The 140198-nt window shown below is 41.3% G+C and overlaps 1 protein-coding gene across 1 annotated transcript; it reads left to right on the top strand.

Annotated features, from left to right (window-relative positions):
* The first annotated feature begins 20372 nt into the window (after nucleotides 1-20372).
* PPP1R14C (protein phosphatase 1 regulatory inhibitor subunit 14C) lies at nucleotides 20373-84871 on the top strand. Its single transcript, XM_042442433.1, has 4 exons — nucleotides 20373-20707; nucleotides 76443-76526; nucleotides 77237-77269; nucleotides 82236-84871. Exons 1-4 carry the CDS (start codon nucleotides 20387-20389, stop codon nucleotides 82308-82310), a joined length of 513 nt encoding a protein of 170 aa, XP_042298367.1. The 5' UTR covers nucleotides 20373-20386; the 3' UTR covers nucleotides 82311-84871.
* The last annotated feature ends 55327 nt before the right edge of the window (nucleotides 84872-140198 follow it).

Raw genomic sequence — 140198 nt, 5'->3', positions numbered from 1 at the left:
CTGGGATGGATGACCACTAGGGGCCCCTTTAATTTACAGTATCCTAGGAGTCCATGCAGGACAGAGGAATGGGGGTGGGATGGATGACCCCTAGGGGACCCTTTCATTTGCAGCCTCCTAGGTGTCCATGCAGGACAGAGGAATGGGGGTGGGATGGATGACCCCTAGGGGACCATTTCATTTGCAGCCTCCTAGGTGTCCATGCTGGAAAGAGGAATGGGGCTGGAATGGATGACCCCTGGGGGTTCCTTACATTGGAAGCCTCCTAGGTGTCATGCAAGACAGAGCCACCACCCCCCTCCCCGAAGGTTGTCCTGGATAAGGAAGGCCACCAGAAGGGAATGGTGTCAAAAAGCAGCCCAGCATCATGGGAACTTTGCAATCAGTAACTTTAGCGTTGCGTTGCACTGCTGTCTACCACACCAAACCATTTCGCAACACATTTCGCAAGATAATGGGAGACCATGGTCTGGCTTCCACTTTTGCCCGCAATGCCCAAAAAGGGGAGGAATGACGCTTAAACTACGGGAGCATTGCGTAACGGGCTCCCATAGAAATGAATGGCGTCTGGAAGAACAGCGCGCTTTCACATTACTGCGCAATGTAGGTGACACTAACATTGCGCGATAGGCAGGAAAAATCACCAAAAACTCGCGTCTGATAAACTCCTTACTGATTGCAAAGTTCCCATGATGCTGGGCTGCTTTTTTACCCCATTCCCTTTCGGTGGCCTTCCTTTTCCAGGACAACCCCCAGGGAGGGCGGAGGGTGGCTCTGTCTTGCATGAACACCTAGGAGGCTTCCAATGTAAGGAACCCCCAGGGGTCATCCATTCCAGCCCCATTCCTCTTTCCACTAGCATGGACACCAAGGAGGCTGCCCCATTCCTCTGTCCTGCATGCACACATAAGAGGCTGTAAATTATAGGGGCCCCTAGGGGTCATCCATCCCAGCCCCATTCCTCTGTCCTGCATGGACACCTAGGAGGCTGCAAATGATAGGGGTCCCTAGGGGTCATCCATCCCACCCCCATTCCTCTGTCCTGCATGGACACCTAGTAGGCTGTAAATGAAAGGGGTCCCTGGGGGTCATCCATTCCAGCCCCATTCCTCGGCCTGCATGGACACCTAGTAGGCTGCAAATGAAAGGGGCCCATGGGGGTCATCCATCCTAGCCCCATTCCTCTGTCCTGCATGGACACCTAGGAGGCTGCAAATGAGAGGGGCCCCTAGGGGGTCATCCATCCCAGCCCCATTCCTCTGTCCTGCATGGACTCCTAGGAGGCTTCCAATGTAAGGAACCCCCAGTGGTCATCCATTCCAGCCCCATTCCTCTTTCCAGCATGGACACCTAGGAGGCTGCCCCATTCCTCTGTCCTGCATGGACACCTAGGAGGCTGCAAATGAGAGGGTCCCCTAGTGGTCATCCATCCCAGCCCCATTCCTCTGTCCTGCATGGACACCTAGGAGGCTGCAAGTGACAGGGGCTCCTAGGGGTCATCCATCCCAGCCCCATTCTTCTGTCCTGCATGCACACCTAGGAGGCTGTGACAGGGGCCCCTAGGGGTCATCCATCCCAGCCTCATTCCTCTGTCCTGCATGGACACCTAGGAGGCTGCAAATGAAAGGGGACCCTAGTGGTCATCCATCCCAGCCCCATTCCTCTGTCCTGCATGGACACCTAGGAGGCTGCAAATGAAAGGTCCCCTAGTGGTCATCCATCCCATCCTCATTCCTCTGTCCTGCATGGAAACCTAGGAGGCTGTAAGTGCCACCCCAAAATGCCTCTTGCACATGTAATAATAATAATAATAATAAATTCGTCACCTCGTAAATCCCAGAAATGGATGCAATTGTCATGCATTCTTTTATGACTTTAAAAGCACTTCAGAGCTATCCCTGCATTCCTTGCAAAAGCATGTATCGTTTTGCCAGTTGCCTAATTGACAAGAGCAACAACCGTAACATTCGATTGCAACATTCGCATTTTAGCATGCATTCTCCAAGGAAAAAAGTGCCCTTTCATTGTTCCCTTTCCCTTTCATATATATATTCCTCAGAAAAAAACACAACAAAACATGCGCTCATTTTGCCAAAAATGGTTTATTTAAAAAGGGAGGAAAGTGCCTGATGGGAGCTCTGTTCATGCCCTGCCTTTGACCTGACCTGAACTGCCCCCTTTCCTCCTGCTTACACTTTGCCATTGCCTTCCACTGAGGCTGAGACAGAGTGACCTGTCAGTTCCATCTGACCCATGGAATCAGTTGGGAATAAAATGGAAATGCAGCGCAGGCATTCTGACTGTAGCACCCGCATATAACACAAATAATAATAATAATAATAATAATAATAATAATAATAATAATAATAATGGCGCTTAAGTTCCAGGAGCAAGAAGAAAGCAAGCACCCCAAAAATCATGTGCATAAATTGTCAAAAGAGGCTGCTCCTGCTGCATCCATTTCCCTACATCCCCAGCTTTTCTCCACAGCTCTATTTCCCTGGGCAATCCTCCTCCTCCTCTTCCTTCCTTCCGACCCTCACCTCCCTCTGAGCTGCCCTGGATCCTTCATCCTCCTCCTCCTGCTCCATTATAGGGTGCCCTCCGTGGCTCCCTTCTTCCCATGGCTCCTTCCTCCTCCTCCTCCTCCTCCATCACTTTCTCCACTCCCCCCCCACCAAAAGCCACCCTGATTTCCACTTTGCCTTCTGTCACTCTTTGCATCCAGATTCCCCTTTTCCTTTGTCTCTTTCCTTCTCCCCTCCCCTCTGCTAAATAGGAACCCTAAAGATGGGGGGGGACCCCCTCGCTCCCCCGAAGCACAAAGGTCATGATGCCACCAAAGCCTCCAAAGGGCATGCGCAAGGATTTTGATGCGAAATGCTTGACAGAAACAAAAGGCGCTGGTGTAGTAGACAGTTCTGCTATGCATGGTTTTGCATCACGCAAATCGCAACTTTAATGCAATTGTGGCGCTAACATAACGTTACGGGGGAATGACGGAAAAGCAAGCAATGTGGTAAGACATCGCGCGAAACAGTCATTTCGCAATGTTCTTTACATTTCCTTAGCGCAATTGCAGGGTCCAAAACTTGATTCTGATAAACTCCCTGGTAAAGAAATGCTGAAGAAATAGATCTGCAGCTGTACTAAAAACACTGGACAAGCACAAAGGATATAAAAGAAATAAGGACACAGTTTTGGTTTATGGAGATTAATTTTCAAGGTGCTGTGTGTTGCCAGTTTATCCAACCCAGCAAACTCCTTTGTCTCTTTTGACAGCTTTCATTTTTTTGTCCAGCCTCTGCCTCCACCTGCTGTGTGGCGAAATTAGAGTCCAGCATGCTGCACTGTCAGGACATCAGAGGACCCATGACACCCCACATCTAAATCAAAGTTGCTGATCAAAATCAATGAAATGAAAATGCCTGAGCCAAGCACAAATCGAGGCTGGGTCCTGTAATATAGTCTCCAAGGCAGCTGCCTTTAAAAATCAGTGGGGAAGTTTTCAAAATTTTGAGAGAACACTAGCCAGTCATCTTGCCAGTTGATGTGACATTTCATATAAAAGCTGTCCCACAGCAATGCCAGTCATACCACTGGGCAAAGTGAGACAACTGTTTCGGGGAAGAGATTTGGGGTGTCACGAAAGATCTTGAAGGGAAAAGGCTTGAGGAATTTTCTGCCTCCTAAATCAAGATAATATGGTTGCCTTGGGGAACTATGCACCTTTGTTGGTTGTGAGAACACTCTTTGCTACTCCTTCCCCAACTGTAGTTGAACCAGAATGAGCAGGTCCTACTCCACAGGAATGCAGGGCATTCTGGACTAGGATTGTCACTAAACAGCCCTAGGTGGATCTGAAGGGCAGTGTCTTGTCGGGGACAGTCTCTTACAGCAACAGATAAGGGATGGACACAGAAACACACATACACTTTACCAGAGCATCCTTAATCCATATACACCTCTATCTTGTTCAAGAGAATTGGGCAATGGAAGAACTTGTCAGCATAGACTCCCAAGCTTAGATTTTACAAGACTGTGTGCTTATTAGAAGTAAACTCCACTCTATTCAGTGGAGGTTATTTTAGTTAAATGTGTATAAAATCAGTCTATTACTGTCTAGGATTCTGTGCTTAAACTCTACAAAGTGTAAATTAAGCATATTTCTGTCAATCTATTCAGTTGCATAGCACTGAATGTTAAGTATTTTCTTTCATCAGGCTGAATGTTTGTCAGGGGAAAGGAAGGATGGCTCATAAACAGATGGCATATTGGGGTGCATTACAAGGAATGGCACAGTACCTTTTATATGCTAAAAGCAAGCTTCTTCAGGCATCTTTTTTTCTTTCCCTTCCCTTCTCTTCTCTTCCATTCCAATTTCCTTTCCCTTCTGGAACTATGAAAATGTAAAGTTAAAAGAAAATCTGTTGACTGTGATGATGCCATCTGTATGCATGCCTATAAGCAGATATATTTTGTTTCATTTATAAGGATGTGGATATCTTTTATTTTTATAGGGAGAAGTTGAGGAATCAATAATGCAGAAAGGTTTTTAAAAACAGTGCAGCTGTGATGGACAATTAAAGTCTCATAGGCTCTGGTAATATTGATTTTGTCCTGCCCTTGAGCTTTGCTGCTGTCTTTAAAGAGAAGTGTGTTAACCCTTTGATTTAAGAGCACTATGGAAAGAAACCTGTCAAACATTTATTCCAGTACAGTATTACTTTCAAGATGTAAGAGTTGCTAAATGCTAAGGGAGTGAATGGATATCCTGAAAAGGACTGATAAGGTTCTAAACATGCTGCTGTAATATTTCTTCTCACATGTGGTACCTTTCTTGCATGGCTTTCTTGCAGTATTGGGCTTTTCAGCTTGTTCATAAGTCCTCTAGAAACCTATCACAGTACAGAGCTATAGCATGATTCCACTAACTGCCATGACGACATCCTATGGGATCTTGAAGTTTGTAGCTTGGTGAAGCATTAGAGTTCTCCGGCTCAGAATTCTAAACATCCTTCCCTAAACTTTACATTCCAGGATTCCTTAGGATGGGGCCATAGCAGCTGAAGTATAATCATAGCGCTAGAAATGTGTAATGTGAAAGAGCCCCTAGAGAGTTTAGGGGGATGAATGAGGTGGTCAAATTGCTGATTATTATAATTATTCATGGCAATAAAAACAAAAAAAATTATATATGGCCCCAAAAGGATATTGTCAAAATGGATTAAAGAAGAAGAAGAACCATGCTAGATTAGATCAAAGACAAATCTAATCCAGCATTATAAGAAATGCAGATGTCAACTGCATTTCTTTCCCCCCTCAGACTGGGCAAAAATGCCTCTTCTGAGAGGCCTGTTAGCACACAGATGTGTGCCATGTAAAAACAAAAAAGTAGTGGTTTTACACATATGCAGATTGAAGCAAATATTAAATTAAATTAAAATTTAAATTCTTAAAATAAATTCTTAATTAATGAATGTGTATTAAATTGGGTTGAAGTTCTAGTTTTAATATGCTGTTTTAAACAATATTTTGCTTTTTCTTATTTTTAAAAAAATTGTTCCTTAATGAATAATTGTTCGTTATCTGTTTGTTAAGAGTGTCTCAGGGTCTAGATCTGCTCAGAACAAGAAACATGGGGTCTACTCAGAGGAGGTGCAAAGTTCCCCACCTGCAAACCCCCTCCTGCCCTGCTAGAGACCCTTTGGGTCCATCAGTTCCAGCCATCCCTTCCACGAAGGGCGGGGTATAAATGCCATAAATAAATAAAATAAATAAACAGCAGAGATCTTAGTGACATTTCCTGGGTTCTTTGGAGTCTCTCAAGCCATCCTCAGGGCCAAAAGAATGAAGAGACTGCAAGGTAATCAGGAGCTTCAGGAATACCAGTGAAGCATCTGGTTAGGTGTATATGAATCTATTGGGAGTTTGAGGAACAGATGGAAACATATCCCAAGACCAGAGCTTGATGGACAAGCAAGAATAGATAGAGGTTCCAGGTTCTCACTCTAAGCCAGGAATAAGTAAGCTCTGTGGCCTACGGATCAGCTTGTTGTTGCTATTGTGTCTTCAAGTCATTTTCGACTTATGGTGACCCTAAGGCCCCATTTCCAGTGGGCAAAAAAAGCGGCTTACATTGCTGTGATTCTGACTCAGATTTTTTTCCAGAGTTGTATTTGAATCTGGTCCCTCGTTCCCATTATGAAAGGGTGCAAATGAATTTGGGTTTTTTGACCCATGTTCTTGTTCCCATTGAAATTTTCTCGGTTGTAATTTGAAACGGACTTTTTTTGCTCCCTGTTCCCATTGCCCTTCCGGAACCTCTTTTTTTAAAAAGCAGCTGTCAATCAAGCGCCTAGGTGCTTGACGTCACAGCCAGTCAATCGCTTAGGCGCTTTTCCCCTCTGGGAAATGGAAAATGGAGCCTCTACTTCCCCAAGTCCCTTTCCCTCCCAGGTTCTCCTGTGTCTTCCCAGAGTTCCTCTGGGAAAGGGAAAAGGGAACCTCTATCCCCCCAAGTCCCTTTGTGTCCCCCATTGCTCCCTGGGCTGTCTGGGGGGGGGGTGATCGAGCAGTCATGTAAAAAAAAAGGGAAAAATAGTTTAAAATGGTGTTCAATGTCTCCTCACACGTCGATCTATGAATGTGGAGCAGGGAGAAGGTTGCAGGGGGGCATAATGTGTTAACCGCATTTGGAGGTAAATGTAGCAATTTGCTATGTTTGGACACCCGACAGAGTGCCTAAGCGATCGAAAGCTTATTTTTTAAAAAAATTAATTTGTCTACACATGCGATCGCCTTACCCTGCTTCCCATACCCTGCTTCCCATTCCACCGGGGAAAAGGCTACGTGAACTGGGGGTGTGTGTGTGGATGGCATGGCACCGGTAATGCAGGAAAGAGAACAAGCAGGTAACACCCCTAGGCCAACCCCTTGAGCACTGCTCCTCCCATCCCCAAGTTCCTGAATCAGACACCCTTGTCATTGCCATTCATTTGTCCCGAATCAGACTCGGGAGGTGCAAGAAAAACCTCCCAAAAAGTACAGTCAAATTAATCAGACTTATCCGCCACAGATTTGGGTTTTTTTCAGGAAAAATCGATTACATGGGGATCAGACTTGAATTCTAATGGGAACAAAATCGGTGTAATGAGGATCAAATGCACACTCAAATGGGAATGATGCCCCCATAATTTGAGTCTTGATCCACGTTATAAGCCAGTGGGAATGGGGCCTAAGGCAACCTTGTCATGGGGTTTTCTTGGCAAGATTTTGCAGAGGGGGTTTCTCATTGCCTGAGGATGAGAGCATGGGACTTGCCCAATGTCACCCAGTGGGTTTTGTGGCCAAGCTAGGAATTGAACCCTGGTTACTAGAGCTATAGTCCAACACTGAAACCACTATGCTTCATAAACCAAGAAGGGTTTTAAAAAAGCTTTGGTGGGGAAATAGATTTTCTGCTAGAATAAGTTATGGGGGCACATTTTACTATAGAGGTCTCCAGGACCAGCAATAGTTATTTTTAAAGCATTTTATTCTGGGAAGGACCCAAGATCCTCAAGAAAAGCCTTGCAGGATTCATCCTGCCCATGGCCCCCATGCTCCTAACTCTGCTCTAAGATTTGCCACTCATTACTGGTTGAGGGTGGTGGGAATTTTACTCCATCAACAACAAGATGGATGTATGATTTGCATCTCTGATTTGCACCGATGAGTGGCAATCCCTTTGATGGCCCATAACTGAATTTACTTACAACAGCAAAGAGGAACTCCAACTGAGTGGGAGCTATGTTCACCCCTGCAAATGTTCCAGTGGGGGTGAGGAGCAGCTGGTTTCTTTTAATTTTCAGCTGACGTTTTGGTTTAGAAGCTACATGGTGGTCTTGGTGGGTATTCTGGGGGTAAAAATCACTGCATTGTGCAGCAGTTGGAGCCTTTTATTGTTGTTGCTGCTGTTGTGCAGTGAAAAATTGCCTGTAAATATAAAAAACATTTTTTGTGTGTCTGGGGCTGTGCGGGTGGGGGCTACAAATGCTACAAAATAGGTCTCTGGGTGCTGCATATGGCTTTCCTGTCACACTTTCCTGACTTACAACAATGGATCTATTCCTTTATCCATAAGAAGCTTTTTTAATGTAAATTATGTTTTCCATTCTCATTGTTTCCCCAGTCTTGGTACTTGATCTGCAGTTGCACACCATCAGGCACCATACTCTAAGAGACTTCAAGGGCCAGAAAATATAGAAATAGTTTCCAAGCAAGAGATGCCAACCAAAGATTCTTGGTTAGCTTGGATAGCTGAGAGATTATATTTAACTGTTGGCCCATTATCTCTGTGATGCATGTTCTTCTTGCACCTTCCCTTTTACATTCAGGAATCAATCAGCCCCATAACCTCCAAAATGGAACTGCCCTAATTGTCAGCTGTCTAGTATCTGTTCTACTTTCCATCTATCCCTTAGGTATCTGTGATCCCTCTTCACTCATACTTGGGCTTACAAGCACTATCATCATGCTAGATGTCAGTGGCAAGGCTGAATATCTAGTGGACCAGTTCCTTGACTATCACATGGTCATCATGGCCAGCTCCTATACCTCACGGATTGGCCAGGTTGTAGCCCAGAAGAATTACTGCAGCAGTCTGATGCCTATCACTTTCTTCCAGTTCCACCACAGCAATGAGCACAAGCCAGGCCAGGCCCAACCACTTGTCCATGAGACCCTTGGAGAAGAGAATGGGGTCAGGGTCCATCCCTGGCCTGCAACAAGTGGACCATGAGGGTTTGATCCCTCAGCAGATCTATGCTCAGATGCAAAGCCTTCTTGAATTGGGGAAATGAGCAGAGGACAGGAGAGAAAATCTCTTTGCCTATGATTTTGCTTAGGAGACAGCTGCCAAGATGGAAGCATGCCAGGGATGGAATTAACAGGTATGCTAAGTATTTAAGTGAGAAAATTATAGTTTAGAGGTAGGCAGCTTCCCAGAGCCATATTGGATCTGCTCAACCTATCAAAATTGGGTAGACACTGGTGATATTCCTGTCACCACTGCAATTGTTCCAGAAATATGGCATCAATGCCTGCAGCTGTCTGTGGTTCTGATGGGTAGGTACCAGAGTCCCTGCTTGCACCATAGAGACACCGCAGACAGAGTACAGAGCATTTGTTTGCACCAGATTTTTGTGGGGCTCTCCTGTTGTTAGCACTACTGTGATCATAAATGGGGCCAGCAAGACCAGTCCAGGGGTGCATGTATATATAGTTCCTGTGTTCCTCATAGAATCATAGAATCATAGAATCGTAGAGTTGGAAGAGACCACTAGGGCCATCCAGTCCAACCCCCTGCCATGCAGGAAATCCAAATCAAAGCATCCCCGACAGATGGCCATCCAGCCTCTGTTTAAAGACCTCCAAGGAAGGAGACTCTATCACTCTCCGAGGGAGTGCATTCCACTGTCGAACAGCCCTTACTGTCAGGAAGTTCCTCCTAATGTTCAGGTGGAATCTCTTTTCCTGTAGCTTGCATCCATTGTTCCGGGTCCTGTTTTCTGGAGCAGCAGAAAACAAGCTTGCTCCCTCTTCAACATGACATCCCTTCAAATATTTAAACAGGGCTATCATATCGCCTCTTAACCTTCTTTTCTCCAGGCTAAACATCCCCAGCTCCCTAAGTCGTTCCTCGTAGGGCATGGTTTCCAGACCCTTCACCATTTTTGTCGCCCTCCTTTGGACACGCTCCAGTTTCTCAATGTCCTTTCTGAATTGTGGTGCCCAGAACTGGACACAATATTCTAGGTGGGGCCTGACCAGAGCAGAATACAGTGGCACTATTACTTCTCTTGATCTAGACACTATACTTCTATTGATGCAGCCTAAAATAGCATTGGCCTTTTTAGCTGCCGCATCACACTGTTCACTCATGTTCAACTTGTGGTCTACTTGGACTCCTAGATCCCTTTCACACGTAGTTTCATTCAGCCAGGTCACCCATCCTATATCTGTGCATTTTATTTTTCCTCCCTAAGTGCAATACCTTACATTTCTCTGTGTTGAATTTCATTTTGTTAGCTTTGGCCCAGCTTTCTAGTCTATTCAGGTCATTTTGAATCTTGATCCTGTCCTCTGGGGTATTAGCTATTCCCCCTAATTTGGTGTCATCTGCAAATTTGATAAGTATGCTCCCAATTCTGTCATCCAGGTCATTGATAAAGATATTGAATAGCACTGGGCCCAGGACAGAGCCCTGTGGGACCCCACTGGTCACTTTTCTCCAGGAAGAAAAGGAGCCATTGTTGAGCACCCTTTGGGTTCGGCCGGTCAACCAATTACTAATCCATTTAACAGTTCCTTTGTCTAGCCCACATTTTACAAGCTTGTTTGCAAGAATGTCATGGGGAACTTTGTCAAAGGCCTTACTGAAATCAAGATATACTATATCCACAGCATTCCCTTCATCTACCAAGCTGGTAATTTTATCAAAGAAAGAGATCAGGTTTGTCTGGCATGACTTGTTTCTCTGAAACCCATGTTGACTTTTTGTGATTATGGCATTGCCTTCTAGATGTTCACAGACTCTCTGTTTAATGATCTGCTCCAGAATCTTTCCTAGTACTGATGTCAGACTAACTGGACGATAATTGTTGGGATCCTTTTTTTCCCTCTTTTTGAAGATGGGGACAACGTTTGCCCTCCGCCAGTCTGCTGGGATCTCTCCTGTTTTGCAGGAGTTTTCAAAGATTATTGCCAATGGCTCCGATATTACATTTGCCAGTTCTTTTAATACCCTTGGATGGAGTTCATCTGGTCCTGGAGACTTAAATTCATTTAGATTAATAAGATATTCCTCTACTATCTCTTTACTTATTCTGAGCTGAAATTCCCCCATTCTGTCCTCTGCTCCATTATCCTCAGGTTGAGCACCCTTTGCCTTTTCTGAGAAGACTGAGGCAAAGAAGGTGTTGAGTAATTCTGCCTTTTCTCTGTCTTCTGTTAGCATTTTGCCATCTTCTCCACGCAGTGGCCCTACTGTTTCCTTCTTCTTCCTTTTGCTGAGGACATATCCAAAAAAGCCCTTTTTATTGTTCTTAACCTCTCTAGCAAGCCTGAGTTCATTCTGCGCTTTAGCTTTTCTGACTTTACCCCTACACATGCCTGCTATTTCTTTGAATTCCTTTTTTGTGATTTCCCCCTTTTTCCATCCCTGTTCTAACAACTTAATTGAGCCCAAAGACAGCATTCTTTACAGAAGGTGCAGTCACTTAAACATTATTTCCTGTTGTCTTACAGATTCTTACCTTGCAATCACTTCAGAGAAAGAAGAGAAATAATGTGTGTTTCCAGTAAATAAATAAAATTAGTAAGAGACAATGCTCAACAGAAACAGAATAGAGGTGGAACTATTGATTTCATATCAGTACTGTCTAATTATTTCACTATACTTGCTAAAGTATATCAGAGTGGTTAGAAGGACCTCTTACATGACACAACTTCTAATCATCACAGCAGCAATTACACCGCTAAACAATTCAGCAGTATATGGCTAACTGTGAAGCACTGCATTCTTCTCTATAAGCCACTGCCTACCTTTTATCAATGGTGGATCTGCAAAATTGTCTACATTTTTCAGATGAGCAAACATGACATAACATGAAGGATTTGTTTTCCTCCAAATGTCTGCATTATGCTTATCAAAATTAATGGGAGGCTTTTAAGCAAGCCCACTTCTTAATGCTATTTCTAGGTTATATTTCTAATTTTCGTAGCAGTAGCCTCATTATTACATGTCATTCTTGTTAATACAGTGCATTGCCTGATCTGAGCTGTGAGTCTTAATGTTTCATCCATTAAGTGGCTAATTTTAACAATGACAGAATGGTCTCAGTGTGTTTCATGGTCTGTATCCACAGGCTTTTCATTATTAACTTGAGACTGTCTAGATCAGAAACAAGACTGGCTTGACTCTGTTCTGCTGGCATCAGGCACAGATATACTACAAAATTATCTTGTCCCAGCTTTATTGAAATAAATGTGGCATTCCTACTAATCTCAGTGCAGAATACCTTCAGAGTAGATTCTGCCATGTGACAGATGCAGCCTTTTGTTAATTCCTAAACTTTACCCATTACTACAGAAAAAGGCTGTTCAGTGACATTATACTTTAAATGTGTGTGTGTCTGTGAGGAAGGGGCACATTCCTAACAAAATGTTACTTCATATGTTGTGGTTTTTAAGAACATGTTCCATCCTCTCCCACATCAGGTCTCAACCGAGGAATAGGGAACATGGATTTTGAGACGTATTCATTTGAGACTTACTGGGCAGAAGCTGTTTTTTTATATATGGAAATCAACATAGGAGATGACAGCTAGTGTGGTGTAGTGGTTTGAGTGTTAGACTATGATTCTGGGGACCAGGGTTCGATTCCCAGCTCAGCCATGAAACCCATTGGGTGACCTTGGGCAAATCACACTCTTTCAGCCTCAGGGGAAGGGAGTGGCAAACCTCATCTGAACAAATCGTACCAAGAAAACACCATGATAGGGTTGCCATAAGTTGGAAACAACTTACAGACATACCACAACAACAACACTGGACAGAGATTATTTTTCATAACATGTTAGTTGACTGGAGTATGCCATTATACAGTGTAGCCACTAAGTAGTACTCAGTGTGGTTATATCTGTGTGGAATCAGGTGCTCCCTGGGTAAGTTCTGGTTTATTTGCTCCTGACTAGCTTGTTCACTGAGGAATCCTCTCAGATTTCCATGAATAGATCTGTAGGGGTTCTGCCAGAGGGCTTGGGCAAAGCTGGTTTATGGTACAGTATACTATATATCATACATAGCCATTTACAAGACAGATTACAGTTGTGCTATAATCAGAAAGCAGGCAATAACCAATATGCAAAGCACATAACTACTGAGAAACTGAGATGGATCCAAGCAGAGAGACAGATGTTACAGCTGGAGCCTAGATGATACAGCCTTGCTCTTGCCTCCACATGTAAGTTCTGGGTGTTTATGGAACAACAACAAAGCCAATAACTCGGTGAACTGAGCCAGGCCTTAAGCCACTGATCCAAATCACACATATGGTCAAAGAAGAAAGCAAGTGGAAATTATTTATCCATCTTATAGCTGGATAACACTATCCCCATTTACAAAAGACAGCACAAAGGCATAATAACACACATCACTGCCATACACACATGCAGGACAGAAATATGCAAAGAAACTTGTGACAAGACTCAAAACATGAAACATGGAAACAACATTCTTCCTCTTTCAATCACCGCAGAATCTTAGAATCAGAAGGGACCTCAGGGACCATCCAGTCCAACCCCATGACCTGCAAGAATATACAACTAAACCATTCCTGAAAGATACTCATTCAGCCTTTGTTTAAAGACCTCAAAAGATGGAGAGACCACTACCTTTGAGGCAATCTATTCCACTGTTGAACAGCTCTTACAGTAAAACAAACGTCTTAAAGTTTAGGTAGATTCTCTTTTCTTGTAATTTGAATCCATTGGTTCATGTTCTAGTTTCTGGAGCAGCAGAAGACAAGCTGGCTCCATGTTCTACATGACATTCTTTTACATATTAAAAGATAGCTATCATGTCACCTCTCAGTCTTTTCTTCTCCAAATAAAACATATCCAGTTTCCTAAGTTGTTGCCAATAAAGCCTGGTTTCCATATCTTTAATCATCTTGGTCACTCTTCTCTGGACATGTACTGTAGTGACCAGAACAGGACACAATATTCCAGGTGAGGTCTGACCAAAGCAGAATAGAGTGGCACTAATATTCCCCTTAGTCTGAACCCTATAGATCTATTAATGTAGCCTAGCACTGCATTGACCTTTTTTAAAAAAAACTGCAGGAGGAAAATCAATTCATTTGAGAAGTGGTGCTGGATAAAAGTGCTGAAGAAACAATGGATAGGCAAAAAGACAAACAAATGGGTGAGTCCTGGAACTGAAATCTCCCTGGAAGCCAAGAGGATAGAGTAGAGGCTGTTGTACTTTGATCACGTCATGAGAAAGAATTACTCATTGGAAAAAACAATAATACTAGGAAAGGTGGAGGGCTATAGAAAGAGAGGAAGACTGCATGCTAGATGGATGGAGCCTGTTAAAGAGATTATGGGTATAAATTTACAGGACTGGGGCAAAATAGTGGAAGATAAAGAGTCTTGGAGATGTCTCATCCACAGAGTCGCCATGAGTCAAGATTGACTTGAGGGCAGGTAACAACAGCAAATTACACTGTTGTGTCATGTTTAGCTTGTGATCTTTTTTGCATGCTTTTAAGCCAGGTGTCACTCATTCTATATTTGTACCTTTGATTTTTCTTGCCTAGCTGTAGTACTTTACATTTATCTTTGTCAAAATTCATTTTGTTAATTTTTGCCTAGTTCTCCAATCTGTCAAGGGACTTTTTCACACGGGGAAAATTGGAAGGTTATCCCAGGGTCAATCGAGGGGCATCCATGTGGTTTGACATTATTTTGCAAGAGAATATCAAATGACACTGGAGGCAATGCAATCCCAATCTGAACACAATCCCCAGTCATCCCAGGGATAGGTAAATTTAGAGAAACATTGAATTTATAAATCCTGTTCTACTCCAAATGTGCAGTCAGTTTGCTTTTGCCTGGTACAGAATGCATCTGTAGAATGGCCTTGGATTGCCTTCATTAGAAACACACTACAAATCCCATGATCCTTGTTGCGATTTCCCCTCTCTGCCTGCCAAGAAGAAAACAGCTGTTTGAGAGCAAAGACAGAAGGGGGGGAGGCAACCCCCCTCTGAAGAAATCTTGCCCACAAAACCCCATGATAGGGTCTGGCATAAGTATGAAATGATTTGAAGGCACACAGCAACAACATAAAAGCTCACTTTAATGCTCTGAGAGGAAATGTTAGAAACAGACTACAATTCCCAAGATCCTTTGCTGTGATTTCTGTCCCTGAATTCCCTGGCTCCCTGTATTTTCCAGAGGAATTAGACAAGGGGAGGAAACATAATGAGGAGGCTCAGTATGTCTCTTGCCTGCTCCCTTATTTCTCGTTAACTGGTGTGTGGGTGTGTGTGTGTGTCCTTGGGACCAGAAATGTAAAATACTCCAGATGAGATCCTGCCTTCCCTGCGCAGGCACAATCACGTTCATTTACAATAGAAAGTCGATCGGTATGTCCTCATGTGATGAATTCATTTGTATTGGCACTGCTTTCTCTTTTGGATGGATGCTGTTCTCGTTTGTGTGTGTGATGAGGTAGTACGTAATGTGTATTTCCAAACTGGCCCCACTTTCTTCTTCTTTCGGAATGGTGATGCATGTCCTCCGTCCAAAAGTCCAAGGTCATTTTGAATCCTGGTCCTGTTCTCTGGGGTATTAGCACCCCCTTCTTTAATATCTTCTCCAAATTCAGTAATGCTTTCTGTTCCATCATCTAGGTCATAACAATGACTTAGATCATTCTCCATTGGTCCATCAACCAATTACAGATCCACCTAGCTGTAACATTGTCTAGCGTACAGTTCACTAGTTTGCCTGCAAGAACAGTCATGCTTCATACTAACATCTGGGGAAGAGGAAGTAATAGCTTGGTGCCAAGTCTCTTCACTGATCTGAAACATCAAGATTCAAGTTCTGAGTCTCTCTGCCCAGAAGTTCCTCTAAAGCGAGTGACCTCTTGTTATTGAAAGAAACTGAGAAAGGATCTGGAGGTATGCTTGCCCATTCAAATCCAGCTATGATCTTTACAGGTTTGGCAAACTTTGGTAGAACTTCAAGAATCTAAACATGCTAGAGGAGATAGTAGCCTTCCCTCCAAAAGATGAGTTGTATGTTCATGTATGCTTTTCAAACTGTCTTCCTAAGAATGCTGGGATTTTGTGGAAGATTCTCAATGAGAAGATGAATAATGATGACAGTGGTAGCTTTCATGTCATTGGGGCTGGGAACTCAATCTGAACTGTAAAGAAGTTAGCAATGGTGCTTGGTCTGTTTTGAAGGATAAAATTCAGCATCTTGTATGTTCCATTTGTGTGGTATAATAACAAACATAATATGCCTCCCTGGTTGGTATCCCATGTAAAGTGAGAACGGCCCTGGAATACACCCCAAATTCTGCTGTGACACACAGAGATTCCTCAGGAAATAGATGAAAAGTTTCTTTAAAGGAAGAACACAGGAATATATGACATGGCTGCATCTACAGTGCAGAAATAATGCAGTTTGACAATATTTTAACTGCCATGGCTCAGTGCTATTGAATGATGGGGTCTATAGTTTGTGAGACATTTAGCCTTTTATGTCAGAGAGCACGGGTGCCACAACAAACTACCAATCCCAGAATTCCACAGCATTGAGCTATGACAGTTAAAATGATGTCAAACTGCATTAATTCTGCAGTGCAGCTGCAGCCCATGAGTAATAATAATAATAATAATAATAATAATAATAATAATAATAATACTTTTTTAGGTTATAGCTCACAAAATGCCCCAGCCAGCTTTGCCAATGGATATGAGCAACACTGATAGTTCACCCAACTCAGAATCATCTCCATTGCTTGGCAGTGGCTCTCCACTGTTTCATACAGGGTGCCAGTAAGCCCAGATGAACACAGAGTAAACATATACAGGATGGCATTGCACAAGAGAGAAACACAGCCAACATACTGTGTAGTTTGGCCCTGGGACTACCTCTTTGATACAACACTCCAGCTACATACTAGCAGGGAAGTTTTGATGATAGCAAACAAACTTTCTAGCAATGTGCTTTCCTTTACCATCTTTCTGCCATAGAATCCTAGAAGCCTCTTGAATAGTGATTCTTAACCTGTAGGTGGCGACCCCTTTGGGGGTCAAATGACCTTTTCACAGGGTTCGCCATATTTCCAATGGTTTTAGGAATCGGGACAAATAATTTTATGGTTGGGGGTCATCCACAACATGAGGAACTGTATTAAAGGGTTGTGGCATTAGAAAAATTGAGAATCGCTGCTCTTGAGGTCTTGTTGCTTGACATTCACTGGGCTAATGTGTTGTGCCAGTTGTCAGTTTATGCCTCATACACAACCCATTTTATGTTCTATTGTCAATATTTTTAGATTAGCCTTGAAACAGTATTCTGAATCCAGGATCTGGTTTATCTGATTCTAGAGAGTTGTCACTGCAAAAGTAGGCAAATGTGACACTAAGCATTCCTATCCAAGCAATGTCTACCCCTGTATTGGTGGAAGCAGTCTATTATTATTATTATTATTATTATTATGGTTATAGATAGAAATCAGTTGAGATGGGGGTATATACAGTGCGCCCGCGTCATACGTGGCTTTCAGCATATGATGAAAGCTGCCAGGGAGTGTGCGGGGTGCAAGAGTAATGGGACGTGTGCCCATGGCGTGTGTGCACCACTGCATCGCTGCACCGCTGTGCACTGTGCCATGCATGGCCCCCATTATTTTCAATGGGGCTTGAGCATACACATTTTTTTTACATGGGGGGGGGGTCCAGAACGGATCTCCCGCATTTATCATACAAAGGAGATTGGTAATTTATCCTGTGAATATCCTGGAAAAATTGTGTAATTACGCATAATGATTTCACACAATGTCATACAAAACCCTCCATTAAAGTGGTCACAAAGAAGCATTAATGCACATCTTTTTATTTTCGGGATTTCAGAGACAATGCATTTCCAATATCACTTTATTTGCACAATTGTGTGTGATGATCATTCACACAATTACTTAACATTTCCATTTCATTTGCTGGATGCTTTAAATGCACTTTAATCTCACCTTAATCCTGAAGTCAGCCCCAGTGTGATAAACTGCACAGAGCATATACTTTGGAGATGCAAGATCCCAGTTCCTTCTCCAGCTTAAAGCAGTCAGTTTGAAAAGTACCTCTGTCTGAGACCTTACAGAAAACCGTAATCAGTTAGAGTAGCCAAAAGGTCTGACTCTGTTTAAAAACCGAGCCCTGTGCGCCATTGGCTTTTCCGACAGAGTTGGTGGTGTCTCCTTCCATTGCTTTTTCTCACTCGCTTAATAATACATTATTCACAGGTGTAGCATCTTTGTTTACTGCCACTGGGTGCCAAACTCGGACCAACGGCCGGAAGAGGAAATTGTAATTATCCGCTCATGTTTCAGGGCTGTGCCAGTGTTAATCTATCATGTATATTTGAGGAAGACCTACAAAGCCATGAGACTTCTCAGTACCATACTTATCTGTTATATAAGGAGGGAGAAAATGAAGCAGAAATTAAAAGAAGCTGAAGGGTTTAGTTTTAGTCTCTCCCACTCTCACAATATTTATTCTCAAAACATGCCACTAGAATATGTGAAGTAGGAAAACCACCTTTGAACATAAGTCCCCTTCTTGCTGTCTTTCCATGGGCAGGTAAAGACTGGTTTGCTTCAGCAATTCTTTGAGAGATGATCACTTGGAGAGAAGGGCTTTCTCAGAATGTGCTGGACTGTCTGTATTTTCTGCTTTAATTTTTAATGGCCATGCTTTTAATTCTGCTGAAAGCTTAATTAGATATTAAACTTGTGTATGTGAAATTTTATGTAGCTGCATTTAATTCAACTTTAATCTAATTACCTCATTCCAACTTGAGTCCTGGACTGGGAAAAAGGTGGAATGTAATGTAGCTGGGATCCAAAACACACTGCAGAAATAATCCGGTTTGAGACTGCTGTAGCTGGCCTGGCTCAGTGCTAGGAAATTCTGGGAACTGTAGTTTATAATGGCACCACAGCTGTCTCTGACAGAGGGAAGGCTAAATGTCTCACAAAGTTCCCATAATTCCTTAGCACTGAGCTAGGGCAGCTAAAGCGGCCTCAAACTGGATTATTTCTGCAGTGTGTTCTGGTCCAGTTATATAACGACGTATGCAGAAGGGTTCTCTCTTAAGAGAATGAGTTGTCTCAGATATGGAACCATAGGAACATCTCCTCCAACTGCCTTGATTTGGTAGGGATAGTCCTGATTCATACTCTCTCATCTGCTTTTAGAATGTCCCAGTTTCATTCTCCTTCGCCAACATCCCCCTTTCATCCTCAGCTTACTTCAATTGCTGTAGAATGATTTTAAAGTGAAAAAGAAGTTTGCGCTCAGCTCAGCAGGGGCAGAGAGAGGGGGGTCCAAATCTTGCCCTTCCCAGTAGGCTCAGACAAAAACAAACTGCTACAGCCTCTGCTAGCGTATGTCTTCTTTTGCCATCTTGACCACACTGGTGTTGCTTGGCCACACATGCCCTGTTTTCCCCTTTGAAATATTTATTTATTTGTTTAGAATATTTGTATTCTTTTCAACTGCAAAGGTTCCCAGAGCTGCTTCCAGTCAGTTGGTTTGACACTGACAGTGCCTTGCCGGCAGGAAATTACTGGAGAATACACCAGGACAAGAGAAGTAGATCAGTGAAATCCTCCATATCACAGCATATTTAGCCAGTCTGGAAGAGCCCCAAACTACAGCCTTAAAAACCGTAAACCCCTATCCTGTGAAAGCTACCTCAGATTTTAGAGGAGTTCCAAAAGAGGCTCAGGGTGCATCTAGAAATAATGCAGTTGGAGACCAGGCACCTCCTCCACATGGAGGACCTTTCAGGGAAAATGGGGCAACTTGGCCCAATCAAAGTCTCCCATCTGCCCTAGTCCATGCTTCTCGGTTATGCTCCAAATGAAAGACATTTTGGAAGTTCAAACGTAGGACAGGCCTTAGAGAAAGGAGGACCTCTGGTCATGCTGGTCCTCACCGCAAAGGAGGACAAGGCACTGTAAAATGGAGGACCTTCAAGAGAAAAAATGTAGGGCTATGCCTCAATAATAGCTTAAAACACATAGAAAGAGAAGGACGAAGGAAAAGAGGAAGATGATGATGATGATGAAGAACAGGAGGAGGAAGAAGAAGAAAAATAAGAGGAGGAGGAGGACGAAGAAGAAGAAGAAAAAGGAGAAGAGGAGAAAGAAGGCGGAAGAAGAAGAGGAGGAAGAAAAAAGAAAGAGGAGGAAGAAGAGGAGGAGGGAAAGGAGGAGGAAGAAGAAAGAAGAAGAGAAAGAGGAGAAGGAAGAAAGAGAGGAAGAAGAAGAAGGGGAGGAGGAGGGGGAAGAAGGCGGTCTTGTCGGGGATGCCATGATGGGGAGTTCCTGCATGGCAGCATGGGGCTGGACCGGGTGGCGCTTGTGATTCTAAGAAGAAGAGGGGGAGGGGCGTGGAGGAGGGGGCGTGGCGGTGGGTGTGGCCCCTCCCCTTTGCTGGAGGGCAGGTGGCGAGCCGGAGCGCCTGCTGCCTGCCTGCCTCCCTGCTGCTGCTGCTGCTGCTGCTGCTCTCCTTCGTCGGGGGACCATCATCATCATCATGTCTCTGGTGGCCGGGGGCGGCGGCGTCGGCGTCGGGAGCGGGGCCGGCGGGGCTGCCACTAGCCCTGCTGGGGCCGGAGGGAGCGGGGCCCGGGTCTTCTTCCAGGCGTCCAGGGAGGAGGACTCCTCCGGGGCCCCGACGGCGGCGGCGGCCATGGCCATGCAGCCCCTCCAGCCCCAGCAGCCCCAGCCCCAGCCCCAGCCCCGGCGGCACCAGCAGGGCAAAGTGACGGTGAAATACGACCGCAAGGAGCTGCGGAAGAGGCTGGTGCTGGAGGAGTGGATCGTGGAGCAGCTGGGCAGCCTCTACGGGTGCCAGGTAGGCAGGGGCCGGGCCCGTCCTCGGCCACAGGGTCCTCCATTCGGAGCAGGGCTCGGGAAGCTGCTATCGATAGAAGTGGGGTGGGTTTTTTTTTTAAAGAAAGCTTATTGTCGGGTCCTATCCCTGCATTTATCTTCAGGGTCCTCCATTTGGCAATGCCTTGTCCTCCTTTTCCAGGACCTGCCCTCCATTCCAGCCTCTTTCTGCCCACAAGGTCCTCCTTTTGGGACAGGGCTCAGGAAGCAGGGACTCCTATTGATAGAAGGGGGTTTTAGCTGTTCTTTCGTCATGCCACTGCATTTTTCTTGGAGGTCCTCCATTTGGCGGTGCCTAGTCCTCCTTTGTGGGGTGAGGACACCTAGTGACCCCACTTTGGGCCATTGGGGATTTGGGGTGCCAAGGGGGCTTGGAGCACCTGGGCGACGATCTGCAAGAAAGAAAGAAACAGGGGAGCCTGAGCTTTGCTAGACCTGAGGCGACGTCCTCAGAGGCACCGCAGGCTCTCCTTTTCCAGGACATGTCCTACATTTCAACCTCCTGTCCAGGAAGATGCCTCCAAGGAAGTCAGCTCAGGTCTAGGAAAGCTGAGCCTCCCCGGCTTCTTCCTTGCAGATCCTCTCCAAGGCGCTTCCAGGCTCCTTTTCCAGACTGTCCCTTCAGCATCTGGAGGGGCTTTGCTCTTTCCCCTTCTCTTTCCATCTTCCACTTTCAAACCCGCTACTTTCCCTTGGTCTGATGGAAAGAGAGAGGGAAAGAGAAGCCCATAGCATAGCAAAGCCCCCCTCTTGCCTGCAAGGACTGCCTTTGAATGAGAACACCCTTTGATGAAATGACAATTAATAGCAGCAATAATAATGATATTTATTTCTCACCCACTTCTAACCGTGGATCAAGGAAGGGAACCACAACAGACCTGGAACTAGAACATCAGCCAAGAACACAAGTTAAAGCCTCCATCTGTTTAAAAGAACAAATAAGACATATAGGTACGAAATAATGATAACAATATGTATTTCTTACACACCTCTCTCCATGGATCGAGGGGGACAGCAACAGACCAGTAACTGTGCATCGGCTGAGAACACAGGATCAGTTAAATCACCCGTCCTTTTAAAACGAACAAACGGGACACATTGGTATGAAAAGCATCTACCTTTAAAATTCCATCCTTTAAAATGTACAATTTTAAAAATCCTCTGGAGAGGCCTGCTGCCAGAAGAGATGAGTCTTCAATGCTCTTTGGAGTATGGAGACCTCCTTTGCTGGGGTCTCAATGACATTCTCTGTGCTCCCTTTCTTTGCCCTCCCTCTGGCATTTATAGGGTTTCTCCTCCATATTTATGATGGCTTCCCACTTTGTAGAGGCCTTTTTTTCCAAGGGAAGCAGGGCCCCTTCCCAGCCCTGCCTTCTCTTCTGCTCTTTGGGTGGCAAGGAATGGCTTTCCCCTGCTGCTGCCTGTAAGGGTCTCTCTTAGGTATCCTGCAATGCTTGCCACCTGGTCTGGTTCTGCCTCCATGCCAGCCTAACCAGAGTGCTGAACCCTGCATACCGAGACACTCCAGCCTCTGGTTTCCTCAGGGTTCAAAATCCACCAGTATTGCAGAATACCTCATTGTGGATCCATCATAGGTGTTGATGGAATCAGCTTTTCTCAGATTGGAGGTTTAGGTTTTGCAGAATTGTAAAATTTGGGTTTATGAAGTGGATTCTCTCACTTTCTCTCTCTCTTACTGCTGTGTAAATGGGGAAGAACACAGCCTGTGAATGTCATTTGTTATGTTTGCATGCTAACCCGATCCTGTATTGCAAGATGTTTCTATAAAGAGAGAGGCTTGGCTAAGGATGATTAGCTATATTTTTAAATCTTGACTGTTGCCTATCTTAATCTTGTCTTGAGCCAACTTAGTGCCTAGAAAGAAGAGATCAAAGCCCAGGGAGGAGGCGGGTGTGTGTGTCTGTTCAGCGTAGTTGACAGTCTTTTTCTAAAGAGGCTGCTGTTTTATCTGTGGGGAGCAAGGTAGATTGAGGCTTGTGCATGGGCACGTTGTGTGTGTCTAGGTTATTTTGTACATGCTGAGAATCTTCCTGTTTAGAAAGCAGTGCTTGAAGGCTCAGTGTTTATGACAACAAATGAGAAAATGAACTTTGGACAGATTCTGCAGCTACTTATTCAGGTAGCTGAACTATTGAATTTCCATTGTGGCAGTTTGGCTTTGTGCTGACTGCTGAGTTTAAGGCCAAGTTGTTATTTGTGAATGGGTTAGCTGATGAAATCCTAAAGCCAGAGTAACTTATTGTTGTTGTTCTTGTTGTTGTGTGACTTCAGGTCATTTCCAACTTATGGTGACCCTAAGGCAACTCTATCATGAGGTTTTGTGTAGAGGAGGTTTGCCATTGCCTTCCCTTCAGGTTGAGAGAGTGTGACTTGCTCAAGGTCACCCAGTGTGATTCATGGCCACGGTCTCCAGAGTCATAGTCCAGCACTCAAACCACTACACGACACTGTCCCCATAACTTACTCTTTATTTATTAAAAGTTTTGATCAATAGCTTTTCTGCCATCCTGTGCCTCCAAAGCAGCCTACAATAAATATACACATGAACACATTATTATTTTTAAAAAAAGGATTAAAACAATTCTGAAGTAGAAGGTGATGAGCTGTCGGTGGAGACAAAACAAGTCAAACATTCATCAGGTTAGTGAGCTGACTTCTGCAGGTTTCAAATGCACCCTTGTTGTCTTTGACCTTGTTCTTTTGATTTCGTTACAACAAATCAGCCTTCTTGAGTCGCAGAAGCAAACATGTTTTATTATGGCATACTTTTTTTGTTCTATAGGGCACATCAGATCATACATCTGACGAAGTGGTCTCTAGTCTACAAAGAGAAAGAAGACTTTGCTAGGAAGGATTAGGTATATTTTTAAAAATCTTAAAAGTGACCCAAGACTGTTAAGTCTGTTCTTGTGAACAAAAATATCAATTCACAGACACAGCTGATCCTTGAAATTGATACGATGTGGAAGGTATTGCTTTAATGACACAGGGTGGCTCTTATACCTGTCCTGGCAGCTGCTAAATCAGGATTAGCTGACTGTAGTCCTCTAGATGTATTTTGGACTACCACTCCCCTGGCCTTTCACTGTTTCTAGGCAAGCTAGGGCTGGTGGGAATTGTAGATCAAAAATACCTTTATAGTATGAATGGTTCACCTCTGAGCTAAACAGTTCATGGCCAAGGCTAACTTCAGGATTTGTCAGGGGAAGCAAGATTTTATTTTGTTTCGCTTTCTGGTGCAGTTGCTTATTTGGATATTTTGCTGCTCTTTTGGAGAAGGTTTTTTTAAGGATACATGGAGAAAGGCAGGGGATGAAATCACAAATTCTGGAAAGGTCCTGAAACAGTATTGGATCTTAGCCAAAGTCAAGTTGCAACAATTTTCTTCTTAAACAATGAAGTGGCAGTGGCTGACCTAGAACAAGACCACAGTACTTGTGGGAAAGGTTTTTTTTAAAATAACTTTTCCCCACCTCTGCACCATCCCTCTCCATCCCCACCCCTGCAAAAAAGTTAAAACTTGACTATAAAGCAGCTATTTTCCTTAAGAAGAGAGGGATATAGAGGCACGTGGAGCAAATAGCAGCTTGAGAGTAGGGACTGATCTTAATTCAGAAAAGGGTAGAGAGATGAAAACAAGTAAATCTTTCTTTCCCCACACACCATGAATCATAGAATCATAGAACTGTAGAGTTGGAAGAGGCCACAAGGGCCAACCAATCCAACTCCCTGTCATGCAGGAAATCCCAATCAAAGCATACCGACAGATGGCCATCCAGCCTCTGTTTAAAGACCTCCAAGGAAGGAGACTCCACCACTCTCCATTGAGGGAGTGTGTTCCACTGTCGAACAGCTCTTGTTGTCAGAAAGTTCTTCCTGATGTTGAGGTGAAATCTCTGTTCCTGGAGCTTGCATCCATTGTTCTGGGTCCTAGTCTCTGGAGCAGCAGAAAACAAGCTTGCTCCATCCTCAATGTGACACCCCTTAAAGAGGACTATCATATGACCCCTTAACAGTCTCTTCTCCAGGCTAAGCCATTGTGACCCAAATCTTTCCTTCCTCTCCAAACCTGTGGCTACTATGAAGTTCATAAAGGACAGTGCCAGTTTTCACTAAAGCATTTAATGTCTGCCTGGGTTGAAACATAACAGGGAGGGCTCATTTATTGGAACTCTGTCCAAAATCTCATGCATCAAGAAGACCTATATTAGGGAGAATGGTTGTTATGATGATATCAGCCTTGGGGGTCTTTCCCTCTTCATCTTGTCTGCTACCTTGATCCCCCGCCCTTTCTGGTCACTCATTCGTTTCCTCAGCACTTTCATCTGAAAGGTAACAAACTTGCTCTCTTTCCTTCCTTTTTTTCAGGTTTTTCAGAGGTGCTCAGGGTAGCTACAGAATACCCAGCAAATTCTGTAGTTTCTGGCAAGACAAATGAAAGGGGAAAGTGCATGTTTGTTTTCTACTCCACTCCAGGCCCACTGGTGGAATGAATGAAGATAGTGGGCAAGGCACACTTAGTTATTTTTAAAATAACTGTCCAAAATATCTGGAGGATCAAAAGTTGAGAATTACTGTTTTTTATTAGTTGAACAAATAGGTGCCTTACATCTAGTAAAGAACTAAGAACCTGATGGTTGCCTCTGTTAGAATTTCTTATAGTGGATATTACCAATATGGAAGAAATTTGTTACTAACATTTGAAGAATAAACTGCTAATACATAGTTTTAAAAGAATTATATCACAGAGAGTCAGTATGGTGCAGTGGTTTGAATGTTGGACTATGACTCTGGGGACCAGAGTTTGTATCCCCACTTGGCCATGGAAACTCTGGGCAAACCACACAATGCCTTAGAGGAAGGCAATGTCAAACCCTCTCTGAACAAATCCCCCCCCTCAAGCCCCCCCCCCCCCAATGGTAGGTTTTCCTTATGGTTGCCATAAGTTGGAAACAACTTGAAGGCACAGAACAGCAATACCATAGAAGGGCTTTATACCTAAGCCACTCACGAGTTAGAACATAAAAATAGCTCTGTTGGATTCAACCTGGGCTACATAGCCTAGCTTTTTTCTTTACTGTGACTCACCAGAAGTCCAAAAATCAGAACATGGGAAAACTAACTCCTTCCAGATTGTTTTCCCTAGCAGCTGATACTGAGACGTATGACATCTTAACTACCGGAGGAAAGATGTAGCTGTCATGAGTGGGAGACAATGGTGGTCTTTAGATTCCCCCAGGTGACTGCTATACAACTGCATATTGTGTTGTATATTTCATAACTCAACACTTTTATATTTCACCACTTATCTATATGGACTAATGCTGGGTTCAGATATTGTGAGAGAGTGAGAAACTGGATTCTTGCTTTGTGGAGCTGTGCAGTCCAACATATTGCTGAACACTTGAGAGGTGTCTACTGTTGCACTGATGGACATTTGTTTTATAAGACTTTGGAAAGAAATTACATTGAGTCCATCTAGAGCTTGCACTGTTTTCTTTACTGAAAGTACTTGAAGTAGTTTGATTTTCCAGTATGAAAATGTTGTAATGTGTACTCTCCTCTTCAATGGCAATTCTGGTTAAGTTTCCATCCATGCCTATATTCAGGATTCTGGAGTCCAGTCACTTAATCTCTCTTTCAATTTTCCATTTTTCTTATCCAACACATACTTAACGTTTTGTGGTGGTTTGGCATGGTCAAAATATTTATGAACATGATCAGTCCTTACTGGGCTGCTTTAGTGGGGGATGTGTGTCTGAACATCTTCTTACACTTATCAAACTTTGGGGTTTTCCTCAGCACACTGAAACCTCTTTCTCAGGGCCATCATGGCTCTATTTCTGTTGGCCCAGTGGTATATAGCATTCTGTTAATTACTAAGAAGTGCTAAATGCCTTACTCACAATTCATACTCACAATTCAAAAAGACCTGAGGGAATCTTTTAATTCTCCAGATTTTATTGGTCTACAATTCCCATAACCCTTCTTTTCTTTCCTTGGCCATGCTGGCTAGAGCAGCTGTCACTAACAGTTAACTGTCTGGATGATTTAGATGTTAGTTCCCAGCATCCCTGACTTTTGGCTGTGTGGGGTTGGGATTTGGGAAGTTGAAATTCAAAATTCCAGGAGGACCAGAGGTGGAGTATCATTGGGTTATTGGAGTTTAGAATAACCAAGTATTGCCCACCTTAGACTTAGGGACAGCCCTTAACTGAAAAATTAACAGTGTGGAATCTTGCAGGAGACTCTAATCTTTTATTAGTTACTATTTGTTCTCCTTTTGACCTCACTGTTCATTGTAACTCCTTGGTCTCATCCCATGATATTCTTTTCGCTAGCTTTTCCTTTTTCTATACTTCCATTCTTTTCCTTGGACAAACAGTCAACAAGTAAATATGGAAAAGACAGTATGGCATGGTGATGAAGCATGGGAGAAATAGCATGGGAACAGGGATGTAGCCAAGGGGGGGGGGTCTGGGGGTCCGGACCCCCCCCTTCCATTAGAAAAAAAAAGGGGTTTTTCTGCCGCCCCCCCCCCCCCAAGCCCCATTTAAATGGGGGCACTTAGTCTGGCCCCCCCCCCCCCCTTCCTAAAATCCTAGCTATGTCCCTGATGGGAAGGAGGCCAGCCAAATTGCTGAAACATATCTTTGTGTTTCTGTGCTCCTGGAACTATGCTGGGGAAAACACAGTTTGGGTTTGGGAACCAGTTGTATCTCTTTCTTCTGTTCTCAAGGAAGTTCCTGCCTTGTAGTTGATAGGAGGAGGAAAATTTCTTTCCCCCTTCCCTCCTACAGCATTGGGTTGAATCAGATGTAGCACAGTGAACGTGAGCTCCTGTAACAAAATGTGTCTACTCTAGGTATTTTTGTATCCTGTGACTGGGGAACTGGGGGGAAACACACAAAAACAAATGCTGGCATCAGAGATAGGCATTCTTTCTCTAATCTGGGTCTATCTTTATGTGCAAAACTTAATTCCAACTTTTAAAATACCTCTTGAATGTTAGGGGGACAGCCTCTCTGCATGCAAGTCAATTTAACTTGAGGCTTTTGAATGCAGTTGAGTGCTTGATTTGGTCTGAGACTGGACCTGAGGGGATAATTCAAGTAGATTGCTCTTTGCTGGAAAACTCTGGGATTTATGTTAGAATCATAGAATCGTAGAGTTGGAAGAGACCACAAGGGCCATCCAGTCCAACCCCCTGCCATGCAGGAAATCTCAATCAAAGCATCCCCGAAAGATGACCATGTTGGTGGGAGAGGGCTGAGAATCCAAACCTGCCTTAGCCATTCCTCTGACTTGCAATATTAACAGTAAACTAGATTATTGAGGAGCTATATTCTACTGTTTCAACACAGCCATTTAGCCTGCAGTGAACAATGCAACCACATGGAAGAAATGTTGTATACAACTGTCTTTGCCCAGCCTACAAGGTGTTGATAAAAGCAATGGATAGTAGTGAAGAACTGTTAGGCTGAGGTCCCAACTCTTTATGGCTGTAAGTGTCATCAGTTAACATCAGATCAGGAGTGTATTGGCAACCAGTGCAATTGCTTTAAAACAAGTGTCATGTCGTTTCCATTCAGTGTTCTGGTTAGCAAGTTAGTTGCTGTATTTTTCACGCGCCATGGCATCTAAGTCACCTTCTAAGGTAGCTCAGTGTAGAGTGCATTCCAATAGCCTAATTGGGAAGTTACTAGTTTATATGCATTACAGTGACAGTTACCCCTATTCAGGAGGTACTGTAGTTGATGTATTCCTAGTGGCTTCAGGCACTTTAAGCTGCAGAAATCACCTGGAACTCAAGTGATAGAAATGGATTGTTTCCAGGCTACCCACATAATCCTTTGGGCAGATCATTTACCCTGAGAATCACCAATCCACAAAGTCTCTGTCTTATAAGGATTCAGCTTTAGTTTATTGGCCCTTATCCAGCTATTACAGCATCCAGGCACTGGCCCAACTCTTGCACAGCTCCAGCTGACTTCAGTAACAAGGAGAAGTAATAATGAGTGTCAGTATACTGATGGCACCCAACTCACAAAGTTCTCACCCAGTGGCTTCATAAATATTAAGCAGCATGGGCGACAGAATGGAACAGCAATTCCCCATTACCACTCTTTGGAACTGGCCCTATAGATAAAAGCAGAGCCACCACAACAGTGGTTCCTACTGCTGTCCCACAGAGCCAGTCCAGTAGTATTGAAGTAGTATGGTCAGTGGTATTGAAAGCCACTGAAAGAAGCAGAAAGATCAACAGGATAGTACTCCACGTCTGAGTAGGTTGCTAGTCAAAACAGGTTGTTTTTGGTATAGCACTCTAGCTGGAAACTAGACTGAAATGGGCTAGATAATGTTTCCTGCAAGAATGTTAGCTAGGATGGTAGTTCTCACATATCTTTGAGCCCAGATGTATGTTTAAAAAAGTTTTTCACTAATACAAACTGAGAGCAGGAACTCTTTTTGTTGCAGTTAGAGGGTTTTTTTTCCTGCCATTGGGAGTAAGGTGGACATCAAGTTTTGGAAAATCCTTTGGATGGTATAGAAATGTTAAAGAAAAAATTGTAAAAAAATAGGTGTGTCAGCAGGCTTTAAGATTAATAGTCAAAAGCATTAAGATTAATAGTCAAACATTTTAATTTCTCAATGCATATCTATGGGCTGTTCTTACTACTTTCTGTATGGATAAATCTTTACACAATTATATTAGTTTCATACCACTTTAGTTAACATGGTTCAGTCCTAAGGAATACTGTATTTGGTGAAACAGAGACCTTTAAGGGGGAGTGGAAGAGAGCTTCATTGGAGAGCTCTATAAGTCACTCCATTTTACTGCAGTTCCTAAAGTACTCTGAGAAGGGAGGGACTGAGCAATAAATCAGTTTAATTTTATAGTGCAGACAAGCACTCAAGGAACCTGAATCACAATTTGGGATAGAGTATGAGAACAAAGTAGAGGTTGCTATCAAAGAGTGTTAAGCACCTCACCAAATTACAAATCCTTAGGATGCAGCCATAACAATTAAGTAGGCGTAGAGAGATCTTGTAGTACCTTTCAGACTAACTGACAGAAAGAAGTTGGTAGCATGAACTTTCATAGACTTAAGTCTACTTCCTCAGATGTGAAAACTCATACTGCCAACTTCTTTCAGTTAGTCTCAAAGGTGCTACAAGATCTCTCTACATACTGATTCTACAGACTAACATGGCTATAACTTTGAATTAAATAGGTGTTGTTGTTGTTGTTGTTGTTGTTGTTATTGTTGTATGTCTTCAAGTAGTTTCTGACTTATGGCAATCCTAAGGTGACCCTATCACAGGGCTTTCTTTGCAAGATTTGTTCAGAGGAAGTTTACCATTGCCTTCCCATGAGGCTGAGAGCTTGTGACTTGCCCAAGGTTACTGAGTGGATTTCATGGCTGAGCTGGGAATAAAACGCTGGTGCTAGTCCAGCACTCAAACCAATATGCCACACTGGCTCTTAAATAGGTATTAAAAGTATTTATTTTACTTACTGTGTGCCTTCAAGTCATTTCTGGCTTAGGGCAACCCTAAGGTGACCCTGTCACAGAGTTTTCTTGGCCAGATTTGTTTAGAGGGTGTTTGCCTTTGCCTACTTCTGAGGCTGAGAGAGTGTGATTTGTCCAAGGTCACCCAATGGGTTTCATGGCTGACTGGGGATTCAGATCCAGGTCTTCAGAGTAGTAGTCCAACACTCAAATCACTACACCACACTGGTTCTCTCTGTCTATCTTGCTGTTGTTGTGTGGCTTCAAATTGTTTCCGACTTATGGTGACTCTAAGGCAAACCTTTCATGGGGTTTTCTTGACAGGATTTGTTAAGAGGAAGTTTGTGAAGACTCTACCCCCTACCATGTACCTCCTGTGTGGAAAAAAAGGAATTACATGTTTGATATATTGCTTCCTCTTTCCACCCTACCTATCCCAGATTTCAATGTCTTTTTTCATGGTCACTTTCAACTTGATGCAAATAAACTTGAGGGACCTGGTCAGTATGTAATGTAGAGAAAGTGCCTTGCCTCTCAGAAATCTTCAGCGCTTAAATATTGTTGCTTTAGCCATGTTTACTTCTTTTCTGAAAGGGTTCATTTAGTCATGAATTTGCATTCTAAACCACATTAGAACAGAATTTGCAACCTGCACAGAATAGAACTGGGATTTTACTTTTTCTCTTTTATGTAGGAGGGAGAGTAAGGAGGCAGTGTTGTAGACAAGTCATTGGTCTATAGTTCATATGGAAAAATGTGGAAGGGAAGGTGGTACTGAAGCAATTGAATACTAAACTAATTTATTATACCTGGGACATCACCCTACTTTTTCATTTAATATGCTCCTACAACAATTAAAATGAGAAATCTTCATTGTTAAACCACAGGATGGAAAGTGTTTGGCAGGAAGCTGATTAAAGCTCACTGAAGAGAGTTTAAAAGGTAAAGGGTTTTTCAGGCCAAATGTCTTTGTGAGCCTTTGGAAGGTATGGTGGGCCTCCTTCAGAAGGGAGTCTGGCACAAGGATCTTGTCCACACTCCAGTCAAGCATACATGGGAGATGGAAGATGCCTTTTCAAGAGAAGATAAAGTGAAAGCCATCACATGTGTGCCAGATCCTTGCCCTTCCTGGCTTATTAAAAAAAAACTAGAGAGGGACTGGCTGAGTGGGTAGAGGAAGTGATAAATGCCTCAATAAAGCCAGGCAGAATTCTAGCTTGCCTGAAGGAGGCTCTTATAAAACCATCACTTAAAAAAACATTCCTGGTTTCCACCATTATAGCCTTTCAGCTCCAGGGGTTTTTGGATGAAATGGATTCTCTTGATCCATTTCAATCTGGTTTCAGGCCTGGTTATGAGACAGAGATGGCTTTGGTCACCTTGGTGGATGAAACTAAACCAGGAACTAAACCGGGGAAGTGTGTCTCTATTGGTTCTGCTAGACCTCTTGGTGGCTTTTGATACCATCAACCATGCTGAGATGGGACTTGGGGGCACTGTTTCACTGTGGGCTTTATCACACGAGGGGTTTTGCAGCTCAGATCTGGAGTCACCGGGTCCAGCCATGCATATTCACGTTATAACGTGATGCATTATCAGACATGATTGCTTTCTGGGAGGGGGGTCATTCCGAGGCGAATCCACAGTCAATTCGGAGTGACTCCTCATTTTTGTGAATTTGGTAACAAGCGAATTCACAAAAAATTGTTTCCAAGCTCACCTCGATTTCACTTCAAATTGGTCTAGTGTGTAAGATCACTCCTATCTCGCCACCAGTGACCCCCTGCGACCTGTCCCATCATCCCCTGCCTTCTCCTTCACCCCAATATCGCCCCCTCTGCCACCCTGCGACCTGACCCAACATCCCCTGCCTGCTCCTTCACCCCGATCTCATCCCCTCTGCCACCCTGTGACCTGTCCCAACATCCCCTGCCTGCTCCTTCACCCCAATCTTGTCCCCTCTGCCACCCTGCAACCTGTCCCATCACCCCCTGCCTCCTCCTTCCCCCTGATGAAGGATGACAGCTAAGGCGGGGGCAGGGAAGGATGACAGTGTCCAGAGCCCCACTGAGCATGTGCAAGGATGCCAATTCGAATCGTTGAATCCCTCTGGCATGGTAATACAATGTGCACTCACTCCGCTTTGCCCAAGTAGAGACCACAATTTTGTTCCTCAGGTATGATAATACATCATGTGAATTGCCTTGGATCTGAAGTGACTCTGTTTCCCCCTCGCTTCTAATTGGAGCTCCTGTTTCACATGTGATAAGGCCCTGAGACTCTGTTCCTTCCTGGTGGGATGAATCCAGAAATTGGTGCTGGAGAACTGCTGACTTTTGGCTGTTGACCTTTGGGGTCCCTTAGGATTCAGCCCCCCCCCCATGCTATTTAATATATACATGATACTGCAAGGAAAGGTTTTCCAGAGATTGGTGCTATCAGTATGCAGATGATACCCAATTCTATTAGTCCTTTGCACCACAAACCAAGGAAGCTGTTTTGCTCCTAAACTGGTGCTTGTCATCAGTAATGGACTGAGTGAAGGTGAACAAATTGAAATTTAGTCCAGACAAGAACTGGGTGCTCCTAATCTGTTGAAAGGCGGATTAGGGAATAAGTGTAACCCCATCCAGCCTGCACTGGATGGGGTTACACTCCCCTGAAAATGCAAGTTCACAGCTTGAGTGTGCTCCTGGATCCAACTCTGAGTCTGGAAGCCCAGGTTTCAGTGGTAGCTAAGAGTGCATTTCCACAGTTAAAGCTTGTGTGCCAGCTGTGCCCATTCCTTCAGATATCAGATCCAGCCAAGGCGACACATGCCTTAGTTACATCCTAGTTGGATCTCTGTTATGTGTGCTATGTGTGGCTGCCTTGAAAAGTATTTAGAAACTTCAGCTAGTTCAAAGAGCTTCAGCCATATTACTGTTGGGTGCTGCCTACAAGGAGCATACAACTACGTTGTTGCAACAACTCCACTGACTCCTGGTCTGTTTCTGGGCACAATTCAAAGTACTGGCTATAACCTTTAAAGCCCTGCAGTGCTCAGATCCAGGTTATGTGAAGGACGACGAACCAGCCTGTGCTCTGAGGTCTGCTGGGGAGGTCCTTTTCTCTGTCCCAACTTCCTCACAAGGACATCTGGCAGGAACATGGGAGATGGCCTTTTCAGTGGCTGCTCCCAGACTTTGGAACTCTCTTCCCAGTCGAAGTTCCTTATTCCAAGGAATGGGATTTGTGGCAGTTCAGAGAGAGAATCCATCTGTATGATGGAATTTTGTCTGATTCTCTTAGCTCAAATATCTGATAAAATTCACTTGCTAAATTCAATGAATGGTGTGCAGATCTTTCTTCTGATCAACCTATATTGTAGGTTTTGTAGTCTTAAGCCGGTCTATGTGTGCATATATCTCTCACAAGACTGGGGTGAATTGGGATTAAAGAGCTGAGCACTGCAGGAATACATAATGGTCACTCTATTATGTTTGAGTAATAAATGGATTTGATGAAAGTGTGACTGGCGTTCAGAATATATACTTTAGATTGGCTGGTAGAGTTCTCATATAAGGGAATTTCATAACAAATTACAAACCTTTGAATTTTGGTGGTAAGTCATGGTTTCTGAGGACTTTTTTTTTCAGCCTTTTTTCTGCCCCCCCCCCCCTCCCCGGTACAAGTTATAATCTTTGAAAGCCCTTCATGACCTGGGTCCAGCTTACTTACGGGATCTCCTTCTCCCATATAATCTGCCTCGCACATTGAGGTCCTCTAATAAGAACGTATTACACCCAGCCACCCCCAAGTTACGGAATAGCCTCCTGGAGGAGATCAGATATATCACCAGTCTTGAAAGCTTAAAAAAGGCAATCAAGACATATCTCTTCCTGCAGGCCTTCCCAGTTTAACATTCTAACAACCCCCTGTCAATTTAACTAATTATTTAGCAACCGCCTGCCCTGCTTTTACTAATAGTTTTAACAATTGTTAATAATTGTTTTTTATTGTAGGTGGGAAGGTTGGGACATAATGGACAATGGAGGGTCTGGGACACAGTGGACAATGAGATATTTATTGTATGCATATTGTATTTTATGGATGTTTTATTGTTAGCCCCCTCTATCTTTTTGGAGAAGCAGGATACAAATAATAATCATAATCATAATCATAATCATAATTATTACTTCACATTTGTGTTTTTGTATTGAATTAATGTGCTATAGGAAGCATGGTCTTATTTAGAATCTATCTGTAGGTAATCATGAAAACAAAGCTACTATTAAAACTTTTAATTTCTGGATCAAAATAACATAATGTTCTGAGTAGCAAGCACAGAAGATTTTGGAAACTACCTCTAAATATTTTTCCTTGTCTCTGTGTATTTTTTTTCTTCCTCAGAGGACCTATTTATGATTTTTAGCCGTAAGCACTTAGCGTAAGTAACTGTAGCAATATTATAAAGTTGAAGGCTTTCATGGCCTTCATAGTTTTTTGTGGGTTTTTAGGGCTATGTGGCCATGTTCTAGAAGAGTTTCTTCTTGACGTTGTAGCAATATTGTTTTTATCTCGATGTGTAGAAGATCAAGGACTTTCATGTGTTCATAAAAGAAATAGGGAAATGATTGTGTTGACCATTCTGTATATAAAATAAAACACGAATATATAAATGGAGGACTAGGACACAATCACAGTCCATTATCTAAATGGGAAAGGTTTTAAATTTATACCTGGGCACAGTGTGTTGCATATGATTGTCACATAATATACCACTTGCTTTCACCAGCAATGTATCCTCTGGGATACTGCAGAGATTAAATCCTCAAACCACAAGCTTGTGCTTGCTTCCTCTTTGTTCTATTCTCATGGGGAAAAATGTTGTAAAAATAATCTTCTGTTCCAGGGATGGAATTAAATGTGTTTATTGTAACATGTTGGTGCTTAAAGAAACTTGCTTAAAGAACTGTAAAAATGTGTGTGCTTGGTCCTTCTAACTGAAGGGTGTCTACAAAAATACACCTGACTTTGCTGATACTTGTAAAATCAGTAAATCTTGAATCCTTAGAATTTTCTTTGGATCCAAGAGTGCAATTTTTGAGCTCATTATTAAATGAGCCCTGGGCAAGGAGTGCTGGAGCTAGCCCAACATGCCCCAGCCTACCCCATCCCTATACAAGGGCTTTCATTTCCTTATTAAATGCCAGTATGCAGAATAACACTAATGGCCTTGGGCAATCTTCTATTCCAAAATCTTTAAGTGCCTCTTTTCCAAGTCCTGGATTGTGCGAACATGGAAATGAAATAATGGTTTATCCTATGTCAGTCAAGATGCCTTCAAAACACATTGTAGCCATTTTCTGTTGGTAGCTGGTTCATGCAGTCACAGAGGTTCATCTGATGGACAATCCCATTGGCAAGGACTTTGGGTCCCTGCAGTGCAGCTCTGCATATAAAATGTGGCTTGTTTGTGTGAGTAAAAACAACTTTCTCACTTTCTTTTACCAAGTACAGTGGAAAAGAGATGGTTGACCAAGAAGTTGACCTGTGGACGCATTGACTGTATGGCAGTTAGTTGAAAGAGGAACTGTAGGATGTTCACAGAGCTCACTGTGCTTTCAATGTAAGAGGAAAGGTGGCTGTAACATCTTAATCACCGGAAGTAATTTTTTAATTATAGTGGTAATATGATGTAGTAGGACAGTTGTAGAGCTGTGTTTTTCATAAAGCTTTACGACTTCATAATAAGTCAGCCCTCTGTCAACTGTACCAAACTGATGCTTACAGAATATATTTTAATTTACTTCTGGACACTTCATTCATTTTGCATTCGTTTGCCTTGTCTTTGCTTCCTTACCCACTGCTGCATAAAATAGCCTGAGACTGTACTACAAATTATTGAACAAGTTTGGAAACAAATTAGCCATGCCTTTCTGCAGAGAATCCCAGGAAATGATCCTCTTGGAAAGTGTGACACTTATATCTAACATTTTCAGAGACAGAAATATGGGTATGTTCTTTGTTGTACGTATAGGTGCATCTCTTCATTTTAAGTCACTTTGGGTCCTCACCAGTTAAGTTAAATAAAAGACTAAGGGCCTGAACAGACAGGCCAAAATAAAGCTGCTTCAGGTCACTTTGAAGGTATGCTGTTTAAGTGATGCATGCTTCCTAAGAGGCCAGAAGCAGTGCCAAAGCCATGCTCTAGTACCAAGGACTGGAGCGTAGCTTTCACGCAGCTTCTGGCCTCTTAAGATGTGCGTGTCATTTAAACAGCATACCTCCAAAGTGACCTGAAGCAGCTTTATTTTGGTCTGTCTGTTAGGGCCCTAAGTTTCAGCTTCAAGAGCTTCTTGATTAAGAGCGGAGTATATTGAATATATGGTGATTCCTTTCTTCCCTAAGTTTTTCTCTCTACTATTTTATAGAGGTCTGTAGGATGTCATGGTATAGTTATAGGACAGATAATGGTTCCTTTTTATACCTTTCTTTCATTTTTTTAGAAGGCAAATCTCATTGGAATCATGGTATATGACACATTTACACATGTATGTAAAGAAATAAGTAATGTACCACTTGAGTTCTGGAGTAGTGATGTATGTTAACACTTCTCTCAAAGGACTGTTTATTATTCAGTTCAAAAGCTTCAATTGCCTACTAGGTAGAGAGATCTTGTAGCACCTTTGAGACTAACTAAAGAAAGAAGTTGGCATTATGAGCTTTTGTAGACTTCTTCAGATGTATTTGGTAGAGTGGTAAGCCTGGGACAAATTATATATGCCGTATGTGTGTGAAAATGTCAATTTAAATTCAAAATCCTTTGTGTATGGAAATGAAGTGGCAAGCCCAGTTTTAATGGTGGTTGTTTGTGAACAAAGGCATTGTAAACTAGCCTTTGTGCATGGAGATAAAGTGGTAAATCGATTTTGGCAATGGAACTAGCCTGTGGTGAACAGAATAGATGAATGTAGGATGCCCCCATGAGGTTGGGGTGAGATAGTGATGAAATGTGTGTAGTGTGTCAGGAAGCTGTTATCTTTGTTCAATCCATTGCTGAGGGACTGTAGTTTGTGGATGAACTCCAGTTTTGTTGTTTCTCTTTCCAGTCTACCTTTGTAGTTCTTTTGTTCTGAGATCTGAGATGGAATACCCAGGGAGACTGAAATGTTCTGCCACTGGTATTCCCATTCCTAATGTCTGATTTGTGTCCATCTATCCTCTGGTACAGAGACTGGCTTGTTTGCCCAATGTAGAGTGTTGATGGACATTGATGACATAATATAACATAAATCACATTAGAGGATGAGCATGTGAAGGTCCCCCCAATATTGTGTGTGATGCCATTAGGTCTTGCGGTGACATTTCCTGGATAAAAGTGTGGGCAAAGTTGGCGTTTTGGTTTCTGGCAAGGCTTAGTGCCTGTGTCCCCATCTGTGTCAAGTGTCTTCTTGTAGGCAAGTACCTGTTTGCGGTTTGGAAGCTGTCTGTAGGGGAGTAAAGAAAGAGCCCTCGAAAGAGTGTCATTATAGTCCAGAATTCTCTGGGTCCCCGCAGTGCAGCTCTTTTTACTAGGCAAAAGGAAAAACAATGGGGCTCAACAGACAGGCGACTCTGTGCCACATGTCTTTGCCCCGCATTGTTGCCTCAGCCACCAAACGGCACGGCAATGATGTGTTGCCAAAAAGAAGCTGCCTAGAGCGACTTCTTTTTGCGGCACCAGAAACGGGAAAGGGCACCGCCATGATGCCACTTCCTGCCAGTGACATCTGAACGCTGTGCAACAGCAGCAGCATCATGTTGGACCCCATGTGTACAAGGCCAAGCCATGATGGTACTGCCACTGCATACTAGGATTCAGGAGCATCCGGTCGCTCCATTCTCCCGACCTTAATTTTGGTCCCAGGCCGCCCCAAAGTGGACAACTTTGGTCAATGACAGTTGTGGCCAAAAGGGTAACCACAGCACAACAATATCCTCAGTGGCAAAAACTGCAGCACAATAATGGAGGCTTCATCAAACCAGTATTTTGTTTGTAAGATTAAATGTTTCCAGTGGCCTTGTGACCCCATTTGAGAAACTATGGCTAATGCAACATAAATATATACTCCAGACCAAGATAAAATATTAGGGCAAATCCAAGACTTTACAGTACCTGAAGCAGAGCAGTAAATGATAATCCCCACTGAACTGAGATACATACATAAAGCCAGCCAAGTTATTTTGGCAGAAGAGACAGAAAATCCCACAAGTGTCTCTCCTGATTCCAGGCAGTACAGATATAGTAACAACAAATTAAATAACTACCAGTGTACCCTTTCATGATACTGTAGAGCTGCTGTCTGAGGCAGCTACAGTATTTCCTTCTGGCAAATGGCAGGGGTGGCCTGGCTAAATACTGATGTACTGACCAATTGCTTTGCCCTTCGCAAATCCCAGCACATGCAACTTCTCTTAGCAAATTGCAGTTGGACCATAAAATGCTTGAACTGCAGTCTGTTGGGCATTTATAACATAAGCAGTCCCATGGCTCCTGAAGGCTAATACTTTTAACAGGCTGACTTTATATTTAAGTAGTTTGCAATAAAGTTTGCAAACTAAGTGATGCTTAAAACTGTAAGGTTTCACCCATACTCTTCAGAGAATGAATCATACCTGGAGAGTGTTGAATAAAGGTTTTAAAAGCCTTTTTGGCATTTTCCAGCATGTGTTCCTTAAAAAAAAATCATGAAAACTCAGGCAAGTCAGATAGCTATATATAGAACATAAATAAATCATTACTCAGGGAACCCTTTAGCTTTCATTACAGTAATGGATATGCTAAAACAGAAGGAAGTGATTTCAGGATGGCTAGTTCCTACAGTAAGAATGTGATTTAATTACTACAGGAAGAGAGAAAATAGTGAATTCACATTTATGTTTAAAATAACCCACGCCTGATTAAAAGAATATGAGATTGGATGGGTTTACTTTTAAGTAGATCCCCACAACACAGTGAAAGGGTTTACATATTGTCGAAACAAGGTCAAATAAAGTTCATATGTCAACAAGTTTGTTCAAGTGATTCAGAATAGATTTGTTTGAAAAGGTGAGAAAATGAATCCATAGCTAGTATACTTCATAGTGTTATTGTACAGGAGTGAGTTTAGTATACAGTAAGAGTTCATACTGCAGCTACTGGGGAAAGTTGCAACAGAAATCACTGTCTTCTTTAAGAGCCATACTGTTCAGTCTGTAGCCTCACATTGAAGTTTATCGCATAGCGTTCTGAGAACGTTCTGGGAACCTGATGGGAATGGAACGCATCGTACTTTACTGCACATCTCTGTTCCCATCGGGTTCCCATCGGGTTCCCATCGGGTTCCATACAGACCTCGAAGTGTTCTATATGTGTTCCAGGGAGGGAACAGATAATAACTGATCTCAGTGAGCTGTAATGTTCCCAAAACGGTCCATGAGAAGTTAGAGCGGTAATCTTACCATTCCCATTTCCGTTCTCTCATTCCTCCTTGTTGTGATTGGCTGAACGAACTTCCTTCTCTTCAGTCCTCCCTACTCCTAGAGCGTCATGTTTATTGCTCTCCCGGATGACTCACCGAGTTTAAAAAAAGGCTAGTTTTCCTCCCCAAACAGAAATGTTACCAGATGAAGCCCTTTAATTTCTTAAGGATATATAGAGACTTACACACATTTTGTAAGCTTCTATGTAATTTTTATAGATATTTCATAAATATATATGTGTTTTTAATCAGCACACACACACGCACGCACGCACGCACGCACACACACGTGTGTTTTCTATGTTTACCATGTATATCTTCTTTGAATGAATCTATCTATCTATCTACTTATATCTCTATCTATCTATATTTATGGTTACATAATCATTACACGGTCCTCCAAAAGAAATATGCATGCGCAACTGAGAGACTATATGGGAACGTTCTCAAAAAATGGCAAGCACTGTGCGGTAAAATGCATTCCTGTAACGTTATCATCACGTTACACATTATTGAATGCGATAATATCCATTCCCATAACGTTTCCTCTCGTAACGTTTTGGGGACAGAATGAGAATGTTTCAGGCTCTGATGTGATAAACTTCATTGAATTGCCTTCACAAGCAGATTGGGACAGTGGTCTTGCTTTGTGTTGTATTGTATCTGTCACTGATGGATATGTTTTTGCTACACAACTCTTACTCCTTTGGCAAATGATTGAGTTTATTTGGTTCTTATTCCTCTGTGCAGTTTCAGTTACCCACTTCAGCCCTTTTCTGTGTTGCAACAGTTGCTTGGGGACCACTGAAATGATATGATGTCTTCGAATGTGCTTCTCTTATGAAAAGACTTAGAATTGGTTGTGCTTTAATTATTGAATTGTCATTTCTTTGGGGAGCCTTCCTTAGGGTCGAAAAACAGTGCATACATTTATGATAGGCAAATGATTTTATAATCTAAACAGAATTGGGCCTGGTTAGTACTTCGCTATGAGACCATAAGGGAATACCCAGAATCTCCAGATAGGACTAGGAACCATCTACCTGGAGAGTTGCTGCTAGTTGGAGCTTGCAGTACTGGGCTAAATGGACCACAGATCTGACTCAGTATAAAGCTGCTTCCTGGGAAGAACTTGGAATGTTCCTAATTGTGTTACCTATCACACTGTACAGAAAGTAGCACACTAGATTACTCATTGCTAACATGCTACCGTGACTGTTACAGTTATGCCACTGAAAAATACAAAAAAGAAAAGAAAAAGAAAAAAAAATCCTCTGCTTCCACTATCTTTAATCAAAGTTAATTCTGGATGGATGCCCCTGCCTGGACTTCTCCCCCAGCCCACCCACTCAGGCACAGCAAAGCAGACCAATTGTCTGCCAGGTGTGATTTGTGTGGGTGTGTAGTAGCAGTTGTTCAATCCCGTTTCTTTCTCTGTCTCCCACTCCCCTAAACAATTGTCTAAATCACAGGCCTGAACTGGCCTCAGCTGTGCAAAGAAACACCCCTGTCTCTCACAGCTTACACTAACCCAGCCAATTCAAGACAATGTCCCTTGCTGCTGTTGGGAGCAGCCTTCCCTGCTTCCCCCATACATTCTAAGTTAATTGCTTTTCTTGGCTGCAGAATGGAGGAAAGCAGAAAAGATAATCTAATTTTTGAAAAGTTTTTCTTCTGAACATCCAGCTGAGTCTCTAGATCAGCTTAATTTCCAGTGTGTCCTCTTCTTTTCCTCTCTCTCTCTCTTCCTCACTCTTTTTTATTAGTTGCCCTTATTAGCTGTGCAACAAACAGGTAATCACCCATTTTGTTGCTGTTGTTGTTTGCCTTCAAGTCCTTTCTGACATATGGCAACCCTAAAGTGACATTACCATGGGGTTTTCGTGGCAAGTTCTTCAGAGTGGGTTTGCCATTGTCTCCCTCTGAGGCTGAGAGAGTGTGTCTTACCCAAGGTCATCCATTCAGTTTTCATAGCTGAATGGGCATTAGGACCCTGGTCTCCAGGGTCATACTCCAACAATTAAAACACTACACCACGCTGGCTCTCCATGCCTTGCTGGCCAGTGTTGCCAATCAACTTCGAAGGAAATTCCCTGACTGGCTTTCTGGAATGTCCCCAAATTTCCTGGAATGGGGGTGGGACTTCTGGGTCTGGGGCACACACAAGGCACTATGGGAAGTCTAAAGGGGGTGGGACTTCCAGGATGGGAGGTATGTCGGGAGATTTTTTGGGGGCGGGAAGATATTTTTAGCTGGGTTTTTTGGGTGGGAAGCTTGAATTTCTCAGAATCTTCCTGGAAACTTGGCAACCCCAGAAAAATCCTGGAAATTGGCAATGCTGATGCTGGCTCTCCTATTTACCCCTTCAAGTTTCCCCTACCATAACTGAATCCATATGCACCCAGTAATGCATAACAGAGAGAAATCTAGTTGTTTTACACTGAAATGTAGTGAGATATAACCCTGAAAGACTGTTCTAGATGACAGAATTAATAGTCCCAGCTCAATGTTCTCTAGATGGGAATATTGTTCCATTAATTTCAAAATATTGCAAACAAATAGACTTAAGTGCTATAATTGTAGTATGAAAGGGCCTGACCCACAGTGAAGGCAAGCACGCAAGCCAAAGTAGGAGGGTGGGTGGGCATGGGGTGAAGGGGATATACCTGGCAAGAAAATCAGCTTTTGGAGAAGAGGCAGGTAGATGTATCTTGTGAAAATGTGAAAGAAAATGTTGAAGTTGAAACATCTCAACCAAATGTTGAAGCAGTTGAAACATCTAAACCAAGTCATACCAAACCATCACCAGCTATGGTTTCTATGTACAGTGTGCCTGCCTCCACAGATGGCAGGTCACATTGATTTCAATGACTGCGCATGCCTTACCCTAATTGCAAATGGGAAGTGGTACAATACACCAGGTTGCAGAAAGCTAATTTAGGATAAACAAAGATACATCCACCAGACTTGAGAACAATCTTTCTGATAGGAAAGGAGTTATTGCAGTGCAAGCATGTCCATATGACTTATCCAGTATTTTGATCTGTTATGTAGGGAGTATCCTACCAAGAGGCCATCAGTCAGAAAACCAGTGAAAGGCCTCAGGAGTTATTCCTCCCCCCACCCCCCTACTCCTGTTTGCTGAGTAAAGGAGAATATCACAATAAGTCCAGCTTCCTGATTTTGCAGAAACCCTGAATTTAGTGACCCTGGCCAGGAGGCACTTATCTCCATGGTGGAGAACCCAACTCATAGGTTGGGCAAATATGTGCTCTTCCAAGGACCTTGGATTATATAATTCCTCAAATCCCTCACAATACTAACTATGTCTATATGGAATGCTGCAGAAGAAACACCAATTAGTTGTATGACTTTTATGTTGTCACTTTGGATGCCCAAAAGTGAAGTGTAAGACTTATTCTGAGCAACACTGGGTCCGAATGAGATAGTAAGGGAGTGTAAGCACTGAATGAGGATAGTAAAAGAGTGTTGCTTCAGAACATGTCTGAAGGCTATCTTGAGTTCTATTGCCCAGAAAGATAGGAGAACCATTACCACATTTCTGACACAGGTTATTTCCAGAAGAAAATGCATCTGCATTTTGAAAGAGATAAACTTTGGAAATGTTTTCCTAGTGGTTTAGTTTAGGGATGGGAATAGTGTGTCCCTCTAGATGGTGCTGAACTACAATATGGTTCTCATCCTTGGGAACCATGATCAGGCACTCCTAGTATGTGCATGTAGACAGTGTTTCTCATATAGGCATGTCAAGATATCAACTGCATACTGTTCCCCATTAAGTGAGATAACTCTCAATAGCATTGGTCCACCATACTACTACTAGAAAGGCCTGCAGCCCAGTACCCTTTGTTAGACTCTCCAGGGAAGGCATGTTTGCTGCACATTCTGTCTGTCAGTGCACTGAGCACACAGACTTGCAGTGCATACATAGCAAGGTATTGGGGGACTATTACAGGACACTCAGTTTTCATGTTGTAGCTTAACAGGTATAGAATCGTTCCATGGATTGGAAATTACGATCTGCATTCTATTGTCAGAAGCGCTCTGTTCATGGAAGGTGATTCCACTTGATTTTTACAGAGTCACCTCCTGCATCTTACCCCAGTGCTGCAGAGTGCTCCATGTAATATTTTCAAATGATTGGAGGGGCTGCTGTGGGGATGAGGGGGCAGGTTATCCCCCTTTCAAGAGCCCAGTTGCTTTAGCTTGAACCTGAATCCACTCCATGGTGTAGTTTGGTCTTTTCTGAGGAGTTGGCAATATTATAGGAGTTTTTATTTATGTGTGTCTGCACCTTCTGGTGTGATCAGAAACTTGGAAAAATAATTTATACTGGGTGGTAATGCAGACATATATTAGACATCTCAAAGAAATACTGATATCTAAATTTAGACGTCTAAATAAAAATATGCTTTGGGAGCTTTATGCTGTAGGGGGAGACCTGTATTTCAGTAGTTGTTTAACTGGATATGCAGTACTATTGGCCTTTGTAGAAAGCAGTGGGCAAATTGTAGCCCTGGAGCAGCTTGTGGCCCCTGAAGCTGTTTCTTGATCTTTTGATCCTTCCAGATGCCTGCGACTACACTATTTTCTGGCCCAAAAAAGTGTGGATGTGTGTCTGAGGTGACTCTCTAGGTAACCTACAACAGTTTCTTAAATAGATGTCAGAACCCTTCTAATCTGTGTAAAAAATACCAGTTTTCAAAACCAGATGTGAACTTCCTGCCACTTCAGTGTAGTTTTTCCAGCTTGGGATGTTTCTGACCCTCTGTGTCACCCCTGGGACTGCCAAAAATGGGCTCTTAGACCACCATGGATGCCTGTCCCTGCTGTAGGATGAGCTGGGTTGCATGTTTTGCTTGCTACTTATATAATAAATCTGTGTAGTAAAGGCTTTCTTTTATCTTGCAGAGCCTTTGATCCTAAGCACACCTTATTTGGAAGCAGGTTACATCGAAACCAGTGCAGTTTCAGGCGAATAGTTTAGTCTTAGTATATTATTGTAAAATGAGCCTACATATTTTCCTCTATTTTTGTGCATGTTCCCAGGATTATTAATCACCAATGTAGTGTATATAGTTATATTGTATGTTTTATGGCACTCAAGGTTATGTAAGGTCATACTGTGCCCTGATTCTAAATTGGACTAGAGTATTTCTCGATCCCTTTCTGATTCATTCATGTTAGCCAGTGGCTGATACAGAAATATTCCTATTTGTCTCTACCTGCTCCAGTGAATGTTCCCACCTGAATATGTGCTGTGCACTTTGGAAATGAGCTGGTTGCCATAGTTACCAATAGTCCTGATTCAGAGGCTGCAGAAAAAGTAAATTGTTGGCCTTTTGCAGCTTTTGGGGTTGGCTCGCACATACTATTGGCATGCCAAATATTTATCCTTTGTACATTACTTCATACAGTACTATGTACTGATAGTATGTTTCTAGGTACTGCTGGAGGCAGGTAGCATGCTGTAGCACAGCACTGATGTTTTGCAATGGTTGGTTGTAGGCACACGGTGGTGATGCTTGGATATGTTCATCAGGCCACTATATGAAGTAACTGCACAGGACAACTGGGGATTTGAACCTCAAAATTCCTCACTACCATTAGGGCAGAGGTGGGCAGCTATACCCTTTAGGGCTTAGGCATTTTTGGACTACAATGCCTACATTCCCCTGCCATTGATTATGCAGGCTAGGGCTGTTGGGAATTGCACTCCAGTGTTACGTATAAGGCTGCCATTTCTACACATGTCTTAAACACATCTATGGATTTTCCTAATCATTGTAGGCTGTATTGGGTAAAGTAACATCAAAGATGCCAAAAGTATAAATCAAACCTTTTCTAATAATCAGTCTATAATAAATTTGAATAATGATGGTAAAAACTTTCTCAGTATTGAACTTTTAATTTACTATGATTCTGTTTATTTATTTATTGGATTTATATCTCACCTTTCTCCTAGAATACTGCTTAAGCCAAAACTCTGGGTTTATGAAACATCACATTTTAAATCTGCTTTAGCACACTTACTATTTAAAACAATAATGTTGTGTACTGTACTACATTTGAGACTGTTTGGTTATCTAATAGATTTCAAATACTTCTTTAAGAGGGGTTAGCTCAGAAATTGTAGAACAATTCTGGAGTAAGAATGGCCTGCATTTTCAGGCTCCTTTGCAAAGATACGTGTTAGCAAAATTCTTCAAAGATAGGCATTAACTATTCTCTTAATGCTGGTAGTAACTAGACATATTTCAGTGGACAAAACTTCTGACAGTGAAGCTCCTTTTTACTAACTTTTTAAAATGCCAGTCCAGACTCTGCCCCCTTTTCTCCTCATCCTACATGTATTTAGCTTGAAGTTTTCTTTAGCAATATTAACATTGGGAGTACGGTGAAGGAAGGCTTAGAAACACATTGGGCATCAGGTTGAAGCTATGTGTCTACAGTAAACCATGTGTCTACAAAAATATGTCATCTCTTCATTGGCTCCCTATTCCTTTCAGAATTTGTTATAAGCTCCTTCTATTAACCTTTAAAGCCCTGCATAGTTTAGCACCCCCTTATTTGTCAGCTCTTGTTCCCCCCTACCACCCTGCTCATACTTTATGTTTTAGGGACTCAGGGCTGTTGACCCAGCCAAGAGTCTCCTCTTCCCCAGCTGAGATCCGCCCCTTCTCCTTTGCTGCTCCCTACTCTTAGAATCTCTGTCCCAAACATTTACCTCTTTAGCCAATTTTAAGTCTGAGCTAAAGACAATTTTGTTTAAGGAAGCTTTCCTGCTTACAACCTAATTTCTGATATTTAGATAATGTGTATTAGTGTATATTGTTTTATAGTCTATTCTTTTAGAGTTGTTTTAATGGTAGGTTGTTAGATTATATTTTGATTTTAGATTATATGCTGTAGGCAGGTTTTTATTTGTATTTTGGTATGATTTTGTAAAGTGCTGTGTAAAATGTACATCACTGTATTAATGAACTTTGATAATAAATAATAATAATAATAATATTTTAAAAGTGTGGCTCCTTAAGTTCTAAAAGTTTGGCCTGCAAAGTGGAAATCATAAGAAAAGTTCAAGCTGCTATAAGAAAAGGTTGTCTGCGGATCCATTTTGGAAGAAATCTTTAAGTGATATCTAGCATGTTCAAAATATAACATGTTTGCCAGACCTGGTTGTTTCATCTTACATGTGTATATTGTTAACTTTGGATAAAAATTTTACTAAAATATCTTGAACTGCTCTTCTTTTTTGTGGTATACCACAAATCCAGGATGTTTATGCCCCTGGTCCCGACTCCCGAATGTTCTGTTGAAGAAGTAGTACCCAGGAATCTATCTACTTTGTTAACTGAGATATACACATTATGGTTGGTTTTAGCTTTAAAAATCTGTGGTTATACTTTCTAAGAATATGGTTGCTTTTGTATTATTGCATAAGCAGGGTGTGGCAACTGTTCCAGAAACTGAGCCAACTGAATAGATAAATGCACCTGTGAACAATTCAGAAACAATCATGATTTGTTGGTTGCATTCAATCTTTGTGTCTGAAGAACTGTTTTAAATATCCAACTTCGAGATCAGTATGAAAAAAAAGATTCTGTTGCATTTAACCTTATAGGTTCCAGGCAAAGTGTAACGTGGAACAGATTTGCATGCTGGAGAGAAAATGGTGGCAAACTGAGGTAGATTACCATTTCATGAATGAAGTGGATAATATTTCTCAGTGCTCCTCCCTACATATTCTTTCTACATCTAGTTAAATTATCATATCCAGGGATAATTGTAAAAAATATTCTGTCGATGCTTGTTAACTGCATTTAAGATCTCTTGGTATAATCAGAGCATTCTGAAATGAGCCCCCTTTCTCAGCACACCTTGTCCTGCTAGCCAAATACATATATGATACAATGGAAGTGAAGTGCAGAGTCATCTTTTAAAATTTCATTTATGATTGAATATGCTTTTGTGCCACCATCAAATTTTGTACACCATCAAATCAATATAAATCTTGATTCCCATTTAGAATATAAATTTTGATTTCCAAAGTACCCAGAATTATAGATGAAGGAAGCTATGGGAATGAAGCAAGTTTTCTAGGGGTGCTCAAGCCCACATTGAAAACAACAGTATGCTAGACTACATTGCTAATCCTCTTGTCTGCGTAGAAATAAGAAAAGGCAGCCAATCAATATTCCACTCATTTGCTTGTTTAGAGATAAACTGCCAAAAAATGTTAATTCACAGATGCTTGCCGAACACTCATCAAAGAGATAGCCATGTCAGTCTGTTGCAACATAAAAATGAAAAAAAAAAAGTGATTGTGTGGTGTGTGCTGGCTGGGAAGACTCTAGCAGCCCCTTTGAGCCCTTTGAGCACAGAGAGTCTGTGAACATCTAGAAGGCAATTACATAACCACAGAAAGTCAACATGGGTTTCACAGAAACAAGTCATGCCAGACAAATCTGATCTCTTTTTTGATAAAATTGGTAAAATTTGATTTTAAAAAATGGGCTAGACACGACAACTGTTACATGGATTTGTAATTGGTTGACTGGACGAACCCAAAGGGTGCTCAACAATTGCTCCTTTTCAACCTGGAGAGAAGTGACTAGTGGGGTCCCACAGGAGTCTGTCCTGGGCCCAGTGCTATTCAACATCTTTATCAATGACTTCAATGACAGAATTGGTGGCATACTCATCAAATTTGCAGATGACACCAAATTAGGAGGAGTAACAAATATCCCAGAGGACAGGATCAAAATTCAAAATGACCTGAATAAACTAGAAAGCTGGGTCAAAGCTAACAAAATGAAATTCAACACGGAGAAATGTAAGGTACTGCACTTAGGGTGGAGAAATAAAATGCACAGATATAGGATGGGGGACAACTGGCTGAATGAAACTACATGTGAAAGGGATTTAGGAGTCCAAGTAGACCACAAGTTGAACATGAGTCAACAGTGCGATGTGGCAGCTAAAAAGGCCAATGCAATTTTAGGCTGCATCAATAAAAGTATAGTACCAAGGTAAGTAATAGTGCCACTGTATTCTGTTTTGGTCAGGCCCCACCTGGAATATTGTGTCCAGTTCTGGGCACCACAATTCAAAAAGGACGTTGAGATACTGGAGTGTGTCCAAAGGAGGGCGACTAAAATGGTGAAGGGTATGGAAACCATGCCCTATGAGGAACGACTTAGGGAGCTGGGAATGTTTAGCCTGGAGAAGAAAAGGTTAAGAGGTGATATGATAGCCCTGTTTAAATATTTGAAGGGATGTCATATTGAGGAGGGAGGAAGCTTGTTTTCTGATGCTCCAGAGACTAGGACCCAGAACAATGGATGCAAGCTACAGGAAAAGAGATTCCAGCTCAACATTAGGAGGAACTTCCTGACAGTAAGGGCTGTTCGACAGTGAAACACACTTCCTCGGAGTGTAGTGGAATCTCCTTCCCTGGAGATCTTTAAACAGAGGCTGGATGGCCATCTGTTGGGGATGCTTTGATTGAGATTTCCTGCATGGCAAGGGTTTGGACTGGATGGCCCTTGTGGTCTCTTCCAACTCTATGATACTATTATTCTAAATGCTTTATTTTAACATGATATCAACCCACTAGATATCCGTCCACTCCCTCAGATGCACTGATAGAGTTAATATTAAAGCAATAGGCACAAAGCAATTACACATAACTGCTATAAAACCTAGTGTTTTAATATTGTATTGATGCTATCAGTATGTCTGAGCAGCTGGATTGAAATCCATGAAAGTTCATGCTAAAATGCAGTCAGTCCTCCACATTCAGGGGGCTTAGGTGCTCAAGGCCCCTGTGAATAACTCACCCACCCCATGGAAGCCAGTTAAAGGGATGAGTGGGGCAAGAGGAGCACACTCCTCTCCCCCACAGTCCCTTTAACTAGTTCCCTGCCCCTTTCCTGGACGGATGGGTACTGCCTTCTCAGACACTCATCCACCCAGGAAAGGGCAATGGATGGATCCATTTACTCCAAGCCTCTTTCCCAGCCGGGTGGGTGCCTACCTTCCTCAGACACTGATCCAACTGGGAAAGGTGACGAGTTTGTGTGCGCATTCTTCCTGACTTTTCCCTCCTGGGCTTTTTCTCCCAACGGGAAAAGCCTGTGAGGGAGAAAGAGTGGAAATGCGTATGCACATGGCCTTAACCTCTCGAATAACCAAAACCGCGAGTGTCAAAGCTGCAAATGTGGAGGGCCAACTGTAAAGCAGTTAGTCTTCTCTACTCCCTTTTCCCTTTTTTGTGGGAAGCTTGTACTGTTTATATTACTGTTTAAGATTTTGTTTGTACATATTTAGGCTTATGTGTCCCAGTTCCCCATCTTTTCCTAAAGCTAAGTGCAACTTGCATGTACTCCTGAAAATCTCATACCTAGTGGCTGAGGGCTGAGAGGGCAATTTCTGGAAGATGACAAATAAAACAGGCACTGCTCTGTCAGACTGCCTCTATAAGGATAACAGCTATTTTCCATCCATTAAACTGCCTCTAGCACTATGATTGTTGCATGTTGATCAGGTCTCAGAACCATCTGATTTAAGTTTGTTTAATCTCTTGTTTTGCTAGTGACACTTACCTGAGACAAAAATAACCTCCTCAAAACAGACATTTGCTGTACGTCATGTGTTACTGTGTTTCAGAAATAGGCACAGTATCTGGGTGAAACTGCACTCTTTAGCTGTAGCAGCACAGAGCCAGTTGCTGAATAGGTCAGGCTAATCTCTCAGTTCTGTACCAAGGCCCCATACAGACAGGCCAAAATAAAGCTGCTTCGGGTCACTTTGAAGGTATGCTGTTTACATGATGCATGTGTCCTAATAGTCCGGAAGCTGCGCCAAAGCTGCACTCTAGTCCTTAGGACTGGATTGTGGCTTTGGCACGGCTCCTGGACTCCTAGGATGCATGCATCATTTAAACAGCATATCTCCAAAGTGACCTGAAGCAGCTTTATTTTGGCCTGTCTGTATGGGGCCTAAGTTATTATAAATGATTTTAATACAGTTTACCTGTTTTTCTGGGTAGGGGAAAGTCCAAACAACCACATACCAATTACTTCTCAATGGATATGCAAATACACACAACCTGGGAGTGGAAAAGAGAGCACAAATACGAAATTAAAGAAGGAGATTTGAGAAATACAGTATATTGTTTTCAATATTCCAGATTTCAGTATTTTGTGACTTTTTCTCTGGGTCAATGGACTTACTCTATGTAAAGGTAAATGAATATTGTCTCTTGAAAGAAGTGCCTGGAAGACATCTTTAGGAAGGTTCTTACCCTCAGAATTAAATAACAGCCCACTGTAAACTGATTCTGCTTTCCTTAAAGTTAAATATGTTAATTCCAATTTCCCCCATGGATTGCTGGGTAATTTGTGTGTCCTCCTTTCTCAAATGATAATCATGTGTTGCTTACAGTTGAAGATTAAATGCTGCTAGTTAGAGTAAATAGTACAGTGCTAGATGGAATCATGAGTTGTCCTGATATAGATCATGATATGTGATGGTTTATGCTGGTTGGCCTGTTCCTGATGTCCACCTGCCCTCACCCTGGTATAAAGCACCAATACATATGAACATTTGACTTATGAGTAGAAAATTATGATTCCAGCACAATTTACTAAAAAGGTAGTATCAAGATGTTTGATAACATTTCTTTGGAAGCTGTAGCACATTTAGGTTTGGCTTTACCTTGTGTATATTTGTCGTTTAGGTGTTGCCATTCTGTGTATCACTACATGCCTATCATTTATGAAGGGTAATGTTGGATAAGGTATGCCAAAACAGGTACTGATGTTGTGGCATTGTAAGGTCCACAAACAAGCTAAGGAATGAAGAGTAGCTCATAAATTAGCATTTTTTCAAAGAGTCTTCTGGACTCTGCAAGAATGCACAGAACTCTTGATAACTACCCACCAATGGTTTTCAGGGCAAATACTCAAATTAACAAAGGGAGTGTCTCTAGATTAAACCAGCAGTCATTGTAGATAAGTTTAGAATTCACTTGAACTACAATAAAGCCTCCTTACACTCTTCTGTAATCACTAATTTAGCCACCATTGCTAACACTGGCAGGTGGTGATTTTGTATGCTGCTGGTAATGATGGGGTTTTAACATGATCGTGTCTTAATTGCATTTTAATATTATACCACTCTGTTTTTAGTTGTTTCTGATTTTTTTTTCACACTGAGAGATGTCTGATAGAAAGGCAACATATGAATCAAATGAATCAAACAAATAAAGGATTAGAGACAGAGTATTGGTAGCAGATTCCATGCACCATGCACAGTTCCAGTATTGAGTTGCTGATAATCAACACAAACTTCAACGCCTTATTTTTTGCATTTAGAACGTGTGATAACTGTAGTTCTTTGGGGAGGTGTTCAGTAGATTCAAAATATGTGTTATAGTAACACCTTTCACGTACAATGACTGATTTTGCTATACAGTACTGCAGTTCATGATCAAGTTTTTAAAAAAAAAACAACCAAACAAACTCTTGAAGTCTTGAGTAGATTGCTAATAAGAGGAATTTAAATTTTAGCTTTCTTCACAGGACTTTTACAGAATGACAGCATGATCAGCACTCCTATGAAAATCCTCTTATCAGTCTGTTTCAAAAGGATAACTATGCAGTAACTATAAGCTTCACTTTTGATTTAGAGGTTAATAGGGTAATTGTAGTTTTATAATAGAAATAAATAGATTCCCTTTCATTGTGCTTTAAACCTGTTTCTAAATGTGCTTCAAATGACAGTAATCAGCTGTTTGGCCTTGATTTCTTTTGTAGTGCAGGGATGAGTAAAGTGCAGCTTCCTGGATGTTGTTGGACTGACACCCCTATGAGCTATAGCCAGCAAAGACCCAGTGGTGAGGAAAGTTGGGAGTTTCAGTTGCATGCCAGATTTAAAGACAGTTAAAGGTGATTTAAAGGTGGGTAATGGCCAGTGGAGGTATAACTAGGTTTTGCTGCTCAGGAGACCCTTTATATTTGTTCTGGTATGCCTTTAATCCATTTCTGACTTATGCTGACCTTAAGGCAATCCTATCATAGGAGAGCCTAGGCAAGATTTGTTCAGAGGGGCAGTCTCTGAGGCTGAGAGAGTGTGCCTTGCACAAGGTTACCCAGTCGGTTTCCATGGCTAAGCAGGGTTTTGACCTCTGCTCTCCAGTGTTCAAACCACTACAGCACAATGGGTCCCCTTTCACACTACACAATTATAACATTATGATTCCACCTTCACTACTGTCCATATCCAGTTGAATCCTGGGGTTTGTAGTCTGAGACTGCACTAGAAGAGCCCTCTGATTGAGAGTTCTAAATTCCTCTCCCTAAACAGAAAATCTCAGGATTATGTAGAGTAGAAACCTGGAGTGGAATCATAGTGCTATAAATTTCACTATAGTAGATCCATCAGATTAATAGAAAGACAATTCTTACACAAATTCAGTTTGATTCAGTGATTCTATTTTAGTTTGAACTAGTAACTGGAATTAGGCCAGAGGTATTTGTAAACATCAAAACAGAAAGCTTTTGTTGGTCACTGCAAATATATTTTGTTCTTTTAAAAACTGAAGTAACTAATGCTAAACTGGCTAAACCTTCAATGGAGTCAAGTAGCCCTGTATCTTTAATTTCTTCTTGCCAAAATTTGTGCAAGGAATATATAAAATACATTTAATTTTTAAAATCTCCTATAGCATCTGCTGTTTACTTCTCAGGCAAAAGACTTAATAATTGGCAGTAACTGAACCTTATGCTGTTGAAACCTTGATTTTGTTCTGGAGCTGCCATCTTGGGGTTTTCATAAGTAAGGCGCGTTACAGACCGCCCATTTGGGGCGGCCTGTAACTGGCCCTTTCCCCCTCTGGATCGGGGCCTCAGCTGCCACAGCGGTAGCCTCTGAGGCCCCGATCCATTGCTTTCCAGGCCATGGGGAAGTGGCAAAAGGCCGCTTCCCCGTGGCCTGGAAAGAGGTGTCCTTGGGGCTTCATGCTCCAAGGACACCCGACGGTGGTGGGGACGTGGAGAAAGGGGCCACTTGGCCCCTTTCTCATTTGCGTCGTTGGCGCAACCATGTAGAGGCTGCGCCAGCGACACAAATCGTAGAAGGAGCTCCGAAACAGAGCTCCTTCTGGGGCCGCAGAAAGAGCGCCCCAGGCGCCCTCGTGCGGCCCCACTAAGTCACTTCCGCACTTCCCCGTTTGGAGGCGGCGCGGTTGTGACGTAGTCATGGTGGCCCCCGTGTGGAACGGGCGCCACCATTTTGTACGTCCTGGGGACGTACTAGGGTTAGGTGTGTGCGTAAGGCACGCACTTTCCCTAACCCTAGTACGTCCCCAGGAGGCACTTTACGCTCGTGCGGAACGGGCCCAAGATATCTGAATTATATATAGAAGCTTTTTTTCGCATAGTTATGTCTTAAGTGCAACTCATAAAGTTCTATGGCTTCAACAAAACAGTAAGAAATATGTTATTATTAACAGTCCTCAAATTGACCACGACCTGTTTTCTTCAACTGCTCTGCTTGGGCCCTATAAATTCAGGCCTGTGACCTCTCTACTTGAGTCTATCCATCTAGTGTGCAGTCTGCTTCTCTTTCTATTGCCTTTTACCTTCCCTAACATTATTGGCTTTTCTAATGTATCATGCCTTCTCATGATGTGGCCAAATTACAACAGCCTAAATTTCTTCATCTTGGTTTCCTGGGAGAGTCCAGATTTTATCTGTTCTATGACTCATTTATTTTTGTTTTTGACTGTTCACAGTAGCCTTAGCAGACTACAGCATCACATCTCAAATGCATTTATTGTCTTCCTTTCCACTTTTTTCACTGTCCAGCTCTCACATCTGAACATGGTCATGGAGAATACATTGGTTTAGACAGTTCTTACTATAATGTTCAGTTGTGTATCTTTACACTTCATTATCTTATTTAGTTCTTTCATGGCTGCCCTTCCCATTCCAAATCTTATTTCTTGATTGCAATCTGATCAATGTTTGATCCAAGGTATGGGAACTCTTTGATTTCAATTTCCTCATTATCTGGATTCAATTTATGTAGATCCTTTGTGGTCATTATTGTTGTTTTCTTTGTGTTCAGTAGCAAGCCTGCCTTTGTACTTTCTTTTATCTTCCTTAGTAATTGCTCCAAGTCTGTGATGTTTTCTGCTAGTAATATAATGTCATCTGCATATCTTATGTGGATAAGCAGAAATCAGTCTATTTACTCTGTTATCGGTGAAGCTTATCCATTTTCTTTACAAACAGGTGATTTTGTAAACTCTGTAAAAGAATAGCTTTCAGTAGAGCAGAGTTGGGCAGCTGTGAGCCTTCTAAATGTGTTGGTTTTCCCCACAGCACTAGCCTGCATAATAAACTGTGTTGCAGCTCAAAAGCAGATGGAGAAGCACAGTTACTCACTCCTGCAAATGATTTCTAGATTTGTATAAGAATTCTGTCATGTCCAAGCCTTTGTATAAACTTACTGTAGCCAATTCAGAATCACAGATTTAAAAACTGGAACTGGAATGTGTCTGGTGTGCTAAAACATGCAATTTTAAAAATAATTTTGTAATCTGGTTCACAGCTCAGAAATCCACCTCCAGATTTGTGTATTAATGAAAAGTGTGCTTCAAAATGCATTTTGTTAAGATAAAATGCTGGCGTAAGCACAGGACAATGAAAAGTGGTTACAAAATTAATTTATTAGGAAAAAGGCAATACACAAAATCATCATTTCACTCATACAGTTTTTGGAAGAAGTTTACAGACTGATGTGAACAGGGGCCCAAACCAACATGCAGTCAGTGGAAAGAATCCAGTTAATGATATCTGCTGATGAAACTGCTTCCATCAACACAATCAGAGTAGGGTGATCTGTTGTTCCTGCTACAGAACCCATTCATATTGATTGCCTATAGAGTGTTAGGAAACTCTCTGGAGTCCCTTTCTCTGTGTTGCTGAGTGTTACAAGGTGGAGAAGAAAGTTTATTTTTGTGGACATGAGTATAGTGTTAGCTGTTGGGTGTTGCATAGGTGGTTTTTGTATGAAAATTGCACCAAAGATAATTTTGACGGGTCTTTGCAGTGATTGGTGCAGGGCTTTTGAGGCCACAGAAGTTGGGTCCAGGGGCCACGTGTGGGACACACTTTCCTGGTCCTAGTCGATAACCTCTGAAGTATTCTGTTGAGTTAAATCATAGTTGTGAAGAGTCTCATTTGGGCTACTTATGCTCAGTGTCTGGAATCTAGACATGTCATTTGCTATCCATTCACGGGTAAGAGTTGTCAACTTGTAGCCCTCCACATTTTGCCAGACTGCAGTTCTCATCAGCTCCAGGAAGCAATAGCCAGTGGTGGAAGCTACAATTATGCATCATCAGAGGGCCACAAATTGCCAACCCTGCTGTAGGGATTAGCTAACCCAAATCCTTAGCTTTGCTTACCTGATCCTGCCTTCATACTTGTGTGTGCATATGCCTTCAAGTTGCTTATTGGCTTATTATGACCTCATGAATTTCATAAGCAAAGAATACTCAAAGGAGGATTGCTTTTGCTTTCATCTGAAATATAGCCTGGTATTCCTTAGTGGTCCCCATCCAAGTACAAACCAGAATTGACCCTGCTCAGCTTTCAAAACCAGAGGGCATCTACTGCCTTCGGGGTAGACTCATTCCATTTGTACTTATAAGTAACATTTCTTCACTTCTTCAGTAAGAGGCATATCTGCTAATTGGTTCTAACGTTTCAACAAGCCAATGTAAGCTGCTGTTATGACTGCCTAATTACTCATCAGTGAAGATGCACCAGATTCTATTAATTGGCTAGAATGGGATCTCTGGATGAGATAACACTTCCAGTTTAAGGGAATACTTTCTCATAACATCAGATATAAACTTGATTATGTCATAATTTCTTGAGTCACTTAAAATTATTTTGTATGCAAATACCTTACTATAATGCGTTTAACCCTTCTTTTTCTGATTTTTGGCTGAGATTGTACATGGCCCTGGCAGAGCACAGTACCCTGCCAGCACAGTTGCACTACCCTGTCTTCCAGTCCAAAGAAAGGCAGTCTACATAGCATGAGAGTGTACCCTCATGCCTGTTGAGTGGTCAGGGGAAGATGAGGGGGTGGGATCCCAGGGCACTGTCCACTTTGACCTCCCAGGAGTGTCTTCTTGACATCAGAACTGCGACTCTCTGTTGCAGCTGAGAGATGAGTAGACATTACTCTTCCGAAACTCTGCCCCAAGCCAACTTATATTATCAACAGTATTTCTGCCCATGGTAGGGAAGAAGAACTGTGGCAAGTCTGGGGAGGTCATTTTTCAGCTGCTGGGTGGGGGGGGGGGACCTTCAGATTGCCAACTGCCAGAAATTGGGTGTTTGTGTGTCTACTTTCAATTTTAAAAAATGATTATTTTTAAATGTTACAAGTTAGGCTTGCCGCCACCAAAGACAATTTATCCTTTTGACCTGAAAAAGGATGGCCCAGGGAGTTTATGGAGGCTGAGGTTAACAAAAAGAATCTTGAGGAGTATTACTGAATTATGGTATTATCTTCCCCAGCCTAGTGTCTTCTCCAGATGCACTATGGCTCCCATTGTTCTCCTCCAGCTTTGAGTTGAAACAACTTGCCAAAAGGGAAGAGGCATTGGCTAGGTCCAAAAGTGTTTACTCTCCCTGCTCATTTCATGACTATCCAGAGGATTTAGATGATGTGACTTCTCATTTGGGGAGCTACATTGTGGGTGCAATCTTGCCTTGCAGCTGGATATTTGTTTACATTAAAATATTTAGAAATTTGGATTAATTTTCTTTAGACCTTAAGAGTTTTAGTAAAAATCCAGGATTTTATTTCACAAGAATGCCAGAGTTGCGCCAGGTGGTCCTTTATCGGGAGGGATTCCCATAAGTGGGTGCTTCAGCAGAGAAGGGTCTCTCTTACCTCCCCTCATAGTGGCTTGCTCTCACTGGTGGGATGCAGCAGAGTGTCTCTCCAGAGTGTCTCTCCTTCAGGTATCAAGACCCCAAGCAATTTAGGGGTTTAAATATAATCATCAGCACCTTAAAATCAGACTGGAAGCATATTGGCAGCCAGTGCAATAGAGCTATTGGCCTCTTTACCCCTGGCAGTTAGAATATTTATTTCCTCAGCCTTTTGATGCCTCACTTTCTGACAACCCACTCTTGTAATGTTTGTAAATAATAATAATAATAATAATAATAATAATAATAATAATAATATGGCAGGAATTCCGCTCCATACATAACTCTTTTGTCTGTTATTCTATGAGGCTTGCTTAGGACTGCTCTCATGCACATTCTCTCAGATAGATAGATAGATAGATAGATATTTGTTGTTTGCCATCAAGTTGTTTCTGATTTGTGACAACCCTATCATAGGTTTTTGGGGGCAAGTTTCTTCAAAGGGATTACCATCCTCTGAGGCAGAGAGAGTATGACTTGCCCAAGATCATCCAGTAGGTTTTTATGGCTGAGCTGGGATTTGAACCTGTTCTCCAGAGTCATAGTCCAATGCGCAAACCAGTACACCAAGTGGCTTTCAAGTGCGTGTGTGTTGTGTGTGTGTGTAGTGTTAATTTAGATTTTTTATCTAAAATTCAAAAGTGATATATAGTTTATTTACATTTTCAGTGCCCAAAATGCATTTGAAAGCATTCCACTTTTCAACCAATTCCACTTTCTGACAGTCTTCTGGTCCCTAACATGTCAGATAAGCAGGGGCTTCCTATATTTACCTTTGACTCTAAAGTTATATTTAATTTTTCTTCAGTCTCAGACTTTGTAACTGGTAGCAGGTGATGACTGAACATGTTGTGTCTACAGACAGAAATATGAGTATTTTTGTTAATTCCTGCTGAGAATCTTGAGGGGACCTGCTATGGTGATGCTGATACATTATTGCCTTCAGGTTACAAAATTTTGATCCCTTTAGTCCTTAAGTGCTTTTGCTGCATGAAAGGATTCCCTCCACTCTATGGCTCTTTGCTGTGAAATCTGGCACATTATATCTCCCTCCCACCCTGTGCCATCAGTGGCTTTAAGATGGTGCACTGTTTGATGTGATCTGAAGGAAGATGGTAAGATGCCACCTGACAGAGAGAGGGAGGAAGAAAGAGAAAGGAGGGGACTTTAATTTTTCTGCTGGATTAGTGTTGCTAAAATAAAAACTGGAGAGGACTCCCGTATTTCAATGGTTGTATGCCAGTGAGGTGCAGTGGTTCAAGTGTTGGATTACAGCTTTGAAGATCAAGGTTTGAATCCCCACTTGGCTATGGAAACCCACTGGCTGACCTTGGATAAGTCACACTCTCTTAGCCTCAAGGGCAGGCAAAGGCAAACCCTCTCTAATCAAATTTTGCCAAGAAAACATCATGATAGGGTTGCCTTAGGATGTCACAAGTCCAACTTGAAGGCATACAACAATTAGATGTTGTTCAGCAGGTGTTGCTTGTCATGTAACCAGCTAACAAACAACACCTGTTGAAATTCCCTCTTCTACACAACCTTTAAAGAATCCCTCTCCATTTTCACTCTGGCAACCTAGTCTAGCTTTTTTTTTGGATTGCCTAATGAGTCTAATGAGACCTGGTTAGCCTGTTCTGTAATTGACTCCCCAGGAGCCACTTCTTTACTTCAGAGCTGCAACTGCAGTTCCTTTGCTAACTCTTTTCTCACAAGGTGAATATGTGCTGAAGGATCAAAAAAAGTGCTGCACTTGCCTCCTGCTTTCATTATGGATGGAGGTTAGCTCCAGAGGATATGGGTATTGCCTAGAGTCTGGACACTATCTATACTGAGTATCTAGTAGTACATTGAAACAGGTGTGGTCCCCCTTCATCTCCTTAGGTAGTTTACTATTTTCTCTGACAGACTTTGCCTCTTATCTTTTTGTTTTATGCTGAGTAGGTCCCCGCCCAGGACTTGTTTTATGTTGTAAGCTGCTGTTTCTTGCACAGACATCTGCCTTTTTATGTACACAGCTATGCTTATTTCTTTAATATTCAGGTCTCAGGATCAAACTTTGCAAAACATGTACCAAATTAGTGTTCAGTATGTATCAAGAGTGCTGATTTCCTGCTACTCCAATGCAGTCTGTAGGGAATGCTCTCACTTCTGCTGGAAGAGGAAGCAAGGCAGATGGTGTGCATGCAACCCATGCTTCATCTGTTCCAGCAACCCTATGTTTCCTGTACAGGAAAAAACTTAACAAGCTGATGAATTCCAAATACTCGTTTGATCTCACAAACACTGATCTGTAATGCTTTTGGGAAGTCTCACCAAACCAAGAAGTAGTTTACAGTAATTCTCAAGGAACTCTAACTGATTCTGAGGGTTGAATTTAACATGGTTCTGCAATGCGCCATTTGTTGAGCAATACTCTAGGTCAGAGGTTCTCAATGCTGGGTTCCCAGATGCTGGATTACAATTCCCTGAATCCCTAGTCAGTGCCATCAACCAATTGTCAGGTTTTCCTGAGGAAATAATGCATTATCTTTTAGTATTCTCTGTATCTTGGTTGAGCAAACTCTGGAGGCTAAAGGGTTATACCAAACAAATTTCAGCTTCTCTCGAACTATGGAGGGCCACAAAATATTATTCCAGCCACCATTTGAGTGCATGGAAGTGAAAACACATCTCTTCTTGTCCCCTCAAGACCCTTTCCCCTTGCAGGCTGTTTTCAGGTTGAAAAGTGTCTTCAGATAATCCTGTATAGTTATAGTCCTGTAAATGATTTTTTTTTTAATTTGAAGAATTTTTTTAGTGGGGAAAACCACACCTTTTGGCTATCTTTGCTCACCAGGGGTACACCAGGACTTTTGGAGGATCAGTTGTAGTCCCAAAGTCTTCACTAGACTCTCAAAAGACAAGTGGCAACATAGAAGCCCCTTGATGACATAGGAGCCCCATCAGAAAAAATGGATGGACACAGACAGGCTCTATTTTCCTGATGTAAAGCAATACTCAAGAAGATTTGAGCAAGTCCCAGGAAATGAGATGAGACAGAATTTAAGACTGGCTGGATGAACCCAAGCAATTTGTGGACAATGATTTGCTGAAGGAAACTGATGGAGTAGGAAGGCTTCTTCATACCATTTCTAAATATTTCCATTAGTTTCAATTTTTGGACATTTACAGAACCTGTATGCTGTGATCCGTGAAGAAGAATTTGTCCTAGGTTTGAAAGGGCGTTGTGAAAGGATTAAGATCAATTCCTGCCCTCCCCCTTAAAAGGGTGTTTACCTCAAAATTGTTTGTAATTGCTTGTGAAATGTATGATATCGATGGAGATAACACGGGACATTGATAGACAGGGGAAAGTGTCCATTTCCACCAGGCCATTAATCATTAGCTTCATGTTTTTGAGTTTGATGCTTGGATTTCATGCTTAACAAGTCATTCACATGATGTGCAGACTAGGCAGCCTGGATTTTGGAAAATCCAAATGGATTTTGCCATTTGGAAAATGGTAACCCTAGCTTTCGATTTGTGCACAACATCTTATTTTTGAAGAGAATGATGAAAGTAATGAAGTCTACAACACTTTCCCAACCTCATGCCTTCTAAGTGTTGTTGGGCTATGGCTCCTGTCTTCTATCACAACTGGCTGTGCTAGCTGGCACTGATAGGATTACAGATGAAAACATCTAGAAAGCACCAAGTGTTCATTTCTACTTATCTCTCAGGGAAACATTTTCAGAAGCTTTTTTGTGTCTGTCAGTAAAAATAGAAAGGAAGCGATTCTTAATTCTGGCCAATTAACAGAGTCTGGCCTATTCTTAAGACATTCATGATGCTTGGTTTAAGATTTCATGAGCCTTGAGTTCTGATTTAATGCAGACAAGATTTAATTTATGTTAAACACGTATGGCTCTTTTGTCTTGACAGCAGGATGAAAAGCAATTGGCTTCTGCTGTAAGTATCACCATCTTTGAATAGCTGTATATTTAATAACCTCATAATGGCATTATAACTACAGTTCTTTTGCCCAGCATTGAAGACATTTGCTGTGGAAAGTGTTACGATGTAACGTATCCTTGTATTATTTACATTTCTATTGGAAATAAAGACAGACTAGTTATCTGAAGACTAAAGCATTAAAGGAGGAAATTTTAAAGTAGAGATTAAACTGTATTAGTTACAGTTTCCATTCAAAGATTTCTTTTTACAAAGCCTTAAATGTTACACTTGTCTCAAATAGAAACACAGGATTCTAATGAGTCAGATTAGAATCATGGGCAATCTTTATTCCTAACAAGAAACTATGTATGTATGTATGTATGTATGTATGTATGGCTTTTCCTCAGAAGTAGTTTCCTTGTGCAAATTTGAAACCAATTGTTAAAACATACTAGAAATTGTGACTTCGCAGCACATAACTTGTTGCTATCGAACAACTTACTAGATACACGACACAACTCTTACACCTCCATGCTGCATCAATCCCAAGACTGTTTGTTTAACCCTATCTATAGAGTTCTTTAACCTCAAACATTTTTGAGTTCTCTTAATATGCAAACCTGCAAGAAAGCTTAATCTTGCATCAAAATAAATTTATTGAGACTACACTCCAACGACATATAATACTTTCTAAACCCTACTCCTTCAGTCTCTCATTCTTATGGTGATGTTGTGTGCAGGAGATAGTGTCACCTAGAGTCCCATGTTTGAGGCAATGCGGCAGCCCAGTGAAAGCTTTGTCTGGAAGCATCCTGACTCTATGTTCTTCCAGGTCATATAAAATCTTGGAAGATTGGAAACAGTAACTTTGGGGGAGTACAATTACCAGAATTGCCCAGCCAGCATTGCAGTTAGGTATGAGATTCTGGGTGCTGCTCTTTCTGCTTGTTTGCTTTGAGCTTGGTTGTTTTATCCACAGGCCAGGTTTTGTCTGCATCCCATATGAATTGCCCCACAAAATTGACTCTCTGTGCCCTCACTCACCTTCCAGCACTTGTTGTACACTAGCTTGCTCCACTTCTCTGCCACTTATGGATTGATCATTTGTCTACAGGTTTTGCCTTGCTCTTGATTATGTTCAGACCATACTTCCCAGTAGCTGATGCTGGACTGAGGTTTCTGCTGCTGGTCTCTCACTGTTCTGGATCTCATTTCTAACTGTTCCCAGGTTGGTATCTTCCTTCCTGCAATTGCCTACTAATACAGGCATTGCCTAAAAGTAATTAGTTATGTCAGAAAAAGACCAAAGTGTCACCCAGCCTCTTAAAGACTGACAAACATAAAGTAAAACCTTATGTTTGTCTAGTTGCTATTCAGATTAACTTTGACTTTTCTCAAGTTTGTGGACTTATCTACATTGCTGTGCACTTTAGATCCTGCCCTGTCCCTTACACACTCACCCCATTTTATATTCATTCATATAATTTGATGTGGTGTGTTCAAAGGTCTTGTAGGTTCATCGCATAGACTTAACCTTCCTTTACACAGAGTAGTTGTCATATTGCATAATCTGATCTGTCCCAACTTGATAGAAGTTGGATTGTTACAGTAAGTAAGCAAACTCTTCTCTGTGTTTTAGCTATTAAGTGCAGTGATTCTGATAGAAATGAAAGACTGGTGTCACTTTGAGACTATCAGGCAGAGGGAGAAGAATGAGTTTTGTTGTAGATTAAGGGTGCTTCTAGAAGAAAATTTTGTTTTACAATTATTCTACTCTATTCACAGAATATTAGGGGGTTCAGGATCATCTTTCCTTTGTAGCTCTTTTTAATGTTCCCTTTACTGCTTCATTCCTCCCCCCCCCCCCAAAAAAAATTATTCAAGTAGGAAAGTTGGAATACCTGCACAATCTGTCTTGATTTATCTTGTTAGAATGTGATTGTTTGGAACACCTGAAGAGCATAATGGTGACAATAAAGGAAAAGGGAGAATGGATGGCATACTATGACAGAGAAGGAGGAGAGAGAAAAAGTGCCTTTTCCTCTTCCTACTTGGTCTTGGAAACAGCACTTTTCATGGCATCACTTTCTCTTGAGCTATTAGATCCCTGAGAGTGGTCTTGGCAGACTCATTTCATTTTCCAGCCTCATCTTGGCCTAAAAGTGGCATTCTTAATGTTTTGTGTCTTCTTGAGGCCACTGAACATATTTAGTAGTCTTCTGGCTTCCTGCTGGTGTGCAGAAGTTGTCTCTATTTCTCTTTCAGTCAACAAATTAATATGTTCCTGCATATCTAAGCCAAAAAAAAAATCACTACTGTACTTTGTGGGTGTTCTGTTTTACTGTTAATCAGAAGGGCATAGGACCACTAAGTCTGGTACTGGAAGAGTGATCAGCAAGAACACTAGTCTGTATATGGCAATGTCTTTTGTTCTGTGCTCTCTGCATGCATGAACCAAATAAACCAAATATGGTAAATGTATTGTGCATCTCCAGAATTTTTTTTGCATCTAGAGAGTCCTAACTTGGTAGTGCTGACCTTGGAATACCTCCTGATTTAAGGCAGTGAAGAATGAGCAACAGTATAAAAGCCATGTCTTGTTTTTGGAGCTTGGAAGGTTATTGTCAAAATTTTAAAATATCCGTAATATATTGGCATTTGTCACTATGTTGCAACAAACATATTTCTGTAGGATTATTGTTACTTTTTATTTAAGAAATTCCTTAATATTAGAAAATGGGCTCAATGTCTACTATGTCTCCTTAAAGATTTATAATTTGGAAGTGATGATTATAATGTGATGAATTTGCTACAGCCCAAATTAACATATTAGCATTAACATTCGTTCTTTAATATAAAAAGTAAATACTGTTATGCCTGTATTACCTCCTCAGTGACATTTCCCAGGCAGCATAATCAATTGAGATATTTTAGTTCAAGTTGTAACTGTCAAATTCAGAACACTGATCAAATTTGCATTTTATTTCTTGCTCTCATAGTGGAACTTGTGCTACAAAATGAATGTGCAAATTCTTGATCAGTCCTCTGGAAAATGAGCATTTGAAAGTTCCTTGGCTTTCTGTCCGAATTTTTAATTTCTTGGCTGAAAAGTTTGGTAAAATTGCAAGAGAAGGCACTGTTGCTTGTTGAACATTTAAACATTTGAATCTTTAGAAAAGAGATGCCAGTGCAGTTTTTATATTATTGATTCTATAACAAGTAGTTATGGGATGGCAGCATGTGTCTGGCAGAACATTTCTGAGTTCAGATTTCAGATTGGGATTTTTTTTTTTTTAAGGTAGGTGGCCTTAGCAGTTTAATAGAGCTTATTGGCCATCTGTTCTGTCTCGTTCACCACATGGTAAAGTTGAACTGAGCCAAAACATGATAGAACAGTATGTAGCAAAACAACCTCCTCTGGTACACTAGAAAGGCTTTAGTTTAATTGGTTAGAAAAATTATTTCTCAGAATTTATTTTTAAATAAATGTTCTCTCTCCATCTCTTCCAATACAAGTACTCAGATGGTGCTAGAAAGGGCACTGCAGGATACTGGTGAACCAAAAAAACCTTACTGGAGTCAGCAGTGACATCCTTTGCTCACTTCTAGTCTGTTTTCTTGCAACATTCCTCTTCTCACTGGGTGGTACCAGAGCCAATTACAGCCTCTTTGACTAGTCTTCGCACTGCTACTGTATCCTGCTGACTTCCTAGGGTACTAATGGCACCACCAGCTGTCTCTTAATTTGACTATTTTCTGTATGGAGGTGACAACAGTGTGAAAATAATGCACCTCACCCCTACAGAAACACCTTCTTTCTTCCAGAGATCCAGAGATGTTAAAACTTGTAACATCCAGCCACAGAGTCTTGCCCCAGAAGTTCCAGAGATGCTTTTCCACTGAAGAATTAAAGTATAATCATAATATAGGAAAAACAGAGCTGTATCTCTAATTTTAATGTCATGGTTGAATTGTCATGGTTGAATTTTGTTACGTGCCTTCATGTTGACTCCCAAGTTATGATGACACTATTAGAGGGTTTTCTTGGCAAGACTGCTTCAGAGAAGTTTTGCCGTTGCCATCCTCCAAGGCTGAGAGAGTCTAACCTGCCCAAGGCCACCCAGTAGGTTTCCATGGATGAACAGGGATTCCAACCAAGAACAACACTCAAATCACTACACCAAACTGACTTCCTTAGTTGAGCTATCAGGACCGAACTACCTACTCCTCTGTGTGCTCCAACTTTCCCTCCATGGGTTCATGGGAAAACAGTCTGCTACAGAAAATATGGGGGTGTATGAAGGTGAATGCAATAAGAAGGAAATGCAATCCTTATTGTACAAAGAGAAATCTCTGTATACAATATGGGATTTTACTAATAGACAGTTAAGCTATGCAGAAGTTGGAATGCTGCAAACATAGATTGCTCAGCTTATGGCAGGCAAATAATGGCACATCATTGCATCTACATTAGAAAAATAATGCTGTTTGATACCACTTTAAGTGCTGTAGGTCAGATTTCTGTTGAATTTATAGTTTATAGTTTTACAATGTCTTTAGCCTTCTCTGCCAAAGTGCCGGTGCCTCACAAAACTATAAATCCCATAATTCTGTAGGATGGAGTTATAGCAGTTAAGGTGGTATTCATCTGCATTATTTCTATAGTGTACACCCCTAGTCAAGCTTTTAAGGTTGTTGCTTTTATATTGCAATCCTGCACATGCTTAGGTCTGGAAGGAAGTCTCAATGAATGCCATATACTTTATCTCTGTGTGGAAATGTATAGGCTTACAAGGTGTCATATCTGTAGTGTAATGCAGGACACTGAGTAATGTGCATAGGTGTAGGTTTGTGTGGTGTCATGTGTGTATATGTGTGTGTGTTTAGTAAGGAGGAAGTTAAATGTAATGAGGAGACAGATTCCCAGTGCTTGGGAAACCTAGGGCCCATTCACATTACAAAAAAAATCGGTTCTGAAACCGATTCAATCACGTGAAGTTCCTACTCACCCCGAATCTCACACAAGCGAATCCGGGGCTTGCACACCCGTTCCGTGTTAAATGGCCCCTAGCGCGGGTCTTTTGAAATCGGCGTAAATACCTTTGGCCTTGATTTCAGACGAAATGCAGAATGTAATGGAGTGAAAGTCAATCTCTCTACCTTTGTTCAGATAGTACTAACAGCACTGGCTCTGATCCCACATATTGGGTGTCAGAAACACTACTGATTTCACTGCCAGTAGGAGAGCTTCAGAGAACAGATAAATGTGCAAGAAACTGTTGAGATGTTTCATCCAAAGGTCTGAGAAGTAGTGAGCTGGGAGTGGCTCCAGTGCTGAGTGAGCGGATAGTTATGTCTTTTGAAACTGGAGATGCTGTAAAGGAGGGACTCCAAGTGGCAGCTGGAGACTTCCATGTCACTGGGGCAGTGAATCTGATTCAGGTTTTATCTTGAAGGGAAGGATCTAGCCAGAGTACTGAACCCACCAGTAATTTCAGCTCCTTGGGTAACTCTTTTAAATTTCAGACTGAAAACCAGAGCAGATGCACCACACCACTGTTACAGAGTATATTTTTCTTAGTCTCTTTTAATAGTTGCACCTTGAGAATAAGAGGTGCAAAAATACACTGTATTTTCTTGTTTGCTTTTTAAAATATATACAGTCGGCTCTCCTTATCCACAGATTTTTTATCCATGGATTCAAGCATCCACAGCTTGAAAATATTCCAAAAAAGTATAAATTCCAAATAGAAGCTTTGATTTTCCATTTTATATAAGGGACACCATTTTACTATGCCATTGTATTTAATGGGACATGAGCATTTATGGATTTTGTTATCCACGGGGGCTTCTGGAACTAAACCCCAGAGGATAACAAGGGCCCACTGTATATGTAAAACTGGTGTTCTGGTTTGATTTAACCTGAAAGAGGAATAAACTCTTCCAGAACATGGATACAACCCAAAAAAAAACTCACAAAAAGAAATCTATGGCTGTTGACCGTAAAAGCCTTCTACTCTTTCTTCATCTTAATATTGGTCTTAAATGACAGCTGGAAGTAACACCATGTCACTTCTAGTACATCTGAATGCATTGGTATGGACTGTGGGGCAGTCCGGGAAGGAAGTGGCCCTCACCACCTGTGCAGTTGTCCATTCCTGGTTTATAGTCAGAACTGCACTGGGAGAATGTTGGAGTGTCGTGCTTGGCATTTTCTTCTCTGCCGTACAATAGAAGGGGAGGAGACAAAAATGTAATGGTGTCAGATGGTAGTTGCTGTGTATGTGTTTGTGTCTGTGTCTGTGTGTGTGTGGTTGGAGGTGAGGCAGCTTTATTTTGCTTATAAGGGTTATATTCTTTGTAGCAAAAAGAAACATCTCCTGTTCGGTTCACTCAGAAGAAAGAAAATGAATTCTCAAACTTCCTCAATTTTCTTCAAAGACATCACATAGGAAAGACACTTGAAGTTTCCCATGTTTGTTCAGTTTCCCTCTTCTAGGCTAATATAGGCATCTGAAAGCTCAAAGAATCCCCATCCCTAATCAGCATGAGTATATGTATGTGAGCCCCATCCATAATCTACATGGATATATGGGCATGAACTCCGGCTTTCTGGAGGTTCAGTGTTAGACTTTATTGCAGCAGAAGCCTGGCCTTGTTATATTATGTTGCCTTTCATTTATGCAAGACTCAGTTGATTGTATTATGTGGGGGGAAAATAAACCTTTAAGGACCTTTAATTTCTTGTGTTTGATGAAGTTGGCTGGACTTTCTGTACCTGTGGATAAAAACACAACTCCTTCGAGGACTATGAACAATAGCTCAGCATTGCCTTTACATCCAGTTGCCTTTGTATCCAGGCAATACCAGCCAGGGTTGGGAGTGGGGAGCTTTTAACTAGTCATTAAAATGGCAGTCGGCAGTTGGTCTGTTTGGGCAGATGGGATGCCCACTTGGCACAATTTTGTTGAAGTGTATGCGTATGCTTTATCCCAGTAATTCGTTTAAAGGCACCTTAGCTCAGTTGAAATTTTAATGTTAGATTTTATGCATTTTATATAATTGTGCTCCATACCATTTTATCTGTTTTGTTTTAACTTGTATTGAAAGGTGCTTTCAGTCATATCTGAGAAGAAAGTGGGATACAAATCAAATCAATAAATGTAGTAGTTGTTGTGTGCCTTCAAGTTGTTTCTGATATATGGTGACCCTAAGGTGACTGTATCATGGGGTTTTCTTGGCAGAATTTGTTCTGAGGGAGTTTTCCCCTGCCTTCCCCTGAGGCTGGGAGACTGTGACTTGCCCAAGACCATCCAGTGGGTTTCCATGGCTGAGCAGGAATTAAAACGCTCGTGTCCAGAGGTGTAGTCTGTCTCACAAAACACTACACCATGCTGGCTCTCTAAATAAATATCGTAGTTGTTGTGTGCCTCCAAGTCATTTCTGACTTATGGTGACTAAGGCCTGTTACAGACAGCCAAAATAAAGCTGCTTCGAGTCACAGTGGAGGTATGGTGTTTCATTGATGCATGCGTCCTAAGAGTCCAGAAGTCGCACCAAAGCCACACTCCAGCCCTAAGGACTGGAGAGTGGCTTTGGTGTGGCTTCTGGACTCTTAGGACGCATGCATCATTGAAACCCCAACCTCCACTGTGACTCGAAGCAGCTTTATTTTGGCTGTGTGTAACAGGCCTAAGAGTCTAAGGTGCACCTATCATAGGGTTTTCTTGTCAAGTTTCTTTAGAGGGGGTTTACCATTGGCCTTCTCTGAGGCTGAGAAGTGTGACTTACTCAAGGTCTTCCAGCGGGGTTTTATGTTCAAACAGTGATTTGAACCAGGATCTCCAGAGTTGTAGTCCAGTGCTTGAACCACAACACCACATTGGCTCTCTAGATAAATGCGGTGGCAAAAAAATTAGCTCCTGGAAGCAAGAGCATTTTTTTTGTCAAACTTTACTGTAATAGGATTGAAACAATATCTATTAATGTATTGTTATACATATATGTATAATAATAAATTAAAGACATTGTTTCATTCCTCTGACAATTAAGTTTGATAAGAACATGTTCTTGCTTACAGGAGCCTTTTTTTTTTTTTTTTTGCCATTGCTACAAAGTCTTTTATGGAGGCCCACCTCATGTGAAAGCCAGATAATTTAAAACTCTATTCATAATTGCAGTCATTTTGCTGCAGTAGAGTAGAAGTAATTAGTTTTTCAACTGTGCTGATCCCTTAGGAGATTGGCTGTCAAAACAGGGAAAGTGTAGGCAGCCGCTTGGTAAGCTAAAAGCTCTGCTCAAGCAGCTACAAACTGCTTGAGCAGTAGTTTGTAGCTGGATGAGGTCAGGGGAAAGCCATCTTTGGGCCAGAAAAAGTAGCTGTCCCTGCATTTCCTTTTCTTAGAAAGCAGGTGAGTATGTATATACTCATATCTAGAAATTTTAGTCAAAAATTTGGCCCAAAAAACCTAAGTTGACTAATACACAGGTCAGTGTAAGTACTGTACTTTAACTCTTACCAGTTCCATTCCAACTCCAGGCTGTCTTGGACGAAGCTGTTTATCTAGACCCATTTCAAACCAGCTTTAGGGAGAGATATGGAGTTCAGACTGCCATGGTTGCCTTAGTCGATTATCTCCATCTGGGCCTCAGTGAGGGAAGTGTGAACCTGTTGGTGCTCTTGGACCTCTCAGCGGCATTCGATACCATTGACCATGGTATCCTTCTGGGATGCCTGAGGGAGTTAGGTATTAGGGGCACTGCACTCCAGTGGCTCCAGATGGTGATGCTGGGAGACAGCTGCTCTCGTAAAAGAGAGCTGACATTTGGCATCCCTCAAGGCGCCATTCTGTCTCCCATGCTGTTTAATATTTACATGAAGCCACTGGGAGAGATCATCCGGAGACATGGAGTGCGGTGTTATCAGTACACTGATGACACCCAGATCCGTTTCTCTATGTCTCCAACTGTTGCAGTGACCAAGTATGGTGTCTCTTCTCTAAAGTGAAGTATGTATTGTACACTTCCAAGGAAGTCATCCATCTTTTGTTTATACAGTATTGTTGGGGTGGGCTAACTGTGCTAAAAGCAATTTTTTAAAAATAAAAGTATGTGCAAAATTCATGTTCTGGTCCATAGGAGTTGGATGGGAAGATTTCAAAATAATTTTGATCCTTTGGATCCAATTCAATATGGGTACTCTCACATAAGCATAGGCAAATTGATAAGGAAGCACTTCCTTCAAACTAGAGAATGTTGATAGCAACTTACTAGGTAACTGTTTTGTTAATACTGGAATCTCGAACTGTTGTATTGCTAACATGAAAACTCTTTTTTTAAGATGTACATTAAAAGTGTTGTTTTATAGGCGGCCACTATCAGGATCATCATTGCTATGTATGACCCCCTCCTTCATTAAATAAAAACAGGCATAGACTGACCACCATGTGTTATGTTTTACCATGAAAAGCATCATTAAATTTCTTCAAAGAATCTAACATGATGTCTTGCCCCAAAGCTTTATGAAGATAGCTAAATGGCTACAGAGGGAGAAGGTGTTTACTTCTATCAGATGAATAATCAAAGAACAGTGGGAAACAGAAAAGACCTTTCCTTGCTAAACCAATGGCCTGTTACAGACTGCCAAAATAAAGCTGCTTCGGGTCTCTTTGGAGGAATGCTATTTAAATGATGCATGGGTCCTAAGAGTCCAGAGGTTGCGCCAAAGCCACACTCCATTCCTAAGCACTGGAGTGCAGCTTTGGTGCAGCTTCCGGATTCTTCGGATGCATGCATCATTTAAACAGCATATCTCCAAAGAGACCCAAAGCAGCTTTATTTTGGCAGTCTGTAACAGGCCAATGTCTATATTTGTGTCTGGTTATCAACACACTCTAAAAAAAGATGCATGTAACTTTGGAAGACTTGTCAGCATAACACTAGAGACAGAAGCTGTCATTCTGTGGAATAGTTTTAAACTGTGAGTTTTCTGAACAAGCTACCAAGAGGTTGTTTCTGATTTCCTTATATCAAACAGGAAATGGGACACATTGCACAGGTTAGGAGAATAAAAAATCAATAATTTTAAATAATTAAAGTAATTCATAAAATAATAAATGAAGAATTAATAGTGCCATGTGATCACTGTTTTCTCCTTTTATAAGTGCATTGTATAGCAGTATTAGTGTGACATAATGATTACCTGATGCTCTGTAGCACTGGTTATGGGGTGTCTCCAGATATCCAGACAAAAAAAGAAATGGTTATCTATTATCAACCAGGTAATCATTGTGTGTGTGTGTGGGGGGCATATTCCACTGGTGGAACTGCTGCTATGTGTAGGACTGAGTGGAAGACATTTGAAGCCCTGTGTGCCCTCAATACAAGACCTGCAGGACTAGGAAGACATGTGGAGATGCTTCTTAAATTGATCACAGTGGATTTACTGTAAGTGTGAATTTGTCACAATGGGAAAAAAATTATGACACACCTTTCTTGTGATTTAGTATGGTGCTGGAACAACTAAACTCTCAAGTAGTAGGTCTTTTCTATCGTTTGATTAAGTTCCAAAGCAATTTGGAAGGGTTCCAAACTGAAGCTAAATTTTTAAGCTGATGCTTATTGGAAAATGTTTATCAAGTCTACAAGTTATGAAAATGCAAATCCAGGATCAGCTAGTAATCCAAAGACATGATGATGTACAATATACAAAGTACAATATAGACCTGGAATTGTTAGGACTAGATTGTAATGCAGAGGTGCATAACTCATCTTTCAAGTTCCAAATTGCATCTGAAATTGCATAGGAAACACATAGTTGTTGTTTTTATTCCTCTAGGCCCCAACATTCCCCACAATGCCCATTTTAGCCTCAGGAGATGCCTGTTTCCATTGGGAAGTGAAACAGAAGAAAAGGGCTCTCTTGGGGCTAAAACCATCCAGAGAGAGCCAAATTGCCAACAGTTCCGGGGGGGGGGGGGGGGTGATTCAACATTTTTTTTCAGGGTAAGTGTGGGGGGATCCTAACCCCAAACATTTACCCACCCATCCCTAGGTTTCACAGTGCCCATTTTATAGAGTGGACTTCCAATTCTCAACCTCCATTGGCAATAGCTTTTCTAAGCAGAGCTTTCAAGATCAAAAGAGATGTTCTTTGTCTGTGGTTTCTGGCATTGGTGGTCTTGTGTGTGGAATGATGGCTTCTGCCATGGGTGCCATCATTCCCTAGTTGAAGAAGTAACTTGAGAATGAAAAAGAAAATAAGAAGAGGTTTCTTATCAATTTCTGCAGTGTTCAACTAGATGCACTTGGGCAGTTCACAGGCTGGGCATGAGTGTAATAGCAGCAGTTGGTGTTGAGACATGCTACTTTTGATGCTGTGTTGTTGTTGTGTGCCTTCAGGTCAGTTCTGACTTATGATGACCATATCATGTGTTTTTCTTGTGTAGATTTGTTCAGAAGAAGTTTACCATTGCCTTTCTCTGAGGCTGAGAGCATGTGACTTGCCCAAAGTCATCCAGTGGATTTCATGGCAAAATTAGGAATCGAACCCTGGTCTCCAGAGTTATAGTTCAACACTCAAACCACTTGCTATAAACTCTGTCTTGGCCTAGGTGTTTTGACATTCTGTGAGTACTCTTGTGGAGGAAGTAAGGTTTGCTCAGTGGAAAAATCTGTAATGTAGAACAGACATGATTAGATGCTTGCAAACATTTATGGAGCCTTCTGTAGCCAAGATCACTGCTGGGCACTGTAGATAGTGATGGTCTTTCTGTTTCATTCAGTATAGCTGTTCAATTACACAACTGAAATTAATGGTTCAGAAGTTCCCAAGGATTAAGAATCCCCTTTAACTAGTCATCAAAGATATATTTTACACTGCATTTTTTTAAAAAAAAAAAACACAACTATTTTTGAAGCACTTCCATGAACTTCCCCAAACATTTTCCTCAAACTTTGTGGCACTATAAATTGAACAGGGCTATGTTTACAATGGGTTACTGGGTACTTCATCCAGAGGACTCAAGCAGTAAACATTTTTAAAAAGCTCTTTTCGAGACTTTTGGGTTCAGAATGCCCCCATCTGGGAAACTGAGGGTACTTAATAGTAGTAGTAGTTCAAAAGAGCAGTGTTCCTCACTAAAGGAACTAGAGTCAATGACTTGATTGCAAAAAAGACAAACAAGAGCAAGGCATCTCTGGGAAATGGTAATGCAGAAATAATCCATTTTCACACCAGTTTAACTGCCATGGCTCAATGCTGTGGAATCCTGGGATCTGTAGATTATTATTATTATTATTATTATTATTATTATTATTATTATTATTATTATTATTATTTATATAGCACTGTAGATTTGCACAGTGCTGTACATAAAACAATAAATATATAAGAGTAAACCTGCCTATGGTGTACAATATAAGAAATAATAGGACAATACATATAAAATACATAGCAATACAGGAAATTATTGTGGCACTGGAGCTCTCTGACAGAGAAGGCTAAATTTCTCAAAAACTACAATTCACAGAATTCCATAGCATTGAGCCATGGCAGTTAAACTGATGCCAAAATGGAGAGAAGTAACAGGGTAGTTTGGCACACTTAAGACTAACAAATCTATTGAAGCATGAACTTTTGGGGACCCCCCCCCCTGAAGTTTACTCCAGTGCATAAAGTACAGTCTTCAGTAGTGTGTGCACAAGCTCACACCCATGTGTCCGTATGGTTGGGGTGGAATACAGGCAGTGAGGTGAGAGTGAATTTAAATGAATTTTTCACAATAACAATTCGATTAACATATTTGGTACTGGGTGATGAGATAAGTATTTTTCACTAATACACCTCTCTGATGATATGTTTGAACTGCCAGCAACAGTTTAGCATGGCTGCCTCTTTGAAAATGACATTGAGAGAATGGTACAATGTGAACTACAATTAGTGGCATCTTCTCATCAAATATTAAGCAAACTAAACTGGCCTCCAGGCAAACATCACACTTTCATGTTGCAAGAGCACAGAGTCTTTTTCTAAGCATTGAGGAGGGGCAGGGGTGTTAAAGAGTAGGTGAATCACTTGTAGTTATTAATGGCCTCTGAGGAGGCAGCACACAAACGTACCTCACATTTCTTATTTATATAAAAAAGCAAACATCGGGGCCTTTTGTTTTATAGCACATTAATGAATGTGTGGTTTATATGATGTTTGGCCCTAAGGCTGAGTGAAATAAACAGTGTTTGCTTTGTGGCAGGAGTTAGTTTGCACCCAACAGTGAGTTGTGGGCAAATAACTTTATTTGCCTAAGAGTCGTAAGACAGTTAAATGATCTCTGTGTAGTTCCTCTTAAGCACTGGGTGCCGGTAGGAAGAGATCACAACAATGTAGGGATTGGTTCACACTGGGCTGGAACAAGGGGAACGCATGGCTGGCTGAAGCATGTGCACAGAGAGAGAAGTGGTGATCTCTCAATTTCCAGCTTGCATACTTGTGAAATTTCTGGGCCTTCAGGTGTCATTGGACCTCAGCTTCATCAAGCCAAGCCAACATAGCTATTGCATGGGATGATGGGAGTTGCTGTCCAACAGCATGAGGAAGGCTAGAAAAAGCCACTCAATTGTATAGTTTATTGAAACATAGTCTATTGCATGAGTTTCTATTTGGCTTTCTTAGCTGCTCCTTTGTAGTTTATGCAACAAATATTTACCTCTGTTCTGAACAGAAATATAATATTGTATTATTTTTATTTCCTGAATAATTTTCTCTTTTTCCTTTGAATCTATCAATTCATTTTCTTTTTGCTTTATTACATCTGTTATACGGTTTACTGTCTCTTTTTTTCCCTTTGTATTTGTTTATGTTTCTGAATAAAAAAGCCTCTCATAACAGCTTTAGCCGCATCCCAAACCATTTCTGTTCTCATTGGGAGCCAGCATGTTGTAGCGACTTCAGTGATGAATAGGACTCTGGAGATCAGGGTTCAATTCCCTGGCTATGAAAACTCATTGAGTGAGCCTACAAGTATCTAATGAACTGCACCAAAATTAATTTGTTTGGCTAACATCTCTCTCTTGTTCAAAATGGTGGATGGGAGCATTCTATATCAACTATAAGGTAATAACATCAATAAGCTACAGACTTGAAAAATACACAAATGCAGGGATAGCCAGGTTGACCATAAAACAAAATTCAGAGGTCATGTTGTGCTAGTGCCTCAACCAAAAAAGCAGAAAAATCAGAGAAATACAGTATTTCTCAAACTGATCTTCCTATCAGTTTGAGTTCCTGTCCATAATGCATTGTTTCTCAACTGCAAAATGACAGAATTAGGCCTAGGGAAGGCATATTCATGTCTAATTCATTGTACAACATCCTAAGATCATTTAGCAGTCAATATTTACTATTATTAGGTAGTTATAATTCTATAATTTTCTTGGGACTGACTTGAAGACCTGTGGGAAGATTTTTTTTCAGATGTTGTTTCATCCCTTCATTTCTTTCAGACAAGATGTCCTGGTGTTTTTGTATAGTGTATTTTTATACTATGTCTTGTATACCTATGTCTTTTCAGGAGGTTTGTACAAATGCAGCCTGCGTAGCAACACAATACAACTCTGGATTGGACCTGAAGCCACCAGGAGAAATGTTCTAACCCAGCTAAAATTGAATTTAACATGTCAACTTTCTCTTTTCACAGGAAGAAGAGATGCCAGATGTAGAAATTGACATTGATGACCTTCTTGATGCTGCTAATGAAGAGGAGAGAGCCCTCAAATTACAAGTTAGTTTGCTTTTAATGAAATTTGGTTAATTTATTCATTTTATTTATTATTTATTACTTAAAATATGTATACCCTACCCTATATCAAAGGATCTCAGGGCAGATAGCATTAAAAGGTACAGTGGCAAATTTATTTGAATTACATGGTATACTTAGAAGTCTAAAACAATATTTGAAAAGGTAGCCAATAAATCATTATTTCTGCAGTGTAGAATATTAAAAATTCGGGTTGTTACAGCACAGAGTGATGCAGAGATTATAGAAGGACTTTAGTTTGGATTAATGAAGTGACGGTTATCATTCTTGGTATAAACTGGCCTGCCTGAAGGCTTCTTTGCATGGCTTGTTGAGAGTATGTCGCTGCCAGATAACAAGTTTTCATCTGTTTTGGCCAGCGAGGCAGATAACCTCAATGAAGGAATGACTCCCTTTGCCTGTTGTCATACCTTATGTGTGACTTTTGATCAATTAAAATTATCTCAGCAATGTAGATACAATGATTCTGGTTACTGTTGTTTTCATTTATGAGAGAAGCCTGCTTGATACATTTTCTTTTGGGATATGAAATATTAATGTAGAAAAGATCTTTATTTGCTCACAAATGTCTTGGCTGCCCCGGAGTGTCCTGTTCTTAGCTATGAAAAAGAAAGGAAGAAAAGAAGGAATCCTGTTCTTATGAACAACTGATGCTCTTATTATTTTACTTCTAGGAAGCACTTGTAGACTGCTACAAACCCACAGAGGTAAGCAGATCTTAGATTATTTTGAATTTAGAAGCTTGACATTACTGTGTGTGTTATTCTCTTCTAGCATATATAAACTACATCTAACTTGTATTCAGAGAACATTTCCCCTATTTTTGAGGGCTTTATTTTTATGGGGAGGGGGAATAAAGTTTCATCATGTTGGAATATTTGTGTATTAATAGAAAAGCAGCTTCCCCTTATGCTAGGAAAATACCAATGTTTTGGGATAAGGTGTAACTTAACTTTACATTGCTATTACAGAAGGGGAAAGCAGTTGACGCTGTTAATCTGACATCTAAAATGGCTTTTAATTACCCTAAAACACAAGGAAGCTTTGGTTACTGGGTAAATGGCTTGAAAAGTTGTCTGCTAGTGTTGATGTTCAGGTTAAGTGGTGTCTGATACTGTGCTTATCATTTGCAAGAGATCCTGGGCAATTTTTTTTTTTGGATCTGACTGTGTAACTGATATTGAGGTCTAAATGTGATTTATACTGACTATAAGTAGGGTTACACTTTGAATACAGGGATTCTTGGCTGTTTGGTTTCAGAATTAAAAATGTAGGCAGCTTCCCTTTTAAGATACTGGTGGAATGAAAAAGAGTATGCTAAAATACCAAATAATACCCAGAAGCCTCATCATATTGTTTTCAAAACTGGACAAACTTCAAAAAAGTGTATAGATTTGTATGTGTGTGCTTCCTGTTTGTTTTATTCATCTTGCAGTGTATAGATTGTTTGCATACTGAATTACTGGAAACGTTGGTGCCTTATTTATTAAGAACAGCCCAATTAACATAAATAATTAAACTACAAACTACAAAGCCTAAGCCTTTGTGTAAAATAATGCTACCTCTAAAAGTGTATGAAACCTTGTTTAATATGTTGTTTGCTGATAGCATGTCTGATCTCTGCATTCTGTGTATTGCCAGTTACATTTTCTTAGAACTGCAGATGTAGTCTATAGTGTTGTACACAAAAGGAGTGTAGACGTTAAATGATGAATTATGATGATGGCCTTCATTTAAGATCACACTAGCATGAGAATTCTGATCTTGAAATCTATCATGTGTCATACTGAACTTGCAGCAAATTTGTTTTCTGCAGTTCCAGAGAACAGGACTCAGAACAGTGGGTTCAAACTACAGGAAAATAGATTCCACCTTAACATTAGGAAGAGCTTCCTGACAGTAAGAGCTGTTCGATAGTGGAACACACTCCCTCAGAGAGTGGGGGAGTCTCCTCTGGAGGTTTTTAAACAGAGGCCGGATGGCTATCTGTCAGGGGTGCTTTAATTGTGTATTCCTCCATGGCAGGGGGTTGGACTGGATGACCCTTGAGGTCTCTTGTAACTCTGTGATTCTATGATTCCAACTACCATAGACCAATAGAATCACTATAATCTACATAAATGTTTATCAATTTCTCATTTTCCAGTGGATCTGTTCTAGTTGGCTTTAACAATTAGATGTATGCTGCTGTGAATCAAAAGGTGGTAAAGAGTCACAACAAAGTGGTACACCACACACATGTTGTGTGCAGAATTTCCCAGGTTCCTTTGCCAGTCTCTTCAGGTAGGGAATGAAAAAGGTCTCCCTGTATGGACCCTTGGAGAGCTGCTGCCAGCAGAGAATTATATGAGTCTGACTCAGTATAAGGCAACTTGTTTGTTACTAAGATGGGTTGCACAGCTGCTAAATGCAATACGTTTGGATATGTTCCATGTGTTGTAAAACAATGGGCACTTGATACACCAGCTTTTGTACAGCACTAAGCAAACGTGCATAACTTGCAGCTTTTCTGTCTGCTGCTTTCATAGCATCAGGCTCTTATGATTAAAAGTTTTCCAGCTATTTGAGAAGTAAGAAAGACCCTCCCTGCCTGAATAGTGCTCTGAGGGAAATGAATAGCTCAGTGTGTTTTGATGTTGGGGCTGCCTTATCTCAGTTTTATTGGTGGGTGCCAACATTTAAAAATACTTTCTAGGCAATTGGCACCATTGTGGGGAAAGTTATACTTTGCAAGCCACTTGTGAACAAAAGATACTTCCTGCACATTCTGTAAGGGAATGTGGTGATAGATGAAGACTGAAAAAAACAGGAGTGGCAGAAATAAGCTTTGAACCTCTCTGTGAGCCCTACTTGGAAAAACACACACACAAATAAACTGAGTTTGTTGTTGCTGTTGTTTAAAACAGGTTTAAACTAGGATTACACCAATACAGGACTAAATCAGAAAATTCAGTAGCAAAATGCAGTCCTGATGTTATGGCCAGTAGCTTAAATAATAATTGTTTTTTTTAAAAAACTGCTATTTTAAAACAAATTGTTTTGGCTGAATTCATGTTAACTGAAGGATTTGTTTCTGAATGCCATTTATTGCACTATAAAATAAAGTGATTAAAAAGAAACAATTGACACTGGAGGTTATGCCAATAAACTGTAATTTCAACAGTTGTTGCGCCAGTAATAGTGCTGGAAAATAGTAATAATAGCTAGGCTTGCTTATGAATAATCATTTTTTAAAAAACACAAGAGTGTAATTTTTAAAAAGTCATTTGGTTTAAACCCACCTGGGTAAACCACCTAACCTTGCTCAGTACTCAAGCACTAGGCTCTTGTGCTCAACAAGAGTTGACCAGTGTGATAACCATTTTAAGAAATAGCCTATATTTCAAACTGTTGATTGGAGGCTTTCTCTAAATTGGGGTGACAGTCATCTGACACTCGAGATGTTGCTGGTTGGCAACTAGCAGTGTTTTTTTTTTACCATTGCCTATGCTTGCTAGGGCTCCTAAGGCTTGCAGTCCAACAACATCTGGAGTGCTATGTGGTTCCTACCTCTGCCCTAAAGAATGTTCTGCTGTTTGGCACTTATTCTCTAGTGCTTTGAGCTCTGTCCAAACTCCACCCAGGAGCTTTCAATCTCTGCGAGGGACTTCTGTTTAGCAATGAGGAGTGGGTGGTGGTGTCAGTAAAGATGTGGCCAGTATTGACTCTGAAGGGAAGACAAATGAGCATTCATTCCATCTGTGGCTGCATCTTCATTCCTCCCCCTCAAGCCAAGACTAACTGCTTCTTCTATATTTTAATTATCTCCTCCTTTCCCCATCACTAAGCAGAAGCAACAGCAGTCTCTCACAGGGGTCTAACCTGCACTACAGAAATAATGCATTTTGACACCACTTTAACTGCCATGGCTCAGTGCTGTGGAATTCTGGTTTGTTGTGGCACCAGAGGACTCTGACAGATAAGACCAAAGATATAGAAAACTAGAAATCCAAGCATTCTATAGCCTTGAGCCATGGCAGTTACAGTAGTGTTAAACTGCTTTATTTCTGCAATGCAGATTAGCTGCTGAAGGACATGGAACTACATGGGGGGATCAGTTTGCTCTGCTTGCTCAGTGTAGGATATCAGCTGTTCTGTAAAGATGTGAGCGCTGCCATTTTCATGAATGTCTAATGTCTGTCCTTGTCAGAGCTTCCCTATGGACATCTGTGAGATGTTTAGAAAACCACATGAATATATTGCCTAGAAAGAGAGGTCCTGGCTTTACATGCCTCCAGGACTGTTTGGGTATTGTAAATGACGAGTGCCTTTGTACTATTAATAAGTACTCTGTTCTTTTTCCTGTCACTAGGCTAGAAATAGAAACTCTCTGAAACTTCATAGCAAAGCAGATAGTGTTTAATGATGAAGGTGCCATTAATGTTTGAACAGGAAATGTATGCAGCAGTCTTTCATTTATTCTGATGAAGCCCAGAATGGGGCCATAAACTGTCTTTGGTAGTAGGCAATGCACGTGTTTCAAAATACATTGCCATGGCATGTATATATTGAATTGGACAGAAATTCAGTTCATAGTGTTGAGGTTCCCATTTCTTCCACAGATGGTTAGGATTCTGTTTTCTGAAATCCATAAGCAAACATGGTTTCTTCAATCTAAGATTTCTCCTCAGTTTTCAGAATCTTTTACCGAAATGAGATTATTTTACCCAGAAAGCTCCAAGGAGAAAATACCATTCTACCAGATTTAAGCATTCATGGATGCTTTTTGTTTTGAGGTGGAAATGGTTCTCTAGGGAGAAAGATCTACAAAAAATAAGTCTCTCCATAATATGGATGTTACATGTATAATTCCTGCATACCATAGGGCAGAGTGTGAATCATGTGGCCCTACAGATGTTGCTGAACTACAGCCCCAGTGTTCCCTACCATTGCCTGTGCTGGCTAGGTGTGATGGGAATTGCAGTCCAGCCTCATCAGGAGGGCCACATATTTCCCACCACTGCCATACCATAGAGGAGACTACTGAGGAGAATAAATCAGAGGGAGATTCCCACCCCTACCAAAACGGAGGAAGGTGAATATAATTTGCAGTTTGTGCAACATTCACTCAATGAGCCATGGTGATATGTTAAAAGCACCTCTGGAACCATCTTGTGAGGGGTGAGCTATATGTAAGACCTCTCCCTTCAGAGATAATGGAATCTCTTTTCCTCTGGAAGAGATTACAAAGGAAAATCAGCATTTATATTAACTGAATCCTTGCTGTTATTTTAAGGATGAGAACAGGGATCTAACTGAAGTTGCTTTCCTTTGGCCACTGAAGTGACTGGGGAGAGGAGCAAAAAGAAGACGTGGACCCTTTGATATGGTGGGAATAGCCAAACTCTTTGACCAAGAAACTTACAATGAGGTTGGAGGGGAGAGGTTTCCTAGCAGTGTTTTTGTCAGTTCCTGGTTGTTCACAGACTTATTGGCAAGTGTGTTTCATTAAGGTCACTGGAATGTGAAAGTTATGTTGTGACAGATACATTAATCCAGATGTTTCTTGTTGCTTTTTTGCTGGAAAAATGACTGACATTAGTGTAATAACACAGTATGAAAAGTGAAGCTGGAACTATGCATTCTCAGTGTTATTCCTAATAAAAGGCTCTTCTCCTATTTTTGATTTTGTAGGATTTTATCAAAGAACTGCTAACTCGGATAAGAGGAATGAGAAAACTGAGCCCTCCTCAAAAGAAGAGTATATAATTGAAAATAGTACCCTCTTCAGAGACGTGGCCATGACTTCGGGACTTTTGAATAGAACAACTTCTAGTTTGATCTTTATGAGCAATTTATTCTTACCTTTTTGGTTGAGTTCTGACATTTTAATGAATTTGACCACTTCTGTTTTTAAAGCTTTTTTTTAAGTGTCAATTTTTTTTATCATGGATATCAACATTGTGGATGCTGCTTTTACTACCTGAGGATGATCAAACTAGGTGGGAGACTTTACCTGTCCCAGGCAGTAACCTACCCAATGAATTCTCTGTGGGACTACTAGGGGAAGCTGTTTCTTTAAAACCAGTTGGATCATCATCATTGAGTTGTACACTAGACTCATGGATGTTAATGTTATTGTGCTTATGTACATAAATTATCGAGTGAGTGTTACTATTAATTCATGTGAATGGAAGGAAAATGTGGTCTAGATAACAATTTAATTGAAACTGTAGCAACACTGTTGGGGTGGGGAGAGATGCAGTTTGTTGAAAGTGTATGGTACCATTGTTTATAAATGCATTTAAAGTGCTGGGGTGGATATATTCATTCACAAAACAACGTATGAACAAGCTGGGGGGATTTTAAGGGCTTGTTTTTGTAGGGTTTGAACTTATTTTATTCATATCATGCTTAGCCAGGTCATCTCCTCTTCACCTCATGCTCTGTTAGGATTGTATCCCATTGCCTGAAGGGTCTGATGCAACAGTGAGAGAAGGATTAATGCCATTTAGGAGAACTGTGAAAGGAAGAATATCGCCTTGACCCAGTGCAATTTCCTCCCCTCTTCTTACAACAAGGATGTTAGAGTATGGTCTGTAAAGGCAATTTGCTCCTGTCCTTTTTGTTGTTGTGTTTAAAATAATTCATTACTGTTACTTGTTAAAGTGTTCAAAAAGTTAATTTTTACTTTGTACATTTCTTTTTCATTGCTTTTGCTGGTTGTTATTTTTAAAACCCTCTTAGGATTGAATTCAATATACAGAGGGATCTTGTAGCACCTTTGAAACTAACTGAAAGAAAGAAGCTTTTGGATTGATAAAAGAGTTGCATAAAACTTGAAATATTCCTGTCAAAATGGCCCTAAAATTACTTTTGAAAGCATTTAGGGAACATTACCAAGAAAGCTCCTTGTGCATGTCCTCTGTTGCACTTCCATTAACAAAAAGTAACTTCTTGCAAGTTGCTATGTTGCTTGTAGTGCATTACTTCCAACCTCTGGCCAGATCATTTTGCTGATCGAACTAATTTTAATTGTGGAATTTAGGTATTAATCCTTCTTCCACCTGTAGCTTCTCATGTACCGCAAAACCTGCCCTGGAGGTCTTAAAAACCGATTGAAACCAATTTTGGGGTGTTGCATTCAGCTTCAGGATGAGAGTGGAAAAAAGTTCTGTCACAGTACTGTTTGGGTGCTAGTATGATACTGCTTTAGGCCATTTTGTTCTTGGCTTTAGCATCAGACCTGGCAGGCTTGGAGATTTGGTAGGTTTGTTGTTGTTATTGTTGTTGAAAGCAGTATCCCTGTCTCTTCAGGAAGCCATTCTTCACTAAAATGTTTCACAAGCTACCATCTGCTGGTAGATGTTAGTCTGGCATTTTATATCAAGGGTGCTCTGAACATAATTTTATTTTTTAAAAGAAAAAAAAATACATGGTTGTGAACTTTATGTATACTGGCAAGCTTTTTAAAATGTATTTAATTTTGTAATGTTTTATCAATGATTTTATTTACCAGATATTTACTCAAATAAATGCAACAAATTGGGGCTTTTGTTTTATATGTGGTGTTAACAATTAGCAGAGAGCCAGAAGCTAAAGGTGACTTATCTATGACCATTCATTTTCTTGGTACAAGCAGCCAACAAACTGTTACAGGTTTTTGTTTTCTAGCAGCTTCTTTAAAGCATATAAACAAAGGATATTCTGCAAACATATTTCAAGGGGAATGATTCTGCCATGTAAATCAGGGGAAATTGTGGCCCACAGGATGCATTAGGACTTGGGATACCTCACTTTTTTTGATCCCTGGAGCCATCCACAAGTCTTGCACACACCCCCACCCCCACCGATCCCATGAAAACACACAAAAATAGCCCCACAATTATCCACCCATGATATAAATACTTCCAAAAAACCTCTGTAGCAGGGGTCGGGCTTAGAACATTTCTCTTTTGTTTTGACACTTTTTGACTGTACGCCACAGCATGTTTGGGACAAAAGTCTCAATGGGATACATTTTATTGCTTTTAAATGGTGGCGCTTTTTCCAGACTTAATTTTCAAGGCAGAAAAAGACAGCTGTGTGAATTTCAACATATCATGTACAGAAATATATTTATCCCAGGGTAGCTGTGTTGTCCATACAGCAAATTATAATAACATCCAAAATCCACCAAAGAGTGAAGCTTTCATTGAGACAACCAAAATGCACAAAATACATGATGCAGTCATTCGAAGCTCCCTTGGCATCTTCATCAGCCAAAGGTGTTAAAAATTATACAAGGGAAAGAAAGAAAAATTATGATGTTAGAGTCATAGGGCTCCATCTTGTCAAGATGTTATTGTGGTTCAAAGATGATGATGATGATGATGATGATGATGATGATGATGATGATATTAATTTGTATCCGATTTTTGTCCCAAAATTGGGGCCCAAAGGGGTTTACAGTCTAATTTTTTTTTTTTAATGTTAAGATGTTACGGAGACCATATGGGCTGTGGGAGACAGAGTCCTAAAGTTCAGGAAAATAAAATTTAAACTCCATTAGCAACAGAAAAAGACACTTCCATTGAGATCCAAGCTGCCTTTGTCTTGTGTGAGGCTACCATTCCCCTTCTTATACAGAGAACATTGCATTTCTCAAGAAGGCTCTGTGCTGTTGCATTTGGAAAACCATTAGATCATGTTTAGGTAAAACACACCAAATGCAGTCCCAATTAAAAAATTTTAAAAACCTCAAGGAGTTAAGAGTTATGTCCCAGTTCCTTGGCTCATTCCTCTTATTGTTACACTTTGTGCAATATTTCTGGTTGCACCAGATAAAACAAACACATAAATATGCCCTCCTAGAGTACAAGGGGCATATGGTTTTGTTATTTTTTAAAAACAACAACAACCTACTAATTGTTTGTATTTGAGAATTACACTGAAAGAATGTTTGAGCTGGATAATAAACTGAAGAGACTATAGGGGAGGAAAGGCATCTCATTCCCAAGGTTTAAATATGAGATTGACCCCCCCCCCCAATATTAGTTACTTGTATGCAGCTATTAAAAGGATGAGACACATTTGGATTTTTTTGTTTTGTTTGTGTGAACCTTCTGTTCATGTTTGCTTCAGGAGAAAACTGTTTGAAAAAGACATGTGGGAATAATAATGTGTAATAATGGAATGACTATAGATAAACATCTCAGTTTATGTATTCCTAAACTGTAAACAATTATTAATGCAGTTTTCTTTCTTGCCACTAAATGGAATCATTCCTAACAACAAATTCTCTTGCAGCCCCCCTAACTTCCCACAGTTGCCCATCCCTGCTCTAGAGTGCTTTTCCAGCTACTTCCTTTGCTGCCCCTGAGGATTTCAGATTCAGGCTTGTAAAATTAGATAAATTGTTTAACCATTATGGGATACCTTGGAGTAAACACTCAAATATCTGGCAGGTAAACGATCCGGCACCCCCATCCCACTAACTCAAAACTTATGTAGTTTGCTCCCCATGGATGGGCCTTGGTAACCGAAAGCATGTTTTTCTGCATGGGAGGTCTGGATATCCCTTCTGAATTACTTTTTTAAATTCCCATTGTTCAGTGCATAGAAGTCTCTCTTCCCCCCCCCACGCTTTATCACATGGTAGTGAATGTATTAGTCTGAATTATCACCACTTTGAGAAATACAGTATTCTTAGATGTAGTTAAGGCATGAAAAGAGGTTGTAGTTAGCCTTCTGTTGCCATGGGGTTGAGTAACTTATCATGTCTAAAGGTAGTTTTCCTGTTCTTCTAAGAGGTCTGGATTTTTTTGTAAATGGAAGCCAGACTGTCAGGCAGCCCATTAAGTCAAGTTCATCACATGAAAGCAGGGCAAACTTCCAAGTGGCTGAATAATTACAAAGTGCTTGTTGCCTATTAAAAAACTGGCAGCAAAGGAAAATAAACAACACAGTCAGTTATACTGGTGACTTCACTTTAATGATCTTAAAGTTTGAATCATGACAGTGGCACAACATAATACTGTACTGGAAAAGTCATAAACAACATTGGACTAGTCTTTTGGAGGTTCACCAAGCTGTATTGTATTGTGCACCCGGAATTGTGTAGCAAAGTAGCAGTAGAAAACAGCATCCTTTGGGCGGGGGGGGGGGGGGGGGGAAGGGAGTTGGAGCTGATATAGCAAAGATTCCCATCCCCTGCAGACTTGGAAGCTGTGCAGTTAAAAAGTAATATCTGTTTCCATTGCCTTCGGTCTCATTTGTGAGCGTGAAACAGTCAGTGTTGTGGCTTGCACTCCTACACATTGCACATGCTAAAAATTCTTTTCTCCCTCTACAATGTATCTCCAAGCAGAACTGAATTTTAAATCATTTCTTGGCTGGTTTTACTTCTTGAATTAGGAAGGGATGGATTCTTCCCTTGAGCAGCAGCACAACTTCAGCGATCTCATAGCATTACTTCTGGTGTATTGTAACAGAAGAGAGTCAGACCCACTGAGCTGAGATCTCATTGTGATTCACCTCTTTTATACTGTGTGGGTGTTCTCTAGCAGTTGAGTGACATTTCAATAGCATAGTGTTCTTAACTATAGCAGCTAGGAACCAATTCTCAAGACTAGGCTTTTTAGAAGGGAAAACCAGCATGAACAGTCATGTTTGGCCATAGTGTAACTTCATTTCCCTTCTGAAAATAGGAGTGCCATTAAACCTCATCTTGGCTAGTAATGAATGCAGTTTGAAGCCCATTTCTGGCTTTTTCTTTTGAAATAGCCCTAAAGGAAAAGAGCCAAATACAAGGGCTTTGAATACTTTCTGTATTCCCCATACACAGCCTGTAGGAATGTTGCCAGATGGGTGGCCATCAGAGCAAGGCTAAAGTTTTTAGTAGGTTACAACTTCTTCAACTACCTTTTCTGTTGTTGTTGTGGTTGTGGTTGTGGTTGTTTCTGTTCCTCCTCCTCCATATAATTACAGTATCCTCTGTGTCTTGGTTCCAGGATCCACCATGGATACCAAAATCCATAGATGCTCAAACCTTATTAAATGTACTGGCATAGTAAAATGGTGTCCCTTATATAAAATGGCAAGATCAAGGCTTGCTTTTGGGAATTTATATATTTTTAAAAATATTTTCAAGCCATGGATGCTTGAATCTGTAGCTAAAAAATGTGAGGATATGGAGCCCTGACTATGACTGCATCAAAGAGAGGTGGAGCCTCCTTCTTTGGAGGTTTTTTAAAGAGAGGCTAGATGGGACGGGGGTGCTTCAATTGTAAGTTCCTGCATGGCAGGGGGTTGGACTGGATGTCCCTTGAGGTGTCTTCCAATTCTACGATTCCATGAAGACTATATACAGACCCTTAAAAAATTTCATAATCAGCACCACATAGCACTCAACCTCAAGCCTTTGTAAAGGCCTGGAGGCACCGGAAAAACAGCAAGGACAGGGCCATCCTGACCTTTCTGGGGAGGGAGTTCCAAAGTCTGGGAGCAGCCACCGAGAAAGCCCTCTCCCTCATTCCCCTCAAACGAACCTGAGAAGGTGGTGGGACAGAGAGGAGAGCCTCTCCAGATGACCTTAAAACCAATTGGGCTCATACAGGGAGATGGAGTCCTTCAAATAACCAGAATCCCAGCTGTATAGGACTTTATAGGTCAAAACCAGCACTTTGAATTGTGCCCAGTAATGGACCATCAGCCAGTGCAGCTGTTGCAAAAGTATAGCCAGTCGCAGTTAACAACCTGGCTGCAGATGTTTGGGCTGTTTGACGTTTTCAAACACTCTTCAAGGGCAACCCCGTATAGAGTGCATTACCGTAATGCAAATGGGATATAACCAAGGCAAGTTCCACCATGGACAGTTCCGACATCTTCAGGAACTGGCACAGTTGGCACACTAGCTTTAACTGTGCAAAAGCACTCCTGGTCACTGCTCAGCACTGAATCCAGGAGTACAGTGGTACCCCGGGATACGAATTACCCAGCTTACGAATTTTTCGGGATACGAAAAAATCCCATAGGGATTTATTGTTTCGGCTTACGAAGGTTTTTTCGGGTTACGAAAAAACCTCGGCGCTATTTTCCGCCACCGGAGGGCAGCAGAGAGCTATTTTTTCCATTAGCGCCTATGGCAATTCAGGTTACGAAGGTTTTTCGGGTTACGAAATTAGCCGCGGAACGAATTAATTTCGTAACCCGAGGTACCACTGTACTCCCAAAGTGTGAACCTGTGTTTTCAGGGGGAGTGAAACCCATCTAATACAGATGGGTTTTTTTTTTACTGACCAGGACATTGACAGGCTCATAAAGGGAGATAATCTGGACTTGAGCCCTACAGGGCTTTATAGGTCATAACTAGCATTCTGAATTATGCCCAGACACTGACTGGCAGCAAGTGGTGTTATTGGAACCAGGGAATTATGAGTTCCCTGTAGCCAGCCTTGGTTAACAATCTGGCTACAACTCTTTGAACCTGCTGAAGTTTTCAAACACTCTTCAGAGGCAGCCTCATATAGAGTGTAATCCAAATTGGAAGTAAAGTATATATGCCACTGTAGCCAGATCCAAAGTCTCAATGAATGGGCACACCAGGTGTACATGTTTTAACTGTGCAAATACATTCCTTTCGACTGTTGAAACCTAAGTTTCCAGCCTCAAGGCTGAGTCTAGGAATATACTCAAGCTGCAAACCTGCATATTTTTATATATATTAAAAACAGTGTTGTGTCATGGTAAGAGTTGAATTGGGACTTGGGAGGTCCAGGTGCTTGTCACCATTGATCCAGACAATAAAAACATTGGAAGATGTGGGCCAGTCACTTTCTCTTAGTGTGACATTCCCTTGCAGGGTTGTTGTGCAGATGAAGTGGGAAGCATTACCATGTATGCCCCTGGGGTTCATTGGAAAAAAGTCTGGATATAAATGCAATAAATAAATGCAAGGCATTTAGAATAAGTTTAGAAGGGCAAATGTATGAAATATGTTTTGTATTTCATCTCCCTCCTGGAAATGAGGAGCTAACATTTATTCTGGCAAATTAGAATGTCCTTGTGGAGATTAGTTTGCCACCCTAACAGTCTTGGGCTGTTCTTTGTTTGGTTTGTGTAACTGTGTTACATATTGACTTCTTTCTGTTAAATAACCAGTTAAATTTAAAGAGATAGAATTGAGATTTTTGGATTTATTTGAATAAACAGAACTTTTACATTTTTTTCAGCTACTCTCTGCATTGTAAATATTTTGAAGGTAGAATCTGGAGACAGGAAAAAGGCTTATCAACAAAAATAAACAGAATGTTGTCAGGAGTAATAATCTATAGTAACAATGTGATTTCCCCCTGCATTGAGGCGTAACTTTAATGAAATACTGGGGCTGTGTTTGCTTTGGATCCTGTTTGTTTGAAAAGTTCAAGCACACAGCCCAAATACAGAAGAAATGACATCTGGGCTTTTTTCACTTTGTATGAAGGCTGTGAACAGCCTTTAAAAACCCAAATTTTGTCCTGATTTAATCCTAACTCTTGTCAAGAATACCTGTGTTTTGCTGCTATATGTGCAGCTCTTAAGAATTAAGCAGTGAGAAGTCTCAGAGTCATAAATATAAATTTCACCAAGGATCCATAAATTACTCTTTCATATAGGAAATGAATGTCAAGTCACGTTAAGGGATGTAAATAACCATGTCATTCTCCAGAAGGGAAGGCAGAAGAATCAATGGGGATTTTCCTTGCTTGGATTTCCTGGATAATTAGACATGGGACATTGTGTAAACATGGCTTCCTAATGCCTGCATTCGTAAAACAGCCTGAGCTGAGATTTCAGGGTCTCCTTATAACTTTGCTATAAAAGACTAGATTGAAGGACAACAGAAAGTTCTATTAGTTTGCCCAAATTATAAGGGGCTTGCTTTTGGTTTCCATTTCAGCAAGTGACAGGACTGGTGAATGCTTGTAATGCTAAAGCCCTCAGGATGTCAGGCATTTCCTCCCTTCAATCATGTGTCCTCTCTTTGTCCTCAGCAGTGACATTGGCTCCATCAGTCAGTTGTATTGACTTGCTTCTTCACCTTCATGTTTGCTCATCAAGCTTGAAACTGGTGCTCCTTTTTCTCTGTCACTGATGCAAAAAAGCTGATCTGGAAAATAAGCTGATATGCCTCTTAAGTTGTGGAATGGTTGTCGTTTGTAGAAGAACAATCAGTTGGCTTTAACAGTGTAGGATGATGGGAAAAGCTGGTCTTCTTTTTCACAGTTGTTCTGAAAATTTGGGAAAACATCTAACCATGCCTTCTTTATCTCATCTTGAAATGTGCTACTCTTTGTTCCTGTGTCAAGGCTGCAACTGGCAGCTGATTAAGTCAAAGGAATGATATTACTGTATTCTCCTGTGTGATTTTTTAAACCAGGATGTTAGACAATAAAATTGTTTTTGAATGGAGACTTTCAGGTCCCTCTTTGGGGCTGGAGCAGGGAGAAAAGGTTAACATAACATTAAAGGCAGAATCATCTAGCATGGTTTTCTTTGCTGTAGTTTTTCTGTGGGCAATGTATAATACTTGGAATAACTAAATAACTAATTAACTAACTAAATAAGGACAACCTGTTGCTTAAGAGATGGCAGTCAAGAAATCAGAAGATTAGGAATGGGAAGGGCAGCTATGAAAGAACTAGACAAAAAACTAAAGTGTAAGAGTATAGCACTGAACACTAAAGTCAGAATTGTCCAAGCCAGTGTATTCTCTATTAACATGTACAGATGTGAGAGCTGGACACTGAAGAAAGCAGATAGGAAGAAAATAAACTCACTTGAAATGTGGTGCTGGAGAAGAGTGATGAGGATACCATAGACAGCCAAAAAGACAAATGATTGGATCTTAGAACAAATCAGGCCAGAACATCTGAAAGCCAAGATGACTAAATGAGGCTGTTGTACATTGGCCATGGAAGGGATGACTCATTAGAAAACACAATGATGCGAGGGAAGGTAGAAGGCAATAGAAAGAGAGAAAAACCATGTCAGGTGGCTAGACTCAATAAGAGAGGTCACAGGCCTGAATCTGCAAGATCTGAGAAGAGAGTTTGAGAACAGAGGGGCATGCAGATGTCTCACTCACATGGTTGCCATTGACCTCAATTCGAGGACAACTAACAAAAAACAACAGTTGCTTAAGAATGAGGGTGCAAACCCCCCCTACCCCTGCAGTTTACATTTTAACAGGGTAAAAAGAAGAAAGGCAGGGGAGAAAAAAGAAATCCAGCAGCACTCTGAAGATTGACTTATCATTTATTCTTTCTTTCTTTCTTTCTTTCTTTCTTTCTTTTATTAATTCATTCATTTAGTCATTTTGTAGGCCACTTCTCTCCCACAGTGAGAACCAAGGCAGCTTTCAGGAAGAGTCAATTAAAAATACTGAACTAAAACAATTAAAATCATCACATAAAACAATATAAAATTATTTAAAAGACATACAAAGGTAAAAATATATAGATAAAAACATCCCAATGAAAACTTTCCAAGTTTATTCATTAAAAGTCTGCTTAGACAAAAAGGCTTTTGCCTGGAAGTGAAAGGAAAGCAGGGAGAGGGCCAGCCTAGCATCCTAGCAGGACGAATATTCCAGAATATGGGAGCAGCCACTGAGAAGGTTCTCATGTCCATGCCAAGAGAGCCCATGATGGCAGCAGGACCAAGAGAAAAACGTCCTCTGAAGATCTTTGGGTTATGGCAGGTTCATATGGGGAGATATGGTCCCTAATATACTCTAGATCAGGGGTAGGCAACCTTTTTGAGCCAGGGGCCGGGTTGCTGTCCCTCAGACAACTGGGGGGGGGGGGGGCGAAGCCAAAAAATAAATAATTAAATATTTTTAATAAATAAATAAAATATAAAAAACAATTCCTACATACCCTGCACACATCATATTTTGAAATAAAAACCAAACCAGTCTCTCTCTTTTTCTTTTCTCTTTTCTGCAGACTTGCAGTTCTGCAAAAGCAAACCCCCTCCCACCTCTTCTGCACACAAGACTTTATTAGGAAGGAAAGGGTTTGAAAAATTAACTACTACTTCTTTCCTTCTTTCCTTTTTTTTGCCTTGGGCATGTCACACTCTCTCAGCCTCAGAGGATGGCAACGGCATCCCCACCCCCTCTGAAGAAAACTGCCCAGAAAAACCCCACAGAAGCCATAACAACTTGGATGGCACACACAGCAACAAACCCAAACTTTGCCCAGGGGGGGGCATGTCACACTCTCTTAGCCTCAAAGGAAGGCAATGGCAAATCACCACCACCTCTGAAAAAACTTTGCAAAGGATCGTTTCATAATAAGTCAGGAAAACGACTTGAAGGCACACAACAACAACCACACCTCCCAGCCCTTGTATCTCGAAGGCATGAGGGCACAGATGGCAGAAATGGACTTCCCTTTCTGGCCAAACACCCCCCCCCATACACACACACACAATTCCAAAACACACACTGAGCACATTTGGGCATTTCACATGGCTTTACTTAACATGGCAATCTCTTGCATATTTAACCAGAGGCTTATTGCAGAACCAAACTCTTTGGGTTTCACACTGAACATGGTTTAACATGGCTATGCATATATTGAATATGTCCAGGTGGTTTCACAAGAAGTAGATTTGCTGTTTCAGGTTTCTTGCACCAACTATACTTCTCAGAAGTGTGTACTTGGTCAAGGGACTTTGGTTTTTCTTCACTGCGCATGAGTTTGTAAAAATCACAGCAATTTACACTGGCCATGCCTCAGAACCAAAAACACACAGAAAAGGCACTTTGGAAAGTCACACTCTCTCGGCTTCTGAAACAGTGCCTGCATGCCTCTGAAGCTGACTCATATCATCATCATCACCATCATCACACTATCATTGTCAAAACAAGGGAGACTTGTTAGCATTAAAAGCACCAAAATTAAAAATAAAAAAACCTTGTAGCCAGAGGCCTCTGGCCACTCACCACCACCTCCTCCTCTTCCTCTTCCTCCTTCTGTTACCCCCTCCTCCTTCTCCTCTCCCCTCCTCCATGCCCCGCGCCAGCCTGGGGGCGGGGCGAGGAGGCAGAGGAGGTGGGAGAGGCTTGGGAGGGCGGCGTTCGCCGGCAGCCCCAGAGCATCTCCCCGCCCTGTGGGAAGGCCCAGGCCTCCGCACAGGACGGGGAGGAGGAGGAGGAGGCCACCGGCAATCGCACCAATTGGTGCGTTCGCCGGTGGCCCCAGAGCCTCTCCCCGCCCCGTGAGAAGGCCCAGGCCTCCGCACAGGGCGGGAAGGAGGAGGAGGCCGCTGGCGATTGCGCCAATTGGTGCGATCGCCGGCGGCCCCCAGCAGGCGGCAATCGGTGGAAGGGCAGGGCTGGGGCCGGTCCCACGGTCTCCGTGGGCCAAATACGGCCCGTGGGCCGTGCGTTGCCGACCCCTGGTCTAGATGTAAGCTGTATAGAGCTTTATCGGTCACAACCAGCACTTTGAATTGTGCTCAGAAATGAACTGGTAGTTAGTGAAGCTATTTTAAGAAGGGAGCGACAAGCTTCCTATAACTGCCCTCAGTCAGCATTCTGGCTACAGCATTTTGGACCTGCAGAAGTTTCTGAACAGTTTCCAAACTACTGGACTCACATGAAATGCATTACAGGAGTCCAAATGGGATGTCACCATAGCCAGATCTGACATCTCAAGGAACAGGTATAGTTGGCTCAACAGTTTTAGCTGTGTAAATGCACTCCTGGCCATTGCTGAAACCCAGGCATCCAGGCTCAGATTTAAGCCCAAGAGACATTACAAGCTATGAGCCTGAGATTTCAGGTTGTGTATAACCCCACCCAGCAGAGACAGAAGCTTCTATTGCCTGATCTGCCTTTCAACTGAGCAGGAGCAGCTCTGTCTTATATGGATTAAGTTTCAATTTGTTTGCCTTCATCCAGTCCATTACTGACAACAGACATTGGTTCAGTACTGGGACAGCTTCCTTGGGGTGAGATGGGAAGGAGAGGTAGAGTTGGGTGTCATCAACATATTGGTGACAATGCAAGCCAAACTCCAGATGATCTTTTCTCATTCTCCAGAAGTAGTAAAATACCTAATAAAATATTGTAATTCAAAATATTTTGAAAATATTTGAATTGTAGTTTTTGCTTTAGCACACACAGAGTATATTTTGTTTGTTTCACATGTTATGACTGACAGGTATATGTGAAATACAAAATTGATAAATGCTAGTTGCTGGCAAATTCTTCCAATCAAAATTTTCTAAGGAAAACCATTTAAAACCAGAGTAGTTAATCAACACATTTCATGTCCAGAGCTTTAATACTCACTAAAACTTATATGTACGTAAATAAAATGACAAATATGAAGCTCTGTACTTTTGATGTGAAAGAAAGTGTGCACATTTGTCTGGAAACTTGGTGCCCCACCCATGGTATGCCTTTGTACTATACAAGCAGAGTCATTGGAAGTTTACAATGTTGAATTTGTTGTCGTTATGGACAGCCAAGCTGAATTCAATTTATGGTGACCCGATGAATGAGAGACCTTGAAGAGCTCCAGTCATCAGATGCCCTGCTAAGGTCCTTCAAGTTAAGAGCTATGGCTTCCCAGATTGAGTCAATCCATCTGTAATGTGGTCATCCTCTTTTTCTACTGGCTTCATCTTTATTTGGCATTAATGTCGTTTCCAATTAATCATGTTTTTTCATAATTTGCCCAAGACATGACAGCCTTAGCTTAGACAGTTTGAGTTCTAAGATGAGCTCAATCTTTATTTGCTCTGGGACCCATTTCAAATGAGTTGATTTTCTTCCTGTCACCTTTCTTCATTGTCTGGCTTTTAAACAGAAACCAGAAATTCTGAGGTATGGATGATCCTAGTATCCAATGATATGTCTTCACACTTGGGATGTTATCTAGTTCCTTGATAGCTGTCCTTCCAAATCTTAGGTCCAAAACGCACTGCAGACATAATCCAGTTTGAGACCACTTTAACTGCTCTGGCTCAGTTAAAGGGAATTCTGGGAACTGTAGTTTTGTGACACATTTAGCCTTCTCCATCAGAGCACTCTGGTGCCATAATAAACTACAAATCCCAGGATTTTCTAGCACTGAGACAAGGCAGTTAAAGCAGTCTCAATTATTTCTGCAGTGTGTTTTTGGACTGTAGTCTTTTTCTGATTTCTTGACTACACTCTCCATTTTGATTCAGACAAAATATATAAAAAAAATATTTACTTTGATGTCTTTATCATCCACTTTAAAGTTATGTAAATCATCTGTGTTTATTATTTTTGTCTTCTTAACATTCAGCTGTAACTCTGCTTTTGTACTTGCTTCCTTAACTTTCATCACTATGAGTTCTTGTTGGTCCATGAGTTTGTTGTTTTCTGCAAGTACTGTACTGTAATATGATTTCATATACTGTCTATAACCTTAACTGTTTATGTTCCCTCCTCCAGTTTTCAACCCTCCTCCCTCTGAGTCTGCTTCTGCTTTTCAAGAAATGTTCTCCATATAAAGAGAGGAATGTTATTTCATATCAAGAGCAGAATTTAGAAAAGAGATTGTTTCTTTGTGGCCTATCATTCCCAGATTCCCTGAGCCAGTTTGGCCTTTTATCCAGTAACTAAAAAGTAACTGTCCCAAGCTCAGAGTAGGACAGGAGATACTAATCTTCTTCAACCATCTCAAATTTATTAAGTAAATGTGTTTGAAGGAAACATTGTGGCAGCTGATTATGTCTTGAACTATATGCATTCACCGAATGACTGAACCTAGGTGAAGGCTGCTGCCAAGGGTGTAGTTAGAGTATGAGGGTGTGTGAAATGAGAGCATTGCTCCACCAAATAAAAATTCTTCCTTCACCCCAATGAAATCTTCCTTCAGTTTCTAGCACCGCAGTATGTTGAAATTTCAGTTGAGCATTTAGAAATGCAGTTTAGGCATCCAAAGAAAGGGGACATACAATGTTACCAAAGGAATTTGAATGCAACAAATGTAAAAGTTCTAAGTGCAAAAAATTCTCAATATCTCACATTTGGGATGTGAAAGACATTTTCATTAGGGTGGGCAGAATTTATATTTAGAAGTCCATGCCCTCATTTTGCTGCATCCACCCATCACCTAAAACACTGACTGCTACCACAGGATCAACACTCATCAATCCAGAGCTCCTTCACTGAAGGTACTTTTCAGGTAACTAAAACATAACTGTCCCAAGCTCAGAGTAGAACAGGAGATTCTAATCTTGTTCAGTCATGACTGAGCAGGACAATATCTCCCCTAAATGTGGACAATACAGCAAGCATTGCAGAATCAGACTAAGCATATATAATCATGTCCAACTCTTTTTTAAATTATTTATTTTGCAAACATCAGCCAGTTTCCAGTCATTGCTGGACACTCTGCAGGTCAGATGCTAACTGCACTCCAGATTCCACATATCAATGGACAGCTGCAGATATGTCTGGGGGAAAACTGCTGAGCAATACAGAAGCAAACAGGGAACATTATTATACCTGGGCCCTTTCAAATTACACAATACTAGTGCTAAGATCTCACTTTCAGTTCCATGGTTCCATCCTATGGAATCCTGGAATCTGCAATTCAGGGAAGGGCATTTAGTATTCCTGGCAAAAGAGTCTCCCTGGTTCCTCACCAAAGGATTCCATAGGATGTGGTTGTGATTGTCAATTAAAAAGAAATCACAGTATTATAATTTTGTAGGCATCATCTGGACTGTTACACAATGGTGGTATTTTTAAGAACCATGCTATGCTGGAATAGCTAGACAGTTGACTATAGTGCTGGGCTAAGACCGTGGTTTTAAATCCTCAATTATCCAGGAATGCTGTAACTCAAGCTGATGGGAACTGCAACCCAAATACTACTGTATACTGTATTTGTTATATATTCCACACCTCTTGGAAAATGTTATTTCAAGTTATTCACATATAGCTATGCTATATGTAAACTAACCTAAATACACTAAAGGCATCAGATACTGTCTAATCATGGAAGTTAGACAGGATAAGCTGTGGTTAGTACTTGAATGGGAAACCACCAACAAATACCAGGTGCTGTGCACTATATTTCAGAGGCAGGAACTGGTAAGAACACCTCTGCCTAAATAAAACCTATGGAATTCATGGGGTCACCATAAGTTGACCAGTGAAATGAAGGCACATACACATACTGTATATGTAAGACAGAACAGGCTCAGAGTTATAAAAGATCAGGGAAAAGAATAAGTTCATTTATCAAGGCAACCCACGCAGGCCCCTGAAGTTAAGGAGTAAAGAATGTGGGAAGGTGTGGGTGTTGAGCCACCACCTTGTAATTTATTGGAAGGTGGAAAAGTCCTTTTGAGTGGGTCCAATGTTGGCTGCTGAGTGTAGGTGGCAGTAAGGCAGGATCAGGATAACAGACATCCATCAGATTCATTTAGCATCTTAAAATAGCAACAGCAGGATTAGCACAGTAGCTTGTTATTCCGGTTTAACTCAGTAACCTGAGAACTCTTGCTGGTGGATGAAATGTAAAGCATCTCTTGCCCTTAGCATTAGCCTTATATGTGCAGCACTCTTCCAAGAGTTAAAAATAACCCAGACCATTATGTTATGGTTGATAGATTTTTTGGGTTTTGCTTTACATTAAAAACCCCACTGGAGAAATAACTTTCAGGCAAGTCAGGCCATAGAGCTTGAATCAAATGGGACACCTGCACAGCAAGAAACTATAGGACTTAATTCTAGGCCAAATCCATCCTCAGTCCTATCTAGAGCAAGCCCTGTTGAAATCCATGGGGTTTACTTTAGCTGTAACTCACAAGCGCCCTATCTAAGTAGGACTAGCGTTGGTCCAATGTGCTATGTTTCAGTAAGCGGTAGTAAAAACAGAAATGGGTAATAGGAACAAAAAAACATCTTGGGCATGCTAGGAATCAATTCAGTAAAGCCTGCTGTAAGTAGTTCTCAGGCTGGATGTACATTCCCTTATAATTTTGAGGCTCTAATTCTCTCAGACATCTATATCCCTTTGGTTTCAAAGGAAATCTGAGAGACTCATAATGTAACTCCAGACTAAAGCCTCAGAAAGATCACACAGTGTCATTAAACTCCATTTGAAAAATGGTACATGTATGCACTATCGATGTTTGTCTGGTGAAAATTGTTTACACTTTGTTTATTGGATTTCTATCCTGCCTTTCTCCCCAAATGGGAGATACTTGTATTTTACCCATTCAGCACATAGATTTACAAAAACTTGCTTATCATGACATGCAAATTCAGAACAGGAAATTAAAATGGAGTAAACAGATCCTTGTTCTGTTAAAAAGAAAACAAAGTACAAAGCATATATAGCAACACTTACCGTCGGTTAAAAATATCACATACATAAAGGGAGGCTTAAGTTATCAGCTGACTCAGAATGGAAATAGGGGCATTTGCTGATTTTTTTTGGAGTCAAAAGCATCAGACAGGCTTTGGGAAGGAACCAGCATGAGGTCAAGCTGAGCTGTATTATTTTACTAGCAAGGCAGCTAGCAAAGCCCTCACAAACTATATGTTGAGTCTACTGCAGTTTAAACCAAATCACATTACTTATAAGATAAAGAAAAACATCACTCAGCACCAGATTCTATTCAAACTCTTTTCTGGATATTTGCAACTTCATATGTCCTCTTGTTAAGTGATATATTGCTGAATAATGGAGTCAGGATCATACAGGCAATAGTATTTCTGAGTTCTCTATATGATTATGAAAGTTGGACAGTGAAGAAAGCTGAAAGGAAGAAAATCAGATCAGTTGAAATGTGATGCTGGGGAGAAAAGTTCTACAGGTATCATGGATGGCCAAAATGACCAATATAAAGCCTGAACATTTCCTAGAAGTCAAATGATTAAAATTAGGCTAGCATCCTTTGAAAATGAGATGTCTTATCATGAGATAACTCATTACAAAAGATAATAATGCTCAACAAAGTAGAAGGCAGTAGGAAAAAAGGAAGACAGGTAGATTATGGAAACGGTGGCCTTGTGTTGCAAGATTTTAACAGGGGCATTAATAACAGGGATCTTGGAAGTTTCTCATTGCCATAGGTGAAAGCCAGTTTGACAACAATTAATATCAAATTTTGAGCAAATGGTTTCTTTTGTTTAGTTTGTGTACATAGAACAAGCCCCATCTCATTGTTTAGTTGAGCAGTTTATGTGATGCCCCAAGACAGAAGCAGAAACCTTGCACTTCAACATATCTTTTAATCTTCTACTATTAAAATAGCAGCTACATCTCTAAGAATCCTGTTCCTTTGTAAGATGACCATCAACCATTCAGCCACTTTGAAGGACTTCCAAAAGCTTATTTTTAAAATCAAATTTACAGACCCATCCTCATTACACCATAAGTACACCACACTGGCTCATATTTTGGCTAAAGAGATACTAGCTGGAAAAGCAAGGGCAGCTTTTCTCTCAACTCCTATGCCAATCTAAACGCAGTTTGTTAATGGGTGCTAATACCTCATGATTGCCTCATTACTCAGCCATGAGAATGCTGTCAGTTTCCTTGGCCCAGACAATGGGAAGGTTCCATTCATTTTTTTGGTTTCTGAACTGAACCCTATGTATAGCAGGGTAAAATTGCCTTGTTAGCATAACACAGATGGTCCACTGGCAAACCTCTTTGCAGGACAAGATTCTTGAAAATTTAATACTGTATGTTGCTCATAAATAGAGAAGGTCCTGGGGAGAGCTTACGGTGGCCTTTTAACATTTGTTCAAGGTCACAGATCAGATGTCTCATTTGAGGGATTTAATTTATTGCAGGAGAAAATATAATTAAGAATGCATATATAGTGAAGTACAGTTGGCCCTCCACATTCACTGGAGGTAGGGGTGCAAGACCCCCGCGAATGTGGGAAAATCGTGAATAAGCTCCCCTACGAGGAATCTGGTTAAAGGAACGGGTGGGCGGGGGAAGAGGAGGAGGTGTACACACTCTTCTCCTTTCCCTGCTCTCTTGGCCCTTTAACTGGTTCCCCACCCCTTTCCTGGTGGGTTAGCTGTCTTCTACTTTTCCCATTGGGATAGCTGCCAGGGGTTAGGCAGCTACCCCACTGGAAAAGGGGCAGAGGGATTGATCCTCCTCACTCCCAGTTGGGATAGTTGCCTTCCGAAAGCAGCTACCCGACCAGGAAAGGGGCAGAGGGGAATGATGAATGTGGAGGTCTGATTGTAGTTCTCATTCTAGTTAACTAATGTTGGGGTAGAATGTTGGGTATGAGCTTCCAAAAGTTGTTGAACTGCAACTGCCATTATCTCTTGCCATTAGCTATGCTAATTAGAGTGTATGGATGTTGCAGTGGATGAACATCTGCAAGGAAGAAGTTCATAGAATCATGGAGTTGGAAGAGCTCACAAGGGCCATCCAGTCCAACCTGCCATGCCAGAATACACAGTATTCCTCACAGATGGTCATCCAGCATCTGTTTAAAAATCTCCAAAGGAGGAGACTCCACCACACTCTGAGGGAGTGTGTGCCGCTGTCAAATAGCTCTTATGGCCAGGAAATTCTTCCTAATATTTAGGTGGGATCTCATTTCCTGTAGTTTCAATCCATAGCTGAGTATCTTAGTCTCTGGAGCAGCAGAAAACAAGTTGATCAAACCATCCTCATACAACAATGGTCAGAAAATATTGCTGCTGCAAAATGTTCAGAAATATATGCAAAATCACTGACATGTATGATATGTGGCTTGAATGTATGATATGGCTTGGGGATTTTTTCTGTATCTCTGGTCTAAATAAATCTGTTTTAATGGCTTATGGTAATACACTTGTATTACTGAAAATAAGGCTATGTAATGGTATGCGTCTTCTTAATTTCTAGTTAGCTCTAAGTTAACCACAATATGTGGTATAATTAAAGTCTGTCTTAATAGGGAAGTCCTTGGAATAAATGTTCTATATAATCAGCCACGTTTTGCATTTTAATGTTGGTAGCATTTTAATGGGCTATAAGTGACTCCTTTGGTTATTACAGAAATTAGTGGCACATGTTTATGGGAGGCACAAGTACTTTAGCAGTGGACAGGTAGTTATGAGAAATGACTACCAACATTTTTATTGTTACAGATGTCTCTTTGTCTGTACCACTAACTAGTCATTTATTCATATAACAATGTTTTTAATGTGCTTTTAGAGAAAATCTATTAATACTAATAAAATGTGACTCATAAAAAGAATATGAAGAGCTACTTAAAGAACATAGAAAAAACCTTCTAGTAATCTGTTTCTTTTTATGGCTTTATCTTTGCTAAAGGCATTTATACAGGTACTGGTGATAATAATGTAGTGGTTTCTGGAATCAGGTTTAAAAAAATAGCCTTAAGTCAGTGATACTCAAGCTTTTTACCCTTGGGACCCCACCCCTACCCTGCTTTACATCTACATATGGATGTTGTGTCCACCTTCAATGTAATATATGAATAAACATATTTTGTCTATTTAATGTGCGTATTATTATTTGCACATTCATTTATAGTCCTATTTTAACATTTTATAAGGAAATAACATCATTCAAATCAGAACAGTTTTATTAAAGGAAATTCAATACTGTATTTAATTCAGTGCATGTGTAAATTTTACACATTAAAAGATTTGTAAGGAGAAAGAGGACAAGGATGAGGAAAAGGAGGGATCAGGGTCTCCAATTCTCATGGCCCCCTTCAACAATTCTTGCACTACCCCACGGCTCTTACCCCACCATTTGAGAACCACTGCCATAGGTCATACTTTGCAATATCACTTCCATGTATAAATTTAAAATTATAGAAGATGAAGATTCTTTTCTAACTCTTAAAACTAAGCTTTTATTTAGATAAGCAAAGAGAACTGGTGCCTTGTATCTTTTCTGGAGAAGTACTTAATTACACTTTCTCATAGAGAACTGTTTATGAATGCTTCTACCCACATTGTCCCCAAATTACCCATTCTAAGAGATAAGGTTTTAGCTAAACAAAAATACAGCTGTATGAAATTTGTCATTATCTTTTAATTTGAGGAAACAGACTCTCTGCTGCTCTGAAGAAATACTGATGCCAAAAAATAATAAATAAAAATGCACACCTGCTGGCCATGCTTTGTCTTATTGCCTTTTGTTGTTGTGCGCCTTTGTGGTTTCCAATTTATGGCAACATCAAAGTGAACCTATCATAGTGTTTCTGCAGCTGAGAGTATGTGACTTGCCCAAGGTCACCTAGTAGGTTTCCATGGTTAAGCAGGGAACTGAAATCTGATCTCCGAGGCTCAAACCATTACATCACACTGGCTTTCCCACATAAGCAACACCAAATAATTTTAGTTTACTGTGACCTCAATTTGAAATGATATCTCTTCTGAACTGAAGAACATTAATGGCTGCCTTCTTAAAACAGAGATTATGTCAGTAGTTTCATTTACTTGCACTGCAGTAATCCAAATTAACATGTGGGATGGCCAGGTGGAGGGTCATTGCAAGCTCTCTCTCAAAGACAAACTAACCCCCATGCTGTCATCTCGCAGTTGAAGAGTGGTGTCAAATAATGCAGAAGTTCATCATTATGTTTCTTTGTGACAACAGTTTTAAGGAAAATACCTTTGCTAGGCAGTCATTGTTGCACTAATCAAATAATTCTTGTTTAGATGACCAGTAAAGTGAATGTCTTACTGTGCCCCCTAGTGGTTAATTATGGACAACCAGGAGTCTTTTTACTAAGACTGCTTCTAGCATTATCCAAGAATCATTTTATCCTCCCTTGATCTCTAGGTAGGTTTACTTATGCTGTATCCAAGAGGAGCACTAGGCCACAGCAGGTCAAGACAAAGGATAATGCTCAGTAGCAGCCTTCCAATACAATAGTTTACTATATCTGTGTCATTAAGTTACAGAGGAGACTCTATGGCATTTATGATAAGCTGAAGCAGAAGCTCAGGTGATATTTTAGGATTCATAGCTTTTGGGCTTACACTTACTACCTGATGTCAGCACAAACCTCAGTCTGTTCATCCTGCCTAATAAGACCCAATTTTCTGGTTCCCATCTCATAACAACAATGTTATACTTCATAATTCCTCCACAGTCCTAGGTTTACTTTCAGTGTCCTATGAGTTGTTGTTAACTATCTTGGCATATCTGGCATTGCAGGCCTCATTTAGGCAAGTCACTTGAATTTATACGGCTATGCAGGTGATCCCACCTGTGGTGGTGTGAGTCCTAAGAAGCATGCCACTACTTCATATTTTCACCTCCCTTCAATTTTTTTATGTGGCTTGGTAGAAAACATTCATTTTTTGTCATAAGATACCACACTGGGACATGAAAGCTAGCTAAATTATACTGCACTGTAATTTCTGAAGAAAATGTTGATAAGAAACCCTTTAAAGGATTTCTTAATACCCTTTCCCCAAGTGACTGCATGAATTCCAAATACACCTTTTATGATTTCCCTCGCTCTTGTCATGGATTTCTAATTCTGAAAAGACTTCCTCCCTATACATCATCGGCTTGCCTTATTCTACCCACCCAGCCATAATCTTTCTGGTAACATGACAGCTATTTCTATAGCAAGATCATTATAAATTCTCAAAGTAGTTTTCTCTAGATAGTAATTTTCCGTTCTGAACCTGAGTTGAGTTCCATTCTAAACTTGCACTGTATTTGCATTTTCCAAATTTTAATAATGGATTCTATCCAGAATGTTTTAAAACAAAGTGAGGCATTTCTTTCCTTTCCTTTCTTGACATTTTAATACAGTTGATCCAAAGACTCAAGAAAGAGAACTTTGCTTTTGAGGGGTAGTTGTTTTTTTTTTTTTAAAACAAAAACCCATGTAGATAACATCAGGAGAGGAAGGGAATGTATCTCATAATTATTGGGTCAGCAGCAGGTACTTATGGGGATTTTAGTCCTTAAACCTTCTGTTTTGAGGAAGGGGGGGGGGTCACCTATTGGCACCACTTTTTTACATCCATTTCAGCTGAATTTCACACCTGGTATTAGAATGGAATAGAAATGGCCTTGCTAGCCCTGTGGAGTCAGAGGGCTGAGAGAAGTATGGCCATGCTGATTTTTTTTTAAAAAAAGAACTTAGCATTTTCTGCTGTTATCACCCATAACATCCTCCTGAAAACACTATTTGAGTTGTGCTGTGATGTTATAGCTTTACATGTTACTGTATTTATTTTTATAAAATGATGCTACATTTCAAAAGTAATGTGATGAACAAGATTTTTTTCTGGCTGGTTTAACAATGTATAGTGTATAATTTTTTGTTGGTTTTTCGGGCTATGTGGCCATGTTCTAGAAGAGTTTATTCCTGACATTTCACCAGCATTTGTGCCTGGCATCTTCAGAGAATGCTGGCATGGAAGTGAGTGGTGTGTGTGTGTGTGTGTGTGTGTGTGTATATATATATATATATATATATATATATATATACTGTGAGACTCTAGATTGGGAGGAGTGGTTTACATGTTAATCTGTGTACTGTTCTGTTTTTGAATGGCAAGGCCTCAGAGTAGGAGGATATGCAAGGATGATTTGTGTCTGTTTAATTAGTGGTCCATTATCTGCTGGGAAAATGTTGAAATGTTATGGTGTGTGTATGTCAAATGAACTAATATTTCCATATTACCTCCTTGGACCTATTTTCAAGGGCATTTTTAGAGTCATTTTGAGCAGATTTTATCAATATTATGCCATTCTCTTTTCATCTTATTTTGTGGAAAGATATCTAATGAATTATTTTTAATGTACCTTTCTGAACTCTCTTCTTAGTAAATAGATGTAGGATTCTTGTTCTACACATATAGAATTTGCACATACAGAAAGTGCCTGCAATGAGCTAAATACAATACTAGTCTTACCTAGATACAAATAGAAATAAATAAGAGCCTTTCCAGAAGTCTCATTGATTTCAAAAGGCCTACTCTGTGTAGAAATAAAGTTGAATTTAGTCCAGTATTTCTTAAGAAGCAGATGTTTCCACCTTCCGTGGCTAACAAAGATGCTGGGATGACTGACAGTCTTTCACACTTTATGTTAAATGTTTATATGGGCTCAATTTTACTGTGGCACGATGGTTTTATTTTGCATTAATCTTTGAAGCCTCTCATATATACATACATTTCATTTCACTATTAAATAATCACTATGTCTTCCATCTGTTAAGGACATAATTCATACTCCCTGAAGTGTCTGGATATAAGGCTCTGCAATTAGCGTGGCAGAGGCAGGGCCAGAATTATTTTTTTCATTGTCATTGTCTCTGTCTAGTAAAGATTTATTGGGCAGAGGATGCTCTTCTTCAGTGCTAAGGATTTCAGAGCCATGTTAGTCTTAAATATTCTAGTCGAGGCAATTTCTGGTGTAGTAGTGGAATGAGCAATAACCACCCTGTTATCATCTGCCACTCATTAACTGTCTCTTGGAATTCTTTCTTCAACAGCTTGAAAAAGCACTGAAGCATAATGCTTTGTGTTGTTTGTGAATCTTTATTAGAGTTAATTATTAGATGTAGCTATTCTTCAGCATATTAATTGCCTGTTTCCCTTTGTGTAATGACAAGTTGCTTGCCTCTCTGCAGCCTGAGGCGATGACTTTCATAACTGAATTATCTTTTCCTTTGTTGAAAACATTCTCTGCCGTCATTTTTTAAATGTCCACCTTTTCTGCTTGCTCAGCTCCTCATTATTTTAAAGAATAACATAAAGAGCGCCAGAGTTCAAAGGGACCACAAGGGTCATCTGGTCCAACTCCTCTGCCATGCAGAAATACACAACTAAAGCACTCCTGAAAAACAGCCATCCAACCACTGTTTAAAGATCTCCAGTGAAGGAGAGTCCACTACCTTCTGAGACAGTTTATTTCACTTCAGTCAAAAGGTTTTTCCTAATGCTTAGGTGGAATCTCTCCCCTTCTATTTGGTTCATGTTCTATCTGTTTGGTTTTTGTTGATGCTTTCCCACAGAGGTATAAATTCTCTTCCATCAGGTACATCTTGCCCCACAGTTCAACTAAGGAACAATACCTCCTTCCTTAGATAGAGAGATAGTTTTTGACAGGGGGAGGGACAGGACAGTGTTGAAAAGTCCTCACTGAAAGCCCTAATAAACAAAATATTGCTATACTTTTGAGGTGCCTGACTGAATATAATTTGACTTTCCTTGGCAGGTTACAAACGGCCCTCAAGGGGCCGTTTTCCAGCCGCTGCCATTCGCTGCGTAGGGAAGCCCCAGCTGCCAGACCGCGAGGCTTCCCTGCGCAGCAAAAAAGGAGTGGCGAAATGCCGCTCCTTTTTGGAATGCGGAAGTGGCGCCGCGAGGGGTGGAGTGCGTCCTCGCGACGTCACTTCCGCCGTGACACGTCTGGACGCACAGCGTCCAGTACGTCAACATGGCGGCGCCCATGTGGATGGGCACCGCAAAAAAGTACGCGCTCTGCGCGTACTGGGACGAAGGGCTGTCAGGAAGGTAAGAACCTTCCTAACCCTAATACAGCCCTTCCTAACCCTAGTACGCGCAGAGCGCGTACTTTATGGCGGTTTGTAACCCGCCCTTGTCCTGATAATCCAGACACATTGAAAACCCTGTAAAGACTCTTTCATTACACAGTTATACCAGTCTGATTCATCATGAACTGCTGTGGCAGTTTGGTCAAAGTCACTAGAGGTCTGTTGCAAAGAAATCTAAATACTTCACCAAATTGCAAATCCCTGGATTCCATAGGATGGAGTTAAAATAGAATCATAAGGCTATAATTGTATAATGTGAAAGGATCCTATCCTCCAGTTGACTGTGATGTGTTTGTACTGGGGTCCACAATTCTGCATTCCTCTATCGATAGTGAATATTCATTTGGCTTCTGGTGAATATCAGTGGGGGCTGGTGACGTCCCTATCAGTGAACATTAAGGGAGGTATCCAAGGTAGGATACTCCAAGGTATCCAAGGTTGAGAACTAGGAGGAGTGTAGTGTCTTAAATGTTGGACCATGACTCTGGAGGCCAGAGTTTTATTCCCTGCTTAGCCATGGAAACCCACTAGGTGACCTTGGTGAGTCACACACTTTCAGCCCCAGAAGTCCCATGATAGGTTAACCTTAAAGTCACCATGAGTTGGAAATGACTTGAAGGTTTACAATAAGAACAGGCCAAGGTGCTGACTCTTGTCCCCCAAATAGTTCTGCATCTTGGATAGGTCCTTTTAAATTTTGGACAATATCCCAGAGCAGATTCACCACTCCATTGACATGGGGGTCACCAATCATCTCTGCTGAGTTTGTTAAGACAAGAACAAAGGAAACCCATGAGGAAAACAGTATTGCCTGTTGATTCTCTGGGGAAGGGTTATTTCCCAAACCCATATTGTGGTAATCACTTTAATAGGCTAACCAAAAAAGGAACAACAATGAATTATCTTGAAATAGCAACAGCAAAATTAATCTAGCCTGATAATGGTAGTAATATGTTTTTTAAAATTTAAACTCTAATCAACAAAGCTGCTCCTACATTTGATATGAATGGAGATAATAGTCTCTTGGGAGCCAGCATGGCATAGTGGTTTGAGTGCTGAACTACAACTCTGGAAACTAGAGTTCGATTCCCACTTGGCCATGAAACCCAATGGGCGACCTTGGACAAGTCACATGCTCTCAATCTCAGGGGAAGGCAGTGGCAAACCTCCTCTGAACATATTTTGCCGAGAAAACCCCGTGATAGCTTCACTTTAGGGTTGTCATAATTCAGAAATGACTTGAAGGCACACAACACTCACAATAGTCTCTTCCACAAAAACAAGAGTACTGTAGAATATATAACACAAATATTTTAAGCAAGTGGGCCTTTTGTTGTTGTGCACATGTCCTTCAAAAATAAGGATGAAACCTTCATGAGGAAACTCTTCCATTCAGATCTGGAGGTTTTGGAGCAGACAAAGTGTATAGATCCTATGAACAATCCCTTGTTTTGATTTTTCAAGCACTGCTGTCATTGTAATGGTCCTTCAGCCAATGTGTAATTTAATTGACTCACTTGTTGACTAAGGAACATTACATTTCCCAATCAAGACAATGCTTCTCTTGTTTGACTCTCTTCAACAGAGTCTTGTTTCTCATTCATTCATTACATGCAAAGGCCCAGCTGTTTGTTGTTTTGTTCATGTAGGAGTAAGTCAGTAGTAACTCCACAGCATTTTATGTACATTTTATTCTTCTGTGAATGATATGTCCATGGAAAATGAGGGGCAAAGAGATTCAGCATTGCTGATTATAAACATAATTGAGAACACACAGCCTCTGACAGGGGAATCTCTTTTATTCCAGAAAGTCTAGCCATCTAGTTTTTGAATTGTTTAATCTCTGATACTTTCCTGCCCAATTCTAAGAGCGGAACTGCATGTTATAAATAGCAGAAGGGTTTCACCGAAAATATGATTGTTTATTTGTTTAATTCTATTTGCTTAATGTTAAACTTTCTTAGAAGGTTCAGACAGGTAGCAACAGTGTTGAAAAATTCAGTGAAAGAACACTGTAATACTGATAGTCCTGACAGTTATAACACATATACAGTGGGCCCTTGGTAGGATCACCATATCCCAATTTTTGCTGGGACATTCCCAGTTTTTAAGGGTTTTTGGGATGTCCTACTCAGTTTTGGGATCATGTCCCAGCAAAGGCAAGGCCTCCCTGACCCTGGCTCAGCTGCGTGGGGTCTTGGCTGGCCAGCTGGCCAAACCCCAAGCACATCCAGGGGGCGAGGTCTCCCTGGCGCTGCTGCGCTCAGGGCCTCCAGCCAGCTCCAGGGCCAAGGCCTCCCTGACATGGCTGTGCGAAGCCTCCACCAACTGGCCGAACTGTGAGGCAAGCAGGTCCAGGGCGACAAGGGCGCATTACAGACCGACCAAAATGGGCGGTCTGCCGCCGCCGCCATTTGCAGCGCAGAGGAGCCCCAGCGCCCAAACCGCGTGGGTCCTCCATGCTGCAAATAAGAAGCACCAAAATGGTGCTTCTCTTTGCAGCACACTTATGATGTCGCGAGGCGCCAATGGTGCACTCACGGCGTCATATGTGCTGAGCAACATGCGGACGCAACACGTCCGCTACGTCAAGATGGCGGAGCCCGTTCCACACGGGCGCCGCCATTTTGTATGGACTTGGTCCATATTAGGGTTAGGAGCGTCAGGAAGTGACGCCCCTTTCTAACCCTAGTATGCGTGGAGCGCGTACTTTATGCCCGTGCGGAACGGGCCAAAGCCTTCCTCTGGCCTCAATGCTGCCACTGCCACCTTCTTTACTGGAGGAGGCCTTTGGGGCCAGCATGGCATTGTCTCCTTTCTTCTTCTCCTTCCTGCATGAAGGTGGCGGCGGCCAAAGTCAGATAAAGAAGGGGCTGGAGCAGGGGGCATCCTCCAGCATATGTCTTCCACTGCAGACTTCTCTTCAGGTCCAGGAAGGAGGGATGTCAACCTGACTGTTGGTATCTGTTGGAAATCAGTTCCAGGACAGTAGAAGCCTAGGTTTTGTGTTTTCACCTTGAAAAGAAGCCCACAAGGTCCAGTGAAACATTGAGTATGGCTGTATCTAAGAGAGCTCTGAGTCAACAATTTCATCTGATGAAAGAGAGAGCTGCCAGACACCATGCAATTCCATGCAAGCTACCTTTGCTGTCAGAGGAGCAGAGTTTCTGACAAGACACAATCCTTTGGCCTGAAAGAGAGTGTCAATTACCAAGGTTAGGTAATCTAAGTGATGAACATACACCTTTGCCTATGATTTATCTTGTTTCAGGGACTGGAGGTTCCAGTCCTCTTCTGAGCTTCTGCAGATAATCTTGTGATAACCTGTGCATCTCCCCTAAAAGCTTGTTGCTGTCCTGGTCAGCCTCTACTCAGAAAATAAATTAAGCTCAAGAACTATATAGAAAGCCAGTTTATATTGTACCATAAATGATCATAGAAATGCTTACTGATAATATGCAAAGTCTTTAAGGTACTTTTATGTGGGGAAAGCACAGTATGCTATCTTTTAATTGCAGGGGAGAGGCACACAGGAAAAAGCACAGAGGATTAAGCTAAATATTCTAAAATAACATTTACTTTTGAATCAGTTTGAAGCTGTTCAATGTAAGCTAAATTTCTCTAAGGACATACAATCTGTAACTAGTAAATCCCCAGTAATACATAGTTGAGGATGAACTGTCTGGTTTCTTCTTCTTTTTTAATTGTGATGCTTAAGCCCCAGAGTTTTCTTTTCAATATTAGTGTGGCAAAACTTGATTGTTAACACTATTATGTAGGCATTTTGTTGTCTCAGGTGGAGCAAATTGGTTATGGTACTCACCATAGTGGCCACCACCTCTTCCACACCTAGAGTGGTCCAGAGCTGCTGAACACTGTGTTGTTCCTCCTTTTAGTGAAGTCACACCCTGTAGCTGTAGAATTCACCACATAGTTACAGTTATAGGATTTTGTTCCTTGTTAAGATACAGTTGTAATGCAATTACAATTCTTGTCATTAAGGAAAGAAATCATGTATATAATTTGCAATCCTGTTTCCTTCCTGATTTTGAGTGCAGGTCTTGCTAGGTCTAATCAGGCATGGCCAGTGGTGGGGAATGCTGGGAGTTATAGTCAAATAGTCTCTGGAAGATTTCATGATTCCAACCCATGAGTTACAATCAACTGGTGATTTGTTACTGGATGCTGCTAATCTAGGTTATGAAGAGCTGCTACAAATTAGAGGAGACAATACTGGGCTGGTGGAGAAATATTCTCATCTGGTCTAAAGGAAATTCTGATATTCTTAAAATTCCACCAGGGTTTTGTGTCTGCTGCTGCCTGATGGGCTTGGGAACTACAGGTTCATTATATGCCAGGCAGTGAATTGGGATACTTGCACCTCTGAGCCAAAACGGAATGGGAAGAGAAAGTATAAATATTAAGATGTTACCAGGAAACATATCATTTAGTATTTTAGTATCACAACAGGGATCACATCTCCTTTAACAGCAGTGGAAGAAACCAGACTCTGTGTGCATCCATATTACACAGTTATAGCACTATGATTCCACTTTAACTGCCATGGTTGGGTCCTATGGAATTCTGTGATCTGGAGTTTGAGAAGGGATATTTAACATGTTCTGCCAGAGAGCTCTAGCACTTCCCCAAATTACAAACCCCAGCATTTCACAGGTTGCAGCCATGTCAGTTAAACTGGAATCATAGAGCTACAGTTGTGTAGTTGGAATGGCCCTTAGACATTTAAAAAGAAGAGGCTATTTGTAGTTGTACATTAGCCTCTTGACAGCTGGAATTGTTCTTGCTACAGATGGTGCCAGTTGTTATTCAGGTCAATGCTTACACACACACACACACTTACTTACCATCTCTTTTCCACTTTTGGGGGGGTCACTGGCTGGATAATACTTATTTCACAAAGGACTGATCAATCTTGATTGGATTTGATCCTATAATTTCCCCCCTCAAACAGGCATCACCCTGAAATACAAATAAAATAAAAATAAAAATCCTGGTACTGTACTCCAAACTTGGATAGAGTCTGTGACTTTTCCTACATTCTCCTTTACTTAATAATGCTGTTTCTTTCAGTTCAGGAATGCTAGATAAGTGCTTGACTCTGCCTTTGGTCACTTGACTGTGCCACAATGCAGCACTGAGAACAAAAGACAGCACAGAGGGTTTCATTTCTCACTGAGAAGAGGGGTCTGATACAGACATTGTGAGCAGCTGTTGTCACTGCTGCCTCCTTTCATTCTTCATGCTGTTTTCAGTCTCCAACCTCTGTTCTGCTTAGCTGAGGTTGGAAATGGCACAAGAAGAGGAGGCGGAGGAGGTTCTTCCCAACAAAGCCTTTTTCATTGCTGCTCTCATCTTTAATTTGTGAGGAGGCTGAAAAAGCATTGCTGTTGGTGCTAAGGTGGTTCCAGAATTAAAATGACTTTCAAGAGATAAATGTAAAGAATACGGAGAAAAGAACATGCTATATATAAAATGAATCTGTCCCGTGTTAAGCTCTATTTTATCATTCCATGTATGGGCTCATGTATTGCCCATCAATACAAATAGTTTAGGTAGAGGTTTTTTATTTAAAAAATATAGATGGTTGACTAAAATCACCAGAAAACATTACAGAAAAAATTGACAGTTTAAAGGCTTGAAGAAATGTAAAGGTGTGAGGAAATGTAAAGTTCATTTTCTACTGTTGATTTATTTCAGACTAGCCATGATGAGCCTCTCTAGGAAAAGAATTCCAAACGTAGAATGCCACCAACAAGAAGGCCCTTTACCCTCTCACTACTGCCTCAAGTTCAGATGGGAAACAGAGGGGGTCTGCTAAGACAACCTCAGCATACATTTATTAGACAAACTGATCCTTCAGCTTCAGCTGGGGAGATTGATTTGGACTAAAGAGTGGGATCCTTGGTGTTGTACTCCACAAAGCAGACATTTCAGACTTTGGCCAGAATTTTGTATTAGCTTGTATTTAACTAAGTTCTTAATTAAGTAACTTTTCCTGGACATACCCCTCTCCCTCCTGACAGAAACATCATACAACCATGTTCTGATCATCGGCAGATGGCCCTCGTTCTTCCCATGCAGCTGATGCCCCATAAAGTAGGTTGCAGGGAGGCAAGATTGTGGCCATAGTGTCAAAATTGTGTCAATCGAACAGTTCCCACTGAATGTATTCACAGAAATGCCCCAAACTTCAAAGCTCCAGAGAACAAATGAGTAAAGTCTGAAGAAACTGAAATGGAGCTTTTTTTGTTTCCTGTAACTAATTTCACCAAGTGAAACCCAGTGTGTTAGGATTTAGAGATGCTGTCAATGACCAGATTGCCTTTGGGAGAGAGTTAAGAAGCATTTGGGAGGAACAGAAGCAAGAACAGAGAGGTCAGGCTAATACTGCCAATGACTTGGGCTATTTGGCTCTAGTCAAGTGTGAAATGGAAGTTTCAAAGGCAGCAGACGGACTGAATACTAGAAAAAATGCTGTTGCTACTGAAAAGTGAAAACTAATGCAGAGTACTCTGCTCACACTCATGAACAGTATAGGGCCACTGCCTGAATTATGTGTGTGTCCTGGTGGAGGGGAGAGGTGGTTTGTGTGAGGTTAATGACATGCAGAGGCTGTATTTCTTGACTGTCCTTGATTTATTTTAGTCCAATTATGTTCCCCTCTCCAGTCTTCTAAGTCAAACCAGAAGCAAAATGAAATATGTGTAAACATTTACTGTGCCTAATATTAGTTATTTAAACTATGGTTATGTGCACACAACAGTTGACGTTTGGGACTGTAGTACACGATGTTTATACTTCTTCCCATGTTGTTATCCTGACTCCATGCTGCTATTAGCATGATGTGGGCACCTGCTGAGGGTATCGATAGAATTTTCCCTCCAGGGGTTACAATATAGAGTTAGGGAATCTCTATCCACAGGCTGCCACAGGCTGGATGCAACTACCTGGAACTGTCTTCTGCTGTTATCTACAATATGCAGGGAAGAATTTCAATGTCAAATACCCCATATAGAAGTCAGCTTGGGTTTTGCAAGTGGGAATCTCTTGTGGTGGTACATACCTCTGGGTGGGATGCACATTAGGTGGAGCATAAAGAGCATCAACTGTGTAGTTCTGTATTTTTCCTTGCCCTGACACTTAACAGGGTCTTTGAGGGGAGGGCTGCTGCTTACCAGTAGGGATGCCAGGGAGGAGGCAATTCAAACAAGGAGGAAGCAGCTGATCTGGGCTCCAAGAGGAGAAGAAACAAGGATGAGCTCACAGATAGAATGTTTTCATTTGTTTCTCATCCACAAGATCTAGGAATTCAAAGATGGCTTGGGATGCTCCCTGATCAGAATTTTTTTTAAAAATAATGAAAACATTAAACAGAAGAGCTATATAAAATGTGAAGGGATAAAAAACACGTGAATAGAAGACATTAATGAAGTCTACTTGAAAGATGTTTGCAGCATAAGTTTTCACAGACTGAAATCTACTTCGAGTAGACTCAGTCTTTGAAAGCTTATGCTACAAACACCTTGCAGTTAATCTCAAAACTACTACAATATTGTTTTGCATTCAGCAAAACAATGACATGTAGCTGCCCCTTTTAGCCCTGGACCAGTGCCACAGCAGCTGCACGCAGCAGCACCGATCCACTCACTGTAGGGAGCAAAAAGAAGCTGCTCTAGGCAGCTTCTTGGAAGGGGCACCATAGGTGCGCTGACATGCCATGATGTCACCCCTTCCATGCAGCACCGTTTAGGCTTTGTGAATGACGTGCATCATCATGACGCAAACTATGTAGACAGGCACACGTCAAGATGGCACCTGGGTCACACTGTGAAGACTCAGAGTGTTCAGACACTCAGCCCTCACCTCGCCTATAGTGCCAATCTGTAGAGCCCCAAAGCCACAATGGGACAAGCTCACAAGTTTAAACTTCCTGGAAGATAGATAAGAGCAGAAACATAAAAGAAAGAAAAACAAAAGGGTAAAATCTTATTAGTCAAAAAATATTTATAGTTCCAAGACCCCAGAGAGGTTTGTTATATAATTGCCATTTTTGAACAATAACATATTTTTGTTATTAAAAATTAACTAAAATAGTTCTTTTAAAGTTACTTAACAAATATTAAGCTACAAACTACTGACCTGTGGTATAAAACAAAGTTACTTAATGGGGCCACCCACATATTGTAACTCTTAATGTGACTAAATCAATTACACTTATACCAAAAAAGGAGTAAGTTTCGATCATTGTCCTAAATATTATTGGTTAATTTCAACAACACTAGAGTCAATAGAGCTGAATCAATATATAGATAGAAAAGCCCATTAGTTCAACAGGCCTATTCAAATTGGGAATATCACTAGGATTCAGGACATTATATTAAAATTCCAACATAACTTAGCTCTGCCTTAGTTATTAAAAATAAATGAAGTGCAAGTAACTAGTTATTTATTATGAATTACTTCCAAATGTCAAGCATGATTGAAGTAGCAATGCTATATTTACTTGTTTATAATCCAGAACACTGGCAGTGTCTTCCTGAAGTCATGCAGCCCTTAGTCATATGTACTCAAGAGGTATTATTTATAATGCAGAAGTACTTTGTGGTTCTTCTATCAGATATTTTAATAAGGCTAAGCTGGTACAGAGGGCATACATACCTGTGTATCTCAGGCTGCTGCCACACTGCCGAATTAATGCAGTTTGCATTAATGTAACTGACATGGCTCTACCCTATGGAATCTTGGGATTGGTAGTTTATTGTGACACCAGAGCTCTCTGATAGAGAAGTCAGATCTCTCACAAAATTACAAAACCCAGGATTCCATAGCATTGAGCCATGGCAGTTAAAACAATGTCAAACTGCATTAATTCTGGTAGTCTATTTACAGAGTTAGAAATGGATCCTGAGGTCTTCACAGAACAAGAATTCCATTCTAAGAGAAGAAGAACCTAGAACATAATTAACAGAATGATATAACTAACAGTTATGTCAGATTTAGAGAATGTAAAATCCCTTAACATTAATGAACTGAAATGGAAGTGCAGTTGTCAGACCATAGCTAAGATCTTTGCATGAACATTTTCCAACTTAGCTTTATGTTCTGATCTTCTAGTTATTGTATTAAAAATCAGAAGAGGAAACATATTGTTTCAATTGATGTTCTGGTCACATAAAAAGACTTCTTAGAATACAAGGAGGGAGAGAAATCTGGAGGGAAGGAAAAGAGAGAGTAAGAACACATGTACAGTGAGCGGAAGGCTGAAAGCAGAGTCCTTCTCTTTAGAGATCTGGTTGGAGGTAGTGAACTAGCAATAGAAGCATGTCTGCTACTTGTTACAAATTAATATTTCTTGCTTATTATTGTAAATAAATCAAATACAAAGGATCCTAAGTTTCTAGTGCTATTTCTTCCAAGGGAAGCTTGAGAATTCTCATGGCTTCAGGAAGTGGGGAAAATTAAACGATACACCTGGCATGAGCTCAAGGGTAATACTGCTTTGTTGTTGTTGTGGGCCTTCAAGTTGTTTCCAACTAATGGTGACCCCCAAGGAGAACCTAGCATGTGGTTTTCTTGGCACAATTTGTTCATAGGTTTGCCATTGCAGCCCTTGCTATCTTTTGCTGCTTGGAGATGGAGGGCAAGTACTTTCAAAGGTCCTCCACATTTTGAGAACCTGTCACCATTTTTTTTTTAAAAAAGAAGTCTTTGGAGGCATGACAAATGCATCTTGGTCACTGGTCAAATGCTTAATGGTTTGCATGGAAACATATTTCCCTAATGATGAAAATTGCCCTCTAATAGTATTATCCAAACATAATGCATTATCCCTTTCTGTTAGATCCATTTCTCAATGAATCCAGCCATTACTTATTAATGGCACTCTAAATGCACTGCATGAGACTGAAGTCCAGAAATTTCCCTTCCAGCATCCATTATTTAATACAATTTAAATTGACTCAAGAACCCTCTTGGTGAGCTTCTTTTTGGCATCTTAAGCCAAACTGCCCTAATTTGAAGGGGAGGGAGGAAAGAAACTGAATCACTCCTGCATCAGTGATTTAAAGGATCCTCTGACAATATTAACAAGCTAGCATCTGTTGATGAGAGTTCTAAGTAATCTGATTACTGCTTATAAAATACTTTGGTGCTTAACTGAATTACAGTTCATTCCAGGATCCAGCCCATTCCTCTGGCCACTCTACTATACTGTCTCTTAACTTGCTGTAGAAAAGTAGTTGTCTGTCTGTTTGGCTTTCAAAGTGGGCCCTGATGAAATCTCCCTCAACGAGTTACAGGAGGGAAAGATTGAGAGAAGGCAGTTCTTCCCTCAAAGGTTCATTGCTGGTATTTGTGAAGGCATACAAAAAAAACAATTCCAATTGAATTTCCCCCCTCCTTCAGATGATAAATGAGGAGTTATAGCAAATGAGGAGTTATAGCAAAGGAACAGCTTGTACAGTATGTGCTAAACCTCTGCATCCCTGGATATTTGCTCTCTTGTTAATGGGTTTTGTAATGCTGTTAGCTCATGCTACTCTTTTAAAAAAGATTTCACATGGCATTACAAAGCACCTGTCAAAAAAAGTTGTGATGGGGTGTCCTAGTTTGCCTCATATATAGCTGGAGGGATTTTTTTCATCTGCAACTGAGTCTGACATGATGGTCTTTGCAATCAAGGGTGGCCAAGGTACAGACCTTGAGAAGTCATTGAACTGCAATATCTATCAGCCCTAGGAAGCATAGCCTATAATAATGTTTGCTGGGAGATTCAGTCCAATGGTATCTGGAGGCCAGACTTTGCTCACCCCTGCACTAGAGCTTGAAGACCTACTTTCCTATTTGTAGAGCTTGAGAACATTGCTTGGGGGGGGGGGAGAGGATTACAACTCCCAGAATCCCCCACTCAGCACAAGTAAAGTTAGTTTTTGAACTACAAATCTCCTGGTTTTAGAGACTCTGTGAGTTGTAGTTTAAAGGATAGATCCGTCACGTTCTGCTCTCTTACAAAACATTTTAGTTTGCTTTTGTAGCAACAGAAGAAAAATACAGAAGAAAAATATAGTAGCAAAAAGAAAGGTAAAGCAATAAACATTAAGTTCAGCTTCAACCTGAGGTTGACAGTGGTACTATTTAGGGTTCTTTAAAAAAAAAAAAAGGGGGGGGGGTATTTTAAAATCATAATACACTGGATCTAGTGGATTGGTTCAAGGTGTCATTATATTCATTCTTCTTTAAACAATAACTTCCCAAGACCTAATATGGGTTGGGGATAGGCAGGGGTCAAGTAGCTCAGGTCTTGAAGTTGAATAACCCAACTTTATTTTCTAACCAAGAGAATCAGGTGTGCTTTTTGCCCAGCCAAGATTGTCAATCCAGGTATCCCAGACCAAAGCTGGTGTAGACAAAATCTATGTAGGGGAATTTTACTTAGCTCAAACTGAGGGGGTCGGCTACAAGGACCCTACAAAACCATCTCCCACCTGTATACTGAGGGGCCGGTGGATCCAAGAAATGATGCAAAGGCAGAAGTCTCCAATTACAGTATATTTTTATTTAAATGGGGAAATGACCCAGCAATTCACTATCACACACTCCTTCATTCAAGGCTCAGGAAATCAGGGGTTAGCTTGGAAAAGGTTTGAGGCAGAACTATGGGCGATACTTATTATAGATGGGGCTTGCTTCCAGTTGGATGAAGTAAGGTGAGACACAGCCGTTCCAAGAGCGTTGGTTGTACGGAAGTGCTGGAGCTAGACTAGAGATCACAGTGATGTAGTGTCCCCATGAACTCCGAACTAGCACACTGAGGGGAGATTTCCAGGGGTTTTTAAGGGCTTAAACTAGCCACAGGGCAAAGGTGTTAGATTGTATGGGGTGAAGGAATCTGGCATGGCAATATTGAAGGTAAATGGAAAGGGAATGAAGGCGTTAGCTGGCTCATCAGGTCTGGGCAATCATCGCCTTGTCTTCTGATTATGGAGGTGATGATCCCATTTGCAAGACCCAAACTACCTGCGGGGCTAGTCCTAGCGGTATTGTTCCCAAAAGATCCCATTAGGCTGACCTCACCTGGGTGTAGTGTGTACATGTTCCATCGCTTTGGAGATTATAGTGGACTGCATGGCAAGGTCCATCTCGGGTCATGTGGAATATCACACACACCAATATTCAGAAAAATGCTGTTTGACTAACACTAGACACTGCAGATGTGATGTAAAACCATATATGTTAATTTCATTAAGTTTGGATTATGTTCAAACTCTCTGGGTGGGTCTGTCTTTCTTCTGTGAACCCATGCAGACATTAGGATCTTCAGGAAAGGTCCTCTTGAAGGTACAATATCCTGAAGAGATCTGTTTGACAAGCATGAAACATAGGCTGGTTACAAACCGGCATTTGGGACGTCCGGAGGACGTCCCATTTTAAAAAAGGGGCGTCTCTTCTAGACGCCCCTGGGCCTAATACGGACTCCGTCCGTACAAGATGGCACTGGCCCTTCTACATGGCCGACGCCATCTTTGCGTATCGGACGCTGAGCATCCGTACGCGTTGCATCCTTTGTGACATAGCGAGTGCGCCCCTGGCGCCTCGCTACGTCGCAAACGCGACTCTAAAAGAAGCTCCATTTTGGAGCTTCTTTTTCGGTCCGCAGGGGAGCTGCGCCATGTGGAGGCTCCGGCTCCCCCGCGGACCAACTGGCGGCGGCGGCAGACCGCCACAAAGCGGCGGTTTGTATCCCGCCATAGTATTGCTCAAACTTTTGTGTTGTTCAAGGACTGTGGATTGCACTCCCTGCAGCTGCAGTGAATTCTCACTCTTGTTGCTTTGGGGAAAAACATGAGAATATTTCTTTGTTGACCTTTCAAAGTGCTTCATTGATTATTGTGGTGATTTTAAATGCTATGCTTGTTGTCATTTTAATTGTTTTTCTGTTCATTTTGTTTTTATTCTGTTCTAATAATGCTTATAAACTGCTATAAATACTATATTGTAGTGGAAAGTGGAGGTATACATGAGATAGAGAAATATTTCTAGAAACCTCTCTTGATTCAAAATACAGCAATTAGGTTGTTAACTGAAATAGTCAATCAGTCAGTCATAATTTTATTGTAACTAGCCATTATATAAATATAAATATCATCTTTGAACGCAAGCATAAATCAAAGTCAATATTTAGCAGCTCTAAAACAGATAGCTAGCAATCATTTTCATGGCCCTTTTCAGCTGACAAGGATTTGAACATTCCTCTCATTTGGCTTCATAAGTAAGCAGCTATGGTGGCTTATACCATGAGAAACAGAGGCGGGTTACAAACCGCCAGGTTGCAGCGGTCTCCCGCCGCAGCCGCCGCTTGCAGCGTCCGGGAGCCACAGCTGCCACACCGTGGGGCTCCCGGACGCTCTGAGGAGGGAGCGCAGAAATCGTGCTCCTTCCTGGGCCCCAGAAGTGGCACCGCAAAGCGCAAAGCACAAGGTGCGCTTTTGTGGTGTCACTTCCGCTGTGACACGTCTGGACGCTATGCGTCCAAGATGTCAAAATGGCGGCGGCCGTGTGGAACAGCCGCTGCCATTTTGTGTGCGCGGAGCACGTAGTAGGGTTAGGGGGTGCAGAAGCACCGCCCCCGTTCTAACCCTAGTACGTGCTCTGCGCGTACTTTCTGGCAGTTTGTAACCCGCCCGAGTTTCACCTCTAATACCAACTGCAATACTATTCGGTGCTATTGCTGTCTAGGGTTGCCAGGTGGAGACTATCCCATGCCCTGGGATTTCAGGGCCAAATTTTGAGGAACACTTTCACTTGCCAAGCTAGTCCATCCCACATCTCCACTATTTTCTTATTCAGCTTAAGGATGGTGTAAATGTAAAACAAGTATGGTGTAGTTCAGCTTACAAAGATAGAGATTTCACCTTAACATTAGGAAGAACTTCGAAGTGTAAGGAGAATGACATGCTCCCTTGATCCCTCATGGCTGGCAGCTTAGGGGGGAGATGCAGTGTTAACACTCTTAGACCGCATTGTTAATACTTCTTTAAGGCGGGATACAAACCGCCGCTTTGCGGCGCTTCCCCGCCGCCGCCGTTTGCTCTGCGCGGGAGCTGCAGCAGCCAAACCGCGCGACTCCCGCGCGGAGCAAAAAAGAAGCTCCATTTCGGAGCTTCTTATTGCGGCGCACTGATGATGTCGCGAAGCGCTGCCGGCGCATTCGCGATGTCATAGGCGCCACGACATGTCTGGACGCTATGCGTCCAGTACGTAAAGATGGCGGCGCCCATGTAGAAGGGGCGCCGCCATCTTGTATGTATAGGATACGTACTAGGGTTAGGGGGGTGCGGAAGCACCGCCCCTTCCTAACCCTAGTACGTATCCTATACGTACTATATGGCGGTTTGTATCCCGCCTATGAGAGGGTCAGTTTCCATCTAAATGAAAATTAGCTGCGGTCAAACCCCTGCTAAAAAAGCCCTCCTTAAACCCCCTGATCCACAATAACTATCGGCCTATATCGCTGCTGCCTTTTTTGGGGAAGGTGATCGAGAGAGCAGTCGCTTTCCAGCTTCAACTGATCTTGGATGACACCGATTTTCTGGACCCATTTCAAACTGGCTTCCGGGCGGGCTATGGAGTTGAGACTGCCATGGTCGCCTTAGTTGATGATCTCTGTCTGAGCATGGACAGGGGAAGCGTGTCCCTGTTAGTGCTCTTGGACATCTCAGCGGCTTTCGATACCATCGACCATGGTATCCTTCTGGACCGCCTGAGGGAGTTGGGTATCGGGGGCACTGCCTTGCAGTGGTTCTGTTCCTACCTCTCGGGCAGGTTCCAGATGGTGGAGCTGGGGGACTGTCGCTCCGATAAGAGGGCCCTTACATCTGGTGTCCCTCAGGGAGCGATTTTGTCCCCTATGTTTTTCAACATTTACATGAAACCGCTGGGAGAGATCATCCGGAGACACGGGGCGCAGTGTTATCAGTATGCTGATGACACCCAAATAGTCTTCTCTGTGTCTCCGACTGATGCAGTAACTAAAGAAGGCATCTCTCCTCTAGATGCCTGCTTGGAGTTGGTAATGGGCTGGATGAGGGAGAACAAACTCAGTGTGAATCCAGGGAAAATGGAAGTACTGGTGATAGGTTCCCCGGTTCCAGGTGGTGAGATCTGTCACCTGGTCCTGAATGGGGTCACGCTCCCCTTGAAGGACTCGGTGCGTAGCTTGGGAGTACTCCTTGACTCGTCGCTCCAGCTGACATCTCAGGTGGATGCGACGGTAAGGAGTGCTTGTCATCAGCTTTGGCTGATACACCAGCTGCGTCCCTACCTGGACCGTAGGGACCTTGAAACTGTTGTACATGCTTTGGTAACCTCTCGATTGGATTTCTGCAATGCGCTCTACATGTGGCAACCCTTGTACCAAACCCGGAAGCTGCAAATGGTGCAGAACATGGCAGCAAGATTGGTCGCTGGTAGCTCCAGGTCGGACCATATAACACCTATCTTGAAAGACCTCCACTGGCTGCCTATTCGCTTCCGAGCTCAATACAAGGTGTTCGTATTGACCTATAAAGCCCTAAATGGCTTGGGTCCAGGGTACTTGGAGGACCGCCTCTTCCCATACAATCCGCCCCGCACACTCAGAACATCTGGAACGAAACTGTTAGAGGTCCCTAAGTCACATTTTGTGAGGACATCACAGAGGGCTTTTACCATCATCGCCCCCTCCCTTTGGAACAGGCTCCCTGTAGAGCTCCGCTCCTCCGCGTCATTAGTTTCTTTTAAAAAGAATTTAAAAAGGTATTTATTTCGGCTAGCTTACCCACCTTAGATAATTATTCTTTTTCTCTGCCCCTTTGTTTATGACCTCGGACTATTGTAATTTGATCTTCCCATCTCTTGCCCCTGATATATGCAATTGTACTGATTCCTGTTCCTTTGTAGGGATGTTTTTAACTCTGTACTGTGATGTTTTTAATCTTTTATAAGCCGCCTTGATCATATTTATGGAAAGGGGAATATAAATAAAATTATTATTATTATTATTATTATTATTATTTACTGAAAGAACTGTTCAACAATAGAAAGATTTCCTTGGAATGTGGTTGTTTTTCCTATTATGGGCATTTTTCAGGAGTTCTTGAGTTGTGGACTCCTGGAAGGCAGGGGTTGGACTGCATGACCCTTATGTTCCCTTGCCACTGTATGATTCTATGATTTTATTATAATTTATAGGGCTTTATGTGAATATGATCCAGCTTTTGAGAAGTGTGGTTCTGTTGCATTCTAAGCAACCCAAAAGCAATGTGAAGTTGAAGGCTTTCACCCAGTAATTATAGGCCTATCAGCCTAATAGACATCATAGCCAAAATTTATTCTAGGCTCCTTTTGAATAAACTCGAAAGTTGGGTTAATGAAAAGGGCATTCTAACCGAAGAACAAGCAGGCTTTAGACAAAACGGATCTACCATAGATAATTGTTTTATATTAAACCCCATGATTGCCAAATATACCAGCAAAGGAAAACATCTGTATGCTGCTTTTATCGATCTGTCTGCAGCCTTTGACACAGTGAATAGAGAAATTCTTTGGGGAAACTGATTGACCTTAAAATAGAACTGAGACTGCTGTTACTAATTAAAGCCTTGTATACTGGTACCTGTCTGAGAATGAGTTTTGGGTTAAATGGAGCCTTGTCAAATAAAATTGACACACATAGAGGGGTAAGACAAGGGTGTTTACTAGACTCCTTGTTACTTAATTTGTATATGAATGACCTACCAGGACAATTGAAGGACTCAGCACTCCATATGCCCCGTGTTCTACATACTTCCTGTAACATCTTGCTCTATGCCAATGATATGATAATGTTATCATATTTGCAAGTTGGTATATGAAGGCTGTTAAGAAGACTTAGCTGTTATTGCCAGAATAACTCTCTAACCATTAATAAATCTAAGTCAAACATAATGGTATTTGGTAAAAGACAGCAGAGACACAGATGGCAACTAGAGGGTGAGCTAATAGAGAACAAGTAAAGTCCTTGTCTTACCTCGGTGTAACATTCAATGAGAATGGATCCTGGTCATGCCATCACCACAGAAGCTCACTTAGAGCAAAGGCTCATATGAATCTCATTCTTAAACTAAAAGTCAACAAGTACACAGGCTCCTTAGCCCCAATAATTAATGTATACAAAGCTAAGGTTACACCGATGCTTTTATATGCAGTGGAAATATGGGGTCTGAACTCTACCGCAGTAGTAGAACTAGCCCAGTCTCAACATTTGAGAAGTATTCTGGGAGTAGATAAAAGGACCTCAGCAGCTGCTGTTAGAGCCGAATTAAAAATTTATCCACTCGCAAGCTAAAATCAGAGTGTTTAATTATTGGTGCAAAATCAATGAAATGGAGCCACACAGACTCCCTAGATTATGCCTATTAGAACAGTTGCATTCTCATCTGCAATCTTCATGGTCTATACAACTGATAAACTTTATAAAGAGCTGTGGTCTCCCCTTAGCCTGCACCAAGAAAGATTAAGCAAGAAAGGGTGCAAGACAGAGAATCTTGGACATTGCGGCCCAAGAAGATATAGTCACCCTCAGCAGGGTAGGCAATTTAAAATGGTTGAGCTGATACAAACTATCCTTTCAAATGCCAACTTATCTAAAAATACAGATCCCAAAACATCTCAGAGAGGCATTCACCCAAGCTAGGTTTGACCAACTTGATACCATGGTAAGACATGGGAGATTCCAGGGTATCCCTTATAATGAACAAACTTGTATTTGTTGTGACCACGAAATTGAGGATCTTGTTTAGATGTAATCTGTACCAACAGGAAAGGGACCAACACCTTGATCCCTATATTAAACAAACAATATTCTGGGATACCCACATCAGAATATCATACTTTATGAGCGGACAAGATTCAAAAATATCTATTGCCACAGCTCGGTTCCTTCATAAAGCATCACTGTCGAGATCTAGATATGTGGGGATGATTGGTGTTAACTGTAAGGGTGATGAAGAGATTTGACAGAGGTTTAATGTTATTTCCACGATCCATGTTAATTCTATTTTACTTCCCATGGTAACTATAGTGGGATACAGACCACCCAAAAAGGGTGGTCTCCCGCCACCCTGGTTTGCTCTGTGAGGGAGCTGCAGTGGACAAACTGCATGGCTCCGCCGTGGAACCAAAAGAAACCACAAAAAGTGGGTTCTTCTTGCAGTGCCTTTGTGACACCACAATGTGCCAACGGCGCACATGCGGCATCACAGAGGCACTGGGATGTCCGGACGCTAGGCGTCCGTCACGTCAAAATGGCGCTGCCCGTGTGTAATGGGCGCCGCCATTTTGACGCCCCCCGTCACGTGCTGGGGTGAGGCCAATATGGACGCCGCAAAGACTCGTCTAAATCAGGCCTGCCTTACACATTACTGTTCGATAGTGTTAACATTTTTATTCTTACCTGTTGATTTGTATATCTTTCAGTACACATTTTTGTTTAGATTTGTATAGTCTGTATATAAGCTGTCCATGTTTAGGCTATTCATACATATCTATATTGTATTGTGGTATATTGTACTTAGTGCACTATATTAACATTTTATATATAGGTGTGTGTCATTGCTTGTATTACTATGTTTTGAGTATTTTGAAATGGCCCTCAGGCTATTCAATAAACATATTTGATTTGATTTGAAGGCTTTCATGGCCATCATCCATAGTTTTCTGTGGGTTTTTTTGAGCTCTGTGGCCATGTTCTAGAAGAGTTTATTCCTGACATTTTGGCAAAGATGCCAGAGAGTTCTCTGAAGATGCCAGCCACAGATGCTGGCAAAACGTCATGAATAAACTCTTCTAGAACATGGCCACAGCCCGAAAAACCCACAAAAAACTAACTCAAAGCAGCTTTTGAGAAAGTTGAATGGGAATAGAATTAAGCTCACTCATCCTTCCACATGTTCATATGAAAAGGCAATGATCCAAGTAGAACAGGCCAATCTTTAGCCCTGGTGGCCCTGCTATCTGAGGGGTTTCTGGATGCTGTAGTCTGAAAAGCAATTTGTTACTGTTGAGGGGTTTGTTTGGAACAAATGATGCTGGCCTGTCCTAGAACCATGTGCATGTAAATTCAAGTCCTTTTACTTTTAAAAGGATCTGAAAGCTACATTTTTCCCAAAGGGTGCTGCATTACCTTATGAAAGGAAGTGTGAAATGGACAACAAAAGAAGCTGTGTCAAGAAGGAACGACAGAGATTGATTACACTGTGAGAGGCATTTTGAAGGGCAGATCACCAAGTCCCTTGGGTAGCCCACCTTGACTAGCATTGATTTAGGGTCTGTTGAGCGACTCCAGTTATGTTCCAGTGCAGGCAGTGACATCTCTTCCTAGGTAATGGCTGCAGACAGAATCTTGATCTGATTACAGGAGGGGCGGCTAGCTTTGACGTTCATATCTTAAACCTTTGCCTCAGCATCTTTGAAGAGAAGGAGATAGAGAGTGGCTGCACTCAGCACAACGAAGGTGACCTGACCAAGCCACAAGTTACAGGCACTGGACTCACCATTTTAAAAGAAGGTTATGGGGGGAAATGAGCTGGAATTTTATGTGGTTTCTCTTTGCAAATATCACTGTATTTCCCTTTACAGATAAAGAAACCCTTTTGCTCTCCTTTTCTTACCCTGCACCATAATTTATCCTGTGACTAGCGTAAACATTGGCCAGAACACCCAGACAGGCGGTTCCATGAAAAATTATTAAGATTAAGTGCAAGTAGTCCTAGCTAAGCACTATTTCAGGTTGGACTTATCCCTCTCTTTCCAAGCCTTAAAATAGTTTTTGAAAAATGGCTTTTCATTTGAGTGGAGGAAATTACTGTGCCCACCCAAGTTCTTGACTTTTTAACCTTTGATTGGGGGGGGGGGGGGAATAAGATTGCAAGAGAAATTGAACAGGGGTGTGCGTATATATTTGTGTGTGCATTGAATGCAGTCTGCTGTAATTTTAGTAGTGTGGTCCCTGCCATAGATTCCCCGTCAAAATTAAAATTAATATAGTTAAACATGTGGATCAATTTATTCATTTAGTTTATATTTCACCTTTCTCCCAAAGGAGGCCCTTAAGTGAATCTGTCATAAAAGGTAAAGGTAGTCCCATGACATGACTCTAACCAACTGTAGGGGGTGATGCTCATCTCCATTTCTAAGCCAAAGAGCCAGTGTTGTCTGAAGACTGCTCTGGTGGTCATATGCCGAGCATGACTGCACCAAACGCTGTTACCTTCCCACTGAAGTGGTATCTATTTATCTACTTGCAGTTGCATGCTTTCGAACTGCTAGGTTGGCAGAAGCTGGTCCTTGTGACAGGAGTACACAACATCATGTAGTACTCGGGCCTTGAACTGCTGACCTTCCAATCTTCCAATCGTCACAATTGGTGTCTTAACTATTAAGCCACCACATCCTGGAATCTGTCATAATGAATGCAGAAAACAGAACAGTGGTAAAAGTCTTGGTGAACACATGTTCCAAACACTGAATGAAGTTTAGTGCCCTACTAACACATTTTAACTACTCTGGACTCTGGCAAAGTGGTAGGAAAGTGGATTTTCACACTATCGTATATACTCATGTATACACTGAGGTCATGTTTTGGGGCCAAAATTATAGATTTTGATAAAACCTGTGGATAAGTAAAGGGTAAAACTTAGGGGCATGTAACAAGGATTGTAGAGGACAAAGTAAAGGAAAACAATGGCAAACTACATACACAATTCTGGTAGGCATAACTGTTTGTGCTCACCCTGAAGGCTGGATGGATGAGGAGGGAACTACAGTAAATGATGACTGTGTGATGTGTGTGTGGGGGGGCAACCATGCATGGGTGGGGAGAAGAAAATGCACATATGTCAAAAAGAATGAAAAGGCAAAGCAAAGCAAATTGCAACTACATTAGTCATTATTACAGCCTTTAACTTTAATGTCATAAATTTGCCTAAATTTAACCCAGAAAAGCTGACAAACATACAGAAATGTTTCATTCAACTCCTTCAAAACCTAATTCCTCACCTCTGAAATATCACTGGATTCCTCTTCTCTGAATAGAATGGCAAAAGGTGAGAGCGTAGTCCATCCTTGGAGAAACTAAAAGAAGCTCCAACCTTCTCTTCTTTCTCAATGCCTCTTTGGGGCAAAGTGACACAAAACCATCATTGCTGTTATTTTCCTACTCAGTCATTCAAAAAGGTCAGAAATGGCACCATGGTGGAGAGAGTAGAGCAGGATCAGTGCTCTTTTTAGGTGCTTTCGCCTTACTCTACTCCACTCTACCTATTATCCAAGAAGAATGGGGATATTTCCTTTTTTTATATATATAAGAGTTAAGGTACAGTACTTACATTGACCCATGGATAGGTTGATCCAGAGTTTTGGGGTGATTTTTTTGACTAAAATTTCTGGACTTATACATATGTATATACAGTGTTTTAGGAAGGAAGATAAAAAAGATTCCTTTTCTAAAACAACATCTGGATAGCTAAATTTGTGGTAGAAAAACAGATTATGTAGATTTAAATGTGGAACAAAGAATCACACCTACTAATACTAGTTAAGCCAGACAATTATCAGAAGGTAATATTGTAAGACTTAAAAAAATTTTTTGGAAAGAAAAGGAACAAAATCTGGGCTTTCTGCTCTTTTTAATCAGTATGGATGTGTACAAAGAAACATTGAAACAACCACTGTAACCACCCAAGAAACTTTAAGATGGACTTGATCCAATTTCTTTGTATATTAAATAACTGATTTTCCATATATCCAGCCTGGCAAATTTCATAATTTCATTAGCTTTTCTTCTGGAAATCAATAAGTTAATAACAAGTGCAAGTGGCACTATATGTTTGCAATCCTGATCAGTTATCTAAAGATAAATATGGAAGTATAATTTTCTCCAAATGTAATTACTCTGGATTACATTAGTGTTTGAAATAGCAATGTAAGTCCTGAACCCTACAATAAGTGTAAGAGAAAGAAATGCTAATAAATAGAAAGCAAGGGGTTGGCTGCAGCTCTTGAGAGAACAAACACAAAGAACCCTCATACCACTTCAGAGGTAACATACTGTTTTAGCTGAAAGCTCTTAACTGCTGGTAACTATGGCCCATTCTGCATGGGCAAAAAGTACGTGCTTGGCACGCACTAGGGTTTGAAAGGGGCGTCCTTTCCGGATGCCCCTAACCCTAGTAAGCGCTGAGCACGTACAAAATGGTGGCGCCCATTCTACATGGGCGTCGCCATCTTGACATAGAGGACGCTTAGTCTCAGCGCCCTTATGATGCCACAAGTGTGCCATTGGTGCTTTGCGGCATCATAATGGTGCCGCAAAAAGAAGCCGCTTTTTGCGGCTTTTTTTTGCTGTGCGGAGCAGCCGCACGGTTTGGCTGCTGAGGCTGCTCTGCGCAGCAAATGAGGGCACCGGCAAACCGCCCTTTTGGGTGGTCTGGAAAGTGCCTAAGACTTGGGAGAGGCATTTTGAATGGGAGATGGGGCATATAAAAATTAGAGAACCATTAAACAGTGGTATCACAGGGATGAAGGTGTTGCCATCTGAGGAATCCCAGAGGTGCAGATTTGTGCTCCAGAATGCCTGGATTTAGCCATCAGGCTTATGGAATCCTTACAGTTTATAGAAGAAGCTGCAGTACCCTTAGGATCCTGAATAAGGGCATGTCATCTGGCTCATAAGATTCTGGAAGAGGTCATGTTTGACTGGAAGACCAAAGTGGCAAACACCTGATGAGACACAAGAATATTTATCTACAAATTGTAATCAGTCTGACTGGATATGTCTGGTAGCCATTTATTTGTGTGCATCCTGTACTTTTTCCCAAGGGCTGAGTGAATGACTCACCTACAGTTTTCAAGTCTTATGGTATCCAGAGTCAGACCCTTCATTTTAGTTGTAGCACAATCATATGTATGTTTACACAGAAATCTGTGTGAAACAGGTCAGTGCTTCATAGGCAATCTGATGTGGTGGTCTGTCAATTCATTTTCCAACTTCACCATGAACCAGTAACATACTGGGGCCATATTGTTATCCTATTCATCCTCTGGGGGTTACACTAGGCCCTCAAAACAGTTTCATGAAAAGTTATGCTAGAGCAAGCAGCTGATAGCTCCCAGAATGAGGCTTGTCTGTGGCCCACCACATTGGGTAACACCAGAGTAGGGCTTACTCTCATGTAATTGTGCATAGGATTGCAGTCTTTTCACCTGCTCTCCTAGCTTATCACAGAGCAAAGTTTTAGCCATATGCTTGACAAGTTTGATGCTATTGTCCAACATTCAGTTTAGGGGTCCAAAATAAATTTGAATTGTTAGCAAGAAAATTTCTCTTATCTATTAATTACCTAAACAAATTGATTCTGAAATGCAGTGATAAGCAAACCCAAATTATCAATGGGAGGAAGATGAGTTAGCTTATCTTTCCAGATAAAGAAGATAATATTGCATTGATTAGCTCTTGCTGATGGCAGTATTCCAGTTGTCAGGCAAGTTTGGATAAATCACTGACACACACACACAAATGGGATTCAGAGCTTGGGATTACCTGTAAAACATCAGCCCAGAGTGTGCAGGCCCAAGTTATATCTGCATAATAACCTATAATTAGGGGCATTGTGAGTTACATACTGACCCTGGAGTACAATAGAAACAAGGGATGCCCTTATACTTACAGGGCCATTCATTCTTGGTGAAAGTGGAGAATTTATTCTGAATTATTTAAGCAATAGTATGCATGACAGAATTATATTTCATTTACTGTGCAAAATATCTAAAGCATGAAGTCATTTTAGGTATATGGAACTTCTAGTAGAGAAGTGTTAGCCAAAGGAGAGTTTGTCATGGCTGATGAACAAAGAATGAGTAACAATGGGATTCCCTGACACCCCCTTTTACATCAACATCCCCCTGCTGCCTCTTTTTCCCTCACTGCCCTGCCAGAACTTTCCAATGCCCCTCTGGAAGAGGGGGGGATTACTAATACATGAAGCTTAAATGTGTACAGGCTCAGAGGGGCCCATTTCCCAGCTCCAAGACCCTCTGGGGGTTATCCTAGGCCGGCCGGCCGGCCGGCCTCCCTCCCTCCCCTCCCCCCCAGCATTTGGCTTTTTTTAAGTAATTTCATTGGTAGCAACAGAACCTTTTTTTTAAAAAAAGTGTAATCTTCTCCCCTCAGCTGTGATACCACTACCCCCTCTCCCCATGTAGTAGTTAGGCTTTTGAAAAGCTTCCATTGGCATCACTAGAAGCCTTTTAAAAAAAAATCAGCCAGGTGCTAGGTATGGGAAACAAAATGGGGTGTGGATCGCTGCAGTCTGAAAGGGGGTCCTCTGGGAGATGTTTCAGAGGTTTTCTACATCTGAGATGATGAACTGAATCCTATTATTAGTCCCAAGTAGAACAGAGCCACTGAATCAATTGGAATGATCTATGTGTTGACTCCCCATTCAATGATAGAATGGGACTAATCTAATTGGAACTAACCAACAGGATTCCTGGCGGTGGCTGGCATTCTGTATTGTAATTATGGATTTGCTACCTTAGACGTATGGATCCATGCTACTCCTTAGTCAGTAAGACTGTGTAGTCATGATCATAGCACTATTGCCACATTTGTAACCCAGCTTAACAGCGAGCAGCTGCATTGAGCAAAAGAGTTCATCTGCATAAGGATGAGGATTTTTCAAGCTTCTGGCCACCAGCTAGGGAAGCTGTGACAATCAGAAGCAGCACCAAAGTTACAATTCCATGTTGTGGCCTCACTCACTGGCAGGAGGGGACTGGGAACATCATCTTCCTTGTGCTTTGATTGACTGAATAGCTACTGGCTGTTAAGATGGCTTGAGGTGGGAATTGGGCCAGAAGATGTAGGAAGAAACATTTTTGTGCCATCAGGCTTTTTCAGACTGAGGGTTGGGCTTTTCAGTGCATGGAATTTAGATATTATAGTTTGTAATAAATTATGTCTAATTTTTTAAACTTTATAAACTGTTTAATTGTTTTTAACTTTATATTTATACTTTTAAAAAACTTTTGCATTGTTTTCAATTTGTACTGTTTTCAATTTGTTGTTAGCCAGCCTGAGTCCTTACATTGTGAGAAAGGTGGGCTATAAATAAATAAATAAATGATAAAATAATAATATCAGTGAAACAGTGCATCCACTGCAGGGTTTAGTTCCCTTTGCAGGTCCAGAAGTTCAAATGAGCTGCTCGGCTTATTTTGAGGATTGGATCAGCACCTTGGCTAGCTCCTCTGAAGGAAACAAAAACTTGTAGCACATTCACTATCCCACTGCCATGGGCACCAGCAGTGACTTCTGGTTTTAAAGGAACTTCTGCATCCAATTGTCTTCTTCTATCCTCTCTATGGATTTTTGGTGGTTTATCTGTGTGAGAGGAGGATTAATCCCATGAATTGTAAGCATAGTATCTTCATTTCATATTCATATTCATTTAGACAGTGCTGCACTAATTACTCATGACAGCTATGAACAGAAAAAGGCAGATGCCAAAGCAATGGTAGCGCAAGAAGTCTCTGTGTATTTTGACTTCATAGCAGATTGCATTGCTTTATTGTTCACTGGTGCATGTAGAGCAGCATTTCCTTAACTGTTTCCCACAGATTACAGCACAAAATGGCAAAACATCTTTACCTTCACTCCATTTTTCCCCAGGAAGTGAGAGGTTCTAGGGGCACAGTGCTTAGCCAGGTCCAAATTCCTTTGGAAGGAGACACACACACACACACACACACACACACACGAGTGTGCCAAGACTCAGACAAGCATTATTTTCCTTTTTCCAAGACACTGGAAGTAAACTCACCCCAAAGAACCATGGGAAATCTGGTAACAAACACAAAAACAGGAAGAATCCCATGAATAAACCACAAGTAGCTTTCACACTACAGCAATTGCGCAAAAAAGCCAATTTGTGAATGAAATGGAAGTGAATTTCCTGAAAATCCTGATTTCCTGGTTCATGTCACTTTCTTGTTGGATTATAAGCGGTTTGTGCACAACATTGTGTGAAAACCATTTGTGCAATTGTGGCTAATATGCTGGATAACTGCAGGTTCTGAACCTTTAAAATTTTCCCCATGTGATAAACTCCTATATCCTATATACCTATTATTTTCCTTGTTGTTATTATTATGTGCCTTCACATCATCTCTGACTTAAGACAACATTACCATGGGGTTTTCTTGGCAAGATTTATTTAGGGAGGCTTGCCATTGCCTTCCTCTGAATATAGGCCACAATATCTAGTGTATTCATAGATATTATTCTTATGAAAGAAAACTGCAATGTGTAAAGCAGTCAGTGTGGGCATATGGAACAAAACAAAACAAATTCACAGATTTCCCCTTGTATTAAGATACAACTATTGCATCCATCTTATTTCCTACACATTGGAGTATTTCCTGAATATGACACTCAGAACACTCCCATAGGAATTTTGCTGATTTCCACTCCCTCTGAAGACCAGTATTCCAGAGGTTTCAACAAACTTCCGGAGTAGATTTTGGGAGACCATAGCTACACTGGTTGCCAGTCCATTTCTGAGTACAATTCAAAATGCTGTAAATGACCTGCAAAGACCAATACAGGTCAGGTCCAGGCTGTTTCAGGGAACCGATCTTCCTGGATGAGCTTGCTCAGGCTCTAGGATCTTCAAGAGAGGCTTCACTCTCAGTCCCACCATGTTCCCAGGCATGTGTGATGGGAACAAGGGAGAGGGCCTTCTTGATGGCTGCTCCCAAGTCTTGGAACTTCTTCCCTGGAGGGGCTAGGAAGGTTTTCTCCTTGTTCTATTTCTGTCAGCAAGTGAAAACCTAACTGTTCCAGCAGCCTTTTAGCAATTGACTCCAGTGGGCTTATAGTGATGTGCTGTTTTGTTGATTTTTATATGCCATGTTATAATTAATTTCAAAAAATGTTTTAATTGTAAAGTTTATTTTTTTTCCAAAAAAAATAATAGTAACATATTTTTTGATGTTTGGATATGTTTTTAGGTTTATTGGTGTTAATGTTATGTAAGCCACTGGTACTGGGGAAAAGATGGGATATACATGAAATAAATAGATAATAAAATATTTTAAATATGTAATGATCAGAAGACTCCAAGATCATTTATTATATTTATTTATTTGATTTATATCATGCCTTTCTCCCCTATGAGATCCTTACTCATATGAGAGCAACTACTGACATTTAGTCTAGTATTATCAAAACATCGTGCTCATTTATGTTGATAACCTGTAACAGGAAGTAGAGATCTTTTGAATAACTGGGCTCTTGTTTGTAGATACAAAAATTTTATAGAAGTGGTTTTCATTCTTACACAATAGGGTTCCAGACATCTCTGGGCTATAGGGCTGGTGTGATTTTATTTTGGCTTATGCTACCAAGTCAGGAAAAAATACCCATCTGGAGTTACTAAGGATGGAAAATAATTTTGGTGGTTTTGAGAGTAACTATTCTCCATCTCCTCAAATCTTATAGTGAGACAAAGCATTTATTGCCTCAGAAATTAGCACACTTGTGAGGCTTACGAAAGTGTGCATACGTTTTAAACATGCAGAGCTAAAAATGCACTTTGTTACCATACTTTCCACACCCTCTAATGGTTTTGCATGAAACTACAAGTTGGTTGCTGTTTAGGAATTGTGAAAGAGACTGCAAATATAAAAAGGAAAGTAAGCGAGGGAAAGGATCCAGTGATGAGCATTGGATTAAGTCTCTTTAGACCGGGGTTCAAATTCCTGCTCAGCCATGGAAATCCACTGGGAGACTTTGGGCAAGTCACACTCGCTCAGGAAGGCACCAGCAAATCCTCTTTTAAACTGTTCTTGCCAAGCAAACCCTATGAAAGATTTGCTTTCAGGTTACCGTAAGTTACTTAAAGTAACTACTTTTTAAGTAACTACTTAAAATTACTTAACAACAGCAACAAAGATAGAGAAATATTGAGGAAATCCACTGGCTACATGAAAGGTGCTGTTTCATTGCCATTTAGAAAAGCAGACTGCCTACTACTGAGGAAAAATTAAAGTGCTCAGATTCCACGGTTTCCTCACACTTATTACTGCTTTGTGATTCCTTTATAAGGAAATATCATGCAATAAACTATCAAATCCATAATCTGGAACTTCTGGAGCAGTTTCTGGAATACATTACAGAATTTTTAAAATAATAATTATTTTCCTCTTTTTGCCTGTTGTATTAAAGTAATCATGAAATTCTCAGTTTTCACACCAGCTGATATAGACATACAATTTAATCTCTGAATTATGCTGGCTTGACAAAGAAGAACTGCTACTAAACAAGAGAATCAGATTTAAATTGAAACCACAGTTATTGTGTATATGATCTAGCTTAGCTTTCAGAGCTCCCGAGTAACCTATTATTGTCTATCAGAAAGGTGAAATACTTTAATTAGTTACATGTGCCAGTACCAAGTTATTTTGCACCCTGGCAGGGAAGTAGCTAGGATTTTAGGAAGGTAGGGGGGGTCCAGACTTAGTGCCACCATTATAATGGGGCTTGGTTGTGGTGGTGCAGCAGCACACGCCATTCATTTTTCTAATGGAAGGGGGGGCGGAGCCCATGAACCCCCCTGGCTACATCCCTGACCCTGGGAAAAAACTATTTGTCATCCCCCTTAACAACTGTTAATTTTTCATACACACACACACACACAGAGAGAGAGAGAGAGAGAGAGTGAGTTGCCTTGTAGTGGAAAAAGTCACAAAACATGAAACTGCTAAATCTACTCTAAATGGCAAGAATAAGTAATATAATAATCATTCATTATCTTACTTAGATATAAAATAAAATGTTTTAGCATACAATCATTTTGAAAAATTCCAGATTTAATTCAGATGTATTTCCAGATAAATCTTTTAGGCTTGTGTCATGCCAGTGTGATATAGTAGTTTGAGCACTGGGCTAAGACTCTAGAGACCAGGGTTAATGTTCCTGCTTGGCCATGGAAACCCACCGGGTGACCTTGAGCAATTCACACACTCTCAGCTTCAGAAAATCCCATGATAGGGTCACATAAGTCAGAAATTACTTTCTGGGACACAACAGCAACAATAACATGAAAGATCTCTATTACAGTATCATACCCTAAACCAGTGATTCCCAAAGTGGGCAGTATGCCCCCCCTGTGGGTGGTGGAACAATCCAGGGGGCAGTGGAAAAATGGGGGGAAGGGGTGAAGCACAGGGCCTGCAGTTAAAGTATTGGTGCACAAGAAAGACAAGTGGAACCAACAGCCTTTAGGACCATGGTAAGCATGAGGTTACATGAAATCTCCTTTCAGAATCCCTTAAAACTACCACAAAGCCTCACTTTATATTGTGGTGACCTGTTCTTCACTGGTCCATGCGAATCACTCTGTTAGCCACATCTTTCACTAGTGATGGCACCAGCAGTTGGGAAACTCTCATGAGGCTTGGGCACAGGGCATAATTTTGTAGCTTGGAATGGCACCATTTTAGGACAGACTAACTTACCGGAGCAAGGAATTAGAGGAGGTGGCAGTAGGGAAGACGTGGCAGCAAAAAGGACCTTTCAAATTTGAAACCCTGCTTAAAATATCCCACCTTTGCTGGGATTTGCGCCTGCTTTCTTTCATCAGACAGGCTGAGAGAAGAAAAGGGGGAAAAAAGCAATGTTTATGTGTGGGGAAGACATGTCTCTGGTGAAGGAGAAGGAGGAGTACCTGGGGTCAATTCTTGAAAAGAGTTCTTTGCCTTGGAGCAGTTCCTGTAGTTAAAATATCTCCCTTTCCCTGCCCACACCAGTCTCCAGTCCAGAGCATGTGGTCTCTGTAAACCAACTATGCAGACACCTGCTGTGTCCCTCTCCACCCTGCCGAAGAAGAATTGAGAGTCCCTCCTCACCAGGGACAAGCATCTCCCTTTGAACCTGGACACCTTGGGAGCAGCAACCAAGTAGCTTGCTGAGCAGTGGTCAAGAAACATCTGGCCTTTGCTACAAGACCAGAATGGATAAGAAGATGTTTCTCTGTCACTGCTCAGCCAGCTGCTCAGTTGCTGCTCTGAGGATGACTGGGTGCAAAGGGAGCAATGACCAAACAGCAAGTTGAACAGCAACTGAGAAGCCTCTTGTTTGCAACAGCCTGTACCGCACAATTGGCACAACTGAGAATCTTCTGGGTCACTGCACAGCTGCTCTCAAGGTGACCAGGCGAAAGGGAGTAGCAATCATGATAGGTTGTTTTCAATTTGCTGTAGAACAGTAGATCTAGGCGATTATCACATGGAGCCTTACCGTCCCTGAAACGCCCCTAAATCATCCATAAAGGGCACAGATGTAATATCAGCACTTACCTCATCGTTGAGGCATCCCGCTCCTCTCCCATCATCAAAGCGTTCATAGACCAGCCATTTTTCAACAATAGGAACTTCCATTATTGGAGAAATGGCTGCTCTGCGAACACTTTGATGATGGGAGAGGATGCTGGATGCCTCAATGATGATTAAATCACAGGAGGCAAGCACAGTTGGCTATCACACCCATGCACTTTATGGATAATTTAGCCATGTTTCAGGGATGGTAAGGCTCCGTGTGATAATTGCCCTTATATCTACCAATTGGCATGGGGGGGGGGCTTTAGGGTTGTTGCCCAAGAGGAAAGGGGGTGGCCACCTGAACCACTGCCCTAAACAATGCATGTTGCCACAACTAGGAATTTTCTTACTAAAAAATATCATCAAATTTCAGAAGTAAAGATAAAAATACATATAAAAAGATAAATAAAAAGACACAATATAGAATTTTATTATAAAGCTATAATTAATTATATTCCATAGTGCTTTTGTGCTATTTATCTTAATAATTTTTTAAAAATAAATTATCAGTTGCATTTTTACAAGGGTTAAAACCCCCCACAAATCTGTATGAAACTGTGCCCCCCCCAAAAGGTCTGTTCTGTTCTCTTCTAAGGTCTGTGCCCTAGTTGGCCTAATGATGGCACCAGCCCAGTTGATTGCAATAACTGTGATTCAAGGAAGCCAGAAGCCTGAACAATAAATGAGCAGCTCTTGGAAAGTTACTTTGAGGAAGAATGGATACAATAACATGATGAAACCATCCATAACTGAGTAGTGGTAGAGTGACTCTCTGAACACTCAGTTTTGGATGATTTCAGCATGTTATTATATGCTTCTACTTCAAAGTAATTGTCCAAGTTCTGCAGAAGAGGCAAAACTGCTCTTCTCTTTCTATCCACCCTTTTAAAAGGCACAACAGCAGAGAGGAAGCATCTGGAAAGCAAAATTTCTGGGTCTCCTGGCTGTAGGCTTTTGAATTTGTTTAATTAACCCAAATGCTCCCTCTGGGGCAAATCAACTCAGTGCCTTTGTCAAATTCCATATGGTGTCTACTCGCCTTTTAATGCAAAACATTACTGCAGTACCTTTAAGCTGGCATTTTCCCATTAACATGAATTTTTGATTAATATTTCATAGAATCATAGAATCATAGAATCAAAGAATCGGAAGAGACAACAAGGGCCATCCAGTCCAACCCCCTGCCATGCAGGAAATCCAAATCAAAGCATCCCTGACAGATGGCCATCCAGCCTCTGTTTAAAGACCTCCAAGGAAGGAGACTCCACTACACTCCGAGGGAGTGCATTCCACTGTCGAACAGCCCTCACTGTCAGGAAGTTCCTCCTAATGTTGAGGTGGAATCTCTTTTCCTGGAGCTTGCATCCATTGTTCCGGGTCCTGTTCTCTGGAGCAGCAGAAAACAAGCTTGCTCCCTCTTCAACATGACATCCTTTCAAATATTTAAACAGGGCTATCATATCACCTCTTAACCTTCTTTTCTCCAGGCTAAACATCCCCAGCTCCCTAAGTCGTTCCTCGTAGGGCATGGTTTCCAGACCCTTCACCATTTTTGTCGCCCTCCTCTGGACACGCTCCAGTTCCTCAATGTCCTTTCTGAATTGTTGCGCCCAGAACTGGACACAATATTCCAGGTGGGGCCTGACCAAAGCAGAATACAGTGGCACTATTACTTCTCTTGATCTAGACACTATACTTTTATTGATGCAGCCTAAAATTGCATTGGCCTTTTTAGCTGCCGCATCACACTGTTGACTCATGTTCAACTTGTGGTCTATTTGGACTCCTAGATCCCTTTCAAATGTAGTTTCATTCAGCCAGGTGTCACCCATCCTATATCTGTGCATTTTATTTTTCCGCCCTAAATGCAATACCTTACATTTCTCCGTGTTGAATTTCATTTTGTTAGCTTTGGCCCAGCTTTCTAGTCTATTCAGGTCATTTTGGATCTTGATCCTGTCCTCTGGGGTATTAGCTATTCCTCCTAATTTGGTGTCATCTCCAAATTTGATTAGTATGCTCCCAATTCTGTCATCCAGGTCATTGATAAAGATGTTGAATAGCACTGGGCCCAGGACAGAGCCCTGTGGGACCCCACTGGTCACTTCTCTCCAGGATGAAAAGGAGCCATTGTTGAGCACCCTTTGGGTTCGGCTGGTCAACCAGTTACAAATCCATGTAACAGTTACCTTGTCTAGTCCACATTTTACAAGCTTGTTTGCAAGAATGTCATGGGAAATCTTGTCAAAGGCCTTACTGAAATCAAGATATACTATATCCACAGCATTCCCTTCATCTACCAAGCTGGTAATTTTATCAAAGAAAGAGATCAGATTTGTCTGGCATGACTTGTTTCTCTGAAACCCATGTTGACTTTTTGTGATTATGGCATTGCCTTCTAGATGTTCACAGACTCTCTGTTTAATGATCTGCTCCAGAATCTTTCCTAGTACTGATGTCAGACTAACTGGATGATAATTGTTGGGATCCTCCTTTTTCCCCTTTTTGAAGATGGGGACAACATTTGCCCTCCGCCAGTCTGCTGGGATCTCTCCTGTTTTCCAGGAGTTTTCAAAGATTATTGCCAATGGCTCCGATATTACATTTGCCAGTTCTTTTAATACCCTTGGA

This window comes from Sceloporus undulatus, chromosome 1 (assembly GCF_019175285.1).
Source record: "Sceloporus undulatus isolate JIND9_A2432 ecotype Alabama chromosome 1, SceUnd_v1.1, whole genome shotgun sequence".
NCBI classification, from domain to species: domain Eukaryota; kingdom Metazoa; phylum Chordata; class Lepidosauria; order Squamata; family Phrynosomatidae; genus Sceloporus; species Sceloporus undulatus.
The sequence above is the reverse complement of the archived record's forward strand: the minus strand, read 5'-3'. Positions and strand labels throughout refer to the sequence as shown.

What these genes read in the sequence shown, in the direction of transcription:
- PPP1R14C (XM_042442433.1), top strand. Translation starts at nt 20,387, where the DNA reads ATGTCTCTGGTGGCCGGGGGCGGCGGCGTCGGCGTCGGGAGCGGGGCC. An exon ending in GCAGCCTCTACGGGTGCCAG is followed by an intron (nt 20,708 to 76,442) that starts GTAGGCAGGGGC and finishes CTCTTTTCACAG; the next exon opens with GAAGAAGAGATGCCAGATGT. An exon ending in ACTGCTACAAACCCACAGAG is followed by an intron (nt 77,270 to 82,235) that starts GTAAGCAGATCT and finishes TTGATTTTGTAG; the next exon opens with GATTTTATCAAAGAACTGCT.